We start from the raw sequence: 144179 nt of genomic DNA, 5'->3' as shown, positions 1-144179 counted from the left end.
CTTGAAGCTCCCTCACTTTGTTATGCAGAGTTCAAGTGTGTCTATGAGAGAAAGATACGAGTCTCCCTAAGTACAACGTACCACCACACATGCGTATAGTGTGTATATGTGGTTACACGGGGAAAAAACCTCTAGCCAGCACTAGAGTAAAAAGTGCCCGAGTATAGGAAAACGGTTCATATCAAAACTATCTGAGGGACACGTGAGTGTAACAAACCCCCCTGGAGTGAATGATGTGAACATGTACAGGGAGGTGACAGATCAGTCCCCACATGGTAACAAGTCTAAAGCTTTGCGAAAAGCTTCAAACTTTTCCCTTGGAAGAGCTTTGGTGAACAAGTCTGCCACATTGTCTTATGTAGGTACATACGCCAAATCAATATCTCCTGCATGTAGCCGCTCTCTGACATAGTGATAATGCACCTCAATGTGTTTTGTGCGAGCATGAAACACTGGATTCCTCACAACTGCCAAAGCACTCTGACTGTTAGTGAAAATGGTCATAGACTCATGTGGCTTCATGCATAGATCCATCAAGAGACGTCTCAGCCATACACACTCCACCGTAGCCGCGAATGCTGCCCTGTACTCAGCGTCACAACTGGATGTGGCCATAGTTGGCTACTTCTTACTCAACCATGATATGCATGATCCACCAAGAAGAAAGCAATTGCCACTAGCGGACACTCATGTATCATAACAACTAGCCCAATCACTATCTGTAAATGCATGCAAGCATGGTTGATTATCTCTACCATAGAAGAGACCAAAGTTCATAGTGCCTTTAAGGTATCTAAAGACACGCTTCACAGCTTGCCAATGCTTAGTGCCAGGGCTATGCATAAACCTGCTCAACTGGGAAACAACATATTGTATGTCTAGCCGAGCGTTGCATACATAAATTAATCATCTCACAACTTGTTGGTAGAGAGAAGTGTCAAATGAATCATCATAATCCTCAATTGAGAACCTGAATTCTGTCTCAACAGGAGTTGAAATGGACTTGCAATCCTCAAAACCAAAACGATGAAGCAGCTTCTCAATGTATTTTTCTTGATGTATGATAATACCCCTCTCAACGGAAACAAACAAGATACCAAGATAATAGATCACATGACCAAGGATTTTGATCTCGAAAGCTTGTTGCAAATCAGCCTTTAGTTCCTCAATTTTCAGCTCATATGACCCAGTCAAAAGCATATCATCAACATAAAGAACAAGCACAATCAAGTCATTGCCATCTTTGTGTACATAAAGTGTGTTCTCAATCGGACTACATTGGAAACCAAGAGCAATCAAGTGACGATGCATCTTCTCATACCATGACGTGATGCTTGCTTAAGTCCATACAAAGCCTTTCGCAAGCGACATACTTTATGCTCCTGACCTTTAATGGCAAAACCAGGAGGTTGTTTGACATAAACCTCTTCATGTAAGTCACCATTCAAAAATGCAGTTATCATATCCGATTGATGCACTTTCCAACCACAATGAGTAGCCAATGCAACCACAGTATGAATGGTAGTCATGCATGAAGTAGGCACAAAAGTCTCCTCGTAGTCAATACCATATTGTTGCGCATAACCTTTTGCAACAAGTCGCGCTTTGTAGCATTCAATACTACCATTAGAATTTCGCTTAACTTTGTAAACCCACTTAGTACCAATTGCATGCTTACCTATAGGTAAGTCACATAACTCCCAAGTACCATTCTTAGAAATCGAATCCAATTTGGATTGTATAGCAGCCATCCATTCCTCATTTTCAGATGCATCTTCAGAAGATAGTGGTTCTTCATTACATGATGTTGCAATGAGAGCTACATCCACAAAATCACTCGATACATGGCGAGTAGATGATCTTGTTCTACCACGCAAAGGAGCACTCAACTTACTATCTTGTAAAGTTTGCTTTAGCCATCTTGGCATTGCTTGTGCATCCCTGATAGAAGTGTGTTCCTTATATAATTCATGATCAACTTATACATTATCAATGGGCTGAACTTCATGCTGATTTTCAGCCATGTTTGGATGTAAATTTTCGATACATGGCGAGTAGATGATCTTGTTCTACCACGCAAAGGAGCACTCAACTTACTATCTTGTAAAGTTTGCTTTAGCCATCTTGGCATTGCTTGTGCATCCCTGATAGAAGTGTGTTCCTTATGTAATTCATGATCAACTTATACATTATCAATGGGATGAACTTCATGCTGATTTTCAGCCATGTTTGGATGTAAATTTTCAACTCTTTGAACCTCATTTGGCTGCTCTACATGGTCCTTATCCAATGTACCACTTTGAAACAAAGACATAAGTGTATCAAACATATCTTGTGACCCAATAGTTGGCTGTGTTTTACATTCAAGCAAGGGATGGGCTGAATTTTCAGCAAATACCACATCACGACTTACAACAATCTTGTCCGTTAATGGATGATACAAATGATAACCTTTACTTTCAGCAGTATAGCCCACAAAGATACATTTTATAGCCTTGTCTTGCAGTTTGTGACGTTGTTGTGAAGGCACAAAAGCATATGCCAAACAACCAAACACACGCATATGGCTCACCATTGGCTTTCAACCATTTCAAGCCTCATAACGTGTAACAACTCTCAAAGCTTTAGTGGGACATCTATTCAAAACATAGTTTTCACACATGAGCGCTTCCATCCAAAATTATCAGGAAGATGCTTTCCTTTAACCATACAACGTGCCATTTCCAAGAGAGTACGATTCTTATGCTCGGCAACACCATTTTGCTAAGGTGTATAAGGCACAGTACATTGATGCATAATACCTTTGTCATGAAGAAAAACATTAAACTCGTGCGACATATATTCCCCACCACGATCTGTGTGAAGAGTAATACGTTTGTTGACACTGAAATTTTTAGCCATAGTCACAAAGCTTTTAAAGCATGCAAAAACTTCATTCTTTGCTTTCAATGGATACACCCAAGTATGGCGAGTAGCATCGATGATCTATGAAGGTAACAAAATATACATACTTTTGAAAAGATGGAGTCTTCACATGACCACATACATCACTGTGTACAAGCTGTAATTTTTTTGTAGCATGAACAGAACCATCCTTCGAAAAAGAGACACGATGCATTTTGCCAAGTATACAGCCTTCACAAGGATGCTTCTTAATGGAGCCAAGTGTGGGCAAATCAACAACCATATCATGCTTTTGTAAATAGAGCAAGCTATTGAAGTTTAAATGACCAAAACGTGCATGCCATAACTTCGTTTCAGCCATAGAAGGAGTACGAACAAGCAAGACATTTGATGCATGTCTCTCATAAGTATCCATGCAATACAAGCCATTGCATAACGTCCCAGACATAACAATAACATCACCATTGCTGAAGTCATGAATCATACATTTGGCATCCACAAAATGTACATGAAGACCCGAAGAGGCAATGGTAGGAACCGAAAGCAAGTTCTTCTTTATGTCTAGCACATACAAGGCATTCTTGAGAGTCACAACACCCCCATTTGCAGCTGTAAGCTTTATGTTCCCAACTCCAATGATAGGGTAAGAGGCATTATTTGCGCAAACAACATGCCTCCCCTTTGGTGCATCTTGCAAGGACACAAAAAAACTTCTTACATGATGTTATGTGCTTGGAAGCACCACTATCAAAGTACCAATCAAGATCAGCCTCACGCACTGTCATACATGTAGAATTTAATGAACTATCATATGTGCATGTAACAACACAAACCCAAATATCTTGAGCAAGATTAGCTTCATCATCCTTTGCATTGCTCGTGCTCTCAATGATAGACATGCCCGATTGATTCTTCTTATCATTACGCTTTGCAAGCTTTCTACATTCCTCAATGGTATGTCCCGACTTTCAACAGTACTTGCATCTCTTCTTTTTTTGTGAATCATCATCACTAGAAGAATTAGTGGAAGAGGGAGTTCGGGGCTTTGGTTTTGATGTGCCCAAAGCTGGTCCGGACTTGCTTTTACCTCTTTGAGAGATAGCAAGTGCTTGAGTTCCCTCAATCAAACCACTTCTATTCATTCTAGATTGCTCTTCTTGTAAGAGAAGTGACACAACCTCATCAAAAGTATACATGTTGGGATTTTCTTTTGCAACCAAACGAAGAGTAGTAGCAAAGCTTTGAAAAGAATCTGGCAACCCTTTAAGCAAAGTGGAGATGAGAGAATTGTGCGAGATAATCTCATCTATGTTTGCCAATTGCTTTTTCAAATCCTTAATCTTTGTAACATACACATCGACGGACTCACCTTCAGCCATATGCATTTCCTCAAGTTGCTTCCTCAAGTAAGCCACACGGGCTTCATTGTGCCCGGCATACAAAGAAGCAAGTACATCCCAAGCTTGCTTGGATGAAGTGCAAGACCGAATGTGTGGAACAATATGACGCTTCACGGAAAGAGCAATCAAAGCATGTGCTTGGGCATCCTTTCCATCCCATCTAAGCTGATCCTGTGTAGGTGGAGAAGATGAAGAAACAACTGTTGAAGAGCTACTTGCATCTGTAAGAGTAGAAGTAGAGATGCCAGGTCTCTTGTCTACATCCGCCACAATGTTCCATAGTTGCTTTGCAACAAGCACATGTTTCATCATGTAAGACCACATTGGATAATTGGTCCCATCAAGCTTATCCTCAGCTTGAAGCATGCCAAACAAGTCATTGTTTCTTGCCATAGCACCCACGAACAATAAATTGGCAAGAAATGCACTCCCGACAAAACCTGCAGACCTGTAAATGCTGTTACAGCAAAGCCTTAATGTGTCCAAAAATGTTGATTCATGATATCCTTGCATAGTTCTCGTTCTTAGCTTTGTTTTCAGTCCTAGTTTGAGCAAAACGGACACCCAGAGCACCCGTGGCGAGCAAACGGTGACTAGCTGTCCCGAGATTGCACCTCCTGCAAAACCTAATATGAGGTATGGAGGAACGAGAATGCTTGTGGGAGCTAAAGAGCCTACTCTGATACCATTGTTGGGTGAAGGAGGGAATGAGGGAAGCTATAGATGCGCACACACACACCCGTAGATACACACACACACAATAAGAAGCTTGATAGCTTGAAGCTCCCTCACTTTGGTATGAAGAGTTCAAGTGTGTCTATGAGAGAAAGATACGAGTCTCCCTAAGTACAACGTACCACCACACATGTGTATAGTGTGTATATGTGTTTACACGGGGGAAAAACCTCTAGCCAGTACTAGAGTAAAAAGTGCTCGTGTATAGGGAAACGGTTCACATCAAAACTACCCGAGGAACACGTGAGTGTAACAGACCCAACTTTCTTGCATAGCATATTGGTTTAAATTGCACTAATCTTCAAACCATGGTAGAGCCAACCACGGTTATGCATAGACACGGTTATTCAACCCATGCACAAAATCGTCCCGGAGTACTCCATCTAGGAGGGGTGGAGGGGAACTTTAGCAATTAAGGGCAATGTTAATGTTTGAAGAGGGAGGAAAAAAGTTGAATGTAAACGTGTGGTTTTTTTTTTCAAAATTACATAATAATGCCCTTAAAAATCATCATCAAGGAAATTTCAACTGATAACATCTCCCCGATGAGTGTAAACAATGTGTATACTAGCAAAAATTGCATCAAAAATAGCCTTTTTTGCTTATTTTCATCATTTTTCTTGATATTGGAGCTTAAAAATGGAGAAATCCACCAAAAAGTAATAAAGCAGTGTTTCTCAATGGATTTTCTTAGTTATTGATTTTTTTAAAAAAAGATTAGTGTATTTTATTATTTTCTTTGATTTTCACAATAAACAGGTCAAAAATTAATAATAAATAGCAAATGAGCTCAGATGGAGAAACTGAAGATATGTTGATGATCAGAGGAACAAGGTGGACACGCACAAAAATTTTCAATCAAAACGACAAACGGAAGCGAGAAGCCTAAATTAGGCCGCCAAGGCCTACTTTTGCAAATTCTTGCAGAATGAGCTAATTGGATCCGATTGAGGAAACTTTTGAGTTTAACGTAGATTTCACGGTCTAGTAGGACTAACATGGGAATTTGGGGAAAAATAGTTTGAGAAGTCCGAGTATAGATATCCAAGGTAGCCCAAAATCACCTCATTTCCACTAGTCACTCTTGGAGGAGAGAGCTTTCTGTCTTCTTCCCGCGCGATTTTCGAAGTCCACAGTCGCCCATTTTTAGGGTCGTTTCACACGAGACATGAGGATTAAGTTCTAAACTCATCAGAGAATGTTTCTATACAGTTGGGTAGCAGGTCTAGGCTTAGAAAAAAACCCTAGAATCCCAGCAGTGCACGAACTCCTACGACACAAAATTGACCATAGCGGCCTGTCAACTCAATCGAATTGGATGAGACTTGAAATGTAGCATGCCCCTATATAGTAGAACACTTCCATATCATTAGATGACCATTTGGCAGGGGTCGAGGGGATCCCAAGTAGATAATCTAGGTTCTTGCCATATGCCAGAATTGGATTTTGGCTCCACGGGAAGCTTATAGACGAGGTCTATACACAATGTGCCTAGATGGTTTCAAGAAAACAATCAAGGCAAGCTCTCAAACAGTAGGAAACAGCTCAAAGGCTACAAAGTGTCAAAATTGACATATGAAGTCGAAATGACTCCGAATGAGCCCAAATTGGATGAGCAACATCAGGACTATGTAGCGGACAAGTCCATGGCTTCAAAAGTGACCAACCAACTCTACATGCCAAGTAGTCACAAAAATCGTTGATTTCAGAGTCGACAAGAACACGAAATGATACCAACACGACCAAACTTTACCAAATTCATTTTAGGACTTGTTTTTTATGTATTAAAGATGTTTAGGTCATCAAATTATCATTTCATGCAAAAAAAAGTGACTGCTATAAATAATCGTGATTATTTACTTTTGTGCACATTTGGCTTGAAATTCATCTTTTCACTTCACCTGTCACTTGTACAAATCTATTACATGCCACATGTCAAGTATGAGCCCAAAAGATCAAGAAAATCTCTGATTTTGTCAAGAAAAACGCAATAAAGGCTCTCCTATCCAAATTTTGAGTTAACAGTAACATTTTTTTGTCCAAATCACTCCATATCTCACACACAAGCTCTACATCATGTCTAGAACCAACTTGCAACAAAAAATGTACAAGTTGATAAAAAAGTTAATAATCGTGATTTTTTACTTTTTTACCATAATGGGTTCAAATTTCAATTTTGACCTTATGGGACCAAAGTACATGATGTTCCAAGCCAACCAATCAAGTTTGATCAAATTTGGATCTCAAAAACTCAAAATCCCTTTATATCTACTGTTTCAGAGTCTGAAGCATAAATCTGGCACCATTTCCACCCAGTGCACTCAAATGAGCCCACACTTCACTCAAAGTATCTAAATACCACATGTCTCAAGCCTATGATGTCAAAAATGCAAAAAGTTGGAAAAATTCCCTAGCTGTAAATAATCACGATTATTTACTTTTGTTGCTAATTTTGCCTGGATTGCATGATTTTGATCTCTACATGTTCTTATGCATCTATGCATGTTCCAAAATTGATTGAAGCAAAATGGACATCATTTGCCAAGCAATTTAGATTCAGGGCATTTCAAAGCGAAATCCGTGAAATTTTCTAACTTTGACACTGTATTCTCCTAATAGGTGCAGTGCAAGCCGCTGAGAAGACAAAGAAGAGGATGTCTCAAAAAAATAAGGTGCAGGAATTGCCACCATACCTGTTGGATTAGAGCTCTATGATGACAGCAAAGGCAACATACCTGTCCAAAGAGCAGCTTGAAGAAAACAACACTACAATGTTCACCGGCAGATTCAAGAGTGAAGACCGACACCAGGTAGAGTTACAAATGCTACCTAAGGAGGTTTATGAAGTAGCTGCAAGGTCAGACACTAAAGACGTGAACAGAAGACTGGGACTTCGGGAATTCTACGACCAAGAGCCATGTGGGGTATATTTCCAAAGAGCCTATGAATTGCTATCCACAATCAAAGAAGATGGATCTACTCAGATCACGGATTGAAGTGGTTATCAACATAGATATAGTGGTCGAGGCACTGAAGCTGCCAACAAAAGGTATGACAATGCGGGCCAGGGATAGGAAAACAACATGTACTTTCTACCAAGGATACCGTTGCCGCCACCTTCTCTTATCTCATTCTAAGGCAAGTTGAGGATCCAACTCATCTTTACCACCAACATTTCCACTTCCTTTGAAAGATACCGCCATGATACACAACTCTGAATCATGCAGTTGCAACTACTTTCACGCAAGTGTTGAAGTCAACAACAAGGCAAGCTATAGATCACGAGCAGTACGTGCTTACAACACTAAAGGGCACAAAGAAAGAGGGAAAGATAGCATATGTGGGTGCTCCAGAAGTGCTAACAATAATTGCATACCATGCTATTGGAATGGCCGACAACTTGCCGCCAGCCCTAGATCAGAATACGTGGATCATCTCAGCTCAACCTTCTCCATGAATCACTAGATCAAGAAAAAGAGTATATAAATCGGATGAGAAATCAACAGAAAGCACGCCTAAAGCCCACAACAGCGAAAGCTCTGACAATGAAGAAACGAGGGCAAGGAGAGAAGCAATGAAGAAGAAAGCAGTGGCAACTCATCAAGAAGAACCTCAGCAAAAAAGGGCAAGGTTTGAAAGAGAGAAATAATCATATGAAAGAAGCCACCAAGGCGAAAACCCTGAGTCATGGAGCTGGAGGGAGGTCAAGGGTCCAAGGACCAAGAACCCTGTGGAGAAGATCCCAGAGGATCCGAAGGATTTACTTGAGCCGATGTATACAGAAATCGAAGCATTGAAGATTCAGGAAGCTCTAGAAGCGCAAAGGAAAGCAAGAGAAGAAGCGGCTCACCAACAAAGGTAAGCAAAAGCTGCACAACAAAGTGAATTACATCCTAAACAAGGAGGGATGTCTCCAAGACCCTCTTCACCAACTATAGAACAAGAAGACCATCCCATGCCAAGTCCAAGCCCTTCACCAACTACTAAGTCCAATGAAGGCGAGGAAGCAAAGGGAAAATAGAAGAAACGGGAAGCGGCAAGTTTTGAACAGCCCAAGGAAGCCGAAAAAACTGAAGATGGACCTTCTACAACAACTCAAGAAAAATCAGTTGAGGCTTGTTTCTAGGCTTCAACAAGCCATGGGAAATCCATCCCTCCAAAGTGAAGTGCAACGGCAACTTCGTGCTCATGGGATTCTCCAAGCTCCCCACCATGACGAGAGAGCACCTAGGAAGCCTCCTTGTGAGACTTCCAAAAGAGGCCTCTCTCCGACTCGGGAAGAAGAAGAGGATCCATACGAAGGGCTCAAAAATTTGCTTCTTGATGATGCATCTCCTTCCCAAAGGAGAATTCAAGAGCCTCCACCGAAGGAATGAGAAATAAGTGAGTCTCCTGCCACCTCAGCGGAGATGGCTCCACGAAGACGGTGGGCTAAACGCTCTCCATCGCCTCCAAACCGGAGAAGACCATCGCATGCTTCTCCACACCATAATTCAAAGAGGGATGACAAAAAGCAAGAGAAGAAAAAGGTGAGAAACAGGACACCCTCTTCTCCATCTTCTCATCCTCTTCCTCTTATGAAAGTGATGGTGAAAACAAAGAAGATAAAGGCAAGAAAAAGGTGAGAAAGAGGTCACCCTCTTCTCTATCTTCCTGAAATTCTGCACCTTCTGAAGAAAGTGATGGTGCAACCTTTGAACCATCAAAAAGAAGAGTCCATAGGAAATCCTATGCCGCGTGAAAGAGGTCGTCCAAGCTCAAGAAGTTCAAAGAGGGAGGGAAGAGCATCTCTTTCCTTACCTACAATGGCACCTTTGGTGCTACGGACAAAGTCTTGGCCTTTATCCAACAATTTGATGCGGCGTTTGGAGGTGAGGGCTTCACAGAGTCCTCTAAGCTACACCATGTAGCTATGCACTTTCAAAAGTCCACCAGACAATGGTGGTCTAGCCTACGGGCCAACAGTGAAGCTCCACGAACATGGAAAGCTTTAAGAGCTTCCATTATGAAGCAGTTTTTGGCCACTGATGCCAAAGACAAAGTACTCACCGAATGGTGAAGCTTAAAGCTCTCTCTCTACGAATCCATTCACAAATATGTAGAAAAGGTTTGGGACTTACAACTCAAAGCCACCGTCTTCAAAAAGTTGGATTTTGGAGAGAAAAAGCAACAATGTTGTGCAGGCTTAACTGAAGAAACGACGGAGTATGTCAACTCCCAAAGGCCACGCACCATATCGGCGGTTATATACCATACTATGGTGGCTTCTCAAATCAATTTCCAAATGGGGGCTAAAAGAAATTCTAAGCCCACGGAAAACAAAGGTTCCAATGAGCCTAAGGGGAAGGACAATGTCCAAAAGTCTCCTAAGGGAAACTCCAACAAAACTAAAGAGAAGGGAGTTTACAAAGGAAAAAATAAACTCTCTCCTGAAGAGCTTGAGCGTTATTGCAAGGATAACCGCTGTTTCAAGTGCGGCGAGCAAGGGCATGTGTACCGTGCTTGTCCCCAAAAGAACACCTGCCATGAACCTCCTAGAGCTACCTTGGTCAAAATCCAAGAGGAGGAAACTCACCACAAAGGATCTCCTCTATGCCATGCTTTGGGAAAGGTAAGAGAACATGATGCTTTTATTCTCTTTGACCCTGGTTCTACTCACAATTTCATATCCACAAAGTTGGCCACCAAGCTAGGCATACAAGCTTACGAGATGGGAGATGTCCTACCCGCGCCGCAGACGGTGCTTTCGAGGGGCAAGAAGCTTCAATCACTCCCTTAATTGGGAAATTGAGGCTCCATGTCCAAAGCTATGTGGACAAAGAGGACTTCTTTATCTCTCCTCTCAAGCACGAGGATGTAATCCTAGGGGCACCATGGTTTGATCGCATGGCTGCCAATGTTAAATTCCTTGAAAGAAGAATCTACTTTAGGTTCAGGGAAAAAGATATGTACATAAATTCCAAGCAAATGGGTAACACCATACCCATTGTACATACGCAAGCTTTCAATAAGCCAATAAAGAGCTCTATTTCCATGTACATGATTTTTGTTAAAGATTCTCAAAATGAACCTAATGTTTTAACAAAAGAAAATAAACACACTCACAAGGAGTTAGAGTTATCCAATTTTCTCAAGGGGTTTCAAGATGTCTTTATTGACGACATCCCTTGTGAGCTACCTCCTAAACGAGGCAATGATGACCATGCAATTGAACTTCTTCCAGGAAGTTCATCGCCTAATAAACCTCCTTATAGAACTTCTCAAGCTCAACAAGAGGAGATTATGCGGCAAGTGCATGAGTTAGTTGAGAAGGGCATGGTTAGGCCTAGCTCATCTCCATTTTGTTCTCCTGTGCTATTAGTGCAAAAGAAAGACGGCAGATATCGTATGTGTGTCGACTATAGAGCACTAAACAGGATCACTATCAAGAATAGGTTTCCCGTTCCACGGGTAGAAGACCTATTTGATAAGCTACAAGGGTCCACCTACTTTAGTAGGTTGACCTAAAAAGTGGCTATCATCAAATAAGGATAGTTAATTAAGACATTGTAAAGACCGCATTTCGCACTACGTTTGGTCTTTACGAACACATAGTCATGCCTTTTGACTTGACCAATGCACCAGCCACATTCAACCGATTGATGGAGAAACTATTCAGGCCTCACTAAACCTTTACTGGAGTGTTCTTTTATGATATCATCATCTACTCTAATTCATTAGACAAACATCTCTAGGTAATATTTCAAGTTCTAAAAGAGAATAAACTTTATGTTAACATTAGTTTGGTACCAAAATAGGACACTTTAAGTGTCCTTTTTTAACAAATTTAAATTAAATGCTACTTGCAGTAGACCGTTTATTTAAGAAAACCCTCTTGATATGCTTAAATATGTTAGCTAGAGGGTCTTTTAAAAATATAATCTTGCATTTTAGAGTCTATCATGATCGAGAACTATACTCATCAAGTTGACCCTAATAAGACAGCGATTGACGCTTTGAAGAAATTGCCTTTATAAGCTCAAGAAAAAATGAAGCGACCTTGTAGAAAATTTTAGGTTACTCTTCCACAATTTTTCTATAGATAATTGAAAGTTTCATGTGTAAAAAAATTGACTTTGCAGTATATAAAATAATGGAAAGTTCCATGTGTTTGATATGGTTATTTCAAGCATATCATCGTATACATAGAAATATATGTTTCTGATGTATTTGTGAGTTTTAGAAACTGATACATTGCTTGCCCTTTCCATTGAGCACTCAAGGTGAAAAGTAGAAGGGTTTTGGTATGCAACAATTATTGGATCATTTCAAATATTCAAAACTGCATAAGAGAAAATTTTCATATTTTCATTCTTGAGACATAAGCATTCAAAACCTCAAATAATATCAAACTTTTCATGTAGATCAACTAAATGTATCAAAATACGTGGTACATACACAATTGGGGTGCCTAAAACCTTGGTTTCAATGTTATTATAGAGAACTCAAGATTTTCAAGAGTTTTTGCACGATAAAAAATTCAAGATAGAGTTCAAGCAACGAGATTTAATTGAGTTAGGGAGCCCAAAAAATATGTAGTTTCTTGGTTTAAACATAAAAAGTCATTTGTAGTCGTCAAATTGCATAGAATAGTACCAATTTCATGAGGGGACCTTTGGAAGACCAAAATTATGCTCTTATTCAGCACGTGCTCAAGTATGAAATTATGTCTATAGCTTGCATGTGACTTGAAAACTTATCTTTGAAGTGCATTCCATTGTTTGTAACACTAAGTGCTAACACTTGGTTTTATAAACATCAAAAAGGCCATCTCTACAAAAAGATAAAATAATTTTATGATTTTTTTGGTAAAACAGCTTGAAATTTTACTAAAATTTATGTCTTAGAACTTACCAGAATTCTCTCCATACAGATTTTATTTTGATATGGAGAAAAATCCAATGTTTTCTTTCCCTCATAACCAATCTATGGTAGAAGCAAGGTGTAAAAAACTTCTTTCTAGCTTGACAAATAAATTGCCAAAACTTGGTAGAAAAACAAGACACTAAAGTGAATTTTTCTTATAAGAGATTTAGTATTTAGGTCACATTATCTCTCAAGGATGGCCTAAACCAAGGAGTCTTCATGAACTCACATACTATAGACTCTTCATAGAAAAGTTCTCACTAATAGCAGGACCATTACATGACCTAACAAAGAAAAAAATTAGGTACACATGGTCTACCAAGGAGAACAATGCTTTTGAAAAGCTTAAAGAAAAGCTTATCTCTCAACCTGTGCTTACATTACCGGATCTCTCAAAGCCATTTGAGTTCCAATGTGATGCTTGTGGTGATTGCCTTGGAGCTGTTTTGCTCCAAGAAGGGCACGCCATAGCTTTTGAAAGTCGAAGGCTCGACCATGTTGAGCAAGCTCTAGGCATATATGAAAAGAAACTCCTTGCAGTTCTACATCCCTTAGACTCATGGACGCAATATTTATTGGGGATTCCTTTCATTCTGCGAATGGATCACCAAAGTCTTAAGTACTTCATGATGAAGACAAGCTCTCCGACAAACAAATGAGGTGGGCAAATTTCCTTTTGCAATTTCATTTTCATATTTCTCACATTGTTGGCAAGCATAATCAAGTAGCCAATGCACTCTCAAGATGGCCGAGAGTGAATGCGGTTCCCATAGCAACTCACAATGATTTATCTTCTATGATAGATGAGTATGCTATTGATCCCGATTTTAGAGATGTGATTTCAGCCCTTGCACTAGGGAAGAAAGAGGAACCATTTACTTTACAAAATGGTTATCTTCTCTATGGCAATACACTATGCATTACTAGCTCACTACGTGAGAAAGTAATGTATGAATCTCATGCTCCTCCTTTTGCAGGGCATAGAGGGATTCAGTCTACCCTAAAAGGGATTGAAACATATTTCTATTGGCCTACCATGAAAGCAAACATACAAGAGTATGTTTCTAAATGTGTGGTATTCCAAAAGACAAAGTTTGATAGAGGGCAGCAACCTGGATTGCTTCAATCTTTGCCAATCCCTAATTCACTATGGGAGAGCATATCCATGGATTTTATCTTTGGATTGCCTAAGTCTATCCATGGGAATGCGAGAGTATGGACAATAGTAGACAGGTTCAGTAAACAAGCTCATGTTATACCTGCCAAAAAGACTATCAAAGCCCATCAAATAGCAACCCTCTTCATTTCACAAATCTTCAAGTACCATGGCTTGCCAATTTCCATAGTGTCGGATAGAGATCCTAGAATGACCAATAATTTTTGGAAGGGTCTCTTTGAGAATCTAGGAACAAGGCTAAACTTCTCTTCGGCCTATCACCCGCAAACGGATGGCCAAAGTGAAATAGATAACATAACAATTCTCAATCTACTAAAAGCCTATGTAACGGAAGTAGATCAAAGATCCCAATGGGAGAAGTATTTACCCTTAGTGGAGTATGCCTACAATAACACTGTACATACTTCCACGGGAAAAGCACCTTTTGAGGTAATTGAGGGAAGATCAAAAAGTCCCCTGCTACTTAAGGTACACGGGATCTTCGTTGCAGATGAGTATAGCCCAGACCTACAAGAATCTTTCCAAAAGATTAAGGATGCTATATCTATCTCACAGCAAAGGCAAAAGGCTGCTCTGCTGACAAGCACAGAAGATCCCAAGACTTTAAAGAAAATGATTGGGTCTTACTCAAATTTTCCAAGGCTCGATTAAGGCACACGACGGGCAAGAATCCTACGGGACACCAAAAGTATTATGCTAAGTTAGCAAAAAGGTACTATGGTCCCTTCAAGATTCTTAGGCCAATCAATGAGATGGCCTATCAACTCAAGCTGATCAGTCATTGGCTCATACATAATGCTTTTCATGTGAGCCTATTAAAGCCTTACAAAGGAGATCCACCTCAAGAACCAATTATTGAAGACCCACCAGAGATTGAGGACCAAGAAGAGGTCTGAAGCCCGAGTCCATTCTCTGGCATGAAGACAAGGTACTAAGAGGCATACAATTAAAGGATAACCTAAACCTTGTCAATGCTTACAATGCTTCCCTAGAGTAAGCAAATGTAAAATGTTTAAAATGAACAAAGTTTTATCTTACAAGACTCTCTTTTTCTTTATTGTGCACAAATGTGAAGCAGTATGCATGCTTAGATCAAGTTTGTGGAGACGACGTCTCCCAAACACTAAGTAGAGCTTGTCACTCTATTATGGAAGATTGATAGAACTAATGTGCAGACATGCTTGCGGTAGCTTAGGCTCTCAAGCACCAAATCGACTAGTCATCCATTCTGGAACGATGTCGTAGGGTAACATAGGGATCCTCTACCCGCTAGCAAAAGGACTAATGAATATGCTTTATCTTCTCTACCCCATAGTTGAGGACTACTATGATTTCAAGAGACAGGTAATGCCATAATAAATAATATTTAATTCTCCTAAATGATTTTCTCATGTTAAACTGATTATTTAATATGGGAAAGAGAAAAAGCTAGAATATTGGTCAAGCTGGCAGACCGGCCACAGTAGGGATCCAGAGGAGGGAAAATAGGGATCCAAAGGGGGGGTCATTTGCAAAAGATCTATGTGCAAAAATGGGCTCCAAAGACCTTAGGGATCAGCCCATTAAGACTTCCAAAATGCTAAGGTTCCAAAATTCAAAGGTTGTGTCCAAAGACCAAACACTAGGGAATTTGGATGCTTTGTGTGTGTCCCAAAAAGTCTTCATAATCCCTACATAGGAGGGGGCGAGCCTTGCAAGTAGGGGATGAGAGAGAAACACACACACACACACACACACACACACACACACACACACACACAAGCTCCCTCTACACAAAGGGAATGAGGGACACATGTCGGCTCCCTAGCCCAGATGCCCACAAGGTGTACTCAAATTCTATTGGGTCGCCATGGAGGTGGACCATTGAAAATTAGGCTAGAGTAAATCTGTTGGAATGAGGGTTGCAAAGAAACGCACACAACTTGGAGAAGATGAAGGAAGCTCAAGGCACACAATAGAGAGTGTGTTACTTAGTGTGTAATGGAAAGATAGATAGCCCTAGAGTGATGGGCGTATATACAATGCTCGGGGGGAAAAACCTCCTAAAGAGGGAAAAAATGCCCCGGCGTCCTAGTGTGTTCACACACATCACTACCACATGTACATGGTAACAAATCCCCCCTGGAGTGATGCAGTGAACGAGAGCTGGCACATGAGTAAATGGAAGTGCCATGCCCTGAGGACATGATCAGTCCACAAAGGGGAGTAAGCCCAAAGCTTTGTGGAAAGCTTCAAGCTTCTCACGAGACAATGCCTTTGTGAAAATATCTACAAGGTTGTCCTGTGTTGGCACATAAGCCAAGCTGATCTCTCCTGTTGAGAGCCTATCCCTGACATAGTGGTAATGCACCTCAATGTGCTTTGTGCGAGCATGAAAAATTGGGTTCCTCGCAACTGTCAATGCACTTTGACTGTCAGTTAGATAGTGTTGGCAGTGTCCTGTCCAACACCCAAATCAGCCATAAGGCATCTGAGCCATACACACTCAACCGTAGCTGTGAAGACTGCCCTGTACTCAGCCTCACAACTCGAAGTGGCCACAGTAGGTTGCTTCTTGCTCAACCATGATATACATAAATTGCCAAGCATGAAACAAAAACCACTTGTGGACACTCGCATGTCAAAACAACCAGCCCAATCTGAATCCAAAAAAGCATGTAAGTCTGGCGGCAATGATCCCCCCTTGGGATAAAACAAGCCAAGATGTAAAGTGCCACTAAGGTAGCGGAAAATCCTCTTGACAGCCTGCCAATGCTTAAACCCGGGGCTATGCATAAATCTGCTGACCTGTGAGACTGCAAACTGAATATCCGGCCTCGTGTTGCATACATAAATGAGGCAGCCAACAGCAGTTTGATAAAGAGTGACATTAGCAGGATTGCTAGCATCATGTAGACTCAACTTCAAACCTGTTTCCATGGGAGTGGCAATAAGTTTGCAATCCTCAAGTCCAAACTTACATAGCAATGTCTCTATGTAACTTTTCTGACACAAGGCCATACCACCATCATACTCCTTAAACTGTATGCCCAAGTAATGATGCAACAGCCCCAAATCTTTCATCTTGAAAGTGGCATTCAAATCAGTCTTAAATTCAGCAATGTATCTCATTTGGTCTAGTGATTAGCAAATCATCGACATAAAGAACCACAATAAGAAGTACATCACCCTCACGCTTTACATACAATGTGCTTTCTGTTGGACTGTTACGAAAGCCTCGTTTGACCAAATGAGTGTCAGATTTCTCATACCAAGCACGAGGAGGAGATTGCTTCAACCCATACAAAGCCTTCTTACATCTGCAGACTTTGTCCTCTTGTCCTTTTATGACAAAACCGCGAGGCTGCGTTACATAAACTTCCTCAAATATGTCACCATTCAAGAAAGCAGTAACAATGTCTAATTGATGTACATCCCAACCAAAATGAGCTGCCAATGCACATAGAAAACGTACAGTAGTCATATGACAAGTGGGAGCAAAACTCTCTTCATAATCTATGCCTTTTTGTTGTGCATAACCCTTTGCAACAAGTCGAGCCTTATGGCGATCTATCTCACCATCCGGCTTGCGTTTCAACTTGTAAACCCACTTCCTACCAATAGCCTTTTTGCCAGGAGACAAATCACATAAAGTCTATGTGTCATTTTCTATAAGTGCATCATATTCTAATTGCATGGCAGCCATCCAATTTTCTGAATTTTGTGCTTCATCAAAAGACAAAGGCTCCTCAACATCATGTAAGCTAAACACAAGCAAAGCATAACAATCTGATGCATAAGATGCATGGCGAGAGCTTGAACGAGTATGACTAGACAAAGGTGCATCCAATTTACTGTCACGCAAAGTGTGCACAACCATTTTGGCATACCTCTAGCCTGCTCATTTTCAGCCCTTTCCTCATCAAGTACATCATGTACATCTGCATCAGTAATAGGCTGATCTGTAACATTTTGAGAAACCCCCATAGGCTGTACATTTGCCTCATTGGAACTTACATTCGTATTTCCACCACTGAAAAGAGGCAACAAAGTGTCATAAATGTCCTTTGAGCTTACAATACTGTCTCTAGTACATGACAGCAAGGGCTGAACAGAATCTTCCACAAACACTACATCCCGTGAAACCATAATACTTTTTTTTTGCGAATAATACAACCTGTAACCTTTTCTTTCCGCATTATAACCAACAAAAATACATCTGACAGCCTTATCATCCAATTTTTTGTGTTGTGTTTGTGGCACCAAAGCATATGCCAAACAACCAAAAACATGCATGTGGTCAATAGAAGGCTTTCTATCATGCCATGCTTCATATGGAGTAATAGACTGCAAAGCTTTCGTAGGACACCTGTTTAGCACACATGATGGCCTCAAGCCAAAAAGAATGCGGCAAAGCTTGACTTTTGACCATACATCGTGTCATTTCCGTAAGTGACCTGTTTTTCCTCTCAACAATACCATTTTGCTGAGGTGTATAAGGCACTGTACATTGGTGTTTTATCCCACGACTAGCCAGAAATGCATTAAATTCATGAGACATATACTCCCCCCCTCGATCGGAACGGAGGGTACCCATAGTACATTTCGAGACATTTTCAGCCATAGGCAAAAATTGTTTGAAGCACATAAAAACTTCGGACTCCGCTTTAAGCGAAAATACCAATGCATGCCTGGAGTAATCATCAATGAAAGTCACGAAGTACAGGTAATTGCCCAAGGAAGGAGTTTGCATGGGCCCACAAACATCACTATGCACAAGCTGCAACCTGCATGTGGCCCTAACTGAACCATCCTTTGGAGACTTAGAACGCTGCATCTTACCCAAAATACAGCCTTCACAAACATGTTTGACAAGTGCTTCAAGAGGCGGCAAAGAAGCAACCATATCAGATTTCTGCAAACGCAACAAACTGGCAAAATTCAGATGACCAAAACGTGCATGCCAAAGTTTTGCATCTAAAATAGCCCTTGAATCTACAATTGCATTTGCAAAAAAATTTCCACACTTGTCATACAAAGTGAGCTTATACGGCCCATGGCACAAAAGGCCTGATGCAACAATTTCATCACCAAATCTGAGATCATGAAATGTACATCTGTCATCCACAAATTTGACTACAAGTCCAAGTCTAGCAAGTGCGGATACAGACAAAAAATTATTCTTGATCCCAGGTACATAAAGTGCATCAACAAGTGTGAAAGAAGTGCCATTAGCAACAGTAAGCACAATCTTTCCAACTCCCTGAACCGGATAAGAGGCATTGTTGGCACAAGTGACTGAATTCCCATGAGGGACAGACTCAAGAGAGGTGAACAATTCACGATGTGAGGTAATGTGCTTTGTAGCACCATTGTCGAAATACCACACATGTGAATCTACAGCAACTGACAAGCATGCAGCATGGACAACAGGATTGTAAGTGCACTCTACGCTAAAAGCCCATTTTGCATCAACATCAGCATTACAGTCTCCTTTTACAGAAGACTCAACAATGGCTGCATTTGTAGTGCAACCAGCATTTGCAGTGGAACCACCCTCTTTCTTCTTAGCCTCTTTGGCCTTCAACTTAGGACACGACTTGATCAAGTGATCATTAGCTTTACAATAATGGCAACTCATCTTCTTTATGCCCGTATCACCAGAATTTCCAGACAAATTGCTTCCAGCAAAAGCATTAGGAACAGAATTTTTGCCACTCGCACCAGAACCATAAGAAGTGGCTGCATTGCTGTTACCACCCTTTCTTTGAGAAGCAATAAAAGCCTGTTCAATTGCACGCTATCTAGTCCTGCTTTTTCTGGAAAGTGACTCTTGCAACAGTAATGTGCATAATACATCAAACTTGAAAACTTCTGGATTTCCTTGGGTCATAAGTCTCCAAGTACTAGCAAAAGTTTGGTAAGAATCTGGTAAGGCATCAAGAACAGTCTGCACAAGGGAACTGTCTGAATGACTTCACTTGCAGAAATAAGTTGGTCATTGATATCCTTGACACTAGCAAGGAAAGTGTCCATATCATCTTCCTCATGCATAATCTTCGACTCCAGCTCTTTACGTAGCAAAGCAATTTTAGCCTCATTGCGGCTTGCATAAAGACCAACCAAAGTATCCCAAGCCTGTTTTGCAGATTTTGCTGAATGGATGTGATGAACAATGGTGCGCTTCACGGACAACGCAATCAATGCATGAGCCTGCGCATCCTTTACATCCCAACAAGCTTGTTCTGCCGTAGGCAAAACAACTCTAATAGCAGCAATCCTTGTAGCAAGACCTGCAACATCCTCAACATCGCCTGCATCCTCAGAACTAGGACATACATCAATGCTTTGCACAATATTCCAGACGCCCTTTGACACAAGAACGTGTTGCATCATATAAGCCCACATAGGGTAATTGTCCCCATCCAACCTATCCTCAACAACAAACATCTTGAACACATCTGTGTTGTTGTCAGCCATGGTAAATGTTGCACCTGATGTGAAAATTGCCCGAAAATAGGAGAAACGAAGCGGGAACAACACGTGCTATATAGCACAAACCGTAGAAGATTGTAAGGCACCTGTTATGCAAAAAATGGCACTGACAGAAACTCTGTACAAAATGACGAAATAGCCTTTGCAACACTGGCTGTAGTGGAAACGGAGGCCAAAATGAGCGAATCAAAAATCTGAGCAGACTAAGCTCTACGAGCTATCCCAAAATATATGTCGACCTGCGAATGCTTTCCAAACCTCATTGTAATCGAAAAAAGTGAGCAGGCGTGTGCTGGAGGAGCTGACGACTAAGCCCGGGAGGACGCAACCTGCTCTGATACCAATTGTTGGAATTAGGGTTGCAGAGAAACGCACACAGCTTGGAGAAGACGAAGGAAGCTCAAGGCACACAATAGAGAGTGTGTTACTTAGTGTGCAATGGAAAGATAGATAGCCCTAGAGTGATGGGCGTATATACAATCCTCGGGGAAAAAAACCTCCTAAAGAGGGAAAAAATGCCCCGGCGGTCCTAGTGTGTTCACACACATCACTACCACCTGTATATGGTAACAAAATCTAGTTCAATTAATTTAAAAACACTTAATAAAAGAACCAATAAGAATTAAGCTCTCTAGAAGACTATTGGACAGTCTCCCAAGGGGTCCAATGAGCATTCGGCAGCCCAATGGATTGCCTGATTCCTATTGGCCAGGAGGCAAAGGGGTCCAATGAGATTTTAATTGCATTTATTAATTACCTAAAGCTCTCACAAAAGGGGAAAGGGGGACACATTCAGAAGGCTATCACTTATGCTCTTGAAGTTCCATTGGCTAGGCCTAGGGAGGTCCAATAGGGTTGCAGCATGAGCAAATAGCAAGAGGGGTCGACCAAGAGAGAGAGGGGGATGATTTTCTCAAGGCATTATTGCATTACACACTCACACTAGTCTATGTGTGGAGTAATAAGACTCTCTCTCTCTCTTCTCAAGCTTTAATGGAAAGCTTATCACCAACTCCAAGCTTGTGAGAAGGGAGGCCTACACCAACAGCTCTTGGCTTTGTGATGCAAATCCAGCCAAGAGCCAAGCTTCAATGCATGCTCATCTCCTCTACCATGCTAATTATTAAGCTAAGCTATGCTAATATGAGTGATTATGTGAGGAGATGTACATCTTTCTCGTAAGACTACTGCTTCTTCCTCCCAATCTACTCTCATACCCTGCTAGCTCTCACCATTTTTGGAGATGTGTCAGGTCTTGGGTCTGAGACCGTGAGGGAATTGATGTTGTGTTTGATAAGTGTTTTGCTTAGTGCTTGAAGTTTCCATCTTCATTGCACTAGCTAGTATTGAAGGAACACAAAGAATTGTATTGTAAAATGTCTCTCTTGATGGGAGAAACCATAATACAAAGCCTTTTGGAAGGGGGACCGGCTGCATGCAAATCTGGTCCTCAAATGTTGTCAATTGCTTAATTTTTCTCTCTTTTGAAGTATTGTTCATGCTAACTAGGTGTTATACTTTTTGTTACTCTCTCCACCCAAGCACTCTTGTTATTCTCATTAGGAATCTATTCTAATGAAATGATCACTATGTTCATGCTATTTTCCGCTACACACAAGTTACTAGACCATTAAGTATTACATTGGCTCTCTTCAAATCTTCTATCTCCTTGAGCAGTTGCTCTTCTCTTTGTACCCGCATTAATGCAAGGTCTCGTCTTTGTGCTTTTTCAAAATTCAACTCAAGTTTGAGATCCTTGTTCCTCTTTTCCAAAGTCTTGTAGACTTTATATGTTCCCATGAGTGAAGCTACAACGGGGCTTTCCCTTATCTACCTTAAAAATGCCGCTTGGTCATTGATTCTTTGCTCAGAGTATTGCAAGGAGGCATTGGCTACATCTAGTTGCACTTGGATCTTTTGGACTAACTGAGTAGTGATTAAAAGCTCGTTGGTCACTTCAGTCAGTTGTTGGTCCTTACTCTTGCATGCATCAGACAGCTTCGTGAGGAGCTCCCCCAAATCTTCCATCCTTTTTTGCTGCCTTTCCTTGACAGTTTGGTGTTGTTCTGCTTCATTTTTTAGCTCTTTAATCTGTCTTTGAAGATCTTTAATAATCTTCATTTTGTCTTCGAGCTCACCTTGTAGAGCATCTATTACCTGTTCCAATTCTTTAGCCTTGGGACTGCCGGCTAAGTGTTGTTGTTCTCATCTTTTAGGTCATCATCTGTATTTTCTTTGCATACTCATTTACATGCATCATCACTTCATCTGCGGTTTCCCAATCTTCAAGTTGTACCTGGGGCTGCTTAGAAGTTTCAGCAGATTCAGTGTGCGACTCTTTCGATGGCGCAAGGGATTCTGCTTGTGGCCTTGTAGGTACAATTGATTCTTCTTGAGGCTTCATAAACAGTATTTGATGGTTTCTTTCTAATGTTTCTATTGTACATTGAAAGAATGTAAGGCTCTTATGACCAAGATCTTTAGTTATGGCCATGGAAGATTTAATATATTGGTATTATATACTTGGATGTCATGGTTGATTTTGGTTTGCTGGGGTCTTCCTTTGGTTTCCTATTGGAACTTTGATTGTCATAAGAACTTAAAGATTCCTAGAATAAGAAACCTCAAAGTGCATTTGACTTACCTCTTTACCTTACCGATGTTATTTTAACTTAATATTATAATGTTTTTAAGTATTATGTTCTCTTCCCATTCTTTGAAACTTTTGGTCGGTTGTATAGGGATTGCTTTGATTGTTTTCCTTAACCTCTCGATTGATTCCCTCTTTGTCTAGTATTAATGGTTGATGTTTTCTTGGCTCATAATACGAGTTCCCTAGCTCATAATAAGCTTCCCCAATGTGATAGGGTAATTTTCATTGCCATACTTTGATAACCTAATGAGGAGTTTAACTTTTGAGTGTTACATGATGTTATGCCTTTTGTTGCAACTAATGGGTTTTTTCCTACTCTTAGTTTGTGTATTTTGAGGATCTTTGTAAATCTCGTGACCCATTTTTATTTGGTTTTTATTATCTTTTTGGAACTTATGATGGGGTTGAACACACTTGATGACTTGTTTGGCATCTGACTGTCAACTCTAATGGTGGTTTTTCTTTTTTTCTTTTTAAATATTGATTGTCTTTGGTTTTAAAGAAAAGCATAGAATTTGAAGTTGTATGGAACATTTGAGGAGTATGATACCTTACACTGACTGTTATATTTTGGCTCCACTTGTGATGCTTGGTATAATGGAAAGAGGATACATAATAAAAGTGATGGAGTTTATGCTTAAAAATATTTTGGAATACACCTTTTGGTAAAAATGGTTTATGTTGGTAACATGTTTTGACTGGTATCAATTAATTTGCAATAACCATATCGTGACATGAAGATTCTACTTTTAATCAAAAGGGGTGATTCACTCAATAGAAGAGATGTCTAAAAGCAAAATCTGAAGATGTTTTTTTGCCCTTGAATTGTGAAATTGATCCATTAAAGCTATTGATAAAAGTAACCCTTTCATAAAATTAAAATTTAAAATCTTAACCGTATCTTATTATGCTTGACTAAACTATTTTTAGTCGTGCCCATCAAAAGGCCTGATGGCCTTTGATAATTATGGAGAAGGTTAAAACAAAAAAGATTAAAAGAATACATAAAAATAGAAATTTATCAAGAATTTTGAGGAAGTTATTGCCTCTTTGTCTCTTACTTGAATTCAGACTTCTGATGTGATTTTCACTAGAAGATTTCAGCTCATAACTCTTAAGCTTTGTACTAAATAAGACAAGTAGTTCATCTAATTGTTTTAAAGTGCAGACCTGGATAACAATCGATACTCTTTGAAACCTATAATATGTATCCAAAGATAATAAATTCTATTGTCATGTTTATATGAATTTAAGTTGGAGTTCTATCATTGCTTAAAGATATTTAGGTTAGCTACATTCCAACTTTGAAGATGGCGACTTAATTCATCGATAGAGCGATTTCTTGTCCTGATGTACAGGATAATTAGGATGAATCCTTAATCTGACTAAATTGTACAAAAATACTTTGAATACAGAAATGCTTTTGTGCATATACTTTCTTGTTTTTTGGAGCCATCACTCTTTGAACATGGTGTTCTATTTAGGTTAATTTATTTATTTAAAACAACAACACACACACACACACACGTATGATATTCTCTCTCTTGCTTTCTACACTCACACACATATAGTAAGTACTTTATTGTGTCTAAGTCATTTATTTAAATCAACAACGACACACACATGCCCACGCACGCACACACATGATGATATTCGCTCCCTTGCTTTCTACACCCACACACATACAAGCTACAAACCTTCATAGCTTTTTCTCTATGTCTCCCCCCTTGTCCAATTCATCTACCAAGATGGCGTTGTGAAGTTCGCATCCACGATGTGAAATGTCTGGATGAAAGTATTTACAAAATTGGTTTAATTTGGTGGAGTCTTGGTTTATACGTATGCCAAATGTGGTGCTTATATAAAAGATTAAAAGGTTTTATGGAGATCTTTCTTACATGGAAGGAGGGCAAAGGCCATCGTGCCTCTTTGGAGAGCATTCCCACGTGGTGTGTGTTGGGTGCCGCGACAATAGATGAAGATGCTCAAGCAATATTGAGGAGGAAGAGAGGTGAAAATAGAAAATATTTTTGGTATTTTAATCAAGGATATTGACTCGGGTCCCAAGAAAGAAGTAAAAATACAAGGTTGCTTTTGTGTATAAAAGGGGAGGAATCTCTCATGCAAGTGGTGTTCATTAGGAAAAACACTTTTCCATGAGGAAGAAAAACGCTCTTTTGCACGTTATCGCATCTCCCCCCTAGAGTCAAATTTTGCACCATTTAAAATATATTTCTATTTTTCATGTCTTCTTCTTTGTTTATCATCACATAGAAAAGGAGCCGGAAAACGCATCTTTGGTTTTTTCTTCCTCCAATTTTGGGAATGCCATAGTTACATGGCTTTGAGTTATTGCGGTTTAGCTACAACATTTAACATGGGTTACAATGAGTAACTACATATGGCTTATAATATGTATCTAATGCAAGAGTGTAGATCTTACCACCAAAATTTGGGTTTGGGGCAATATATAAACCCATTACAATACATCCTCATAGTAGAGAGTATTAATATCCCCTTCTTCTTCTTCTTCTTCTAATACATGTACTTTGCCTTTGGAATCTCTAGGATTCCTTTGGTTCTTAGCATTACCTTTAAAGAAACACACGTGAAGTGCATGTCTCTTCTTGTTGCAATGAGGACACACCTTAGTGGGAAGCAATCTTGTGATTTATGGTTGTTTTTTCCATAATGTGAGCAACCTTTACCTTTTAAGTGCCAAGACTTTTCTATTCCTTTAGAAGTGAATTAATTACATCTTCGAGTGCAAGGATGGGATCTTACTCCTTGAGCTTAGTTGCAATGTTATCAAAGCTACTTGGTAGGGTTTTAAGAAGGATTGCTATTTTATCCTCGTCTGGAACTTGTATCTCAACATAAACGAATTGAGTTGAAATACGTTTTAAGTTTATTGACAAGGCTAGCAACATTATCTTGATCTTGCACAGTGAGGCCATTTAGAGGCTCACTTTGGAATGCTTACCGCAAGCACCAAATAGATGCTCTAGGGTTTGCCAAGCATGAAAGGCGAATGTAGCATCATCAATGTGGTGAATGAAATCTTCGAGTACCGTGATGATGATTCCAAGTGCATGCTCATCTTTTGATTGTTGGTGAGATTTCAGGATCTGTCTCGAAGCTTCTCTCGAACCGGATGGCTATTTTACAATGCTCCATAGATTCTTTTTCATGAGTTTGCGAGGTGTGAAAGCCAATGCCATTGAACTTTTTGATGTTTTTTAATGGTCATTGTGTGTGGACGGTTTTACCGACAAAATTTGACAGTGTGTCTTGACAACCCTTTATAGCTTTGGAGTGTGAGATGTTAGGTAAAGAAGGTGTGCCACACCGTGCTTTTTCCGTGTCCACCGGTCAGTGTCTAGCCGTCCACATTTATCTCCTTATTCTTTATACATACAAAGAATAAGGAGCTCTCACTCATTCTCACACTGCTCTCATACAATGAAATTTGGGAGCTCCACCCCACATCCATGTGTCATGCTCTCTCTCTCTCTCTCTCTCTCTCTCTTCTCTTTCACCTTTACCTTTTAAGTGCCAAGACTTTTCTATTCCTTTAGAAGTGAATTAATTACATCTTCGAGTGCAAGGATGGGATCTTACTCCTTGAGCTTAGTTGCAATGTTATCAAAGCTACTTGGTAGGGTTTTAAGAAGGATTGCTATTTTATCCTCGTCTGGAACTTGTATCTCAACATAAACGAATTGAGTTGAAATACGTTTTAAGTTTATTGACAAGGCTAGCAACATTATCTTGATCTTGCACAGTGAGGCCATTTAGAGGCTCACTTTGGAATGCTTACCGCAAGCACCAAATAGATGCTCTAGGGTTTGCCAAGCATGAAAGGCGAATGTAGCATCATCAATGTGGTGAATGAAATCTTCGAGTACCGTGATGATGATTCCAAGTGCATGCTCATCTTTTGATTGTTGGTGAGATTTCAGGATCTGTCTCGAAGCTTCTCTCGAACCGGATGGCTATTTTACAATGCTCCATAGATTCTTTTTCATGAGTTTGCGAGGTGTGAAAGCCAATGCCATTGAACTTTTTGATGTTTTTTAATGGTCATTGTGTGTGGACGGTTTTACCGACAAAATTTGACAGTGTGTCTTGACAACCCTTTATAGCTTTGGAGTGTGAGATGTTAGGTAAAGAAGGTGTGCCACACCGTGCTTTTTCCGTGTCCACCGGTCAGTGTCTAGCCGTCCACATTTATCTCCTTATTCTTTATACATACAAAGAATAAGGAGCTCTCACTCATTCTCACACTGCTCTCATACAATGAAATTTGGGAGCTCCACCCCACATCCATGTGTCATGCTCTCTCTCTCTCTCTCTCTCTCTCTCTCTCTCTCTCTCTCTTCTCTTTCACCTTTACCTTTTAAGTGCCAAGACTTTTCTATTCCTTTAGAAGTGAATTAATTACATCTTCGAGTGCAAGGATGGGATCTTACTCCTTGAGCTTAGTTGCAATGTTATCAAAGCTACTTGGTAGGGTTTTAAGAAGGATTGCTATTTTATCCTCGTCTGGAACTTGTATCTCAACATAAACGAATTGAGTTGAAATACGTTTTAAGTTTATTGACAAGGCTAGCAACATTATCTTGATCTTGCACAGTGAGGCCATTTAGAGGCTCACTTTGGAATGCTTACCGCAAGCACCAAATAGATGCTCTAGGGTTTGCCAAGCATGAAAGGCGAATGTAGCATCATCAATGTGGTGAATGAAATCTTCGAGTACCGTGATGATGATTCCAAGTGCATGCTCATCTTTTGATTGTTGGTGAGATTTCAGGATCTGTCTCGAAGCTTCTCTCGAACCGGATGGCTATTTTACAATGCTCCATAGATTCTTTTTCATGAGTTTGCGAGGTGTGAAAGCCAATGCCATTGAACTTTTTGATGTTTTTTAATGGTCATTGTGTGTGGACGGTTTTACCGACAAAATTTGACAGTGTGTCTTGACAACCCTTTATAGCTTTGGAGTGTGAGATGTTAGGTAAAGAAGGTGTGCCACACCGTGCTTTTTCCGTGTCCACCGGTCAGTGTCTAGCCGTCCACATTTATCTCCTTATTCTTTATACATACAAAGAATAAGGAGCTCTCACTCATTCTCACACTGCTCTCATACAATGAAATTTGGGAGCTCCACCCCACATCCATGTGTCATGCTCTCTCTCTCTCTCTCTCTCTCTCTCTTCTCTTTCACCTTTACCTTTTAAGTGCCAAGACTTTTCTATTCCTTTAGAAGTGAATTAATTACATCTTCGAGTGCAAGGATGGGATCTTACTCCTTGAGCTTAGTTGCAATGTTATCAAAGCTACTTGGTAGGGTTTTAAGAAGGATTGCTATTTTATCCTCGTCTGGAACTTGTATCTCAACATAAACGAATTGAGTTGAAATACGTTTTAAGTTTATTGACAAGGCTAGCAACATTATCTTGATCTTGCACAGTGAGGCCATTTAGAGGCTCACTTTGGAATGCTTACCGCAAGCACCAAATAGATGCTCTAGGGTTTGCCAAGCATGAAAGGCGAATGTAGCATCATCAATGTGGTGAATGAAATCTTCGAGTACCGTGATGATGATTCCAAGTGCATGCTCATCTTTTGATTGTTGGTGAGATTTCAGGATCTGTCTCGAAGCTTCTCTCGAACCGGATGGCTATTTTACAATGCTCCATAGATTCTTTTTCATGAGTTTGCGAGGTGTGAAAGCCAATGCCATTGAACTTTTTGATGTTTTTTAATGGTCATTGTGTGTGGACGGTTTTACCGACAAAATTTGACAGTGTGTCTTGACAACCCTTTATAGCTTTGGAGTGTGAGATGTTAGGTAAAGAAGGTGTGCCACACCGTGCTTTTTCCGTGTCCACCGGTCAGTGTCTAGCCGTCCACATTTATCTCCTTATTCTTTATACATACAAAGAATAAGGAGCTCTCACTCATTCTCACACTGCTCTCATACAATGAAATTTGGGAGCTCCACCCCACATCCATGTGTCATGCTCTCTCTCTCTCTCTCTCTCTCTCTCTCTCTCTCTCTCTCTCTCTCTCTCTCTCTCTCTCTATCTTCGTTGCACACACGCATGCCTTCGATCCATTCCTTCACAGTTTGTATCAGAGCTTGGTCGGGGCGACAGCGCAGGCGCGGATCTGCAGCGTTGTGTTTGTAGCAGCTATTGGAGAGCTTGGATAGGTGAGCAGTCATACAGAGAGCTTATAGAAGCTTTCTAGTGCTCACAAATCAACCCACACTACAGTAGGTTTGTAGAAATTGATTTTCGTAGATCATTTTTTGGGCTCCAAAACAGTGTTTTTTGCGTAACTTTTGCATACGAAATGCGATTTATGCAAGGTTAGGGTGTAACCTGCAGTTTTGGCACGCTCTGGACACAATGGTGATGTCCATTTAGACTAATTTTGACCTCTAAAATTTTTGTTTCAGCAGTTGTTTTGTGTCTCGAGGATTACAATTTGAGCTCGGCAATGTATGTCTCAAGCGTGTTTTTTGGCAGTCAAGAGCAGGTATTTATGTACTAGATTTGCAGGTGTTTGCAATGATGTATGCAAAGTGTGGAGATTGGTATATGTATTTGGAGTGCGGTTTGATGCGCTTTGGTTGCTCATGGTTTTGAGCATGCAGTCACTTTGGTTACTGATTTTGTAGTCGTTTTGCTGACGAAACTCTGGTGAAATTTTTCCAACAGTTTTATGCGCATTGTTGGTACGATCGAGATTGAGATTGCTTGTAGCACTCAGGATTTGCGTACAATGTTTTCCCTTTTGGATGGTGTATCACGGGCGTGTTTCGCTCTGCATTTTTTGTCTTAAGCTGTGAGTGCTCGGCTATTTGGAGCTTCCAGTTTTGACTCCCAACTACAGGTTCAGTCTAGTACTCCCACAGGTGTTGCCATTTGCAGTTGAAGACATCTCTGCAGTGTTTTGGCTTGCATATCGATTTTGACACAGCAAGTGTCTTGAGCTTTTGTGGGATAGTAGCTAAAGTTTACTTTGCCATAGTTTGTGATCGAGCTTAGCTCTCATATTGATAGGTTTATAAGGAGGTTTGAGGGTCATTTGTGAGCTGAAATTTTTAGCCATTTTTTCCTCTTTGCGGTGCCTATGTATGGCTCAATTGTAAGCTAATTTGCAACACAGTTGTAACCTGTTTCTTTAGCTATTTGAGAGCTGAATTTGAAGCTAATTTGCAACCATATTTTTTAGCCATACATGAGCTTGTGTTACTCAACAAGTACAGTTCTTGTTGCTCTTGATAGTGGTTGAGTTTTGACTCCCACTTTTACACAGGTTGTGTATGCTACAAGTTTTTAGCACATCGTTCAATGTTCATTGACACGTTTTAGGAGCAGTTTTTCACTCACATAAGTATGTCATTTGTGGCGCCATTGAGTGATACTCCACCTAGAGCGGTTTGGCTAGGTGTATGACTTTGTGAAGCGATTCCAGAGAAGTACATTCTCTGATTGGCCATTTGAGTACTTGTTGTTGTCTCCATTGCAATTTACTGTTGAGTTTTTTGCTCCTGTTAACAGAGGAGACTCAATCGAAATTTTGCTAGATATGTATGCCTATTGCAGAGGCTAGTGAGCTTGACCATTTGCTCACCTTCTTTGCTTGAGACAGTGGTTTCTTCTCGGGTGGAAAAGTCTTGTGATCTCGAGCATTATTTGCCATAGTTTTGGCATGGATATGGAGACACTGCAGATTAGAGGTGGTTCTCGCTCACGATCGCGACTAACAAGTATATATACCTTTACCAAACGGTGCTAACATGGTGATGTATAGACACTTGATGAGGATGCATATGGCACTGAGGTTGCTAACACGGATAGGTTGGCACACATAGTGCATGTTTCGTCGCCTTTCAGGCCTCTCATGTCTGACCTTTTGGTCTCGAGACCTAATCTTGCTTATGCAGTTGGTGCATTTGCAAGGGGAGTTGTCAGTTGTGCAATGACTAACAGTGTCCATTGTGGAGCCATGCAGGTCATCACTCGATACATGCATCAAGAGTGTCATCGTGGCTCTAGCCCTAGTGGTATGCATGTTGCATTTCCAGTAGAGCGTTTACAAACGCACTCCTATTTGGAGTGAGCCAATGGACATAAGTTGAGAGCCGTCTTCTCTCACCTCTTGTATATACTAGTTGTAGGCTAGTCTTCCCGCTACTTATCGACACACAGCCTTTAGTGAGAGAATGTTAGGTAAAAGCGGTGTGCGTCATCACAGTGCTTTGCCCATGTCCGTTCGGTCAATGTCCGACCGCCCACATTTATCTTTTAATTCTTTATACATACAAATAATAAAGAGCTCTCACTCATTCTCACATTGTTCTCATATAATGAGATTTGGAAGCTTTACCCCACATCCCTGTGTCGTGCTCTCTCTCTCCCTCTCTCTCTCTCTCGCACTCTCCTTATCTTCGCTGCACACACGCACGTCTTCGATCCATTCCTTTACATGAGATTGTGATCTCTATTAGCTCAAGTGCACACATTGGGTTTTCACCAAAAAAGAAAGTGGAAAAGTCCTTTGGATAAGGGCGGACCCGAAGTTGGAGTTTAAATGGAGCAAGGGTGTGGGCTTGGCATCTGGGCTTAGAGGGAGGAGCTTGATGGCCATGGAAGCATCCCTTAACAGAACCACGCACCTTGGCTAGCATGGGTAGGTAACGGGCAACGTTGGCAACCAACGGGCAAGCGGGGACAGCTTGGCGGGCAGCGGATGACTGGAGCCTTTTTCAAATGGATCCGCTTCAAAAAGGGATTTTCAGCCTTATGTGAAGTGCCTTTAAAAGGTTGTTGAGAGCAAGGTCCAACGGGCAATAGCTAGGCAGTAAAGGCCTCTTTAATCAAGGAAATAATGAGCACAATGAACAAAAGATTAGGAGATTTTTGTCAAGCACAATGCATGGAAATTCAATCAAGATGCTACTTCTTAATGCTTGGGCCAAAACTGGCACAAATTAGTGCAATTGAAAGCTTGTGGAAGCTTCTACGCACACACATGCATACCAATATTCAATTCATGCTCTCAAAAGGGCAAATTAGATCGGAGAAAACGGGAAAAGCAAGAAACAAAGTAAACATTATCAAGCAGATGCAAAATACGGTGAAAGTAATAAAGAGAGAAATCTGAGTGGACTACGAGAATTAATGTTCCTAATGTACAATTCACTTGGATGCCTTGGTAGTGGTCCAACGGGCTTTTAGCTTTTGCACATATCCAATAGCACCCAATTCAATTAAGCTCTAAAATCTAATGCTAACTACTAATCTACTAAGATTATGTGAAGGTGATTAGGAAGTGATAATCACTCTCCAAGCTCTGATACCACATGCAAGTGCCATTGTGGTTAGACCAATGTGGCATTCATCATTGTGTGAGCACCATAGCAATAGAGAGTGTAGATTAAATGGAGTGTACTCAATACAATGAAATGAAAAACTAGTTTGCCAACACCCTGTTGCTCCACGAGCTCAAAGCTCCTCCTTTCCAATGTGCACTAATTCCCCCTCTAAGCTTTGATACCATGTCAAAGCCGACAATGCAAAAGCGTAGAGCCAAGAGGGAATGCACGAGAGAGAGAGAGAGAGAGAGAGAGAGAGAGAGAGAGAGTCGGACTCTTGAACCAACCAATTACGCAATGAAATACATAATAATACAATGGAAATTGGGTGCTTCTTATACACTAGAAGAGGGGGGGGGGGGGGGGGGGGGGGGGGGGGGGGGGGGGGGCGCTTGAGTACTCCGTTCAAAATATGGCCCTACCCAAAATCTTGTCAAATAAGTAAATAAAGACCCAAAGACAAAATAAATATTGGTATCACATTGGGCTATTCATATGAGATGCTATAACTTTAAGAACCAGATATGTTTAATTTTCTGGTGATAAAGTCAACATTACCGTTTAAATAAGACACTCAACGAAATTTATTAAAGTTGAGTAACTAACAAACAGACTATCTCATGAAGGCCCTAAAATTGAATGAAAAGTAGCAAAGATAAGACGAACACTACCATAGGCACATTGTGACATGACAAGTGGCAATTAGTCCCCTACCTTACAAGGAGGATCGTAACTAAAGAGGTCATGTGTGTGTGTGTGTGTGTGTGTGTGTGTGTGTGTGTGTAGTACGAATAACACAAAAGAACTATATACAATTCAAGAGGACCAAAGAGTAGGACATTAAAAGTACAAATTTCTTCTACTACTAAAATATTATACAACAGTAGGCCTAGAGGGAGGTCATTTGCTCCTTCAAAAAAGTTTGTATATTTATCCAACGTAGCATCAACGAAGGCAAGCCATCACCAACATCCATACGACTAAGAAAACAAAGTGAAGAGTCACATTGACATTCTAAAAACAATTTGATGAAAGAGACCTATATGAGATTCGCACTCTTTAAAAATTAAGGCATCAAAAAAATGTCAATGAGACTAAAAATGTATACCCTTAGTTTTAAAAAAATGTTTGCAAAGTTGCAAGCAAAAACAAGTGAAGTCGAGCCGTGTAAGGATGTAAAATGAAAGCTGAAAAGAAAGAATGATTTAATATTTTAAAATGGAAATAACATTTTAGGTGAGTCTCGATCATGGTACTGCAAACAATAAAAGTTTGCCCTAACCCAACACAACACTGAGGATTCTTTTAGAAAGCCAAAAACATTGTGTCTACAGGTTTATGACAAACCCACACTAGGTATTATCCATGTCCCCAAGAAGTTAAACACTTAATTATTGTACAGTTAAGTAATGACCGAGTAAATTTTCTCCAAGTGTCAATCTAATTTTCACCTTGCGAGTACAAAAGAGATTTTACAATTCATCATGAAGAGGGCCATGTTTAAAAATATAATTCACAAAAAAGCCAGGAAATAACCATTCACCCCCTCCTATGCCAATGCCAAGAGGAAGAGAACATCAGCTTTTTGTTCAAAAAGATCCGTGAAAATTTATTTACATCTTGATTAAACCTTGTCCAGCTGGTCTAAAACACCGACAATCTTTGCCCATGCTTATGCAACTCAGAGCTAGATTGCCTGCACAAGCCATCTCACATTTACCAGGTAGGAGGTAAAGTTCATCAAATTTGGGAGCAGTAGGCATTTAGGGATGTGTATCTTCAACTTTTTCTATCCAAAAACGCAGTATTAAGAGCTTACCTAAGGAATACAGGTCAAAATCTATAATCACCTGGCCATAACATCCATACCCAATGGAATTTTCGGTCAAATATCATGTGGTTCTATAATCCATTCATGTTGTTTAAATAATTCAAGACCACCATACAGACGTAGTATGCAAAATGAATTCATTCAATAGCCGGCAAATTTTACTGTATGAAATGGTATTCAGAAGCAGCTTCATCACTCAGTAGGTAGCACCCTAAGCTAGAAGTTTTGAGAGTAAATATCCCATTTTTTGCTACAGATAACCCAAAAAACAAGGTGAGTTAAAAGTAGACACATCAAAGCAGTCACTCTGCAAAACCCCTCATCCGACCAATTAATATTTCCGCCAAAATTCTCTCAAAGCAATAAAGAAGTAATGTCCAGCATTACAAAAAACATAGAACACCAAATAGCGAGCTGCTTCATGCATCTCAAAAAACCTACCAAGAAGTACGTCATAGATAGTTTTAAGACGATATCTAATCAGGTGGAGATCACCATGGAGAATATATTGGCCCAATCAGTGAAGTATGATCATCAAATTTACCCCATATAGAGTGATATATGAAGTACCCCTAACCAGTTTCGTAACCCTGAGAGTATCATTCTTTGAGAACTTGTATAGGCAAGTTAAAGCCTGGCTCAGTACTACCATATTTCAGCTTATACCCAGTCCATACTTCTCTCTTGTTGCTCAATAGGAGAGAATCAGCTCACCATTGTGTTTACATAACTCAGTATGATCTAATTTATAAAAAGGTGGCTACCAATGGGTGAACAAATACTGGCACCCACGTGTGACGCATCTGCAAAAATGATTGGGCGACAAGAATTTTTTGAGCAAAAGGACACTAAGAATAAGCCACTTGGGAAATTAAAAAGCCATGAAACTAAAATAGCTTAACACAAACACTCCCAGTGAACTCCAACCCCCAATAAACAAAGAAATTCTACAATCTCAAGGCAATCCTTCATTCCAAGCCTAATATGGATACACCTTTTCATTCAAGTAAAACACTTCTCAAAAAGCTTGGCAAAAGAAAGGGAAGAGCTCTATCAATCCCAAGGAAATCTTTCATGCCCAGCCTACAATACATACATCTTTCTGTGAAAGTCATATCTGCACAAAACTTGAGAATCCATAGCACATTAGATCAACAAAGCCCTTGTTGACAGCTTTACAACAAATTTCGAAGTGCCGAATTTTACGCTTTTGAGTGTGATGTTCTTCTGAGTGTGCACTCATCCTCACAAATGCCAGCTTGGGTCTCCTTGCCCATCCTCTGTCAACCACCAAGACTACAACCATGACAATTCCAACCAATCACACATCACAATACACAGGAGACACCCAAGACCTCCAGAAAAATTTACCCCTTGCTCACAAATCATACCTGAGAGAATATAAAGTCGCCCTGAAGATTTTCTTTTGCGAGCTTCATAACAGTAATTTGAGTTGAAGGTTTGTCAAAAAGCAGTGGAGTCATTGTGCATCCTATAAGCTGCAAAATGATTGTGTGTTTGGCAGTGTAAGTAGATCCTGGTGGCTGAATATTGTCTTTCCCTGGGAGGCCTCCAATGTTACAGGCCAAAACGCTGATGAAGTATACTGTCAATATCAATTGAATGCTCCCTGTCCAGCTTATCCCAATATACACATCTTCCTATTTCTAATATCTTGTCCTCAACTTCTTCAAGCGTTTCGTCGACATTTAATTGAATTTGGCCGCTTCTTAGTACTGTCACTTGGAATCCCTCTTCCTTGGAAACTTCAAGCAATTTCTGCAAAATCACACTCATCAGCCAGATCCTAGCAAAATAAACATAATTTCAAAAGGGACTGTCACAACACAGGGACCTTGGGTGAAAAAGGTAACACTTCTGCAAATCTGAACCTGGAGCCCGATCTGAGCTCCACTAAACGACAAAAGTTTGAAGCATCCTTTCGGTCCTCAAAACCAACAACATGTCTCGCTTTCTGACCCTTTGTTCCTTCATTATCAATGGTCATGTCCAGACCATAGAGCCCTTCCCCTTCTTTGCTGGCTACCATCAAGCACTGTGAGGATCACAATTTTTCCACAAGCATAGCCAAGCATAATATTAATTGAGGGCCATAATTGTTCCATTCATAAGCATAAACAGGTACTACATCAATGAAACTTTATGCGACATTGCTAAAATCTCAAGCAATTCAAACATAGTTGGTAGATAATTAAACAGACTTAGACAAATTTTAAAACTGCAAATACTGCACAACAAGAGAAAGAGAGAGGCAAAGTTCCTCTCTAAGAGTCTTAAGGTAGAGGCACCCTGATGGTATTTCTGTAATCTATTTGTGTTCAAGCAACACAAAATGATTGCTCTGCTCACAGTTCACTCTTGGATCTGAGTACAGTGGCTTGCTGCAAGCCACTGGCAAGGCGGTGAAATCACTGCAACAATCACCGAACTAAACCAAAAGAGCAAATACTTGAGCTTGAAATAGAGAACATCACATTGAAAACAGGAGACATAGAGTGGTGAAGTTCCACTCCCAAAAGCATTGGCCCCTAAGTTAGGCGCCCCCCCTTTCCGTACTTCTTTTTATATTCATAATCTCAGATTACAACTACCAGGGAGTCGCTCTGCAATATGCCGTCAAGCACTGATTTGCCGGAATAGACCCCCCAGGCTCATATTTAAAGGCACTCAGGCCCAAAAGCAACAATTACAAAAGTTGGCCCCTAAAAACTCTCTTGCTAAAAGCAGATGCTCCAAAAGCAAATCTCACACCCCCAAAAGCTTAGTAAGTCACCAGCCCACAAATCACAATGTAATTTGCGGCAGGATTTTTGGGATGCCGTATTGGCATGCTCGTCGTTGTCCAGCCGGGTAGGATATTGCCACGTCATCACTTTGTGTCATTTACCCCCCACCCCTCCCCCCCCCACAAAAAAAAGAAAGAAATAGAGAAACTGTTAAAAGTTTGGTTTATCAAACCACTAACAAACTTGGTTATCCCCCATTGTCATTGTCCACGAGAAGAATGGGAAACCAAGGGTATGTGTTGATTACAAGAAATAGAATGCTGCAACACTAAGTGATCCTTTCCACCTACCATTTACAATAACATTGTTAGATACGGTAGCAAGGCATGAAATGCACAGCTTTCATGATGGTTTTTCAGGATATCACCAGATTGCTATGTCACCAAATGATATAGATAAGACAGCCTTCATCACAGAATGGGGAGCATTTGTGTACACTGTGATGAGTTTGGACTCAAAAGGACTCAAAATGGAGGAGTTTCTTTTTTAGAGGTAGCCTTCAAGACTTTTGGGCCTTACATTGTGATTTTATGAAAACGTTTGTTGAGAGAGGAGCAATCGCCCTCGATTACACCTGCAAAACAGACAGTAAACAATAAACAAATTCTGTAGACACTGACTCTATGCATACATGCATTTTACCAGTCAAACCATGCACTGGCAGAAAGAACACTAGTTACTGTAGAATCACAATCACATTCACATTATCGTGAATTCAAACACAAACCGTAATCATTATGACGTATTTAGCCATCACATCCACGTCATACGGATCTCTATTGGATGCCTTGATGTACTAGACAGAATCATTCATCATTCATACCACTTTAATAATTTCATGCAGACATGTCAATGACCATTTCTACAAGACTATACATTCAAAAGCATGCATCCGCACAAATCCTAGTCCACACTGGGTTTTGAATTAACATTATCATAGTTTACAGTGAACACTCAGATGCAAACAATGGAAGTAGTCATCTCATCTAATCCAGAATTGTTGATGCACAAAGATCACTATCTAGCCATTTTGTCCTTTCGGAACTTTACATGCAATGATATTAGTAAGCAATCATCTCATCCAGATAGAACTATTGATGCACTAAAATCACATGCATTCACATTTTTGTCCTCAACAAGACCTTATACATGACTGTGAGTTCAATGAATCATTTAGCCATCATATCTAGATGTCACCGATCTCTAGCACATGTCTAGATGCACTAAATTCCTCATATCAATCATCAGTATCACCATTGCTGATGACTAGGGACAAAATGCTGCAAACATTTCACCCCTCGTACCCAAACAAACACGCTTTGCAAGAGTACATCAATGAATCAGTTTTTAAGGAATTCCTAACCATTATCCCACAAACCATGGTCAACTTTTTATGTACATATCGTAAGTCACTCAGCAAAGTAATGTCAGCTTGTGAGCACCCCCAAAATCTCAAAGAGAAATTGGTGGACTCTAGGCAATCTGTGACAAAGGAGTGGAGTGGCTCCCTCTTGTGTAGCACACGCCGCACCAGATTCAACCCCCTGATTCGGTGTACATTTTTGGAATAGGCATAGCTAAACCAAAAGCCTCAAGGTAAAGCTCTAGTATTTGAAGAGTATCTGCCAAGTCCTCCTCCTCCATCTACTTTGCATCAAGAGCTGGATAACTCCTAAACTTGACCAAATATCTACGGACCAGCTTACCCTTCACTTTCCTTCCTTGCTAGGACTTGTTCAAGTATAAGAATCTCCTCGGTTTATCTGGCTCCCTGTCCTCTTGCTCTTCACCCTTGAAAGGTCTAGAAGGGCCCATAGTATCGCATGCTTAGCTTTGGAAAAAGCCTCAGCTTACCCTCCTTTCTAAGGCATACCTTTGAGCACCCAATAATCTTCCTTCAACTGCAAGTCGCATCCATGCTTGTCTGTCGCCTTCTTATGCCGTCCTTGAGACTTCTGCAAAGCCTCCTTAACCTTGGGCATAGGCATGAAGTGATATACCTTAAGTATCTTGTCCTTGGAGCACAAAATAGGCAGAAGTTAGAACCTTTTTGCCACCCTCAACAATCTCAAATGGTGCCTTCCCCATTGAAGTGTGAACACTGTTATTGTAAGCAAACTCCACCAATGGCAAATACTTCTCCCATTGAGACTTATTTCAGAGATGTAGCACTTCAACAAGTCTACTACCACAAAATTGGTCATCTCTGACTACCCATCAGTTGTGGATGAAACGACGAAGAGAATTTGATCAAAGTACCCACATTCTTGCACACTGCTCTCCAAAAGAAACTCGTCAATATGGGGTCTCTATCTAAAACAATCAACTTGGCATCCCATGCAATTGAAAACTACGCAATACGAACAATTTCGCAAAATGGTCGACCTTAACTGTCTTCTTCATTGGTACGAATGAGCCTACTTGTTGAATCTATCCACAATAGTCCAAATGCCACATGCCCACTCTTAAATCTTTGAGAGATCCAAGATCAAGTCCTTCACTATACTCTGCCATGGTCGATCTGGAATCGGCAAAAGCTATAGAAGTCTTGTCACTCTGTATCTGTCATACTTCACTTTCTCACATACCAAACAAGTACGCACAAACTTATTCACGTCCTTCTAGAGCTATGGTCAATAGAAGTCTCAACACCCTTAAGTGTCGCATCTACGGCCCTATGTGTAGCGGGAGGGGCACCACATGCCAACTGAAAAGAGCAGAGTAAACAGACTTCAAAACAATGGAACTGAAATAGAGAGAGAATCCACACGACACAGAGTGGTGGAGTTCCACTCCCATACCATAATGGCCCCAAACTTGGGCACGGCTTTCGGTATTTCTTTATATTGCGTCGGTACGGCACGGTGTAGTTCCGCGCCTAGATGCACTCGCCCCAAAGACTAGCGCCCTTCTCTGTAATTCCTTATTATTAATCTTCGCGTCCAAGGGTCCTCCTCCTCTCAAGGCTCACAACCCAAATCTCAACATAAGTGAGGCCTTGGACACACCTATAAAGGCCCCTAGCCTAACCCAAAAGCAGTTACATCCGTACCGTTGCCACGTCATCAGCCTCTACGCAAATATGAGTCCTTGCTTTTTTTTTATAAGGGTTTAGGCCCCTAGGTTGAGTCCTGTAAGTTAGTGCTACGAGACTGGAGCGGGAGGGGGTGAGGGGGATCGACAAAGGTAGGAGGGTGAGATGGAGAGGTAGAGGGGGAAGGAGGAGGAGGGGGGGGAAGAGGGGGGGGGGAGGGGTTGTCGAGGGTGAGGGTGAGGGTGAGGGTGAGGGTGAGGCTGAGGTGGAGGCTGGAGCAGGGACCTTGTCCTGTTGAAGAGGGTCGAAACAGTTCCCCGTGGGAACCCATTGCTGCTGGGCAGGAGCCTGAGGACCACTCTGAGTGCCAGGTTGGCGCGGTGGTCCCTGCTAACGTTGACCACGAACCTGCTGCCAGCCCTCCTCCGCTTGAGCCCTAGGCTCGGAGGGTGGCTCTGCCTGCGTACTCGGTGAATCTGCCTGCTGCTGTTGGCCTGCCCTTGCTGGTCGGGGATGGGCTTTTGGTGTGGGTCGGGGTCTCCTCCGTGGACATGCCTTCGCAAGATGGCCCATCTGTCGACAAATGAAACACTGATTCGGGAGGCCCGAATACTCCACGCTCTCTCTGAACCAACCCCTACTCACCCGAGGAAGTAGGATGACCTTGGGGAGAGTGTGGGTGTCCCTAACCAGAACACGTACTGAGGGAATGCCAGCCGCCTTGGCAACTACTGAGGCTGCCGTGTGAGGTGTCTCCATGACAGTCCCAATCGTTGAGCCTATCTTGGACAAAAGTGGTAAGTACTCCCTCCTCAAACCAGGAAAGCAGACGGAGATGGGGAGGTTTGCCTCCTCTACCAGAACATCGAAGCTGGGTCAAAGCCATGCCTCCACTGTTGAAAGTGGGCTCGAACTGCTCGGATGGTCAAAGGGCTCATCGCGATGACCTTGGACGCCATCTCGGAGGTCTCAAACTCTATGTGATAGTAGCTGCGTCCGAGGAACTGAACGTCCAAGATCTTGCCCACCTCTGCGAGAAGGCGGGCCTGGAGGAGATCACGCAGCTCTCCTCTGCTGGGTCTGGTGCCGAGAATCTTGCAGATGACAGAGGTCGCCTGCAGGCGTTCCACCTCTGCAGCTAGGCTCGCTTGCTCTCTCGGTGAAAGAGCAAGTCGAATGGTGGGCTCAACGGGGTTGGGTGAGGGGACTTCACACTGGAGTTCCTCTGCTGCGGAGCTTGAGCCTCCATCTGTGTCTGCTGCTGTGGAGAAGAGGCGAAGAAACGTCGACGAGGGGGGAAACTCCCGTTGGACCAAATACGCCGAAGGTGCTGGCGAGGCCTGACAAGCAAGAGAGGCTAGGTTGGCGAGCGGACAGGGTAGTGTGTGGGATGTGAAGTGGGCAACATGCAGTGGGCAGGAAGCGGGATGCAGCGGGCAGGAAGCGGGTGTGCAGTGGGCAGGCGGGCGGGGGATGTGCAAAGGGCAATGGGCAGGGAAAGGGGCACAGGGGGCGGACAGGAGGGCTGCGCGCAAGGGGGAGAGCATTGCGAGGGCAGGGGGGGTGCGGATAGCAGCAGCGAGCCAGTCACTGCCTTCCTAAAGGTGAATTTTAAAAAATAACATGGGCCTATCTAGATTATTACAGGATGTGGAGCATAGTGAGTATGGACGGTACTTGACTGCACATGGATTGGCCATCTTTAATGGCATACAGAGATTTCCCGCTGCATGAGGTTTTACATGCTTTCCACACAAACAAGGAGCAAGCACAGTGGATTATGTCATGGCACGACCGAGCTTTATCTCTAGTATCCAAAACCTCACAGTTGGACCCAAACCTGTTGGGGTGGCAGTAGATCATGCCCTTGCATCGATGACCATCTCTTTCCAGTTAGTGTAGCACATATGCCACAGGTAGCAACCCCTACTCGCTACATCTCTACACGGGAGACGGACTCTATCTACATGGAGGGGATCTACAGACGCCTATGCACTGAGGAGCCATGGCGACCTCTGGAGGAGCTTACTACTGTATTGACACATACTTTGCATGATGTAGCAACAGAGGCATACCCACACACCTAGCCTGAGCAGAGACGACGTTCTGGGACCATGCCCCAGACTAGCCATAGCTCTTGGATAGCCGCCTCTTCTCGACCCCCCCGAGCCATGCCCACTCACGTGTGCTTTTTTCACCGTTGAGATGGCCTGGTTAATGAAAGAATATGAAGAAGATGTCATCACGGCTTGGCATCATCTGAAAATGAAGAAGGAAGACACTTTGGATGTGTCACAAATCGATGATGTGGCACGGTCTAATGGGCTGGACCTGATCGAGGGGCCTAAAACCCTAGTGGAAGAGACATAAGAAGTTGTCACCAACTTGCAGGTTTTCATCGATTGGCCTGGTTAAGGTTTTTAACCTAACCCCAAGTTTGTTGTGACACCTCCAGACGCAGCAAGATGTAGACACACTGTGGTTCACTTCTTTGCTGACACGCAAAGCCCGCCATGCTATGTACACATACATGAGGACTCTTGGAATGAGGAGGTTGCTTTACACACGGCTCGGTCTACTTGGACCTGGGCTAGACACTCTCTGCAGTCTCGCCTATCTCGAGGACGCTCGGATGCGGATTACTCCCCATCCAAGCCAACCTCGAGATAGAACGGTTAGCTACTGCAGCAGCATCAGTTCTTTCTCGCTCCCCATGAGGATAGTCTCATGGAACGTACAGGGATAAGGTGGGCCCCAGTTTCAACGTCAGAGGGGCCGACTGCGTCAAGAGCTTCAGCGATGCCTTGTGGAAGGAGAGATTGACATTCTTATGCTACAGGAGCATCATCTGTGTGAGAGCCGCATTAGACGTTGTAGTCAGCTTTTGCGTGGACGATATGAGACTTTTTGGTCAGCTGCATTTGGACCTGGTGGCATCCAGGGTGGGGTATGTATGACCATTGCGGATTCTATGCAGCAGGCCATTGTGGGTAGAGGGATTATTGTGCCAGGCAGAGCTCAGTGGATCACTATGAAGGTTCACGGTTGTCTCGTGGGCTTCCTGAACATCTATGCGCCCAATGTGGCGGGTGCACGTGGAGAGTTTTAGTAGATTGTTGAGTCTCTGCCGCAGGCAGAGCAATGGTGCATAGGGGGTGACTTCAACATGTTGGAGGAACCCTCTGATAGGATTGGTGGTAGCCAATACTACTGTGCGTGGAGTTGAGCTTGCCGCTTGGGAGAGGTTATGTATGACTGCAGGTTTTAGATGTGTGGCAACATTCTAGCTTCGTGAGGCCCCCAGACAGCTTGACCTTCTCTCGTTCGGACCGCAGAGTGGGAGGCGTGAATCTATCTTGGATAGATTGCTTCTACGCTAGTGACCACTTATGTGACTTGGGTGGGACAGTCGACATTCTGGCAGGGACTTCCATTTCGGACCATGCTCCAATGATCCTTACTGTGACTGATAGGCAGAGGAGGGGGAGCACGATGCTTCGCATCCCAGAGAGGGTCTTGCTGGACTCAACGCTTCGAGAGCGAGTGGAGGCTCTCTGGACTGAGAGCCTAGATATGCAGGATTCTCCTGCTGACAGAGTGGCCTTAGGACTTGCTCAGCTTAGTCGACTCTTTCTTGAGGAGTCTTCGGCTCGCCTGGCTGCAGCGAGAGAGGAAGAGCAACGTCTCCGACGGGGCGTTGCTTCCTTACAGAGGATGCAGGAGCAGCATCTAGACAATCCTTGGTTGGAGGAGCAGTTACAGCAGGTTCGCCAGGAGCTCATCAGCGCAGAGGAGAGGCGCCATGACTTTGCTTTCCATCGACAAGCATCTCAGTGGACCCGAATGGGTGACAGAGTGACAGGCGCTTTCTTTGAGGTAGTGGGACCTCGGCATACGCATGCCAAGGTCAGTCACTTGAGGAGGCCCGACGGGTCAGTTACTTCAGAGCCAGAGGACATGCGTACAGTTGCTACTGACTTCTACCGTGATTTACTGTCTGCAGAGCCTCGGTCAGAGCATCAAGATGCATGCAGAGAGCAGGTGTGGGCACAGATGCCTTGTCTTGTGACTGAGGAGATGCGCCAGGGGCTTGAGTTGCCTCTTCAGCTTGAGGAGCTACACACTGCTCTTAAAGCACTCCCCCGTGGTAGCTATCCAGGTGAGGATGGCTTGACTCCCAGCTTTTTCTTGGAGTATTGGGACTTGCTTGGCTCAGATCTTTGCAATGCTTTTCAGTACATCCTGCACACATGAAAGATGTCTGACAGCATGAGTGAGGGCCTGATCTACCTCATTCCCAAGGAGGGTGGCTCCTTGGATGAGATTCGACAGTGGCGCCCCATCACCATCCTCAAATCAGCCTACAAAATTCTTGCCAAGGCTCTGAGTTTAAGGATTCAGCCACTTCTAGAGAGCATTATACATGGGACACAGACAGGTTTTGTCAAGGAGCGTAGTATCCTTGACAACGTCTTTACTTTTTTGGAGGCTTCTGCCCTCGTGCGACTCCGTGGTGAGGATCTAATGATTCTTCATCTCGATTTTGAGAAGGCCTACGACAGAGTTGACAGGGACTTTTTGGAGGGCACTCTACGCAGGATGGGCTTCTCAGATGCTTGGATCAGAGGGGTGTCAGCTTTGTAGAGACAGGCACACAATCAGGTACTCTTGTCAGGAGGTAGAGATGATCGTTTCATGCTCACATGTTTGGTCAGACACGGCTACCCTCTTGCCCCCTTCCTCTTTCTGCTCTATGCTGAGGCGATGAGCAGGTTTTTGGTTTCACAGTAGGTTGGTTTACGTGGCTTAGCGCTCCCTATTCGGGGAGATGAGCTATTGGACGCTGAGTTTGTTGACGACTCAGCCTTGTACTTGGAGGGCCAGGAGGCCAACCTTCACAGGTGTGAGCAAGCTCTTGAGACCTTTTGTTATGCATCTGGCGCACTGATCAACTGGAGAAAGTGGCTTTCTCAGTTGGTGGTACTCCTACGCCCGATTGGATGCCAGGCGACGGTTTCATGTGGATTCCCCCAGGGACTGCAGTTCGGTACTTGGGCTATCAGGTAGGTTTGGACTTGTCTCCCAAAGCAGCAAATTGCTCCCCTCCTCTTGTCTATCAGAAGGAAGTTGTTACATTGGAGCTCCACACGACTTTCTCTGGCAGGCAGAACTGTAGTGGCCAACCAGGTGTTGTTGGCTACTATGTGGTACATCACTTCTTGTTGGATCTTCTCGAGTTCTTGTATCAGCCAGGTAGAAAGGCTGATCAGGAACTTCCTTTGGTCTGGGCGTGACACTCAGATAGCCCGGGCCAAAGTGGCCTGGCAGGTCATCACTCTTCCTTGTTCGTAGGGAGGGTTGGCGATCATAGACCCAGCACAGCAGAGCAGAGCCCCTCTTGGGAAGTTCATCGTCAGAGGACTTCTTCCAGGAGAGGAGCCCTGGTAGGAGTTCTTGCTTCAGCGGCTTAGTGCTAGGGTGCCTCAGGCTCGAGGCCCCTAGCGACCCTCAACAAGATGGATTTTCACAGAGATGCGCAGAGTTGGCTTGAGCAGGAGACTGGAGGACCGCTTCGCTGTGAGTCTGCTTTGATCTTGGGAGCAATTGCGGAGAGGCCTAGAGCAACGTCAGCCTACTTGCACGGAGGAGCGTCTGAGACAGCCCCTTGTTTGGAACCCCATGGTTAGCACTCAGAGAGGCCACTTGGTCGGTAGTCGGCCTCATGCTTCCTAGGGTCCAATGGCAGAGGGTCCAGCACGCACTTTAGGTGATTGGCTACAGTTTTCACGCTTGTCAGAGGAGCTTCAAGGCATTCAGCTACTACAGGGCATGAGAGGGGTGCAGAGCATGTGTCAGGTGTCACGTGACACATCCAACCCTATGTGTCCGTGGACAAGCTACAGCACAAGGGTTCAGTCAGTCCAGTCAGTCTAGATTAGAAGTGATCTGACACTTGTTAGTCTATTCGTAGACCGTGCATGCCCAGTCACTTAATATAGATGCATATCCTCTGGTTGCACACAACATGATCATAAGCATTCCCATCAAAATCCATCAGAATCCTTCAGGAGAATTTTCCAGTGCATTTAGCTTATTTTACCTATTTTGACATTTTTCACTTATTATTTTTAAGTGACTTTTGTTGGAAAGTAGGTAGGGCAAATTGAGTAAGTTTGTATATAAGCAAACCTAGACTAGCACTAAATGGCAGAAGAGGCAACAGGAGCCAAGCTCAGCATGCAACTTCTCAAGCAAGAACTTGGTGGTCTCCCCTCCAAGCAAGACTCAGCACCTAGCGTTTTCTTCATCAGCATCCACCATTGGCGTTTTCTTCCAGCAAGAAGAACTCGCCAGCAAGCCCCAATCCATAGCGTTTCTGCAACAAGGCATCATCGCCAAGCAAGTCCCAGCCTTGGCGTTTTTGCATCAGGAGATCATCGCCCACACACATTCAGCCCTAGCGTTTTTACCCCAGATCGCCCTCCATTGTAGCTGGCGTTTTTCAGCCATGAAACAACCGCAGATTCAGCCCGAAAGGACCATCAGTTTCAGCCCTTAAGAACCTGCAGTTTCAGCCCTAAGGAAGTGCAAAGTTTCCGTCCTAAAGACCAGCAGAATCAGCGTTTTCATTAGCGTTTTCGGCAACAACAGATTTCAGCCCATAGCGTTTTTGAACAGCAAATATACACTTGCAGATTTCAGCCCTTAGGTCGGTCTCGCCATCTCCGTCGTCGACATCGACATAGCCTAGACTTGCATCAATCACATGCATTCAGTTTGTACCACTTTGTGCAATCATAAGTAGACCACTCTCGCCGACGAGAGTGGGGCCTTCGGAGGAGGGTTTTACGTCTCTGGTGTCGTATTTCTCTTCTCTCTCTATCTCTCACTCTCATACACTTGCACGCACAGTGTCCATTCACTTTGTTTGTAATCATAGCACTCTCTCATTAAGAACGGAAGGCTCTCCCTTCCATAAGAACAAAAGGAACCTTGAGCACAGTTCGGAGCACTCATCTTGAGCAAAGCGCAAACATTCATTCCGCTACACCTAACATGGGTATTAGAGCTTTGGCAGTGTTCTGTATCACTCAAGGAAAGAACCATAAGAATCACAAGAATTTTTTTTGCTTATTGAGGTCGCACGAACCCAAGTTCGCTTGGGCGTGTCGATTCCTAATCGTGTTTTTGAAGAATGACACGAATCCCAAGAAAGAAGGGCTTGTCCAGCCTCCCCTTGTGCCTCTTTTCACTCATTGAGAGCAGACCGTGCACTTAGCGGCCGGCCAATCGACGTGAGGTGGGAAAAAGCAACCTTGGTGTGAGCGCAAGGCCGCCGAGGGGTGCGCCCGCACAAAAGAGCAGAACTCGGGTGAAGAGAAGATCCTTCTCGAACACAGATTGCAAGCGAAAGAAAACCTCAAGAACCCAAGAACCCAAGACCCGCAAGAACCCAAGTTCCTCGTGAACTTAAGAACCCAAGACCACAAGAACCCACGACTTCAGTGGATGGTCATCACTCGAAGCGGAATGGATACTTCGCTTAGAGGTGATGAGCATGAGAGAGGCGAAGAAGAATTTTCCCCACCAAGAGGTTTTTCCGACCCTCCCCCTTCCCCATCTACGTCAAGGATTGCACTCACTCCTATGGAGGCTTTCGACAAGATGGTGATGGACATGAAGTTAGACCGCGAAGCACGAAAAGCGGAAAGAGAAGCAGACAGAAAGGCCTACAAAGAAGAAATGGCAACCATAGAGCGTCAGTACGACTTGGAAGAAAAAGAAAGTCAAGCCAAATTTGATCACGAGAACAAAGCAAGACAAGCAGAATTTGATCGCGAGAACAAAGCCATCAAAGAAAAGAGCGCCCAACACATGAAAGAGTTCTTGCGACTCTTTTCTCAAGTGCAGGCACAGATGCAAGAGATTCGGGAAAAGGAGACTCTCTCAGTCTCTTCTTCTCCCAAGCATGACACACAAGACTTGCATGATTATGAGAAGCATGATGAATTGAAGGATAATGATGAGCATGATGATTTGAATGACAATGATTTGCATAATGATTTGATTGACAATGACAAGCATGATGATTTGCATGATCAAGATGTGATTTCTCACAAACATGATGAGTTGCATGAAGACGTGATTGTTCACAAGGATGATGTGTTAGTTGATACTTTCTCTAGTGAAGCTAACCTCATTGCAGGTTCGATCAATCACGAAGAATCGATCTTGGCTTTCGAGTCGAGGTCCACAGATCCTCCACAAGAAGATTCGATAGATCCCGAAGAACCGATCTTGGATCTTGAGCCTTGGTCCAAAGAACCCTCACAGGAAGTATTATGTGTTCGCAGGATTCATATGCACGCATTGTTCGAGTGTTTCATTCGTGATCGTTTCCTGTATTTTAGTCGGCATCTTTATGTGATCCCTTTTCCTAGGCATGACATATTGTACGTTGAGCACGTTTCACTCATGGATGAGCACGAATGTATGCGGATTTTTCGTGAAAAGTTGAAAAATATGCATTCAAGGAAGTCACATTCCATGTCTCTTCCTTGGCACGACACAGTGGTAGCAAGAACACATGACAGTATGAGCACCGAGTATGGGCATTTCCCTTGTGAATAGCCACAGTTGATTGATTTAGATCAAAAGAGAACGATTCGATCTCATTGTTTGTGTGTGTGTGGTGAACGGTTTGGCACTCCGTCTCTTTGTTCATCTACATTGCATGAGGAAGACAAGATTTTTTCCACTCACTTTACATGGAATGGGTATGTTCATGTTTTTGTGTTGGAAGTGGTTTCAGGAATTTTCAGCCGTGGAGATTCTTGAAGACGGAAGAAGCTTGACTCTAGACGAAGTTGAAGCATTGAAAGAGCCACAAAAGACTTTGAGTCGCTTTCCTTGCGGCCCAAAGAAGCAAGCGTTGCAGACCTTTATGAAGTTCAAGTACCGCACGACCCACACATCAGAGTGGGCCGGCGAAGAGTCCCTTCCAGGATTCCGGATGATATTGGCGATCTCCCTCGACGCCATACAGTTCGGTACCAGTACCTCACTTTGAAAAGGACGGGATGTCACGTGACACATCCAACCCTATGTGTCCGTGGACAAGCTACAGCACGACAAGGGTTCAGTCAGTCCAGTCAATCTAGATTAGAAGTGATCTGGCACTTTTGTTAATCTATTCGTAGACCGTGCATGCCCAGTCACTTAATATAGATGCATATCCTCTGGTTGCACACAGCATGATCATAAGCATTCCCATCAAAATCCATCAGAATCCTTCAGGAGAATTTTCCAGTGCATTTAGCTTATTTTACCTATTTTGACATTTTTCACTTATTATTTTTAAGTGACTTTTGTTGGAAAGTAGGTAGGGCAAATTGAGTAAGTTTGTATATAAGCAAACCTAGACTAGCACTAAATGGCAGAAGAGGCAACAGGAGCCAAGCTCAGCAGGCAACTTCTCAAGCAAGAACCTGGTGGTCTCCCCTCCAAGCAAGACTCAGCACCTAGCGTTTTCTTCATCAGCATCCACCATTGGCGTTTTCTTCCAGCAAGAAGAACTCGCCAGCAAGCCCCAATCCATAGCGTTTCTGCAACAAGGCATCATCGCCAAGCAAGTCCCAGCCTTGGCGTTTTTGCATCAGAAGATCATCGCCCACACACATTCAGCCCTAGTGTTTTTACCCCAGATCGCCCTCCATTGTAGCTGGCGTTTTTCAGCCATGAAACAACCGCAGATTCAGCCCGAAAGGATCATCAGTTTCAGCCCTTAAGAACCTGCAGTTTCAGCCCTAAGGAAGTGCAGATTTTCAGCCCTAAAGACCAACAGAATCAGCGTTTTCATTAGCGTTTTCGGCAAGAGCAGATTTCAGCCCAGAGCGTTTTTGGACAGCAGATATACACTTGCAGATTTCAGCCCTTAGGTCGGTCTCGCCATCCCCGTCGTCGACATTGACATAGCCTAGACTTGCATCAATCACATGCATTTAGCTTGTACCACTTTGTGCAATCATAAGTAGACCACTCTCGCCGACGAGAGTGGGGCCTTCGGAGGAGGGTTTTACGTCTCTGGTGTCGTATTTCTCTTCTCTCTCTATCTCTCAGTCTCATACACTTGCACGCACAATGTCCATTCACTTTGTTCATAATCATAGCACTCTCTCATTAAGAACGGAAGGCTCTCCCTTCCATAAGAACTAAAGGAACCTTGAGCACAGTTCGGAGCACTCATCTTGAGCAAAGCACAAACATTCATTCCGCTGCACCTAACATCAGGACATCTCAGAGGCAATACCAGCTGAGTGGCTCACACCTCTCGAGTCAGCAGTGCCCAGATGGATGGGGGCCTTCACGCGATTGGAGGTTCTCATCTCAGTTCGGGCCTGCTCAGAGACTATACCCTCCCTGTTTTTCGAGCTACAGGGTGAGGGACGCTTACACCGAGTTGCAGTAGAGGCCCCACAGGTGGCAGAGTGTTGTTTTCAGAGGATCCGAGTTGTGGGCATTTGTGGGAGGACTTGTGTCATAGATCCCGACCTAGTAGCTCTTGAGACTGGCCACTGGAGACTGTGGGCTTGGGAGAGCTGTCCACTGGCACGAGTACAGTGGGATCCTGGAGAGTGGCTTTGGAGGGACCCTTTCTCCTCAACAGACCATCGAGGTTTCCCTTTCTTTTAGTACACTGTTCGACTGGGACGTCACATACTGGCAGCGCAGAGAGAGGCTCGTCCTGCTGCAGCACCTCATTGGCAGGAGGAGGGTCTCACAGCTGAGTTTTTAGCAACTTTTTGGGAGAGTTTGTGGGACTCCAGACAGCCGAGGCGTGTCACTTTGTTCTAGTGGTTGGTTGCACACCGAGCTATAGCGGTTAGGAGCTGGCTTGTACATAGTGGTCTCTCGGCCGCATGTGCAGCTTGTGACCATCTTGTGGAGAGTCAGCATCACTGTCTTTGGAACTGTCCTTTGGCATAGCAGGTGTGGCTTCGTGTTCTTCGGCTGATGCCAGCTCTTTCCACAACTCGGCAGTATACTTGGGGAGTAGCTGCTTGGTCCACTCTCACGGGCCCGGCACTTCAGTTTGAGCTATCCTCCACCAGCAGGATGATAGTGATGCAGGGGGATCGACCTACACTCCAGCCTGCTACAGAGCTTACTCCACAGGAGTGGTGCAGTGAGAGAGAGGAGTGTTGGGAGCTCATTAGCGGCTTGACACTCTGGTTCATTCGGCGCGCCCGCTGCTTCCGCATCTTCGAGGCGCGTCGTGTACCACCAGCAGAGACTGTTCAGGATCTTTGGCTAGAGTTGATCCATACTCTCAGAGGACAGTTCGAGAGACTCCAGGGCAGCTCCGACCGCATGCGGGAGCGCAGAGAGGCTTTCCTTCGACTCTGGCGTCCTGGGCCTTTTTTGAATTTTCACCATGGTCTAGCATGTGCTCAAATGGCACTACCGTCCACCTGTGTGGCTTTTCCCTCCTCCCATTTCTTGATTTAGCCTTTTTGTACATATGTTGTTTTTTCATTGGGAGAGTCTCCCCATCAAGATTGTTGTAGCCCTCTCTTGTAGAGGTGGGTGTAGCCCTATGGGCTGTTTCATTAACTAATAGAAGAAACTTTTTCTCGGAAAAAAAAAAATCTAGATAGGCCCATCTCTGCAGTATCCAACTCCCTCAGCATCTCCTCTAAGGTATCATAAAATACTCTCTGGTGCTAGGCAGACCTAGCAATGAAGTCCCCCAGGATGATAATGTCATGATCCGATAAGAACTCCCATATGTCATCATCCAAAATAGAAAAGGGGGACTGTCCTCTGGATGGTGTACTCGGAGGGAAGTAGAAAATAGCATGTCTCTGCCCTCTATCTCACCCACATGTACCTAACCTGCTCATCCTTACGAGCTATATGTACCAATGGTTGCTATTGCTACATGGACTATTCTCTTATTTTCTTATTTTCTCGAGTAATTTCTTTTTATTGAAATTAGGATATTTAAATATGTGCACTTGAACCGAAAGGTTAGGGACTGTAGATCTATTGGAAAACTTTGATGCGTCATATGATGGGTGACAATAAGCATTGCAAAGGGGTTTTACCGTTAGTTCAGTAGGAGAGACCGGGAAACGAATATTCTTAATGCGTCACGTGACAGGGTAATGGGAGCATCAAAAAGGGAATATCTCGTTGGTCTGGCAGGAAACCCGAACTGGAAAGAGGAATACGCGTAAAGACACAAGCACAAGAATGAAGATGGGTTTTGAGAAGCTTTTCTTAAAAAGCGTAATATTTGCATGTGGTTGGATCCAAGGACGTCTGGGAAGTGTTGTGAAGGCATTGTTGTTAACTTATAAGGTTTTATTTAGTTTTTGGGCAGATTCGGACCAATTTTAAAATATGCCGGCCGTCCACTTAATAAGTGGGCAGCCACTTGAAAAATGAAGCAACAAACCAGCCAATGTTTTCTCCATAGTTACCCGGAACGCGGAACGGGAATGGCGACGGGACCCCCCGCGGAACGGGGGAACGGTGAGGGGTCCGGAACGGGAACGGCGCGGAACGGGAGGCATAAAAACACCCAAATAATGCAACTTTAAGCTCTGTGTGATTGAATAATAGTAGTGTCAAAGTCCTTTGACTCTAATACTCACAAAAAACTTGATTTGAAGACCATTCAACCTTACTATGGCCAACGTGTGTCGTATAGGGTGGAGAGCTTGAGGGGGGAGGGACACGGAGAGAGAGAGAGAGAGAGAGAGAGAGAGAGAGAGAGAGAGAGCTTAAAAGTGGGAGACTCAACTCTTGAGAGAGCTTGAGAGAGAGGGGGAGAGGGAGAGAGCCTTGTCGACTCTAGAGTCTAGAGTCTAGACTAACAAGGCTAGAGCTTGAGAGTCAAGACTCGAGACTCGAGAGGGTAGAGCTTGAGCTTTCACCCTTGAGAGCTTGTGTGCACTGTGAAGGTAAGGGGTGGGGGGAAGGGCATTTAAGAAGGGGGAGCCTCACAAGATAAAGCTCAAAAATCTGAAAATCTGCCATTCCCAACCGTTCCAAGCCGTTCTGGGCTGGCCGTTCCGGTACCAAAACCCCCTGCCAAACGTCTGGCCGTTCCGGGCCATGAAAACCCTCCGGAACGCCGGAATGGCGTTCCCAGCCCATACGGAGGCGTTCCCTGGTAACTCTGGTTTTCTATCCCCCTTTTTCTAGCAGAAGAGAAAAAAAACAAAAAACAAAAAAACGCCGCAATCTCTATGCGGGCAACCTGCACTCAGCTATTCGTGTCGTGGCCAGGGAGCTTTAAAAGCATCACACGCCCTCACTCAAAGGAGGAGTTGTCAGTGCCAGTAAGAGGAGACTTTGCTGCCAGAAGACACGAGATCGCGAGACTACGAAGCACGGTCGCTTTTCCTGCGCACAAGAGCGACAGGTATCTATTGTGGATTTGCCATAGGAGTTGTTGTCCCGTGTTTGTGTGTAATTGCAGGTACTTCATCGCAAAGGAGAAAGCGGGAAGGCTTCGGCCTACGCTTGGGAATTCCGAGAACGGAATTCGGAAATTGTCTGCGGAGTCTCGACTCCGAGTACAGACAGAAAAAGAATTGAGAGCTCGTCTCTCGGATTTCCCTCACGGGAAGGAACGACCATCGAGTCTGAGAATTAGAACGGAGGGGTTTTCTCTAGTTCTTGTGCTTGTAAAAAGATTTCCCTAATAAAGGATTCTCTTTAAGGGGGGGAACCAGCCCATCTTCTGGTCCCAAACACTGTGTCGAACTTCTCCCTAAACTCTGTTTAGTTGAAAGATTATTTATTTTCATCTTGTTGATTATTCGTATGCGCTCCCGTTTGTGACAGTGGTATCAGAGCTCGGAGTCCTCTCTTTCTCTGCAAAGGAGAACGATTCCGGGAAGGAACAAGAAGAACCATGACAAGCCACGAAAAAACCACAGAAGACGAACTTCTCAAGTGCGAGCCCAACTTGCGGAACAACTTATTTCATTGTCGGTTGTCCAAGAGGCTTTGGACGGAATCAAGAAGCTGCAAGGAACAGATGCCGATGGGCGTCAAGAAAATCTTGCTAATGGAATTAACCCGCATGGGGATGGTACGGGAAGAGGTGCCGAAACGCACAAGGGATCTCCGGAGCAAGACAAACAGCCTTCCAAGAGCAAGGGCCACGAAAAAGGACTCTCTCTGCTTAACGAAAGCAAGGATGTCTCTATCTCTTCTCCATCATATTTTCCCGACTATACTACTACATCTACTTCTCATACAGTATCTAAATCTTCTCCCAAGAAGAAAACTCCTACTACTTCCCTACATACTGTCACAAAGTGATAACGTGTCTGCCCAAGAGCATGCGGGAAACCCTAGCCTTGACTGCTATTGAAAACCCTAATTCTGCAAACCCTAACCCTAAACCGTACGGAAAAATCTTGGATTTTTGAATTGATTTTACAGCCCAGCGACGAATTTTTGCTGCTTTTTGGCCCACGCAAATTGCCAAGGATAGAAAGAGAGAATTGATTGCTTTATTTTGGCAGAACTCTCCTGAGAGTGTGAGAGAGAGAGAGAGAGAGAGAGAGAGAGAGAGAGAGAGAGAGAGAGAGAGGGAATTTTGCTTTTATTTCTGGAAGCTTTTGGGGCTCTGCTTTTGGGCATCCCTTGTAAAACTTTAAATAAGTGGTTTAGGGCTCACTTTGCAGAGCATCTGGACACAGAGTCTGAGAGTGAAACCCTTACCGCTCTCTTGTACTTTGACATTGATTTAATACATAAAGAAATACCGAAAGGGGCGCCAGTCTTTGGGGCCAATATCTCTAGGCACGGAACTCCGCCGGGCCGGTGCAAATCTATTGTGATCTGTAAATTGTTTTGAAGTGGTTATTTGGTGCTATCGCGATTGATTCTTGACTCGGGAGTGTCCAAGTCTGTTACAGTGGTATCAGAGCACCGCCGATTTCTCTTCTCCGGGATATCCGATCCCCAAATTTTTTTTCCACGGCACCTATGGCTTCACGCAAGGATCAATCGACTCCCTCTGCATCTGGAGATGCGGGCAGGGATCACAACGAAGATTCCGACAGAGAGTATGGCCCGCCTCGGCCTACTTAGGCGGAGGGACGAGAGATGGAGCGTCATCAATTGATCGGCGATGCAACAAAGATGATGCTCAATTTTGCGAAGGACCCAAAATTTGCAAATATATGAGCGAGACTTCTTTTCAAGAAGTGCACGAGCAATGGCAGAAAACCACTACACGACCCCCGAAACCCGCTCTCAAGAAACCTTCTGCTCACAAGAAATATTCAGAGAAGGAATTAGAAGAGGTGGTTAAAGCACGGATTGCTCAGCTTTTTGACGCGCAAAAGAAAACCAAAAAGCACGGCAAGAAGCAGAAGAAAGGCACTCACTTCTAGAGTTATTTGGGTCGTCAGTCGACATTTGACAAAGCAAAGAAACAGAAGAACCGTGTTCACTTTGAAGGAGTACCCAGTTCTTCTTCTTCTTCTTCTTCTGACAGTTCTTCTAGCTCTTCAGATTCGAGCGAAGAAGACAGAAAAGGCAAAAAGCGAAGCAACAAACAACGCTTCGGAAAGGGCAAGAAAAAGGCAAAGAAGTCTAAATCTCGCCCAGAGACTGACAGTTCTACTGAGGACTCGTCTACAGACAGTTCAGACTCCGATGACGGAAACTTTTATGCGAACAAGAAGAATTTTTATGAAGCCAACCAGTATGACTTTCTGGAAGATAAAAGCAAGAAAGTCCGAGAGTTTAAGGAAGGTGGACAGTCGATCAAATTTGATACTTTTTCAGGATACTCAGATGCTTCAAAGGCTTTGTCTTTTATACAGCAGTTTGACATTGCTTTCACGGGAGGACCCTACTCAAAGCACTCCAAGACTCGGAGAGCTGCCTCTTACTTTAAGGGGAATGCTTGCACTTGGTGGTCCACGCTTCTTTTAAACAAGCCTGCGCCAGTTAAATGGCTGAAATTTAGGAAGCTTTCTATTTCTTCTTGGTTGACGGAAGAGTATGAACGCGATATACGAGCTGCTTGGAACCATCTTCAGATGACCAAGAAAGATACAATAAATGCTTATTGTGAAAAATTCTGGAGCTCTTTTCTACCCGCCTCTTCATTCAAGAAGATCTCGTTCAGAGAACAGATTGAGCGGTTCACCTTGGGTCTACCTACAGAGATCCGAGATCACTGCTTGGAGCAGAAGTCAGCTTCTATTCAGGAGTTGATGAGTCATGCGAAGGGGGGCTTTGCCATTCACTCTGGCAGGCTGACCTACCCCACAAATAAGGCCATGACACAACGAGCCGAACAGACTTCTAGGAATGAAAGTAGAAAGAAAAAGAGCAACCCAGAGAAAAAGGATGCACGACCCAAGCTTACTCCTCGGTAGCGAGCTCGCTTCATCAAGGAGGGGAAGTGCTTTGGATGCGGGGAACATGGACACATCTCCGCGAAGTGCCCTAAAAGGCACAGAAAGAACAGAATGATAAGGACGACAACAGGCCTTAGAGTTCGAGAGCAACTAAGGAACGTGGACGAAAAGGTAAGATAAAAACGGGACTGGTTCCAGATTGTGTGGGTACCGATCCCAACACCATGGACGAGAGTATAGAACTTTGCCGAGCTTGGGGCAATGATTCCCTGGTACCACAAGAACAACGCCATGGTCGACTATTGGGCGAGGAAAGCGACTTTGACCACAGAGAAGGACAGAACCATTGTACTTGATATTAAATTGAAGGGCGAGTCTGTCCTTATTGTATCGGCTTCGGCCATTTCAAAATAAATGAAATTCAGTCTGTTTGTTTACTCGATCTTTATGAAAGAATTGAGCAATAAGGATAGGACAAATATGTCTAAACGTGATAAAGAACGCCAAGATTTTCTCCACTCTCACGCCGATTGCTTCTCAGAAGGCCTACTAGGCGAGTTACCACCTGCTCGTCTTGAAGATCATACCATTGATCTGATACCTGGAAGCACACCACCGAATCGGCCACCTTACCGTGTGAGCCGAGCACAGAATAAAGAGATTATGAACCAAGTGAAAGACCTCTTGGAAAAGGGTCTTGTCCAGCCTAGTACTTCACCGTATTGCTCTCCAGTGTTGTTGGTTTTGAAGAAAGACGGATCTTGGAGAATGTGCATCGATTATAGAGCTCTCAATAAAATCACCATCAAGAACAGATTTCCGATTCCTAGGATCGATGATATACTCGACAGGTTACAGGGATCCTCGTGCTTTAGCAGGATTGACCTGGAGTGGATATCATCATATCCAAATCGCGCCGAGAGACGTCTACAAGACGGCATTTCGGACTACTTGAGTTTTTGGTGATGCCTTTTGGCTTAACCAATGCTCCTGCGACATTTAACCGGATGATAGACAGGATTTTTCGAGAGTACACGCTATTTGACTTTCTTTGACGACATCATTGTTTTCTCCCAGAATGAGGCAGAATACAGAGATCATCTGCTTCAGGTCTTTCAGGCATTAAGAGATCACAAGTTAGTGATTAATGCAAAGAAAAGTGAATTTTTCCTACCGGAGATACACTTTTTGGGACACATTGTCTTAGCAGAAGGAGTGCAAATGAATCCGGCCAAGATAGAGACTATACGTGATTGGCCCGATTTGAAGAATGTCCATGAAGTTAGAAGCTTCTTGGGACTGTGTTCGTACTACAGGCGGTTCATTCGAAAGTTTGCAGAGGTTGCTTTCCCTTTGCATTTCTTGACAAAGAAAGGAGTCCCTTTCTCGTGGGGATCCACAGAGGTGACTGCCTTTCAGACATTGAAAGAGAAATTGACTACAAGACCAGTTTTGACTTTGCCGGACTTGCAGAAGTCATTTGAAGTATATTGTGATGCTTGTGGTCGTATCTGGGTGCGGTCTTAATGCAAGAAGGCCATGTCATTGCTTACGAGAGCCGATTGTTCTCAAGGCCGGAGATGACAACACAAATTTATGAAAAAGAGCTTTTGGCGGTTATCCATGCTCTTACTCAGTGGCGGCATTACCCACTCGGAGCGGATTTTAATGTCTTTATAAACCATCAGAGTTTGCGCTGCTTCTTGTCACAGAAGCAGCTTTCGGAAAAGCAGATGCGGTGGGCAAACATCTTGTCACAGTTTCACTTCCACATTGTCCATGTGCAGGGACAGAAGAATGTGGTGGCAGATGCTTTGTCTCGAAAGCCGTTGGTTCTGGCTATTTCCGCAATACATCATAGGAGCTTCGAGGATACGGTCGACCAATATGCCACAGATGCAGATTTTGCAGATGTTTTCACACGGATACGGGATGGGGAGACAGTAGCAGGATACTCCATTCGGGAAGGCTACTTGATGAGAAAACCATGTTGTGCGTTACACAGCCGTTGAGGGAAAAGGTTATGACTGAATGCCCCTGTCCACCTTTTACGGGTCACCGCGGCATTGCCACCACCATGAAAGGGGTAGAGAGATACTTCTTTTGGCCGAGACTCAAAAAGGATGTGAGAGTTTGTGCACCAGAAGGTCAAGTTTGGCAGTCAAAAGACACAGGGACTGTTACAGCCTTTACCCATACCCACCCGCCCCTTGGAAAGTACTGCAATGGATTTTATTTTTGATCTCTCGAGAACACAGAGTGGTCACGATGGTATCTGGATTGTTATTGACAGATTTAGCAAACAAGCTCGTTTCATTCCAGCAGTCAAGCAGGATCACTTAGCGAGACTGTTTGTGGCCCAGATCTTCAGATTACATGGCATGTTTGAGACGATTGTCTCAGACAGAGACCCAGATTTACGAGTTTTTTTTGGAAGGCAATTTGGGAGAACATTGGCACGCGGTTGCAGTTCTCGTTATCGTTCCACCCGCAGAGTGATGGGCAATCTGAGATTGCAAATTCAGTGGTTCTAGATTTATTGAAGTCTTATATCTCAGATCAGAAGACTCAATGGGAAAAGTACTTACCTTTGGTGGAATTTGCCTACAATAACACGATACACTCTTCGACGGGGAAGGCACCATTTGAGATTGTTGAAGGTGCTGCAAAGGTTCCACCCTTCCTAAGCACGAAAGATAAGATTTTTGAAGCGGATGAATATACGAGAGACTTAGATACGGCTTTCGCCAAGGTTCGCGAGACTTTGCAAAAGTCTCAAGAACGACAGGAAAAGGCAGCGGATCGCCATCGTCGTGACTTGAAATTGAAGAAGGATTATTGGGTGCTCTTACGTTTTGAGAAGGCACGCCTAAGAAAGAAAAAGGAAAAAGAGAGGCTTTTTCCAAACTTAGTATGCGATACTACGGACCTTTCCAGATCACTGAAAAGATAAATGATGTCTCCTTCCGATTGAAACTGCCAAATACTTGGAGGATTCACAATGCATTTCATGTGAGTCTCTTGAAACCTTTTAAGGGTGATGTGCCTGATGATGGGGAGCCTGATGAGCAACCCGAAGTGGAAGAAAACGAGGAGATCCTTGTTCCTGAACAGATTTTGGCACATAAGGATACGAAGAATAAAGGTAAAGTCCGAAGGCGGTTCTTGGTTAAGTTCAAGAACTATCCTGCATTGGATGCGAAGTGGATGGAGGAGGAGGACCTAGCAGATACTCCTCAGATTGTGAAACTTTACCTCGATGCTTTTGGTTTAGCATAGTCTACTCCAAACGGAACCCAGAATTCAGCTTGGCCGGAGATCTGGTGCAGTATGATGCACAAGAGGAAAGTTACTCCGCTCCTTTGTCAACAGATGCCTTGATTTAGATACTAGAGTCACTGATGTCTCTTTGAGCTTCAGGGATACTAAAAGCTGATAGTATTCTGCTGTATGACTTTATGAAATGGAATTCTTGATTATGATACTGATTTGTTCTTGACTTCTCTTAAGTGCAGGAAATGATAAACGAAATGACTGCAGCATTTTGGTCTGATTGATCTCGAATAGATATGGTTGCAATAGGGGTTAGTCAATCGGACATCGATGAGGTCTCGATTGGACCTAGATGCGATTGCTAGCTATATTGCCGATAAATCATGGTCTAAGATCCGAATGAATGTTGAATTTAATGTGATGTCCTGTGATGTCGTGTGATGTGACTGTCGATTGGTATATGTGCTAGATGTTTGTTCCTAGTACGTAGGTACTAACAGTCAATGTCTGCTGAGACAGTTTATGGCTTCTGTCTGTTTTGCAGGCATAATCAAGGGCGATTACAATGCTTTCAAGAGGGGGGTATGTCACAAAGTGATGATGTGTCTGCCCAAGAGCATGCCGGAAACCTTAGCCTTGACTGCTGCTGCTGAAAACCCTAATTCTTCAAACCCTAACCCTAACCCTAACCCTAAAACCTGCAAACCGTAAAATCTGCCAGAATTCCTAACCCTAAAACCTGTCCTAAACCCTAACCCTAACCCTAGGCAGCAAGACAAAATTACCGGAAAATGCGATGGCATGCTGACGTGGCACCGTACGGAAAAAGCATTGGATTTTTGCGCTGATTTTACAGCCCAGCGACCGATTTTTTGCTGCTTTTTGGTCCACGCAAATTGCCAAGGATAGAAAGAGAGAATTGATTGCTTTATTTTGGCAAAACTCTCCTGTGAGAGAGAGAGAGAGAGAGAGTTTTGCTTTTATTTCTGGAAGCTTTTGGGGCTCTGCTTTTGGGCATCCCTTGTAAAACTTTAAATAAGTGGTTTAGGGCTCACTCTGCAGAGCATCTGGATGTAGAGTCTGAGAGTGAAACCCTAACCGCTCTCTTGTACTTTGACATTGATTTAATACATAAAGAAATACCGAAAGGGGCGCCAGTCTTTGGGACCAATATCTCTAGGCACGGAACTCCGCCGGGCTAGTGCAAATCTATTGTGATCTGTGAATTGTTTTGAAGTGGTTATTTGGTGTTGTCACGATTGATTCTTGACTTGGAGTGTCCAAGTCTGTTACACATACTACTAAAGAGAAGCCCCAGTTCAAAAGGGATAACTGAAAACTTCACCGCAAGATGCGGATTTTCAAATCCGGTGACAAGGATATGAAGTTTGATAACTACACGGGACGGAGAGATACCTCCAAGGCACTGTCTTTCATCAGGCAGTTTGAAGTTGCTTTTGTCAATGGAAACTTCACTGAAAAATCCAAGCTGCGTCATGTTGGGATGCATCTCAAGGAGACTGCAAGCAATTAGTGGCTAGCCAAAATTCTGGAAGGTACTCAAACTGTAACCTGGGCTCAATTCAAAGCTGAATTCTATGAACAATTTCTTCCGCCTGATTTCGAGAAGGACATTTGGAAGGAATGGGACTAGCTCGCCCAAAAGCAACAAGAGAAAGTCACGGCTTATGTTGGCAAGTTTTGGTCGGTTCTTCTAAAAGTTACGCCTTTTATGAAGATTTCTGACAAGGAAAAGATGCGAAAGTTTGAAGCAGGTCTTCAACCACCGCTTCGGAAGAGCATGAAGGTGTACCCACACGACACCCTTCAGCGGATGATGGAGTCAGCAATCATTGCCGAGGATTTACATTCCACTGGTACCCCGAGACGGATGGAACATAGCACATACTGTGCAAGGCAAAGAGCGGTTTATGATGACCATGGCAACCAAGTCAAAAAGCGTTCCCAAAGGACCCGGACCAGCCTAAGAAGCCAGAGGGTACCAGAAAACGGCTTAAGTATCTCACTCCGAACCAAGTACAAACCTCAAAGAACAAGGAAGGTGCTTCTACTATGGTGAGAAAGGACATGTGAAGCCCGACTGCCCTATTCGGCAGCAACGACAGGAACGAGCATCTTCGAAGAAGGAACAATCGAAGAAGGAACCCGCTCCATCGAGCTTCAATTCCATTCTTGATGTACAAGGGAATACAGAAACCGAGAAAGGGAAGCGCCAGCTCCTTAAAGGCTGGAGATCCGTGAATAACCAGCGAGTGTTGATCCTCTACAACCCTGGATCGACGGACAACTTCATCTCACTGGAAACTGAAGAACGCTTGGGCCTTACACCGGCTCAGCTTGGAACTTCGGTCACTTCCGAATTGACATTCAAGGGATTGACCACCAATGCAACTCCCGTGCAAGGACAACTCAATCTTGGGATTGGTGAATACAAGGACCGCGAATGCTTTTTGATGGCACCCATCGAGGGATGTGACATCATCTTGGGTATGCCATGGCGTTACCATATGCAACTAGTCCCAGACTATGTAGAAAAGACCCTCGCTTTTGAGCATGAGGGCAATAACATTAAAACTTTTGTTGATGCACGGGATTGGCTATTCCCTATTGTAAGCCATATCTCCATTAAGAAGGAAATAAAGAAGTGCATTTCTGCTTACTTGATTTTCGCACGTGAAAAAGATAAAACTAATGAGGGTTCGCTCTCTAGTTTGGGAATTAGACGTTTTCAATTTCTTGGATAGTACAAAGATTGTTTCGCGGATACTCTACCAGACAAGCTACCTCCAGACCGTCCGGAAGATCACCGCATTGATCTCGTACCAGGTAGCTCTCCCCCAAACCTACCCCCTTATCGGGTTAGTTTTGCTCAGCAAGAGGAAATTTTGAAGCAAGTCAACGAGCTTCTGAAAAAAGGTCTAGTACGACCAAGTACGTCGCCTTACTGCTCTTTAGTTCTACTCGTGCAAAAGAAAGACGGCACGTTTTGAATGTGCATAGGTTATTGATCTCTAAACAAGATCACTATCAAGAATCGCTTTTCGATACCCTGGATTGATGATATTCTCGGTAAGTTGCAAAGAGCAAGCATCTTTAGTCGCATTGACATAAAAAGCGGGTATCATCAGATACACATGGCCTCTGAGGATGTCCATAAGACTGCCTTTCGCACAACTTTTGGACTTTATGAATTTTTGGTGTTGCCGTTTGGCTTGACCAATGCTCTTGCCACATTCAATCGAATGATGGATCGAATTTTCAGCCCACACCGACCTTTCACAGGAGTGGTTTTTGATGACATACTCGTCTTTTCAAAGACTGAGGAGGAACATCGGAAGCACTTAGACATAGTGTTTCAGGAATTGCGAAAGCATGAGTTGCATGTGAATGCAAAGAAGAGTGAGTTCTTCCTCACTCACATACACTATCTCGGCCATATAGTCTCACACAACCAAGTGAAAATGGATCCCGCAAAGATCCAAGTCGTGCAAGATTGGCCAACTCCCACTACGGTACATGATGTACAAAGTTTTTTGGGATTGTGTTCCTACTATCGAAGGTTTATCCGAGGCTTTGCTCAAGTAGCAGGACCACTTCATGACCTAACAAGGAAAAAGATCCCTTTTAGGGGATCGAGACAACAAGGTGCCTTTGATATGCTAAAGTACCTATTAAGCCATGGACCTATTTTGATAGTGCTAGACGGGTTTGGTTAAATATCGGCTAGCTTGCCTGCGTGACAGGGCAGTCGGAGCCGGTTGTCGGTCAAATGAAACCGGCTGGGAGGAGTTGACTAAAAGGTCAACGTGTTGCACGACACGCAGCTTGAACACCGGAGCTCCCCGTCAAGAACAGGAGTTGTACCACTGCACTACACACGCACATCTGCACATTGCCTGTAGCCTGCCTTACATAACTTTAAGAAAAAGTTGACCCCCCCAAAAAGCGCCGTGACCGGCTCCCCCGGTCAGCTCCACCTACACGTCGCTTAGCTAGCCGATATTTAACATGAGCCGTGCTAGACGTAAGGAAACCATTCGAGGTCCACTGCGATGCTTTAGGTGATTGCGTCAGTGCAGTGCTTAACCAAGAAACCCATGCAGTGGCTTATGAAAGTAGACCATTTAAGGATACAGAATAGCATGTCTCGATCTACGAGAAGGAACTTATAGCTGTAATCTGCGCCTTGTCTACCTGGAAGCATTATCTTCTAGGAGCAGATTTTGTGATCAAAACCGATCATCAGAGTTTGCGGTATTTTCCTACGCAACGGAAATTATCTGAGAAGCAAACGAGATGGGCCAACTTTTTGTCCATGTTTCACTTCCAGATCCTCCATTAGGCTGGGAGTAAGAATGTGGCTGCAGACGTGTTGTCTAGACGGCCTAGGGTGAACGCAGTTACTTCTGTATATCACCAAGAACTGAAATCACTTCCAGAGTTGTATCCGAATGACCCAGACTTCTCCTATATTTAGAATAAGTTACAAAACGGAGAGGTCGTATGAATATCCCTATTCTATTCGGGATGGTTACCTCTATCACCACCAAGCAATTTGCGTGGCAGAACCATTGAGAAAGAAAATCATGGAAGAAGCACATGCTTCACCTTATGCGGGTCATCGAGGAATTCTCCCTACGACCTTAGCATTCGAAAGATGTTTCTTTTGGCCAAACCTTAAAGCCAACATTGACCATTATGTCAGGTAATGTTTGGTTTGCCAAAAAGTAAAGTATAATCGGCATAAGACGCCTGGGTTACTCCAACCTTCACCTGTGCCTGATTAACCCTGGGAGCGTATTACCATGGATTTTATTATGGATCTCCCAAAGACTCAAACTGGAAATGATGCAATTTGGACCATCGTGGACAGATTTAGCAAGCAAGCTCAATTTACTCTAGTTAAGACAATCAAAGTAGACCATATGGCTAGAATTTTCTAGCACAAATCTTTAAGCATCATGGGCTGCCCAAGTCTATTTGAGTGATCGAGATCCTCGCATGACAGGCAACTTTTGGCGTGCCTTGTTTGATAACCTTGGCACGAAGTTGAATTTTTCTTCTGCATATCATCCTCGAATGGATGGGTAGAGTGAGATCGCTAATTCCACAGTATTGGTTATGTGTCAGAAAGACAGTATGACTGGGAGAAGTATTTGCCCCTTGTTGAGTACGCGTATAACAATACCGTGCAACGGGGAAAGCACCTTTTGAGATTCTCTATGGTAAGCCTTTGCTTCCACCGATCCTTGTCACTAAGGATAAGATTTTCGCCGCAGATGAGAGAGCAATTTTACGCTCTCAGGAAAAACATAAGAAAGCTGCAGACAAGCACAAAAGAAATCTGAACTTAACAGTCGGTCAATTAGTCTTTCTCAAGTTTGAGAAGGCAAGACTAAAGAAACAAGCGACTCATAAAGGGAAAGTGGTAAAACTTTCCAATCGCTATTATGGGCCGTTTAAGATATTTGACCAAGTAAACGATGTGACGTTCCGATTAGACTTACTATCTAATTGGAAGATCCACAATGCTTTCCATGTTAGTTTACTCCGGCCATATGTGGGACCACCTCCAAGTCAACCTATTGCTGAGGAACCTCCTGAGGTTGAGGAAACAGAAGAAATAGTCCAACCGGAGCAGATCATTCATCATCAAGAGCAGCCACTTAAGTCCGAGAAGATTACAGGGAAGTATTTAGTAAAGTTTAAGAATTATTCTACTCTAGATGCTCAGTGGATGACCAAGCAGGATTTAGCATCTTATCCCAAGCTTCTCGAAGGATATGTACAAGCACTACACTTGAGGACATCTGTTTAGAAGCTAAAGGGATGTTGCTAAATGGACTATTTCCTTATTTTCTCGAGTAATTTCTTTTCATTGAAATTAGGATATTTAAATATGTGCACTTGAACTGAAAGGTTAAGAACTTTAGATCTATTGGAAATATTAAAAGCCATCAGGAATGGAAAACTCTGATGCGTCATATGATGGGTGACATTAAGCATCGCGAAGGGGTTTTACCGTTAGTTCAGTAGTAGAGATCGCAAAACGAATAGTCCTGATGCGTCACGTGATGGGGTGACAGGAGCATCGGAAAGGGAATATCTCGTTGGTCTAGCAAGAAACCCGAACAAGAAAGAGGAATATGCATAAAGATGCAAGCACAGGAGTAAAGATGGGTTCTGAGAAGCTTTTCTTAAAAAGCGGAATATTTTAACGTGTTTTCCAAGAAGAGCAGACGCTTTCCCGCAAGGAATCTATGTATGCATTGCATTTGTGCATGTGGTTGCATCCAGGGACGTCTGGGAAGTGTTATGAAAGCGTCTTTTTAACTTATAAGATTTTATTGAGTATTTGGGCAGATTCAAACAAATTTTAAAATATATCGGCCGCCCACTCCACCTGGGAAACCAACCAGTGTTTTCTCTCCCCCTTTTTCTGGCAGATAGCAAAACAAACAGAAAGAAAAAAAATCGCCGCAATCTCTATGCGGACAGCCTACGCTCAGCTATTCATGCCGTGGCCAGGGAGCTATAAAAGCATCACACGCCCTCACTCAAAGGAGGAGTTGCCAGTGCCAGCAAGAGGAGACTTTGCTGCCAGAAGACACAAGAGATCGTGAGACTACGAAGCACGGAGTTTACTTTTCCCGCGCAAGAGCGGCAGGTATCTATTGTCGATTCGCCATACGAGTTGTTATCCCGTGTTGTGTGTATTTGCACGTACTTCATCGCAAAGGAGAAAGCGGGAAGGATTCGGCCTACACTTGGGAATTCCGGGAACGGAATTTGGAAATTGTATGCGGAGTCTCGATTCCGAGTACAGACAGAAAAAGGATTGAGAGCTCGTCTCTCGGATTTCCCTCACAGGAAGGAACGACCATCGAGTCTGAAAATTAGAACGGAGGGGTTTTTTGCGGTTCTTGTGCTTGTAAAAAGATTCTCCCTAATAAAGGATTCTCTTTAAGGGGGCGGGACCAATCCATCTTCTCGTCCCAAATACTATGTTGAACTTCTCCCTCAACTCTGTTTAGTTGAAAGATTATTTATTTTCATCTTGTTGATTATTCGTGTGCGCTCCTGTTTGTGACATTTGCAACTCCTCCCTGAATAAAACTGCTACTCCACCCGAGCCCCGTCCTCTGTTCTCTAATCGAGTCTCCTGTCTGCAAGTTGTCTCCCATCTGTATGCGCTGACATGTGGCATAGACTGCACAAGGGCCTGATGTGTCTCAGAGTAGAAGATGATGTCCCTCCCAGTGAAACTATCTTCAAAAGCACCCACACCAAGGCGTAGGGATCCATTACAGTTCCAAGTAGCTAAACAGTAATCTCTCCCTTCTCCCTTGTCGCTCTAATATCCGGAATTACCTCCTGCATATGGGCAATCTGCGAGAGGGTGAGGTCATCTCGGAGGAAGATGCTGTCTTCTTAAGAGTCAGTCAGAAAGTCCTTCACTTCCATGGAGGGGAAACGAAGAATAAGTTCCCTTTCTTTCGAGGTTTCCCCATTGCTGCCATTTTTCTTATTGTCCACTCTCCAAGCTCTTTGTATGCGCCGGCTCGTTAACCCCCATCATAGTGATAAGGTCCCTCTGGAGTATCAAAAAAAAAAAAAATCTTCCTCCACATTATCTTTGTCTTTAAGGCCACAAACTCGCATGTAAGGCACGCACACGTCTTCTTTGCTCCTCTTCTAGTGTCAAGTTAATAATGGTAGGTGTGGACGTTGTTTCTTTGCCTTTCCCTTTCTTGGCAACCTCGATCCATTTCTCGGCCTCGTCCACTTTTTGTTGAGTCTTTGTGATAACACCCATCTACATTCTCTGCAAATCTGAAATACTGAAGATCTGAAAATCTGAAAATCTCCGCACTTCTAAGTCTCTGAAAAGCTGAAAATTCTGCAAAAGAAAAATCTTCCCTTCTGAAATTACTGAAATTCTGAATTTCTGCAGAAATCTGAAAATTTTGAAAAATTCCACCCTGCTGACTGTTTCAGCCTGCTGAAATCTGCCCTGGAGAAGCCTGAGCGCATTGGGGGGGGGGGGGGTTCCAGGGCTGGTGGTGGCGCGAGGGGGGCCAGGTGTCACAAGACGGGAACCACGTGCCAATAGAAAAGAACAAACTTTTAGCACTTCAATAACAACTAAACTGAAAGAGAGAGACGACACGCGGCACAGAGTGGCGGAATTCCACCCCAGAGAGTATTGGCCCCAAACCTTGGCACCCCTTTCGGTATTTCTTTATATTGCATCATCAAGACACAACAAATAGCGCCGCTAAGCACTCCCCCGAGACAAACGGTCTACGGTATGAAGCTACTCAACGACTACCTCATCACTCCCCCCGCAAATAACCTAAAAAGGTCTGGGCCATGAGCTCATAGGACTGTACAACCAAACGCTCCCCAGACCGCAATCTGCGTCGCTTGGAGGTTCAAGCATGCAACCAAATGCTCCCCAGGCATCGGCATGCGTCCTTCCAAGGTTCAAACAATACCAAAATAGTATTTCTCACTTCTCCACCCGGGAGTAAAATCACCAATTATTGAAACTAGTATTAAAACCAGAGTCAAACAATTCAAATCGGCAACAAGACAGGTTTAAAACAGATAGCATCCATTTCAAACAAATTTCAAACAAATTTCAAACAATACTTTCTCAAACAATGTTCAAAAGTATCTAACTAGAAAACAACTAGAGAGGTCATCCAAGGTTTTGTTCGGACAACCGAACTTTGAGGACAACGGGCCTGCCCTTCTACATCACGGTGATGGTTCGGTTCCAGACCTAGAGAGTCGCATCATTCTTGTCGTGCCAGGGTATGCCCAAGAGAACGTCGCAATTGCCCAACTTCACAATGTGGAAATCTGCTTTTCCATGATAATCTTGTATAGTCACTGGAAGTGCACCAATGAGCGGTACCACTTTCTGAGTTTGCCCCGTGGCTAGCTCGGCTTCAATTTCTCCACCTCTGCATCATAATCAAAGTGCATCTACTTCAAGAATTCTCGATGGATGAAGTTCACCATAGCTCACGGGTCAAAGTAAATAAGGCCTTTCAAGCCGCAGATTTTTTCATAAGCTCTGCATAATTCATTAAAACTCTCGAGGTGTATACCATAAATATCGAGTACTAGTCCAATAGCAGGTCTAGCCTTCTTAGCCGGAGGTGGCCCCGGGGATCTGTCTGACGTGGGAGCAGAAGGTTGCATTGAGGACATCAAGGCTCGCTCAAGACATGTATTGAACGTATGCCCTGTTTGAAAACATTAGAAGCATCGGCCTTCTTGTAACAAGGCGTCTCGTTGACGTTGTGTCAGACAAGGCCGTTGAGGTTGGTTTTCACAGGATTCCCGAGAATTTGTTCGTTGTTGCCGGGAGTTCTGGTTAGTGGCCGGAGGTTCTTCTGTGGTAAACTCCAACTTTCCTTTCATGAGCTTGTAGCCGACCGCGGCATGGTCCATAAGCTCTTGCATGGTAGAGACTTGCTTGAAGAGACAATATTCATGCAATGGTGATGGTAGTCCAATGGTGTAGCGCTCGCACTGGTCCTCCAAGGGAATGAACTTAAAGAAGGACACCGGAAGGTACACGTCGAGAAACCTTTGGTTATAGTCGTCCATGGTTTCGGTGGCAACCATTTTAAAGTTGCCCCACTCTGCCAAAATCCGGACTTCAAACATCAAAGTCATGTAACTACGTGCAAAAACTGTCTTGAAAGCGTGCCAAGTACTTGGAGCATGTGGTTGTGTCGCGATTGAACTCCACCATTGCATAGCATTATCTTTAAGAAATCCCGCTGCTCGAGAAATCTTGGCTTCTTCTGTATAGTTCCCCAAAGCATAGATGTTGTCGAATTGCTGTAGGAACTGCAATGCTTTCTTGCGATCTTTCACCCCGGAAAAAGTGAAAAGACTTGATGGTTCCCAGAAGCCTCAGCTTCCCATTCCTAAGGCAAAACCCTATTCCAAGGAACTTTCGTTCCTTATTCCAAATCCTTGAGAACCAAGGTTCTCGCCTCTGGATCTCACCTTCCAGACTCAGGGCATGACACCCCTGCAACTCTCTTTTCCAGCTTTGTTTCAAGAGTTCTCTTCTTGCAGAACAACTCTGCTTTCCCGAACGTGAAGTCCTTTCCTTGGGAATCCCAACTTCCGGATCACAACTTGAGAGACTACCTCTCTTCGATCCGTGGATCTACTTCCCAAACGCGGGTACGAAACCCCGGGGCTGATCTGGCTCTAGTTCCTAAGAGCGCTTTTCTCTTGCAGAGGCTCATACCTTCCTCTGCTCCTACTCCCTCACTAAGAGGAAGTACACCTACAAACAAATACTTAGAGATCATAACATGAAAATCCTTACCTTCAAAGTCTCGACGCTCGAAACGCAACTCGGTTCTCGAAAAGCAATTCCCCGGAAGAGATCTCTACATAGAAAATCCTCTCTTCCAATCCTACACACAAAAGAGGTGTGTTCTTGGGTTCCTTCTCGTAAATCAGCCCCGTCTACGACGTTTATGGGCTGAAAACAGAGAAAAACAGCAGCTTGTCGCGATGGAAACACGCTCCATAGGCACTTCTTCGCGAGGGAACTCGCGCACTGGGTCCTGGCGACATCGGCTACACTTGGGACAGTCATGGGCATCACCGGCAAACATATTCTTTGCAGGTGAACTCTGCAGCAGCATCTCCTTCTTGCAAAAACCAATCCTCCTCTCTGAGTGAGGGCATGTGATGCTTTTATAGCTCCTGGCCACGGGCAATAGTTGCTTGCGTAGAGATCGCGGCCGTTTTTTTTTTTTTTTTTCCGCGTTGTCTGCCAATAAAAGAGAGAGAGAAAACGTTGGCTGATCTTGCCTTATATATCAGATGGCTGCCCACTTATTAAGTGGGCAGCCGGCATATTTTAAAAATAGTCTGAATCTGCCCAAAAACTGAATAAAACCTTATAAGTTAAAAACAATGCTTTCACAGCACTTCCCAAGTGTCCCTGGATGTTATCACATGCACAGTTGCAATGCAAACATAGATTTCCTCAACTTCCTCGCGGGAAAGCATCTGCTTTACCGAAAAGCAATCCCGCTTTCTCAAAAAGCATCTGTTTTTCCTCAAAGTTTCCTCTGAACCCATCTTCATTCAAGTGCTTGCTTTTCCTAGTGTACAATTCTAACACAGTTCGGAATTTTCTCCCAACTATGGATATTCCCTTTCCGATGCACCCGTCACCCAGCTTGTGACACATCAGGAATACCCATCACCTAGTCCTTTCCTACCGAACTTACGGTACAATCTCCTTCACGATGCTCTATGTCACCCATCCTATGACGCATCAGAGATGTCCGTTCCCGGATGGTCGGATACTTCTTCCCGATGCTCCCTGTCACACATCCGATGTGACGCATCAGAAGTACCCGTTCCTGGTGGCCTTACAGATATTCCCGTTCACAGTGCTACTGTCATTACTCTGAATGACGCACTAGGAATACTCTGTACTCGGATGTCTCCAGTGAGAAAAATCCTCTCACTTAAAATTCCAATAATTCATTTAGAATTATTTTTCTTGGTGTTCCAAGCGAGAAAAAACCCTCTCACTTATAAATCCAATAATTCATTTAGAATTATTTTCCTGTCAGATAAAGCCAATTTGGCAACATCCCTCTCACTTATAAACATTTGTCCTCAACTGTAGAGATCCAACTGAAGTACCGGGGAGAAACCGGAAAAAGTCCGTATCTTGCTCAATGGTGAGTTGAGCTAGTCCTTTCTCAAAAGAGAACTTAGAAATTAAATTAAACAAAAATTCAATAATAATACTTACCTTACCGTTTCATGTCCTTCGTCTAGTACCTTGAGTATATCCTTCACCAATCATCAAACTTAGAAGCCATGTAAGAACTCGTCATTCGCGTCTTTCCGAGAATCTGTTAACTCAATTCTTCCTTCTCAATCCCGAGAAGAATGATCCTCCTAGAAATCAATCTAGGTCTCTGTCCTTGCGCATAACCCTGCGCTGTTAGTCCAGAGGGTATTAAACCTCTTGTGTCCTCCCACATAGGGAATGCCCAAATCATAGAGTATTAATCTCGATGTCTTTCTTTCACAAACAAAGTCTGCGATCACCTTACAGAAGTTTCTTTTTCCGGGCCGCTGCTCAACGTAGGCAGATGGTTCCAATCCAAAGATTTCTTGTGTACGGCAGCACTTCTTTCCAAATTTTCCTCTTGCAAGTTATTTCCACCTGCAGTGTTTTCCCAACGCACATTAGCGTCTCTCCCTTGCAAAATCATAAAAAAATGATTCACCTTGCAAGCATCAATGATGACTTGCAAAATCTTAGGCAAATAAAATTCTAGCCATACCATTCTGTGAACATAAGTTCAAACTCGGCCCACTTATGGGCAGAACCCGCTTTAGATTTCAATGATGTTCTCCCAAATGTGGGTAAGGTGATTCTTACCATTTTAAAACGGTTGGCGAATTATACTCTTACGAACATAATTGTTCGAATTTATTCCAGCAACGTGTAAATGCTACTTGACCTGCTCATGGAGAAAGATATACTGCAACCAAAAGTTGCTTCTATAATGTTTAAAGCACATAGCGTACTTAATGATCAACGATCATCAGAAAACCTCTTCTCTGTAGAGACTCAAAGTCCTTCTACCGAACACATCTCAAATAGAGATTCTCATGTCGGAATATCCTTGCGCGCAAAAGCGCTCAAGAGAGTATAACAAACTCCCGTCCAGTTCCTGAAAAGGAAGTTGGTTAATCTCATTCCGTTTAGCAAAAAAAAAAATCGATTGGTAGATGACCCACCTTAGCATAGGTCTGCATCTTCATGTGTTATCAATATACCCAAAGGTGTACATAAGTTTCAATCAGCCTAGGAAATTACCTTCCCTTCATAAGATCCTTAGAGCGAAGACACTCAACCTGACGATCCCTTGGCTCAACCTTAGAGCAAAACCCGCTCATCAAATAAACTAGGATTCTAATCCTTGGATTCCTCGATCATAGGCCATAGTCGTCGCTAGTTCCTTCCCTCGTAAAGAGAGTATTCCTTCACTTGTGCGAAAAGCACTACCATATCTTCCCTTACTGGGTAAGGGGTGTAGGCTTAAAGAGTACTTGTTGCTAATTGGACTATTTCCTTATTTTTAATGATTAATCTTTTTTTTAAGGATATTTTATTGTGTGCACTAAGAACTGTTAAAAGATTGTAGCTACAGGAATTGCCATCAAGAACGGACAACTCTGATGTGTCATTTGATGGGTGACGGTAAACATCGCGAAGGAGTTTCCGTAAGTTCGGTGGAAAGGGCCGGGTTACGAGTGCCCCTGATGCGTCACATGATGGGTGACGGGTGCATCAATAAGGGGCCACCCCGTAGGCTAAGGAGGAAATCCGAACTGAGTAAGAAAATATGCGTAAGAACACAAGCACAAGAATAAAGATGGGTTCAATGAAGCTTTTTACGAAAAGCAGGAACATTCGCGGAAGGGCAGATGCTTTCCCGCGAGGAGTCCGTGTCTGCATTGCATCTGTGCCGTGTTCTGCACCCGAGGACGCCTGGAATGTATTCGTGTAGCATTGTTTTCACTAACTAAGTGAGTTTTTAAAGTTTGAACAGGTTCACATTTTATTTTATAAAGTGGATGGTCACTTCCTTTTATTAATAAAATAAAGCAAGGCTCTCTTCTTAAAAATAAGCCAGCACTAGAAAGCTACGCAAGGGGGCTTAATTTGCGATCTCTCTCTCTCCTCTCTCTAGGGAGCGCCAAGTTTTGCTTTTTCGGCTCTATTCCCGCCAGGTGCCAGACCCTATAAAGTAGCAGCCAGCGTTCAGTTTCTACAGCATGCCGGAAGCAGCAGAAAGTGCTAGCGCTGGGATTCTGGAATAGAGACTGGCGACGGAAACTGCAAGTGTTCATGTGACGACTGAGTACGGAGGTCGCTTTTCCGAGTAAGGAGCGACAGGTATACAATGTTGATACGCATTGAGAATTGTTGCTTTGTGTGGTTTGTTTTGCAGGAATCTCCCGTCTTACGGGAAAGTATGGCTTTGCGCCTAAGTCCCTTACGGGAAAGTACAGCTTCACGCCTAAGTCCCTTACGGGAAAGTACGGCTTCGCGCCTAAGCCCCTTAAGAGAAGGAACGGCCTTGTGCCCAAGCCCATTACGGGAAAGCACGACCTTCGGGTCTAAGATTACAGAACGAAGGGGTTTCCTCGGGTTCTCGTGCTTGTATAAGAATTCTCCCCGAATAAAAGAATACTCTTAACGGGGGGGGACCAGCCCATCTTCTGGTCCCCAATACTGTGTCGATCTTCTCCCTTCTCTCATGTTTGCAAAGCATTATATTTTTCAGATTTTTAAGTGCTCGTGTACGCTCCCGTTTTGTGACAGTGGTATCAGAGCTCGGACTCCTCTCTTTCTCTGCAAAGAAGGACGATTCCGGGAAAAACGGGAAGAACCATGTTGGGCCAAGGGAGAAGCGTTGAAGAGGAGCTTCAACAAGTGCAAGCTCAGCTTGCGGATTTGCAACAAATCTTACTGTTGCCAGACGTCCACAAGCTCTTGGGCGGAATGAAGAAAACGAATGGAACTGATGCAGCCAAGCATCCTGTCACCAGCGTGTGACTACTATCTATCCTTTTTGTTGATTTCTTTCTTATTATCTATTTACTTTCACTTTTTGGAAACACCCCTCGGGAAATCTAACTGCCCTGCATTGCATAGCTAGTGTGGAACTGTCCAGAGGGAGTCCAGGCCTGAGGGCAAGAGAGCACTAAGGTTGGACAAGGACTATGGTTAGCCAAGTGGGGTCATTGACTAGCCAAAGTGGAATCCTTTGCTACAGAGGCTACATTTCAGTTCTGGATGTGGCCGCAGTGTACAAAGAGGGTCGGATGACCTAGAAAGATACAATGGCAGCATCTCCTAAAATTTAGGGAACTGCTATTTTGGGACCTGAAAATGTCTTCGCGTCATTACGTGCAGTTTGACATGGGGATCATTTTGTATCTCTGTGGCCAAGTCAACAGAGGCTGCAGGTGAGATATTTTTAGACCCGAGGGTCTAAAGCGGGAAAATGCACAAATGAGTGACACTTGGCACTCTGAGGCCAGTTTACTACTTATAGAGAAGGCAAAAACGTGATTTATAGTTGGGAGGCTCATTTTGCAAGTCTCTGTCACAGGTTAAGAGCTATGGAGTGCTTGCTTTCCCTCTTATGCACAGTGCGGTGCCAGGAGTGATGCCCTGCACGCTACGCACTGCCCTCTCTCTCCCCTTTGGCAGTATGTTATGCCCCTCTAGTGGGCTTTTCATTTGACCAATGTACAGTTGTGTGGGTTCATGCGCGATTGCCGAGGCAAGAGCCTCTTGCACAGGTACTGGATTAGCTAGCGGCTAATCCCCCCGCAGGTACAGGTGAATTCGGAGAGGTTTCACGCCAGAAATCTCGTCCGATTCAAAGGGCAAGTAGCCCTACAGGTGCGGGAGCTCGAGGACTTGCTAGGGATGCGACCGGCACGCGGAACGGAGCCCGAAACAGTGAATTACAGCCTGCTGTGTATTTTTGCAGGTTTAGGGTTTTGGCCCTAAACGGACCCTAATACCCCCAGGAGGTTCGGGGACGCAAGGGGACCGCTGTACAGGCGATCTGGAGCATTTTCAGGGCTGAAAACAGAGAATTCAGCGTGCTGCAGATTCTCGCCAGGTTTTGCAAAGTGCCCGTATGCGTCGGGAAAGTCAGTCAATGCGTGGGAATACTGACCGTGAAGGGTTCTAGTACAGTTATGCTGCCGAAATCGGGCTGGAACAGTGGAAATTCAGCCGAGTTTGTGCGGGGCAGCTTGTAGGAACCACAGCGTTTATTCCCTCTTTTGAACAATAAAGAAATACCGAAAGGGGCGCCTAAGTTAGGGGCCAATCTGGTGTCTGTCTACTCATACAGGTGCAATCTAGCAGCCTGTATCCCTCTCCCCTTTGTTGTGTCTTGAAAGTACAGGTAAAATAGACGACTAATAATGGGTGAAAGCTAAATCAAGGTTTAAAGTAAAGTCTACCGCCCTTTTTGGATTGAACAGGCCGGTTTCATGGTTCCATCGACGGGATTAAATCACTTTTTCCCATAGAAGTGAGCCTTGGTCAGTTTTGGGCTTGAAGACACAGGGGATCATAGACGAGACACAGGGAATTGTAATTATGGCTGACAGACCAGATGATGTGACTGAAGAGGTTTCCTCTTCACAGGGTCAACAGACACATGAAGTGGGTGAGTCCTCAAGACCACCACAGACTGATGATGATATATTCAGGACCCAGTTGGCTACTGCTGTGGCTATGTTCACACAAGTAATGCAGAATCCGAGGTTTTTAGCCTTTCTGCAACCTCCGGTTCCGTCTCAGCAAGTTGGGTCACTGGATCATATTCAAAAGCCTGTTAAGGCTCGAACACAGGTGATTCATACCGCACAGTCAATGGAAACACCTGTACACTTGACGGAGAACATGCAGTCTCCACAACCTGTGCCTAAGGTGCAAGAACAGGTGGCTGAGATGCCAGTTTTTCAAGCTGTACCAATTCAGCCCGCCACCTTTCAGCAGCCTATAGCTGGTTCTAATGGGCAGGGAAGCAACTTACAGGCTATGCAACAGGTCTTCCCACCACCTTCAGTACACCCTGGCTATTTTGGAGGTGGATCGGTATTTCAGAGCATGGCTGGTCATGCACCTGGAAATCAGTTTTATACGCCAGGAACAGTGTTTGCGGGTGCTCAAACGATGATGCCTAACCCCATGTACAGTGTCATGGGTATGCAACCAGGGTTTCAAAGCACTCAGGGACAATTTGGGATGCCACAAGCAAATTTTGGTATGGCTGGAATTACAAATCAGCAGCCAAATATGGCATTTCCAGGTCAAGTTAATAGCGGCCAAGGAACACAGATGAACCTTAATAGTGTTCCCATGTTTCAGTCACTTCCATATGACAATTTAACGCCGCTGGAGAGGCCAACTCCGTACAAAGAAGGTGGCAAAGGAGTGTCATTCACGACCTTTACAGGGTTTGATGACAGGAAGAAGGCTCTTTCATTCCTCCAGCAGTTTGACAAGGCCTATGCAGGGGGAAACTTTACAGAGGCTTCAAAGGTCCGCAAGGCAGCCACTTTCTTGACAGGGAATGCGGGACAATGGTGGACAACTTTATTGCTTCAAGGGCAAGCTCCGTCCACATGGATTTACTTCAAGCAGATTTTTGCAGCAGCATGGTTATCTGATGATTTCGAAGCAGATGTCATGACAGAATGGCACCAGCTTAATGCTGCCACTTGCAGAAATCTGGATGATTACAATCGGAAGTTTTGGAAAGCTCTACTTCCAGTAACTTCCTATAGGTTTGTGCCATTGACAGAACAGATAGAAAAATACTGTTGTGGCCTACCCAAAGGATTGAGAAAGTACTGTACGAAGACAAAAGTCACTACTTTGACGCAGCTCATCGAGGTAGCAAACACTGGCAATGGTTTGCTCAAGGGAGAAGATTGTGAATTTAACACTGGCGTCAAGGCAGGATCAGGCAAGAAAAATTCAGCCAAGAAGCACGTTCCCAATGAGGCTCCTAAAGGGACTCAGGAGTCGGCCAACACAGGGAAAGACAAAGCTACGGCTGAATCAGAAAAAGGACCAGCAAAGAAATGGAAAAGACGTTTTCCTCGCAAGTCAGAAGAGCAAAAGAAGGTCCTGAGGACAGAGAACAAATGCTTTATATGTGAGCAGCCTGGCCACATTGCTTACAACTGTCCTACAAAGAAAAGGCCAGCTGATTCTGAAGACAAGGAGGACAGGAAGGGAAAGAAGCCCATGGCTGGTCTAGTGCCAGATATGGTGGGCGATAAGCCAAATTCAGATGCAAGTGAGCTTTGCAGAGCATGGGGAAAGGTTAGGGATCAAACAGTGCTTATCTTCTTTGATCCAGGTGCCAAAGCCAACTTTATTTCCCCAGAATTGGCTTCAAAGTTGGGAATCAGACCTGAAGAGATGGGGTATACAGCAGAGGCAGGTTTGGCATGTCCTGGCCATACAGAGGCTGTGACACCCATCATTGGAAAGTTGCGTCTACATATCCAGTCCTATGTAGATGCTGAAGAATTTTACATCATGCCACTGGACGGATGTGATGTGTTGTTAGGTATTCCTTGGTTATTTCGTGTACAGGGAATCATGGATGCCTACAACAAAAAGATCACTGTACAGAGCAGGGGAAAGACTCACATTCTGGATGTAAAGCTTAAAGGGGAGTCTATTCCTACTGTATCAGCTTCTGCTATTACTTCTGTAATGAAAAAGCATCTTTCTGCGTACTTGGTTTTTGCACGTGAAGTGTCAGATTGTGATGAATCAAATTTATCTGTGCTAGATAAAGAAAGGTCAATGTTTTTACAACAGTATAGTGACTGCTTTTCCGATTCATTACCGTCTCAATTACCGCCAGAGAGACCCGAGGACCATGCGATAGATTTGGTGCCAGGCAGTAGCCCACCAAATAAGCCTCCATACAAGGTTAGTGCGGCTCAGCAGAAAGAGATAATGGGCCAAGTACAGGAGCTGTTAGAAAAAGGGCTGATTCAGCCCAGTTCATCTCCATTCTGTTCTCCAGTGTTGTTGGTGCAGAAAAAGGATGGCTCATGGCGTATGTGCATCGACTACCGTGCACTGAACAAGAATACCATCAAGAATAGGTTTCCTATACCTAGAATTGATGATATTATGGACAAATTAGAAGGAGCAGCTATGTTTAGCAGGATAGATCTAAAGAGTGGGTATCATCAGATCCGCATTAGATCAGAGGATGTGCACAAGACTGCTTTTAGAACAACGTTTGGCCTTTACGAATTTTTAGTGATGCCCTTTGGTCTCACAAATGCTCCTGCTACGTTCAATAGGATGATGGACAGAATTTTCCGTCCACACCAGCAGTTTGTTGGTACATTCTTTGATGACATGATAGTCTACTCAAAGAATGAAGAGGAGCATAGGCATCACTTGGCCATTGTGTTCAAAGAGCTACGCAGTCATAGGTTGCTCATCAATGCAAAGAAAAGTGAGTTTTTTCTGGAAGAGATTCACTTTCTGGGACACATTGTCTCAAAGGATGGTGTCAGAATGGATCCTGCAAAAGTTGAAGCGATCAAGTCATGGCCAAATTTGAAGACGGTGCATGATGTCCGAAGCTTCTTGGGACTATGCTCCTATTACAGAAGGTTTATCCGAAATTTCGCTGAGATTGCTTCACCTTTACATGCTCTTCAAAAGAAGGCAGTCACCTTTAGATGGACACAAAAAGAGATTTCAGCTTTTAATCTCTTAAAGGAAAAGATGACTTCGGATCCAGTCATTGTGTTGCCAGATCTTAGGAAGTCATTTGTGGTCCAATGTGATGCCTGCGGTAGTAGCATTGGTGCTGTGCTAATGCAAGATGGCAGGGTAGTAGCCTATGAGAGCAGAATTTTGCAAGGGCCAGAGATGACCATGCAGGTCTATGAGAAAGAGTTACTGGCTGTGATTCATGCGCTCTTAAGTTGGAAACACTACCTGCTAGGTGCAGACTTTGTTGTCCAAACGGACCATCAGACCTTGCGATACTTCTTGACACAGACAAAGTTATCTGAGAAGCATATGCGATGGGCAAATATCTTGTCCATGTTCCATTTTCAGATTGTGCATGTGGAAGGCAAGAAGAACGTTGTGGCTGATGCCTTGTCAAGGAAGCCACAAATTTCAGCTGTGTCGATTCCTTATCATCATGAACTTGATGATATGAGAGAACAGTATGCAAATGATGAAGATTTTGCAAGGGTCTTCGAGCAACTAATGGATGGACAACATCATGAACACTATCTTCTTAAAGACGGGTTCATGATGATGCATGGCAGATTGTGTGTCACAAAGCCATTGCGACACAAAGTTATGGAAGAGAGTCATGTCCCACCGTATGCAGGGCATCGTGGTATCGATGCTACAGTTAAAGCGGTAGAGACATTCTTGTATTGGCCTACATTGAGAAGGGATGTGGATGCCTTTGTGCGAGAATGCCTAATATGCCAAAAGGTCAAGTTTGACAGGCAAAAGGCACCAGGGTTATTGCAACCACTACCTATTCCAGATAAACCATGGGAAAGTATTGCTATGGATTTTATCTTTGATCTTCCGAGAACGCAGACAGGAAATGATGGTATTTGGACCATTATTTGCAGATTCAGCAAACAGGCTCATTTTATTCCTGTCAGGAAGAAGATAAAGCCAGATCAGATGGCACGTTTGTTTATGAGCAATATTTTCAAGTATCATGGCATGCCACAGTCGATTATTAGCGACCGTGATCCACGCATGACTAGTTTGTTCTGGAGAGGCTTGTTTGAGAATATGGGTACCACGCTCAAATTCTCTTCGTCATTTCATCCTCAAACAGATGGGCAGTCAGAAGAGGCAAATTCTACTGTCCTAGATCTGCTGAAGTGCTATGTGTCAGAGCATAAAGGAAAGTGGGAGCAGTATTTGCCATTGGTGGAGTATGCATACAATAATACAGTGCATTCATCAACTGGCAAGGCACCTTTTGAGATAGTTGAAGGTGGCAAGAAAGTTCCTCCCATACTGCATACAAAGGACAAGATATTTGAAGCAGATAAGTATGTTCAAGACATGGATGAAATGTACAAGAAGGTCAAAGTGGCCTTAGAAAGGACTCAGGCAAAGCAAAAGAAAGCAGCTGATCGTCACCGTCGTGAAGTGGTATATTCACTTGGTGATTGGGTGCTTCTACGGTTTGAAAAGGCAAGGTTAAAGAAGATGAAGGGCAAGGAAAGACTGTTTCCAAAGCTCAGCATGCGTTACTATGGGCCTTTTCAAGTGTGCGACATAATCAGTGATGTTGCATATAGGCTGAAATTGCCTGACAGTTGGAAGATTCACAATGCGTTTCATGTGAGTCTTCTCAGACCCTATGTGGGTGATGTGCCAGAAGCTATTCCAGCTGAAGATCAGCCGGAAGTCGAGGAACTTGACGAGATCTTGGTCCCTGAACAGATTTTGGCACACAAAGAAAGGAAAGTGAAAGGCAAGGTTGCTAGGCGTTACTTGGTAAAGTTCAGAAACTATCCACCAATGGATGCTAAGTGGATGGAAGAAGGTGAACTTGCAGAGTCACCAACTGTGTTATCACTTTACCTGGAAGCCTTCGATTTGCAACCTACCTTGACCCCTTGAGTTTCAAAGCTAAATGGATTGTCAATGTGACAATGGCTTTTGAAACAAATGATGTACATGGTATTTAAAGTGAGCTCAAATCAAATACCTGTTACATGAATGTTAGAGCTGTACAGATTGTCAGTTTGGCAATTGCTCTTATGGAATGTCCAAAAGTTTGGTTAGTGCTATAGAAGTGAGTATTTCTTGTCAGTCTGTCAAGGATACAGTGATTGCTTCTATTAAAGAGTACATGTGTAACTGCATTCTTAAACTGTCGGTTTGGGTATGCTCGAAAGTGTTACGGGATCCAACGTGTACTATAAGACAGTGGCAAAATGTGCAGCTACCATTTTGTCATTGGAAAGTTAGTGACTCAAAGCAATGGCAGAGTGCGAAGCTACCACTATGTCATTGGGACAGGGTTCACACGCAGGCAATACATGAGTCGACGAGGTGTTGAATACACCAGGGTTGACAATGAGCATGTATGTGTCGTATATGTGTCGACAGGTGTTGACAGTAAGCATGTACGACATAGATGCAAACGAGGACGTTTGAGATTTCAGGAGGGGGGTATGTCACCAGCGTGTGACTACTATCTATCCTTTTTGTTGATTTCTTTCTTATTATCTATTTACTTTCACTTTTTGGAAACACCCCTCGGGAAATCTAACTGCCCTGCATTGCATAGCTAGTGTGGAACTGTCCAGAGGGAGTCCAGGCCTGAGGGCAAGAGAGCACTAAGGTTGGACAAGGACTATGGTTAGCCAAGTGGGGTCATTGACTAGCCAAAGTGGAATCCTTTGCTACAGAGGCTACATTTCAGTTCTGGATGTGGCCGCAGTGTACAAAGAGGGTCGGATGACCTAGAAAGATACAATGGCAGCATCTCCTAAAATTTAGGGAACTGCTATTTTGGGACCTGAAAATGTCTTCGCGTCATTACGTGCAGTTTGACATGGGGATCATTTTGTTACTCTGTGGCCAAGTCAACAGAGGCTGCAGGTGAGATATTTTTAGACCCGAGGGTCTAAAGCGGGAAAATGCACAAATGAGTGACACTTGGCACTCTGAGGCCAGTTTACTACTTATAGAGAAGGCAAAAACGTGATTTATAGTTGGGAGGCTCATTTTGCAAGTCTCTGTCACAGGTTAAGAGCTATGGAGTGCTTGCTTTCCCTCTTATGCACAGTGCGGTGCCAGGAGTGATGCCCTGCACGCTACGCACTGCCCTCTCTCTCCCCTTTGGCAGTATGTTATGCCCCTCTAGTGGGCTTTTCATTTGACCAATGTACAGTTGTGTGGGTTCATGCGCGATTGCCGAGGCAAGAGCCTCTTGCACAGGTACTGGATTAGCTAGCGGCTAATCCCCCCGCAGGTACAGGTGAATTCGGAGAGGTTTCACGCCAGAAATCTCGTCCGATTCAAAGGGCAAGTAGCCCTACAGGTGCGGGAGCTCGAGGACTTGCTAGGGATGCGACCGGCACGCGGAACGGAGCCCGAAACAGTGAATTACAGCCTGCTGTGTATTTTTGCAGGTTTAGGGTTTTGGCCCTAAACGGACCCTAATACCCCCAGGAGGTTCGGGGACGCAAGGGGACCGCTGTACAGGCGATCTGGAGCATTTTCAGGGCTGAAAACAGAGAATTCAGCGTGCTGCAGATTCTCGCCAGGTTTTGCAAAGTGCCCGTATGCGTCGGGAAAGTCAGTCAATGCGTGGGAATACTGACCGTGAAGGGTTCTAGTACAGTTATGCTGCCGAAATCGGGCTGGAACAGTGGAAATTCAGCCGAGTTTGTGCGGGGCAGCTTGTAGGAACCACAGCGTTTATTCCCTCTTTTGAACAATAAAGAAATACCGAAAGGGGCGCCTAAGTTAGGGGCCAATCTGGTGTCTGTCTACTCATACAGGTGCAATCTAGCAGCCTGTATCCCTCTCCCCTTTGTTGTGTCTTGAAAGTACAGGTAAAATAGACGACTAATAATGGGTGAAAGCTAAATCAAGGTTTAAAGTAAAGTCTACCGCCCTTTTTGGATTGAACAGGCCGGTTTCACATCCCGACAACACTGTTGGCGTGAGACCACAAGAGGAAAGAGAAGAAGAACGTGCCGAGGTGCACAAAGGATCTTCGGATCGGAATGAACGGCCAACTCCAAAGGAAAGGCCAAGAAAAAGCGCTCTCTTTGCTAGACGAGAGCAAAGACATCTCTATCTCATCTCCATCTTACTCTCCCGATTACACTTCTACTTCTCGATCATCTCATCAGAAGAAGGAAGCCGCTACTACTACTACCCTACATCAACCTAAAGATAAGCCTCGATTCAAGAAGCATGGTCGCAAGTCTCAACATCGCATGAGAGTCTTCAAATCAGGCGACAAGGACATCAAGTTCGAAACCTACAACGGACGGAGAGACATCTCCAGAGCACTGTCCTTCATCAGGCAGTTTGAAGTCGCCTTTACCAATGGGCACTTCACAAAAAGATCCAAATTACACCATGTGGGGATGCACCTCAAGGAAACGGCAAGTAATTGGTGGTTAGCCAAGATTCTGGAAGGTTCTCAGGCCAGAACATGGGAGAGCTTCAAATCTGAATTTTCTAAACAATTTCTTCCACCTGACTTCGAGCAGGACATACGGAAGGAATGGGACTGGGTTGCCCATAAGGAACATGAAAGAGTAACGATCTATGTGGACAAGTATTGGTCGGTTCTTCTGAAGATCACTCCCTTCATGAAGATTGCCGACGAGGAAAAGAAAAGAAAGTTCGAAGCGGGTCTCCAACCGCAGCTTCGAAAGAGTATGAAGGTGTATCCGCATGATACTCTTCAAAGGATGATGGAGTCAGCAATCATTGCTGAGGATTTGCATTCAACTGGGACGCCCAGAAAAATGGAGCATAGCACTTACCGTGCAAGACAAAGAGGGGTCTACGATCACCAAGGGAGCCAAGGAAGAAAACGTCCTCCATCTAGGGACTATGATCATTCTAAGAAGCCAGAGGGCAATGGCAAGCGAACTAAGTATCTTTCTCCTACTCAACTTCAAACTTTCAGAGAGGAAGGAAGATGCTTCTACTGTGGCGAGAAAGGACATATGAAACCGGATTGCCCGCTAAAGCAGCAACGGCAAGAACAAGCCTCTACAAGGCAAGAAAAAGCAAGGAAGGAACCCGCACCGCCAACCTCGAACTCAATTCCAGATGTTCAAGGAAACACAGAGACCGAGAAAGGGAAGCGTCAACTTCTGAAGGGCTGGGGGTCTTTGAACAACCAGCGAGTACTGATTCTTTATGATCCAGGATCCACGGATAACTTCATCTCCCTGGATACTGCGGAACGATTGTGCCTCACACCAGCTCAGCTTGGCACACCGGTTACATCCGGATCGACATTCGAGGGGTTGACAACCAATGCAACTCCCGTGCAAGGATAGCTCAATCTTCGGATTGGCGAGTACAAGGACCGAGAATCATTTTTGATGGCACCCATCTAGGGATGATATCATCTTGGGTATGCCATGGCACTTCCACATGACACCTATTCCCGATTATGTGGAAAAGACCCTCACTTTTGATCATGGGGGTAAGAAAATAAAGATTCATGCACATGTAGGAGATTGGCAGTTTCCAATTGTAAGCCATATCTCCATTAAGAAAGAAATGAAGAAGTGTGTTTCTGCTTACTTGATTTTTGCACGTGAGAAGGATAAAACTAGTAGGGACTCTCTCTCTAGTCTGGAAATTAAGCGTCTTCAATTTATTGAAAAGTACAAAGATTGTTTCACGGAAACACTTCCTGATGAACTCCCTCCGGTACGCCCGGAAGATCACCGCATAGATCTCATACCGGGTAGCTCGCCTCCCAATCAACCCCCTTATCGGGTAAGTCTTGCTCAGCAAGGGGAAATTCTAAAGCAAGTCAATGAGCTTCTCAACAAAGGGTTAGTACGGCCAAGTGCTTCACCCTACTGCTCTCCAGTTCTACTGGTGCAAAAGAAAGATGGCAAGTTTCGAATGTGCATAAACTATAGGTCTTTAAACAAGATCACGATCAAGAATCGCTTTCGGATCCCTCGGATTGATGATATACTTGATAAGTTGCAGGGTGCAAGTGTCTTTAGTCGCATAGACTTAAAGAGTGGGTATCATCAGATACGGATTGCCCCTGAGGATGTCCATAAGACTGCTTTCCGCACAACCTTTGGACTATATGAATTTTTGGTAATGCCTTTCGGCTTGACCAATGCTCCTGCAACGTTCAATCGCATGATGGACCGCATTTTCAGCCCGTATCGAGCTTTTACGGGAGTATTCTTTGACGACATACTCATCTTCTCTAAGTCAGAAGAGGAACATCGGAAGCACTTGGACTTACTGTTTCAAGAATTGCGAAACCATGAGTTGCATGTGAATGCAAAGAAGAGCGAGTTCTTTCTCTCAGAGATACACTATCTCGGCCATATAGTCTCTCACAATCAAGTGAGTATGGATCCTGCCAAGATCCGAGTGGTAGAAGATTGGCCTATTCCCACTACGGTACATGATGTACGTAGTTTCCTGGGATTATGTTCATATTATCCAAGGTTTGTCCGAGGATTTGCTCATGTAGCAGGACCCCTTCATGATTTGACAAAGAAGAAGATTCCTTTCAGATGGGGATCGAGACAGCAAGGAGCTCTTGATCGGCTCAAGTACTTGCTAAGCCATGGACCTATTTTGATAGTGCCTGACTTAAGGAAACCATTTGAGGTTCACTGCGATGCTTCAGGCAATTGCATCGGAGCAGTGTTAAACCAAGAAGGCCATGCAGTGGCCTACGAAAGCAGACGGCTTAAGGATGCAGAGTTGCATGCATCAATCTACGAAAAGAAACTCACGGCTGTGATTCACGCCTTATCCAACTGGAAGCACTATCTTCTAGGAGCGGATTTTGTGATCAAGACTGATCACCAGAGTTTGCGGTATTTTCTTACGCAAAGGAAACTATCTGAGAAACAGATGAGATGGGCAACTTTTTGTCTATGTTTCACTTTCAAATCCTTCACACGGTTGGGAGTAAGAATGTGGTCGCAGACGCATTGTCTAGACGGCCAAGGGTGAACGCTATCACTTCGGTGTATCACCAAGAATTAGAAGCACTACCGGATTTGTATCCGAATGACCCAGACTTCTCCACCATTTGGGGAAGGCTACATCGTGGAGAGAATGAGTTTCCCTATTCCATTCGGGACGGCTATCTCTACCACCATCAGGCCATATGTGTGGCGGAACCATTAAGAAAGAAGATCATGGATGAAGAGCACGCTTCGCCTTATGCGGGACATCGGGGTATTCTCCCTACGACCTTAGCAATGGAAAGATATTTCTTTTGACCTAGCCTTAAAGCAGACATTGATAAGTATGTCAGGGAATGCTTGGTTTGCCAAAAAGTGAAGTATGATCGGCATAAGACGCCTGGGTTGCTACAACCTTTGCCTATGCCTAATGAACCTTGGGAAAGTATTGCCATGGACTTCATCATGGACCTCCCTAGAACTCAGACTGGAAATGACGCGATCTGGACCATTGTGGACAGGTTTAGCAAGCAAGCACACTTTATACCAGTCAAGAAAACGATAAAAGCAGATCATATGGCTAGGGTCTTTCTGGCACAGATCTTTAAGCATCATGGAATGCCTAAGTCTATTGTGAGTGATCGAGATCCTCGCCTGACAGGAAATTTTTGGCGTGCCTTGATGGATAATCTTGGTACGAAGCTGAATTTTTCATTTGCCTACCATCCTCAAACGGACGGGCAAAGTGGGATAGCCAATTCCACAGTATTGGATATGTTAAAAGCTTATGTGTCAGACCGGCAATCTGACTGCAAGAAATATTTGCCTCTTGTCGAGTATGCGTATAACAATACCATACACTCATCGACAGGGAAAGCACCTTTTGAGATTCTCTATGGTAAGCCTTTGCCTCCACCGATCCTTTTAACTAAGGATAAGATCTTTGCAGCAGATGAATTTGTCCGGGATTTGGACACAGCCTACGGGCAAGTTAGGAGAGCTATTCTACACTCTCAGGAAAAGCATAAGAAAGCTGCAGACAAGCACAGGAAAAAATCTCGACTTAACAGTCGGACAGTTAGTCTTACTCAAGTTTGAGAAGGCACAGAGGGAAGACAGCACGAGAGAGAGAGAGAGAGAGAGAGAGAGAGAGAGAGAGAGAGAGAGAGAGAGAGAGAGAGATAAGGAGAGGGGTTATAGAGAGACTAAGAAAAGAGAGAGGAAGAAGGGAGTAGGAGATAGGAGGACTTTAGGGAAGGGATGGTGGTTTCTAGAGGAGGAGCTGGAGGAAGGGAAGGTGGTTAAAGGAGTAGATGGAGAGAGGAGGTGGAGGAGAGGAAATATTTTGGAGGAGGATGCTGAGGAAGAGGAGGAAGCACATGGGCGGCAAGAGGAGGAAGGGGAGGTAGAGAGGGTGGCACTCCAAAAAAAAAAAAAAACTCGCTCTGTTGAGCTCGCTCGAAGACCTAACTCAGTCTACACCCTTGTAAGTGGCGGAAGGGCCGTGGGTGGGAAAGTTCCCTTAACCTTTAAGTCAAAACCCTTAGTTTTAAACTAGAGGGGGATCATTAGCTTGAAGGAGTTTTGAACGTTCACTGTGAGAGCTTCTTGCTGCTACAAATTGTAATCCTCTTTTCTCATGGATTGGTAATCAGAATTCATTTCCGATTAACACATTGCGTTCCTTGTCACTTGCTCTACAATCTAAGTATAACCATTCTCAATTCCGATGTGGTTCGTGACGTGTTACTTGTGAGCTAAATGCATTGATTTGTCCGTTAAAATGGTTGTTTTTTTATGTTTTGACCATGGATAAGTGTTTCTATGCTTAAGGGGGACCTTTCCAAGTAGTTCTGTTTCAATTTTCTACCCATTTTTTGTGATGGATCGTGATTTATGTACCTTCCCAAATGGTTGCAGAACCCGGTAGGATTGTGCCCCTAGGTGTGGTAATACTTGTCCTTAAGTTTGGTTGCATTTGGAATTTGTTTGGATGCCGAAAAGGCGTCATGACCTAGAGCTGTGAGATTGGATGCATATTGATTTTCTGATTAGGAAGTGGTTGATTTGCTTTTGTCGTAGAATGAGTAGCCCTTTGAGTTCACTTTGGTGAAATTGATACTCTCGTTAAGTCTCCGTGCCCCATCCCGAGTCGCTTCCTTGCATATTGACATTATGATGTTAGTACAAAAAAGCTATGATGTAGACGTCCGTCGTGGCGACCCGCTAACATTGACTCCGCTACCCTGGAGATCGATCCTTAGGTGGTGAGTGACTCAATGTACAAAAAAATTCATTCCAAAGCTTTTGACACCCATCCCGCTTACACATAGACAGTGAACCAGGTAGACATAGGTTTAGTGCTTAGTAGAGACCGGAGTCCAAAACTAGCCACTGCTACTTCTTATAAGCAAAGAAAGTTGTGAGTGAAGTACAAGAGAGTATTTCGTTCTTTGATTTTCCCATGCTTGGAAAGCACTATTCCTCCACACACTTCGTTGTTGTTTTTGTATTGTTAAATTCATTTATGTTTGCAGATTTATTTCAGTTTATAGGAATACGTTAGGTAACAAATTACACCATCATTTGGGCCCAAAAGGATCGAGGAAAAAACTATTTTGGTGTCGAAGACCACAACTCTGAAAAGATGAAAAATTGATGGTTAGAACTTCAGAATTGAACCAACCCAGTAAAACCTTCAGAAAGGGGATAGAAACACTTGCTAAAAATAGACTGTCCAAAAAAATTCCAATTTGTCTGTCAAACATGGATCACGATCAATGTACTTTTTTGGCAAAATGTGCTAAAACTGTTTCCTTTGCTTAGAATAGGCTCTCAAGCACCAGAACCTTGAGTTTGGTCAAAAATAGAATGCTAAAAGATCAATTAAATCAAGACATTGGGTTGAGTAGAGCAAAACCTTGGAAATTGAGGAAAATAAGGAAAAACTGAGCTTTTACTTGTCCAAATTCAAAAAGGGAAGAAAATTGGCATCAACTAGAAGCAGGGAACCAATAGAGCCAAAAATCATGACCAGATGCTTCTCATCATGGATCGCGATCCATGTACCAGGTAGGCATCTAACAGTGAAATTTGACAAGTACATCCCTAATTACTAAGGGGACAATTTTTCCAAAAGGAGCCGTGGACAAAAAGTGAAAAAACCTGATCAAAATACCAAAAAGGGAGTTGTTTTGCAAAAAACTGCAAAACAGACACAAAATCTTGCTTTTGACTTGGGAAAAGTTGATCAAATCCAAAAAGTTTTGGGGATTAGCATCACTTTTGTCACAAACTCACAAAGTATCAGTCCAAAATCTTTCCAAATGTGGATCGCGATCCATGTACCTTTTTGGAATTTTGAGCTGATATTGGGCAAGTACAAAAGGGATAACATTTAAAGCACTTTCTCCCAAGGGACCCTTATCAGAAAAGTTCAAATAGAGGGCAAAAGGGGCAAAAATCAGATCAAGGAAGAAACCACTGGAACAGACCCTAAAACTGACTTTTGGCTAACCTAAAAAACTCCAAAACATTCAAAAACCATACAGCCAGCATCAGTAGGCCAAGAACTAGCTGTGGGTCAAGATTAAGAACATTCTGGCACTAAGGAACATGGATCGCAATCCATGTTCCCCTGACACATTTTGATACAAAAGTTGCACCATAGCTAGAGGGCATCACAGAGAGTCTAGTGTTCCTTTCAAAATCGAATTTGGATGCAAAAAACCATACCAAAAGCCCAAAACTGGCAGGAACTCTTGCAAAGTGACAGAATTGACCTAGCTTCCAATCCAGAGGTTCATTTCTTAAAAAATTGATACCACAAGACCTCCTAATCATGTTGAACCTGATGGTATCAAGAAAAGTCCATTTGGCTTCCAAACATGAATTGCGATCCATGTTCCTTTGAGTCTGAACAGAAGAAAAATTTCACCACACAAAGAGCTAGTCCACAGGATCCTGGTGGCTCTTTCAAAATTGAAATTGGACCTAAATTGTTAATTTTGTGTGAGGAATTGTGTGCTATTAAAAAACCTAGCTAAATTTTGTCAATTAAAAGCTAGAACTAACAAGAACGACTGTAAGCTCGCAACTATCAAGTTTTTTTTTGACAGGTTGCAGGTACTAGAAGATATTACCCAGCAAGTAAGATCAAACGGGGGATTCAAACTAGCTAATGAGGTAACCCGGTTTGGATTCTGCAAAACCAATTCTTCATGAATTTGCGATCGGGAGGATTGTACCAGAATAGGAATCCCAGCATCTTTGACCAAGAGCAATCACTCAATGGAAGAGAGCGTGAATCAGAGACCACTACCACCTTTAGAACCCATTTTAGAGGAGAGCTTCTCTAACACTTCGTCAGAAAGATCATACAGTCTCATGAGTGAGGTTTCTAACAAGTCGAACCCTAAGGGAACACCTTCAATGGGGGCAAGTCCTTCTCAACCTGTATCTGATGTAAAATTGTTGTATTTGAAGTTTCAATTTGAAAATGTGCTTAAGGCTAAAATCTATAAGAATTGAATGGACCGCTATTGTGTTAAGTTAGAAAATAAGCCAAGCGAGTTCAGAGATCTTGTAGATCTTGATTATGACGGGGATATGTATTTTGACAAAGAGGAAATGATGTACCTAGTGATTCATAACCCCTTTATTATGGATAAATGGGGGATGACTGGCACCAAGGACAAGGTAGATCACGAGCTGGCCGATGAGCCACCCAAAATGTAGAAGCAAAACGTGGTGCTCAGATGCACCAATGAGATAGAGCGCCTTAATACAGACAACACGTATGTGGGGCTATATAAGTTTAATAATGGAGAACAAACACTCTATTACAGATGTGATGAACCCCGCATCAAGGAACTGACTGACCATAAAAACTTGTATGTTTTCACGTACACGAAGGGGAGAAGTATTCAGGTGGTCATAATAGACAAGTATGGCTAAAAGTACTCTCCAACGGATCATAAAGGAATTAGACAGGTATACATATTTTGGGGGACCACTCCACCAATACTATGTAAATCCGGAAGAGGTAAAAACCACGACTACTCACACAAGACCTAAGATTGTATATGTGAGCCCAGTGAGAACCAGGGTGGAGGAGTCTTTTGGACATGAACGAGTCCCAAACACAAGGCCTTTAGGATCAACCGGGTCTAGGGCTTCCATGAACACATAGGGGTAGTAATGTTCTTGCTGTCACTTACACCACAAGAATCCCTTCGACTATTACACGAGATTGACTTGACAAACGTATAGCGGATAGGATACCACTGGTAGTACCAAGAGGAGATTATGAACCTAGAGAAACAACATAGGAGGACCAGGTGTTGTCAGAATGGTTGCAGAGGCCAGACGTATGCAACCATTTCAAGTGGCAAAATGCGTACCCAAAAAGTATAGTGGATCAGGAGATCCGTATACCCATGTTTTCATCTTCAAACAAGTGTTGAGAGCGAAATAGGTAACTGATTTCCATACTCAATATGAAGGTTTTGGTTTGACGTTAAAAGGGATTGCTTTGACCTGGTTCAAACCGTTAAACAGTTTGGAATTCCCAAGTATTGAGCCACTTCTCCGAGAGTTCATTGAGGAATTCTCAAAGAGAGGAATCAAGCATAACACTGTCTCCCAGATTTATGCATTTAGGCAAAAGGAGAAAGAGAAAGTGAAGGAAGCATCGCTTCATTTCAAGCAGTATATAGAAAGATGCTCTGCTCGAGAACTACCTCAGGATGAGAGACTGCCAGTCTTTTTCATAGAAGGATTGCGAAACGACACGCTCAAAAAGGACTTGCACTTAAAGGCATATGTAACTTTTGAACAAGTCACAAAAGAGGTGTTGTATTTGGTAGATAATTGCAAGGCATATGGAGAGGTAACTAAAGACACAGATTAGGGAACGAGTAGCACCTCTTTAACCACTTGTGAGCCCACGATGAAACTGGGTGGGCAAAACTCAATTGTGCCGGACGTTGATCAAATGATCGAGGAAGTGATCAGAAGGATAATCCAAGAAAACAGGACGAACCCAAACACACGACAACCGCCCACCCGAAAATACGACACTTGTGGAGAAGATCATCCAACCAAATGGTGCAACCTTTAACAAAGGCCACGAGTAAACACACCGCGAGTACTGAAGTGGTGCGCTACCGAACAAAAATGGACATGAAACCCACGAATGTTTCTATGATTGGAACTATGTTAGAGAGAGACAATACGGACCACATGGAGGGTAACAATTTCCACCCCCTCTAAGATACCAAGTAGGGCCAAATAATGCAATCCAAGGGCAGGAAAACCTCAACCGGTGTTGGGACATCAACTTCCTTTACCCCAGGACAATAGGGCCATGGTACGAATTTCTCAACCCATAGAAACACCTTCTGATTAGAGTATGGTCCAGGTAGTCTCATATCGGGTAGATTTATACAATACCTACGAGAGGGGATTTGATGGGAAATACATATGCTCCGGAGGGAAAAATTCCATGGATAATTCTTGAAGAGATTCCCGAGCCCTCATACATAGCACAACCAACTAAAAACCATTACTTGGTCGATGAAAATACACTTATGTTCATGGCAAACCAGAACTACAAACTTAGGGGGTATCCTCCTAAAGCAGGACAACTGATGGGAGCTCCATAAGCTTCTCCACCACCTATAGGACCATGCTATGAATGCGGCGGTGATCATTGGGCAAGGTTTTGTCCAAGCAAAGGAGAACGGGTTAAATTTTTTGGGTTCTGTGATGGATGTACCATTCATCATTTCATTCCACATTGTCCAAAAAACCCTGACAACAAAGGGAAAGCAACCATGAACAAGATGGGGATTGTGCCAAGCTCAAGTGGATCAGAAACAGAACCAAACATTCCGATAAACGCGGTAACTAGAGCTCAAGCACATGAGGCTACAAGGAATGCCCCAACGGCTTTGGAAACCAAATTACTTCAAACAGACGAACAACTGAGAAGGGAAAGAGACCTTAAGAGAAACGAGGTAAAAAAACCATCGGATATACCATCAAGAGGATCTGTCTTGGTAGACAAGGTTTTTGAACCTTTGGACGCAATTTTAAAAGCTTACGCTGCAAGGCTAAAGCCTAACCAAACCCAAAAGGATAGGTGGTTAACATACCCTCATCCAAGCTATGAAAAAGAGAGGCTAAAGATGTGCAAGGAGCTCATCCAAGCCGCTCAAGCGCTTATGGAACCACCAGTTCCGACTGCTCCAAAAACTGAGGTATTAATCCGTGAAAAAATTCAAGAGTTAGAGGGCCAATGGGGAATTGAAAAGGAACACCGACTAGATTCTGTAAACGAAACACCATTGGATACAAGGGTGGCAGCCAATACAACAGATGGAATGTATTTGCAAGCACCACAGCCAATTCCGAAAGTGGAAGAACAATGGCCTCAGGAGTTATGGGAACAGATTAGGAATAGAAAAGATGGAAGTGCTACACTTCTATCAGCCCCTATCACAAATCCACTTGGAACATGAGCTCTATCCAAATGACATCCGATCATTGTATGGGGATGCAGGTACAACAATATTGAAAGACAGCAAACCGCAGTCATTGAAGACTTTGCCTTCATTTATTGGTAACCATGAAACCCAATCGGAGGTGAAGAAAGTACCATCTCAATGGAAGGCCAATCTTAAGATGATGGATACCAAAACTCTGCATGAGTTGATGTCATCCCCTATCCGTTGTACGCTAACTCTATCAGCATTACTACAAATAAGACCGCATCTTTGGGAGAAGGTCGGGAAAAATTTGAAAAAATTAGGGCTAATAGTTCCACCACCCAATGCTTTTTCAAAAACACTGAAGACACAACCCTCAAAACAAGCTAAACATGAGCCATTACCAGTGAACAAGGTAGGAGATTATTGTGAAGTGAAAAGGAAATACTACCTTGCCGGTGGAGTACAAAGAGGTTAAGTCGATAGCAATATTGGATAGCGGGGCTGGAATAGCCATAGCTACCAAAGCAATGTGGGAAAAATGGGGGAAACCTGCTCTCCAAAAGACTAGAATGAAAATTCATTTAGCAGATGGGTATCTGGAAAGACCAATTGGCATCCTGGAGTAGATTGTGGTAACCTCTTATGGAATTGCATATGAACACACATTCGCTATTATGAATTTCGACGAGAGCAGCAATTTTGACATCATATTGGGTAGACCATTCATGCGTCAGCTCAAAATGGTGCAAGATTGGGGTTACGACTATATCTATCTAAGGAACAAGGATGTCACTACAAAAATTAGTGTCACAGATCATAGCTATAGAGATGTACAATGAGCCCCAAGAGAAGACTTGAACTCCACAACTGACCAAGAAGGGGGAATACCGGCTTGGCTACAAAACAAAGCTCACCATTGGACAGGAGAAGCTTTCGAAGGTGGTAGTTTAAAAAGGGAAGATTGCATTCTTGATAGGACTACACAAGACGAGTCATATATACCAGAGCCTTTTCCAGAAGAGATGTTCGAACCTTTTGGATAGCAACATATACTAGCCACTCTTGATGTTTGTGTAAACGAGGTGACCCTCACCAAATTCTGCGATGAGGAAGGATATGATATCATTCCATTCCAGATGATGGGTGTCAGCCTCATTCCGAAATTAAAATGGGAAGTCCTTGACAAGGAGAGCGTTGCCGATTGCCGACGCATAGTGAATGAGATCTCAGTAAGAGACCTTGACCAAACGGACGAAGAAGATTTCCAGGGTTCGAGTGATAAGGTGTTAGAGGACAACACAAACCACGAGTTGTAGTGATGCACCTTCCCACTATAAGAAGTATATTATTCAAGATAGAAAAATTGGGATGCAGAAACCCAAACAAGATCCCAAAGAACCAGGAACTTCATATGATGGGCCTGAAAAAGCAAAATGCATCAACTTAGTAGAACCAAGCGCGGAGCCTAAACCGATATACATCGCCACAAACCTCACTGACAAAGAAGAGCGACTTCTAGTCGATATGCTCAGACGATACAAAGATATATTTGCATGGCCATACAAAGATCTAAAGGGGATAGATCTTGTGATCTTTCACCACATGATACACCTTAAAAGTGATGCCAAACCACGTAGACAACGTCCTTACACATACAATGAGACTTTTGCCAAGAAAATTAAGAAAGAGATAGACAAACTGAAGGATGCCAAGTTTATCTACGAGATTGAACACACCGATTGGGTGCCCCCTATTGTGGTAGTACCCAAAAAGAATGGTAAATTGCGTGTCTGGTGTCATGAAAGATAAAGACGTTGACAAATACATCTCTACCAACAAAGACGACCTTGGAATAGAACTAAAAAATGTTCCAATGCACTCACACCGAAGAACATGTAAAAAAAAAAAGGAAAGCTTGTCGCTTTGACTTCCCGCGACCACCTGCGAGACAAACAACCATACTGCAGCCAAGCACAGTGTCTGAGGCGAGCAAGCATGCCCTCCTTGAAAACAAGAAATACATTGATGAGCAGCTCTCAAACTTGGTCCATGAACCAATAATAACCTTCGACGAGTGGTTGACCTCTCTAGCTATGGACGATAACTCTTATCTTGAATCCTTGTCATCAACATTAACAGAACCAACACTTCTTCTCAAAAGACATCCAAAGGACATCTACACAAATAATTTCAATAAAGCATTGTGCACTTTATGGGATGACAATATTGACATCCAATTTATTTTCAATGACCATGGACCTGCAACTTTTTGCACATCTTACATGAAAAAACAAGATTCATCGGCAAGTACAACAATGAAAAATGTCACTGAAAATTGCAAACAACATAATCTTCCCACATTGGAGCGCTTGAAGAAGATTGAAGTGCCTTGATCAACACACAAGAAATATCATCCCAACAAGCAACATACATTGCAGTAACATTGCCACTACATAGTGGAATTCATCTTCATCAATGCAAACTTTCAATCTCAGAGAACATTGTTGCTAAAAAGAAGAGCCACCTTGGAGACACTTTCTCCTGATGAAACATAGATCTCTTTGATGATAATGTCACCAAGTACACCAAAAGAGCGTCAACTCTATCAAACCTATGTTTGGCTGAATTTGCAAGCTAGTACGATACTACTCATGACAAGCACCACAAGCGAAAGAAGCCTCGGTACACAAACTTTAATCTAGCTATGGACCTTGAAAGACATTACCACGAACTTTGCTTTCTATTTCTCCCCTTCAAGGGTGGTGAATTTGAGTTTGAAACGTGCACAATGACATGGAAAGAAAAGAACGAGTCCAATAGTGTCACAATCATTAATAACAAGAAATTTTTCACAAAACTAGAACTTTGCAAGGGTTCCAAGCAACAGTCCTCCTCCAACGTCTCCTCAAAAGAAAATGACAAAGAAACATTCAACTATGAGCTCAATCTTGACTTGCCAAGCACCAAAGCTCACAACAGAAGTATCATCACTCATCAAGACTTCTTGGAATGCCAAATGAAGAGTACCACTCACTAATGAGTTTAAATGCATTTAAATGCAGGGCTAAGGAACCTATATGATGATATCATGGCAAGAAAATGGTTGCAACCAAACAACCCTATTCAACTTTTCCTAATAGGAGCTGGTACTGGCAAGACATTCACACTACACGCCATCATTCAAGGGTTTGTCCGGTACTACAACACAATTATCACAAACAACATCGAGCTTCCGACAACATTGCTAATGGTTTACACGCGCAAGGCAGCTTTTAACCTAGGAGGCACAACAATTCACTCAGCTTTGCACCTCCCGCTGTTGCTAAACTAAAACATTTCTCTTTCTAATGAATCCCTTAACGACCTCTCCCAATTCTATGCAAACCTAAAGCTTGTTGTCTTCGATGACTCATGAGGCATCCTTGATTGGAAATAGACTATTGCGTATTATTGACACAAGGCTCCGAGCTATCAAACATAACCACACTCAACCATTTGGTGGATTGGACATCAACTTTTGTGGATATCTTTGCCAGGCGAGCCCCGTACACGATCGTTGGATTTTTTGTGATTCGAACAACACACTAGACATCCTACCCCTTCTTTCTGGCACACCCATATAAAGTGTGTTGAGCACGTGACACCTATCGACAATCGAACATGGTGTTTGTCGAGACCTTGAATCGTATCAGAGTTGGAAGTCACACCAAGGAGGACTTGACGTTCATCAATACAAAACACATGAACAAAAACTACGACATTGTCACAACAGCTCACCTCTTTTTCACAAACATGTCAAAAAATCAACATAATCAAAAGGTTTTGAAAAGCTGAATACTTGTCCATATTTCATCAAGGCACATAACAAGCCACATAAAACATGTTCAGAAACATTGTTCTCCCCAAAAATCCATAACTAACTACAGAGCTAGCCCCAATCCTTGAACTTAAGCCTGACATGATAGTGGAAATATGTTCAGGCAACATTGACATTATGGATGGCTTGGTTAATGGTGCAGATGGACTTCTAGAAAAAGTAGACATCAAAGGACACTCCCATGTGGCGTGGATAGCCTTCTTTGATAGTTCAACATGTGAAAAGCAAAGAAGGTAAAACCGTCATCTCTTCCATGATCTCATCGACCCACATTGGACACCAATACTTGACATAAAAAAAGAGTTCCAAGTCGGTAAAAATCAACTCAACACGATATCCAAAACCCAACTACCAATCCAAGCCGCAAATGCGCGACAATCCACAGATCACAAGGCTTGACCATGGCGTCCGTAGCATTCGATCTTGTCGGGATACACAACCAGGGCTTAGTCTACACAACACTTTCACATATCAAAGATCCTTCCAACCTACACATTCTCAACCCAATATTGGACACCCACATTAAAATTGACCTAAATGTTCTCAAGGAAATCGAGCACCTTAGAACAAGTGCAAAGTGGGAATCTTTGAGTCAGTCACTCACTTTGCTCGCACACACCTACCACATTGTTCAATCATTAAATGTTGTGTCAATCCAAAAACACATCAAGCACATTGAGAATGATTCCAATATCACATTAGCATCAATCCTTTGCCTGCAAGAAACAAAACAAAAAACTGAAACAAACTTACGTGCACCAACCTTCCATCACATCCATCAACATAGTGGCTACAGTCTATCCACATACCACACATCGAGTATCCACTTGTCCAAGAAAACCTTTTTTTCATCACCAGGAATCGAGGCAATAACCATTGTCTTCCATTTAGTGCATCCATGTCGTGAATGTGTACAAATCACCCAAGTCCCAATAGAAACCTTCCTCTGCCACCTGCACAACTCCATGCAAAACATTGATTGCACCATCCCAAAATTTCAACATTGACAATGCCGACTCCAACAATCAATATAGGAAGCTACGTGACTTCATGCACGCAAGAAAATACACGCAAAAAATTCAACGACCAACAACTACACACAATTCTATCATTGACCATATTCGGGTATGACATGAGAGCGAAAATTGGGTCAGTGGGACATGATTTTGCTTTTGGTCTGATCATTTCTCTACATATTTGTTACTCCTAAAACAATCATCATCCTCAAAAAGGGGGCACAAGCCCTCACTCACCCACAAATTTTTTACCGTACCACCCACCCCCCCCCCCCCCCCCCCCCCCCCCCCCCGCCCCCCTCCCCCCAAACCAACAAATCAACCTTTCCGTGAACAGTCTCTCCCTTCACAAGCCTTGTAACTCTACTTTTTTGCAGTCTGGAGAACCACTGAATTCGCAACGTGTATAGCTTCTTTGGTTCGTATCTAGCTCTTAAAATTTTCACTTGTTTTAGCTTAGTGCCAGATGCAACTTCTTGACATTGGCCGATCCCTGCGAGGGCAGGGTGCAAGACGCTCAGCTCGAGAGACAGGAAGGGACGAAGGTGCTCGAACAGTTCAAGAGATGACGAGGCTGTAGTTCTCTATCCTAAGTCATCGCCTACACAGGGCGGAGGCCAGGTAATCAACACCTTCAACGTGTAATACTCCATGTTTAAGCTTATGTAGCAATGAAATTGTGTGTGTGTGTGTGAGAGAGAGAGGTGTTGCTGCTGTTTTTAACCGCCATGTTCACTGCATGGAGGAAATCCACAAGGAGAAGGGCCTCGAGCCTAATGACTTTTAGGATTCTGTAGCTCAGGCTTTCTTTGATACGGAGAACAGTAATTAAGACCTTAGAAGTGACCTGAAGATTTTTTATAAACTCCGCCAAGCAGGTGAGTATTTTTGGTAGCAGAAAGGTTGTTATCATTTCTTGAATGGCTGCCATTTGGACCTTTTTAACCTGTGCACAGAGAGAGAGAGAGAGAGAGAGAGAGAGAGAGAGAGAGAGAGAGAGAGAGAGAGAGAGAGAAGAAGAAGAAGAAGAAGAGAATTTTTAACGTCGTAGGAATCTATCCCAAGAGACCTTAAAGATCTATCCGACGAGGAGAGTTGCGCGCGCGCGCACACACACACACACACACAGAGATTTCCACTGTGATGAACTGCTCCCCACCTTAAGCAACCACCATACTTTTAACTACGATGGTCGCTTAAGGTTTACAAAACCCCTCTCCTCTTTTGTCACATTCCCGCTTTTGGAGGTGCTGCCAGAGAACTTTAAACATCTTTCTAGATTCCTCTAGTCGTTCCCAGTTTCTCCGAGGGAGAGATGCTTGGGAGTGAGGGTTGTTTTGTGGATCCCGGCCAGTGTGAGCCTCTATGAGGTAGTTTTCTCATGTCGGGTTGTATTTAGCTATGTTTAGCCTTGGGGTTTTGGCTTTTTTCCATGGCCTTGTAGGCTCCTCTTGCCTTGGGTAAAGCTTGCCCTAGCGTTTTGCTTGGCATGGATAGCATGGAGAGGGGGCAACTGTCACAAATTGTTGATGTGTCAAGCCACCGAAGAACAGAGCCGACTTGCAGATCCCGGCTAAGGGGCCTAAACCCTAGAAGAAGCAGAATAAGAATTGCGTGGGGAACTGATGACGTGGCAAAGTTGTATGAAATCCCGGATTTCACGTTGTCATGTTGGTGTGGCAGCTGTATGGATTTCCGCAATTTTCATCGATAGTGTTGACATGGTAGTCGTACGGGTTTTCGCATTTTACGCTGATGATGTGGCAACTGTACGGATTTCCGTAAAATGCGCTGGCAACTTTTGGCACTTTTTGACGAGTTGCTTTTGAGTTTAAAGCTTTTCATGTAAACTGCTTTTAATGAACAAGGGCCTTCAAATACGAGGCTAGGGCTCATTCTTTGACAGACTTCTGGGAGAAGGTGCAGAGCGTGGAGTATCGGCTTGTACTTTGTTGATGCAATATGTAAGGTGCAACGGAAGTGAATGTTGAACTTTGCTCAAGATGAGTGCTCCGAACTGTGCTCAAGGGTTCCTTTTACTTATGGAAGGGATAGCCTTCCGTTCCTTTAGTGAGAGAGTGCAAATGATCACAAACAAAGTGGTAAACACTGTGAATGAAGGTGTTGAGACTGAGAGATAGAGAGAGAAGAATACGACACCAGAATGTTGTCAAACCCTCCTCCAAGGGCCCCCCTCTCTATGGCGAGAGAGGTCTATGCTATTGATTGCACAAATCTCGTACAATGGTCTAAATGCAATGGACTTGCCGACGATGTCGACGACGACGAGGACGGCGACGAGACGGGCTGAAATCTGAAAACGCTAAGGGCTGAAATCTGCAAATCTTGTATCTGTTGAATTTTGACTCTATGTCGATGACGACGGCGATGACGACGATGCACTAAAAACACAGATGCTGAAATCTGCGAATAGTGGGCTGAATCTGCAAATTGCGGCTGATCTGACCATGCGGCGAGGATCTACTGCGGGAAGGTGAGATATGCGAGGTTTGGGGGTTGCGGTACGGAATCTAAATGCTGAAAACTGAAAACGTTGATGCAAATAGGGGAACCTATCACCGGAAACTGCAAACGCTAGGGCTGATCTGCAACTCCAAAAACGCTAGGCTGATTTGCTCATCTGCTGTAAAACCGCTATGGGATCTGCTGTCCTTAGGCTAACTGCAACTGCTGAAAATGCTAGGCTTGTTATGCAGTTGATGAAAAACGCTGGCTGGTCTTTGGTGGTTGAAAACGCTATGTCTTCTTACCGGTCTTGCTGAGAAGGTGCACTTCAGAGGGTATCTGCTGTTTCTTCTGCCAAAAAATGCTAGCGCTAGGTTTTCTTATATATTTGCTTAGCCAATTTGCCCTACCCAGTTTCCCAACAAAGTCACTTAATAATAATAAGTGGGAAAATAGGCTTGTGCACTGTATAAATGCTCCTGATGGGTTCTAATGGTAATCTGACGATCATGCTATGTGCAACCAGAGGATATGCATCTACTCTAAGTGCCTGGACATGCACGGTCTGCGAACAGACTCACGAAAGTGCCAGAACACCTTCTAAGCTAGGCTGACTGAATCCTTGTCATGAAGTAGCTTGTCAACGTACACATAGGGCTAGATGTGCACGTGACATCCCTCCTTTTCAAAGTGAGGTATTGATACCAAACTGTATGGCATCGAGGGAGATTGACAACAGGGTTTGGAATCCTGTGAAGGACTCTTCGCCGGCCCACTTTGATGCTTGGGTCATGCGATACTTGAACTTCATAAAGGTCTGCAACGCTTGCTTCTTTGGGCCGTGCCGAAAGCGACACAAAGTCATCTTCAATGCTTCCACTTCGTCTAGAGTCATGCATCTACCTTCTTCAAGAATCTCCGAGGATGAAAATTCGTGAAACCACTTCCAACACAAAAACATGAACATACCGATTTCATGTAAAGTGACTGGAAAAATACTATTCAAAATTCGAAAAAACTGTGCATGCAATGCAGACATATAGACGGAGTGCCAAACCGTTCATCAAACACAGGCAAACAATGGGGTCGAACCTTGACTTTCTGATCTAAATCAATCAATTGTGGCAAATCACATTGGAAATGCCTATGCTTGATGCTCAATCCTTCTTGTGCTCTTTCGGAAACTGTGTCATGCCAAGGAAGAGACATGGAATATGACTTCCTTGAATGCAAAATTTTCAGCTTTTCATGAGAAATCTGCATACATCCGTGCTCATTCATGAGTGAATCGTGCTCAACGTACAATATGGCATGCCTTTGGAAAGGGATTACATAAAGACGTTGATTAAAATATAAGAAACGATTACGAATAAAACACTCGAACAATGCGTGTGTTGCTAATTGGACTATTTTCTTATTTTTAATGATTAATCTCTTTTTTAGGATATTTTATTATGTGCACTAAGAACTGTTAAATGATTGTAGCTACAGGAACTGTCATCAAGAACGGACAAACTCTGATGTGTCATTTGATGGGTGACGGTAAACATCGCGAAGGAGTTTCCATAAGTTCGGTGGAAAGGGCCGGGTTCAAGTGCCCCTGATGCGTCACATGATGGGTGACGGGTGCATCAGAAAGGGGACATTCCGTAGGCTAAGGAGGAAATCCGAACTGAGTAAGAAAATACGCGTAAGAACGCAAGCACAAGAATAAAGATGGGTTCAATGAAGCTTTTTACGAAAAGCAGGAACATTCGCGGAAGGGCAGATGCTTTCCCGCGAGGAGTCCGTGTCTGCATTGCATCTGTGCCGTGTTCTGCACCCAGGGACGCCTGGAATGTGTTCGTGTAGCATTGTTTTCACTAACTAAGTGAGTTTTTAAAGTTTGAACAGGTTCACACTTTATTTTATAAAGTGGCCGGTCACTTTTAAGTGACCAGCCCTTTTATTAATAAAATAAAGCAAGGCAGTGACCAGCCCTTTTATTAATAAAATAAAGCAAGGCTCTCTTCTTAAAAATAAGCCAGCACTAGAAAGCTACGCAGGGGGGCTGAATTTGCGATCTCTCTCTCTCCTCTGTCTAGGGGGCGCCAAGTTCTGCTTTTTCGGCTCTATTCCCGCCGGGTGCCAGACCCTATAAAGTAGCAGCCAGCGTTCAGTTTCTACAACATGCCGGAAGCAGCAGAAAGTGCTAGCACTGGGATTCTGGAGTAGAGACTTGCGACGGAAACTGCAAGTGTTCGTGTGACGACTGAGTACGGAGGTCGCTTTTCCGAGTAAGGAGCAACAGGTATATAGTGTTGATATGCATTGAGAATTGTTGCTTTGTGTGGTTTGTTTTGCAGGAATCTCCCGTTTTACGGGAAAGTACGGCTTCGCGCCTAAGTCCCTTACGGGAAAGTACGGCTTCACGCCTAAGTCCCTTACGGGAAAGTACGGCTTCGCGCCTAGGCCCCTTACGGGAAGGAACGGCCTTGTGCCCAAGCCCATTACGAGAAAGCACGACCTTCGGGTCTAAGATTACAGAACGGAGGGGTTTCCTCGGGTTCTCGTGCTTGTATAAGAATTCTCCCTGAATAAAAGAATACTCTTAACGGGGGGGACCAGCCCATCTTCTGGTCCCCAATATTGTGTCGATCTTCTCCCTTCTCTCATGTTTGCAAAGCATTATATTTTTCAGATTTCTAAGTGCTCGTGTACGCTCCCGTTTTGTGACAGTACTCAAACTTAATGAAAGCTTTTGTTTGCTTGTAAGCTCAGAATGGTTCCTTCATAATTTCCTACCTGCAGTAGCAGGTAATCTGTTCGAGAATTATCGGATACCAGATCAATCATGGACCTTCCGGATGGTTAAGCAAAGTAGTTCATCGTATAAAACAACGTTCTGACTCAACCCTACTCTCATAAGCACTCAAGAGTCATCAATCCTGGTTAGACTTATGCATTCCTCATGCAAAAAAGAAAACGCACTTTGTAACTTCCTCAAAGATGTAACTTTGATCAGACCTGCCCTCTCGCTTGAAGTTTGAGGGTCTTCTATTCAAAAACTCGCGAGTTAAATTGAATTCCCTTACTCCAAAATTTCTCCGGATAGCAACGTATCCTTCGAGGAGAGGTAACAAAAATTCATTGTTTCTGTGTTCAATGGTTCCCGTCCCACTGTGGGGATTAGATTCTATGTACACTGATGTGTACACTTTCAGCTTGTACTGCTGACTCCACCATCCGCTACAGAGTATCTTGCGGATGCGTTTAAAAATTTTGGGTAAAGGTCCTTCGTTAAACTTCTTTATCGTTTCTTCCTCAAAGAGGTTCAAGAATGGAGCCACCTTGGAAAGAGTGAACAAATACTCATTCACATAATCCATGACTCGCTCGTGCTCCTATCGGGCAAACCGATCCCAATCTTCTTTGATGCCTTCCTCAAAGACTAGAGGATAAAAAATTTGTCCAAAAATTCAACCTTGAATTGAATCTAAGTCTTGTTGTGAATTCCTTGCAAAGCTTTGGTATATCACCAAGTACTTGCAATTCCCCTTGAGATGTTTGGTCACATGCCTCACCTTCAACGCTTTTCAGAAATTGCCGTTTGCAAAGGCAATCTTCAAACTGTCAAATGAAAGCCGTAGCTTTCGGAACATCTTCCCTTCCGTCAAAGGTATCAAACTTGTATGGAGTGTTCCGGGTCTAGACACCTTCTTCCTATCCTTCCCGAAATGACGGGATTTCTTGCCTATGGTTTTGGATTGATCTTCATGGATATCTTTTGGGTTCTGAAGGATCTTGAGCATTCCGCTCCTTGGATTCTCTAGGTTCTTGAGCATCATGCTCTTGTTGCCTTCTCACAGAATCCCAAGTCTTGTGTCTACTTCTTGCAGAGAGAGAAAAAAGTTTCTATCTGCGAACTTTTCCTGCAAGACTTAGGTTTCTGCCTGCTTACTTCTCTCTTGGCTTGTCATGGCTTCTTCCCGTATCTTCCCACAGTGTCCTCCTTTACAGAGAAAGAGAGGAGACCATGCTCTGATACCATGGTCACAACGGGAGCGCATAACAATATAAAATACATTCGGATAAATAGGATTTATCCAAATATCTCTTATTACTGAAGCCAAAGGATATATAGAGAGAATCAGATGCAGAGAGAGATAGAGAGTGAGAAGATCGCCATAGTACTGGGGACCAGAAGATGGGCTGGTCCCCCCCCCCCCCCCCCGTAATAGTATCTTTATTACTGAGGAGAAGTATATACATACACTCAGACCGAACGTATTACCACGTTCGTTCTAGAATAAGACTTGATGGTTCTCGGAAGCCTCAGCCCATTCCTAGGGCAAAACCCTATTCCAAATCCTTGAGAACCAAGGTTCTCGCCTCCGGATCTCACCTTCTAGACTCAAGGCATGACATCCCTGCAACTCTCTTTTCTAGATCTGTTTCCAAAGTCCTCTTCTTGCAGAACAACTCTGCTTTCCCGAACGTGAAGTCCTTTCCTTGGGAATCCCAACTTCCGGATTACAACTTGAGAGACTACCTCTCTCCGATCCGTGGATCTACTTCCCAAAACTTGGGTACGAAACCCCTGGGCTGATCTGGCTCTAGTTCCTCAGAGCGCTTTTCTCCTGCAAAGACTCATGCCTTCCTCTACTCCTACTATCTCACTAAGAGGAAGTACACCTGCAAACAAATACTTAGAGATCATAACATGAAAATCCTTACCTTCAAAGTCTCAACGCTCGAAACGCAACTCGGTTCTCGAAAAGCAATTCCCCGGAAGAGATCTCTACATAGAAAATCCTCTCTTCCAATCCTACACACAAAAGAGGTATGTTTTCGGGTTCCTTCTCGTTAATCAGCCCCGTCTACGACGTTTATGGGATGAAAACGGAGAAAAACAGCAGCTTGTCGTGATGGAAACGTGCTCCGTAGGCACTTCTTCGCGAGGGAACTCGCCCATTGGGTCTTGGCGACATCGGGTACACTTGGGACAGTCATGAGCATCACCGGCAAACATCTTCTTTGCGGGTGAACTCTGCAACAGCATCTCCTTCTTGCAAAAACTGATCCTCCTCTCTGAGTGAGGGCATGTGATGCTTTTATAGCTCTTGGCCAAGGGCACGAATAGCTGCTCACGTAGAGATCGCGCCCGTTTTTTTTTTTTTTTTTTTTGTCTGCCAAAAAAAAAGAGAGAGAAAACGCTGGCTGATCTGTTTCCTTATATATCAGATGGCTGCCCACTTATTAAGTGGGCAGCTGGCGTATTTTAAAAATAGTCTAAATCTGCCCAAAAACTCAATAAAACCTTATAAGTTAAAAACAATGCTTTCACACCACTTCCCAGGCGTCCCTGGATGCAATCACATGCACAGTTGCAATGCAGACATAGATTTCCTCGACTTCCTCGCGGGAAAGCATCTGCTTTACCGAAAAGCAATCCCGCTTTCTCAAAAGCATCTGTTTTTCCTCAAAGTTTCCTCTGAACCCATCTTCATTCAAGTGCTTGCTTTTCCTTGTGCACAATTCTAACACAGTTTGGAATTTTCTCCCGACTATGGATATTCCCTTTCCGATGCACCCGTCACCCACCTTGTGACGCATCAGGAATACCCATCACCTAGTCCTTTCCTACCGAACTTACAGTACAGTCTCCTTCACGATGCTCTATGTCACCCATCCCATGACGCATCAAAGACGTCCGTTCCCGGATGGTCGGATACTTCTTCCAGATGCTCCCTGTCACCCATCCGATGTGACGCAACAGAAGTACCCGTTCCTGGTGGCCTTACAGATATTCCCGTTCACAGTGCTACCGTCATTACTCTGAATGGTGCACTAGGAATACTCTGTACTCGGATGTCTCCAGTGAGAAAAATCCTCTCACTTAAAATTCCAATAATTCATTTAGAATTATTTTTCTTGGTGTTCCAAGCGAGAAAACCCTCTCACTTATAAATCCAATAATTCATTTAGAATTATTTTCCTGTCAAATAAAGCCAATTTAGCAACAGCGCATATCCCGGGTATGGATAATAAGGGTATCCATATGGGCTCCAACCATTGTAGCCTAGTGGCGGTGGTGGTGGAGGTGGGGGCAATGCCGGTGGCAAAGGCGGTTACACTGGATCAAGGTCAGACGGCTGCAACGTATTCCTGAAGACTCCCTCGATCGAAACAGACAGCTGAGAAGGTTGCCAGTTGGAAGCTCTCGTACTTTCTCATGCCGAAGGAGGAGGTACTACCTGGAGCATCAGAGGGCGTAACATGTAGCTCAAAAATTGTTGAAAACTTTGCAACATCGAAAGATTATGCTGACGATGCCGCGAAAGAATGTCGTGAAGCTCGTTGAGCAGAAACTGCAAATATTCTGTTGAATCCATGAATTTTAAGTCTTGGGTTCTTTATGGCTTATGCCTTGTAAGACACAACGATGAAGACGAGAGCACGCGCGATCCGCGATGAAGTAAGGGTGGGAGTGGCTAATAAGTCTAGGGTCAGAGGAGGAAGCTAAAATTTCCAATAAGCTATGGAAGTGCGATCTTGCTCTGTCTGGCTCTTTGGTAGGACCGGTATGCTTTGGGAAAAGCACACGCCTGATGCTCTGATACCACTATCACAAGACGGGCACCACGTGCCAATAGAAAGAACAGACTTTTAGCACTTCAATAACAACTGAACTGAAAGAGAGAGACGACACGTGCCACGGAGTGGCGGAATTCCACCCCAGAGAGTATTGGCCCCAAACTTTGGCGCCCCTTTCGGTATTTCTTTATATTGCATCAACACAGTACAAGCCGGTACTCGAGACTCTGCACCTTCTCCAAGAAGCATGCTAGAGAATGAGCCCTAGCCTCATATTTAAAGGCCCTAGGCCCCAAAAGCAATTTTTCATTAAAAGCCTTTTAACTCAAAAGCTCTCGGTCCAAAAGCAATGCCAAAAAGCTGCCAACGTAATTTACGGAAATCCGTACAATGTGCCACGTCATCAGCCAGTGCAAAACGCAAAAATCCGTACAGCTTGCCACGTCATCAGCCAATGAAATTCTCGAAAATCTGCCAAGTCATCAACAGCTACGCAATTTCTTGCGTGTGTGTGTGTGTGGGTCCTGCTTTATTTCCTTTTATGTCACTTGGGGCCCCATCGGATGGGGTCCCCATAAGTTGGTAGGACTTCTTCTTTTGTTACTTGTTCTTCTTAGGGTTTAGGCCCCTCGGCCAACATCTGCAAGTTGACTCCATTCTTCAGGGCTTTACACATCAGCAGTTTGTTACACCGGGGGTGGAAAGAGCGCGAGGGGGCGAAGCTACAAGGGGCGCGAGGAGAAGCAGAGCAGGAGGGAGCGCGAGGGGTCGGGACTGCAGAGAGCACGAGGGGGGTGGGACAGGAGGGAGTGCGAGGGGAGGTGGCACGGCTGCACACACACACACACACAAAGTCGACACGAAGTGGCAGTGTTCTGCTTCCAGATGCGCTGGCCCCAAAGAGTGGTGCCCCTTTCGGCATTTCTTTCTTATTGATGCTTCGCAAGGTAGAATGTCTGAGGGTCCTCTCTCTCTCTACAATTGCTCCCAAGCTAATCTGCCAGAGAAGAGGGAGAGGGCATTGGCTTTGTATTTAGAGGCCCCCACCCTAAAAGCTTACAAGTGAAAAGCTCTGGTCCCCAAAAGCAACTCCTCCCAAAGATGACGTCCCAAGGGCTAATTTCTGTATAGCGCAAACTATCTAGATCTCGGCCGAAGGGCCTAAACCCTAGAGGCAAAAGAAGAAGAAGTTCTCACCAACTTACAGTTCCTCGCTGAGTGGCCCAGTTATTAAAGTTTTACCAACTTATGGTACCCCATCCCGGCGGGGCCTAAAAATAAAAGCACCCACACACAATATTTTGTGTAAAAACTGGTGATGTAGCAACTGTACGGACACTCCACAAATTGCATTGGTTGATGACGTGGTAGATTGTACGGACGCCTGCAAACTGCACTGCTGGTTGCCCACGTGGCAGTTGACGAATTTCCTAAATTTATGCTGGCAACCTTTTGGGAGACCAAATGCTTTTAAGTTTGATGATTTTCATGTACTGCTTTTGGAATGGCCATGGGCCTTTATATATGAAGGGTGGGCTCTCTCTGACATTTTTGTGGGAGCAGATGCAGAGCAGAGCCATCGGTGTTGTAACTTGTTGAAGCAATCTAAAAAAATACCGAAAGGGGCGCCATTGTTTGGGGCGAGTGCTCTCTTGGGGTGGAACTCGCCACTCCATGTCTATGTGCCGTGCATCTCTTTTAGTTCAATTGTTTTTAAGTGCTTAAATTTTGTTCCGTCTGTTCTTTTTCGTTGGCACGCGGTGCCCTTCCGTTATAGTGGTATTAGAGCTCTAGTCGTGTGCTTTCTCAAAGCATAACAGTCCTACCAAGAACACACAGAGCATCATTACGTTTTTGGATTCTACAATGTACCTGCAGTTTCTTCTCAATGAGCTTTGCGACATACTTTTGTGGCATCTACAATAGAATCTCCCGATGCTACAGAATTTTCAACAATTGTTGAGCTACATGTTGCTCCCTCTAATGCCCCAGGTGGTACCCGCTCCTCCGACACCAAAAAGCGCAAGAGCCTCTAAATGGCAACCCTCTCAACCTTTTGTTCCAATTGGAGGAATAGGTGTAGCCGTCTAACCCTTATCCGAGTCCAACCGCCTCTGTCACCGTCGTTGCCACCACCTCTCCCACCACCACAGTCCTCTGGATACAATGGTTGGAGCCCCTATGGATATCCCTAGTATCCACATCTTGGTGTTTCACCTAACCAACGCAAGGATTTCAAGGATGGCGGCACGACGGTAAAAGTTTTCACTTTTTCTGGAGTAAAAGATCGAAGAAATCCCTATAGTTCTACAACAATTCGATACAACATATATGCTTTGGGAAATTATACAGAAGAATCAAAGATATCTCGTGCTGCGGGATTTCTTAAAGATAATGCTAGGTAGTGGTGGAGTTCAATCACGACACAAGTGCATGCTCCAAGGACTTGGCAAGCTTTCAAGACTATTTTTACACGAAGTTATATGACCTCCCTGTTTGAAGGGCAGATTTTGACAGAATGGGGCAACTTGAAAATGCTTGCCACGAAAACCATGGAAGACTACCACCAAAGATTTCTTGACGTCTACCTTCCGGTGTCTTTCTTCAAGTTGATTCCCTTGGAGGACCAGTCCGAACGATACACAATTGGACTGCCACCACCGTTACAAGAATACTTCTTTCTAAACAAGTCTCGACAATGCAAGACCTTATGGAACATGTTGCGGTCGGCTACAAGCTTATGAAAGGAAAGCTAGAGTTTACTACAGAAGAAACTCCCACAACAAATTAGAACCCTCGACCACAATAAACAGCTCCTCGAGATTCTCGTGAAAGTCAACCGCAAAGGCCTCGTTTGACGCCTCAACAACGAGACACTTTATTACAAGAAGGCAGATGTTTTGGATGTGTTCAATCAGGGCATAATTATTTCAATTGTCCTCTGCCCTGTTGCTCAGTCGACGCTTGCTTCGACAGTAGCCGACAGATCCTCAGGCCCACCTTCCGCTAAGCGAGCTAGACCTACAATTGGGCTTGTACTCGATATTTATGATATCAATCTTGAAAGTTCTAATAAATTGTGCACAGCATATGGAAAAATCAACGGCGTTGAAAGCCCTAATCTTCTTTGACCCAAGAGCTACCGAGAATATCATCCATCCTGACTTCCTCAAGCAGATGGACTTTGACTATGATTCACAGGGGGGAGAACTTGAAGCCAAGCTAGCCACGAGACAAACTCAGAAGGTGGTACCTCTCATTGGTGCTCTTCCAGTAACCATCCAAGGATACCATGGCAAAGCCGATTTCCACATCATGAAGTTGGGCAATTGCAATGCTCTCTTGGGCATGCCTTGGCACGACAAAAATGACGCGACACTCCAGATTCGGAACTGTACCATCACTTTGATCCAGAAGGGCAAGCCATTCGTCCTTAAAGTCGATTGTCCAAGAAAAACCCCGAATGAATTTTCTAATTGTTTTGTATTTAGATACTTTTTCAATTTTGTTTGAAATACTATTTGCAATTTGTTTGAAATGGATGTTATCTATTTTGAACCTGTCTTGGTGCCGATTTGAGAATTGTTTGACTCTAGTTTTGACACTACTCCCAATGGGAGGGGTACTGAAGAGAATTGATGCTTGATAATGCCTTCACATGCTCATGGCCCGGACCCTTGTGCTTATTTGCGAGGGAAGTATTGAATGTTTGAAAAGTGTTGTTGTTTTACTCATGGCCCAGATCTGGATGGTTATTTACAGGGGAAGTATTGAAATAGTCTTGAGCAGTGGTTACTCTCAGCACCTCCAAGCGACGCAGGCTACAGTCTAAGGAGGGTTTGGTTGTAAAATGTGAGCTTTTGTGTTGCATTGTGAGTGTCAACCACTGAATATTCCTAATCGGGTGAGATTGCCTCGGTATGTAATTTTAGTGCATTGAGACACCCGTTATAGATTAGTGTGGTCTGAGTGTGATGGCTAATTTTGCCACGCCAGATTATCAAGATTTTGCGTAAAAGCTGGTGACGTGTATCTAAGGAGAAATTGCTAAGTCCTCCTCCCCCATCCACTTGGCATCAAGAGCCGGATAGTTCCTGGACTTGACCAAATATCGGCAGACCAGCTTACCTTTCACCTTCCTTGTGTGCAAGGACCTGCTCTAGAACGAGAATCTCTCCTCTCTCTTCTACTTTTGATTGCTCGTTTGGCTCCCTATCCTCCACCACTTCCCCTTTGAATGGTCTCAATAGACTCACATAGAATGCATTGTGGATCTTCCAAGCATTTGGCAACTTCAGTCGGAAGGATACATCGTTGATCTTTCTTGTACCTGGAAGGGCCCATAGTATTGCATATTAAGCTTTGGGAAAAGCCTCTCCTTACCCTTCTTCTTTCGTAGGTGTGCTTTCTCAAAGCAGAGTAGCACCCAATCATTCTTCTTCAACTACAAGTCACACCGATGCTTGTCTACTCCCTTCTTATGCCTTCTTGAGACTTCTGCAAAGGCTCCTTTAGTGTGGCAAAAGCAATATCCATATCGTACTGATTTGCTTCAAAAATCCTGTCCTTAGTGTTTAGAATCTGTGGAACCTTTCGGACACCCTCGACAATCTCAAATGGCACCTTCCCTGTAGACATGTGTAAGCAACCTTCACCAGAGGCAAATACTTATCCCACTGAGTCTTGTAATCAGAGATATAGGACTTCAACGAGTCCAAAACCACTGAGTTGGCCATCTCCAATTGCCCATTTGTCCAAGGGTGAAACGAGGACGAGAATTTAAGCCGAGTGCCTATATTCTCCCACACCATTCTCCAAAACAAGCTTGTAAATCTAGGGTCTCTATCTGACACTATAGATATAGGCATGCCATGTAATCAAAAAATCTCTGAAACAAACAATTTGGCCAAGTGATCAGCTTTAAATGTCTTCTTTACTCATATGAAGTGAGCCTGGTTGCTGAGCTTGTCGATAACTATCCAAATACCATCATGCCCATATTGAAGATGAAATCCATTGCTATACTCTCCCAAGGTAAGGGGTATAGGAGTCCTGTGATTTTATGTCTGTCAAACTTGACCTTCCGAAAATTGACACACCAAACAAGTGCGTACAAACTCATCCACGTCCTTCTTGAGCTGATGCAAGTACTCTCGATGCCTCTATGCCCAACAAAAGGAGGATTATGGCACTCCGTAAACACCGTTTTCCTCAACATCTCCCCTTCTTGAAAGAGAGTAATCGTCGGAGATTACAGCATATCTCCAAAACAACTCAAGTTAGCTCAAAAATTTCCGAGGGACAATCAGTTTGCTCTTTTTGTTAAGGAGTTAGCTTCTCCTTTCAGCTCTTTTGATCAAGGAGTTAGCTTCTCCTTTCATCCAAATCGGAACTCTTGATATTCCGGCGTAGTAAAATTAGCCATCACACCCAGACCCTATTGATCTTCCACGGTGTCTTGATGCACTAAAAACATACCCACGCAATCTCATCCAATTAGGAATGTTCAGTAATTGGCACATCACAATGCAACACAAATGCTTACATATGCATGTTACAAGACACAACAAACAGTGCCGTTGAGCACTCTCCCGAGACAAACGGTCTGCGGTATGAAGCTACTCAATGACTACCTCGTCACTACCCCGGCAAAGAACCTAAAAAGGTCCGGGCCATGAGCTCAAAGGACTGTACAACCAAACGCTCCCCAGACCGCAGTCTGCGTCGTTCGGAGGTTTTCTAGCATACAACAGAACGCTCCGCAGGCATCGGCCTGCGTCATTCTGAGGTTCAAACAATACAAAAAAATATTTCTCACTTCTCCACCCGGGAGTAAAATCGCCAATTATTGAAACCAGTATTAAAACCAGAGTCAAACAATCCAAATCGGCACCAAGACAGGCTTAAAACAGATAGCATCCATTTCAAACAATACTTTCTCAAACAATGTTCAAAAGTATCTAACTAGAAAACAGAGAGGTCATTCAAGGTTTTGTTCGGACAACCGAACTTTGAGGACAACGGGGTTGCCCTTCTGCATCACGGTGATGGTTCGGTTCCGGACCTACAGAGTTGCATCATTCTTGTCATGCAAGGGCATGCCCAAGAGAACGTCGCAATTGCCCAACTTCATAATGTGGAAATCGGCTTTTCCATGATAATCTTGTAGAGTCACTGGAAGTTCACCAATGAGCGGTACCACTTTCTGAGTTTGCCCCGTGGCTAGCTCAGCTTCAATTTCTCCACCCTCTGCATCATAATCAAAGTGCATCTCCTTCAAGAATTCTGGATGGATGAAGTTCTCCATAGCTCCGGGGTCAAAGAAAATAAGGGCTTTCAAGCCGTTGACTTTTCCATAAGCTCTGCATAATTCATTAAAACTCTCGAGGTGTATACCATACATATCGGGTACTAGTCCAATAGCAGGTCTAGCCTTCTTGGCCGGAGGTGGCCTCGGGGATCTGTCTGACGTGGGAGCAGAAGGTTGCACTGAGGACGCCGAGGCTCGCTCAGGACATGTATTGAACGTATGCCCTGTTTGGAAACATTAGAAGCATTGGCCTTCTTGTAACAAGGCGTCTCGTTGACGTTGTGTCAGACGAGGCCGTTGAGGTTGGTTTTTCACGGTATTCCCGAGAATTTGTTCGTTGTTGTCGGGAGTTCTAGTTAGTGGCCAGAGGTTCTTCTGTGGTAAACTCCAACTTTCCTTTCATGAGCTTGTAGCCGACCGCGGCATGGTCCATAAGTTCTTGCATGGTAGAGACTTGCTTGGAGAGAGAATATTCCTGCAATGGTGATGGTAGTCCAATGGTGTAGCGCTCGCACTGGTCCTCCAAGGGAATGAAATTAAAGAAGGACACCGGAAGGTACACGTCGAGAAACCTTTGGTTATAGTCGTCCATGGTTTCGGTGGAAACCATTTTAAAGTTGCCCCACTCTGCCAAAATCCGGACTTCAAACATCAAAGTCATGTAACTACCTGCAAAAACTGTCTTGAAAGCTTGCTAGGTCCTTGGAGCATGCGGTTGTGTCGCGATTGAACTCCACCATTGCATAGCATTATCTTTAAGAAATCCCGCTGCTCGAGAAATCTTGGATTCTTCTGTGTAGTTCCCTAAAGCATAGATGTTGTCGAACCGCTTAGGAACTACAATGCTTTCTTGCGATCTTTCACCCCGAAAAAAGTGAAAAATTTGACTGTCGTGCCACCATCTTTGAAATCTTTGGGTTGGTTAGGCACATATCCCGGGTATGGATAATAAGGGTATCCATATGGGCTCCAACCATTGTAGCATGGTGGCGGTGGTGGTGGAGGTGGGGGCAATGGTGGTGGCAAAGGCGGTTGCACTAGATCAGGGTCAAATGGCTGCATCATATTCCTGAAGACTCCCCGATCGGAAGAGGCGGCTGAGAAGGTTGCCAGTTGGAAGCTCTCGTACTTTCTAGTGCCGGAGGAGGAGGTACCACTTGGGGCATCAGAGGGGGTAACACGTAGCTCAAAAATTGTTGAAAACTTTGCAGCATCGGAAGATTCTACCGAGGATGCGGCGAAAGAATGTCGTGAAGCTCGTTGAGCAAAAACTGCAAATATTCTGTTGAATCCATGAATTCGAAGTCTTGGGTTCTTTATGGCTTATGCCCTGTAAGACACAGCGATGAAGACGAGAGCGTGCCCGATGCGCGATGAAGTAAGGGTGGGAGTGGATAATAAGTCCGGGGTCGGAGGTCGAAGATATCTCAAATAAAATTCCAATAGCTCTGTGTGCTCTTTTGTAGGACCGATATGCTTTCAGAAAAGCACACCCCTGATACTCTGATACCACTGTCACAAGACGGGCACCACGTGCCAATAGAAAAGAACAGACTTTTAACACTTCAATAACAATTGAACTGAGAGAGAGAGAGAGAGAGAGAGAGAGAGAAACGACACGCGACACGGAGTGGCGGAATTCCACCCCAGAGAGTATTGGCCCCAAACCTTGGCGCCCCTTTCGGTATTTCTTTATATCGCATCAACACAGTACAAGCCGGTACTCTAGACTCTGCACCTTCTCTAGGAAGCATGCCAAAGAATGAGCCCTAGCCTCATATTTAAAGACCCTAGGCCCCAAAAACAGTTTTTCATGAAAAGCCTTTTAACTCAAAAGCTCTTGGTCCAAAAGCAATGCCAAAAAGCTGCCAACGTAATTTATGAAAATCCGTACAGCCTACCACGTCATCAGCCAACGCAAAACGCGGAAATCCGTACAGCTTGCCACATCATCAGCCAACGCAATTTTTGAAAATTCTGCCACGTCATCAACAGCTACGCAATTTCTTTTGTGTGTGTGTGTGTGTGTGTGGGTCCTGCTTTATTTCCTTTTATGTCACTTGGGGCCCCATCGGACGGGGTCCCCATAAGTTGGTAGGACTTCTTCTTTTGTTACTTGTTCTTCTTAGGGTTTAGGCCCCTCGGCCGGCATCTGCAAGTTGCTCCATTCTTCGGGGCTTTGACACGTCAACAGTTTGTTACACCAAGCCTTCAGTTATTGGCGTATCTTTGGAGCGTAATCTGTGTTGCCCACCACATTGCGTATAACATTCACTATGATTGGTTGCTTGGATTTTTTGTCAGGAGAGCCTTTGTTGGGTCCTTTGTTAGGACATTGCTTTGTTATATGTCTTGTTTGACCGCATTTGAAACACTTGCCTTCTTTCATGTATTGTTGCTTTTCTTCTTCAGACAAATGCTTCCTTCAAGGGTATAAGGTGGAGCCAAACTGAAGTGCATTAGAGGAAGAATAGGGCTTTATCTTCTTTTGATTTGGAGGTTTCTTTTGATGTTGACTTTGTCCTTCCAAAGAACTCGCTATTGAGAAGATTGGTTTCTTCTTATCCTTCTTTGGGAAAGAGTCTCCTCCATTATACTCTATCGCCCATGTTTCAGCATGGTCTATAATCTCCCTAAGAGTAGAGCAAGAATAATGATTCAGAGCAATACGAAGTACTAACCTCCTTGATACTTTCTAATTTTTTCCTCCTTTGCCATAGTCGATCCCATTCCATCTTCACATCTCTCTTGAAATGAATAGGTAAAAATTGGGCCTCCAGCATGTGAACAAAAGATCTACACGATCTTGGAGTAGCATGATCATACTCCAATCCGGTCCACCAAGTGCGAACTGGGTCAGTTAAATGTAAAGCTGCGAACTTATCTTTTCCTTTGCTTTATACTTTTCACTACCATACATTATTTGAGATTGACGAACAATTTTTAAAAGAAGCTCAAGGCTTCAAGAAGCATCATATATATTGAACTCTATCTTCTTCTCAAGTTGTGAAAAAGACTTCGTCTTTCTCTTGCGGTGCCATCGTCTCCTCCAAGATCTTGAAAAGGTTGAAGACGAACTAGTCGTTGAGGACACTGAAGACAGTGAGGAGTAACGACGTCTGTCACGATTGTGACTATGTTAACAGCAATACATCTACTCCTAGTCGCAGATACGCGAAGTGCCATGCCAAGGAGGACCCCTGCGCTTGGATGGTCACACCCCTTCACCCAAGAGACGTGCCTCTTCACCAAAAGCCACACTCCTTCGACGACTAGTCACACCCCTTCGCTCTACGGGTGCGATTCTTCGCCCAATGGTTGCAGCTCTTCGCCGAAAGGATGTGTCTTTACGTCTAAAGTCATGTCTCTTCACCAGGAGACGTGTCTTTTCATTTATGTCTCTTCGTCTCCTATAAAAGGAGCCCTTGTATCACACATTCAATCAATCAACACAGAGTCTTCTAAGTCTTGTTTTTATGTTCAGTTCAAGTTTCTTAAGTCTTAATCATGAGTTTAAGTACTTAATTAATAATTAGTAACTAGAATCCTTACAGTGGTATCAGAGCAAATTTTTTTCCCGGGACCCGAAGGTTGTGAGCCTCTCACCCTCACCGCTACCCTCTCCCGCCCTTCCCGGAGTTGCATGGAAGCAGAAGAAAGGTGGTACACATGTGCATACAAGCATGAAGTAACTTAAACTTATTCTGTTCCAAATCTATACACAACGAACAGCAGTACAAATGTATGTGTGCGGACGTACCGGTGATAATGACCCTTCATGAGGAGGTTCGAGCGAAAGTGCCCCTTCAGTTCCGAGAGTTTCGCACCCCTTCACGCGAAAAGGCACTGACCCTGCAGGCAACCATACCTTCTCCTTGCTCGCACCCCTTCAGCAAGAGTCACCCCTCTTTCCCCCAGCGCTGGCTGCTGAAATTCTGAAACGCTGGGCTGAATTGCTGAAGCGTTCGTTACCAACTACTAAAATCGCTTGGCGCTGAAGTGTCTCTTCGCTGGGAACCTTTCACTGAATTTTTTACGCTACTACACCTCTTCGCTGGCTGAAAAGTTACCCTGCATAGCATTGGCTGAAAATTTCACCTTAGCGACTTAACTTTAAGTTTTGTCCGCCGGACCTAATTAGGTGCACGGCCAAAGTGGGTGACTTGCATAATTTTGACCCAAAGGACACACAATACCAATGTAATACAACTCCAGCGAATGGCTTTCTCCAGCGATCTACAATTGCTACACTATCTGCCAGCCCGCCTCTATGCACTGCCTCTTTCCTCGCGTGTAGTTCCTTCTGGGCGTCTTCCTTTGAGCGCAACAGAGCCCGAAACGACTTAGATGTGCCTATTCCCTTCATCTCGTACATAGACGTAACTCCGGAGGAACTCTTACCCGAAAATCCTCCTCCACGCAAGGTGATTCCGGACACTCCCGAACCTGAAATTATCATTTTCCCCGATTCACCGGAGCTAGAACCAGTTCCAAAGGGCGCTTTAGTTTCCAAGGGCGTTCCAAATCCAGAGGCAATACCTGTTCCAGTTCTTGCCGGAGAATTCCCCTACACACGATTTACCAAAGCAATTTATCGGAGCCGAAACCCATTCTGAACATAGTTTTCCGCTCCCGAAGAACTTGTTCCCAGAACCTGTTCCCAGAACCTGTTCCCGAACCAGAACCTGCATCTGTTCGAGAGTTCCCTTTGAGATATAACCATGCCGAATTCTCAAGACGGAGGTGGACAATCTAACGATGCCCTTACTCTTATCAAGGAGCAGATGGCCACACTTTCCATAAGCCTCACATCACTTCACACTCGCTTGGATGAGATGCACACGCAAAACACTTCTCGAAGTCGTCGTGTTGTTTCTCGGACTACTAATGCAGCATCTTCAACACCTTCTTCCGAAGCTTCAGTGGACGAACCAAACGAACCAGACCCAACTGAAGAGGTAGACAATCGCGAACTTCAATTACTTTATAAAAATTTTAATGCTGCACAGAAGAAGAAGCTTGATGTTAAACTGCCGGAACCATACACTGGTTGCCGCGACAAGCGCGTGCTGGACCAATGGCTATTCAAAATGGAGGTCTACTTGTCGAACACAGGCTTGGTCGAGAGTAAAAAAGTTGCACTTGCTAGTTCTCTACTCAAGGACACAGCATTTCTTTGGTGGCAATGACAGGTTGCTGATGGTAAACACACACCTTCTTGGAATAAATTCCGGCGTGCTATTCGCAAGGCGTTCGAACCTGCCAATGCGGATTTTCATGCCCGGTCCTCTCTTCGCCGCCTGAGCCAGACAGGTTCCTTGATTTTTCTCAAGATCGGCATTTCAATACTCAGCAAGGCTCTTCGTCAAATGGATCTTCGACTTCAAAGAAGGAAGGATTATGTACAATTTGCGGTGGTGACCATAGATGGTATCAATGTCCAAAGAAACCAAATCCGTCTAATTCGAAAAGAAATTCCAACGCGGAAACATCATCGAATGTTGAACAACCAGATTCTGCTAAGGATAAAGGAAAATCTGTGGTCAATACGATTTGTATCTCAGAGGATACGACTATTATTATGAAGCATGCCCAATGCAATTCTTCAGTTTTGGAGTCTCTCTCAAAGCAAGTTTTGAGCCTAATTGGAGCTATCAATGGTCGCTCCATCAATATTTTGGTGGACAGCGGATGCTTGAATAATTTCGTCAATACTCAGATAGTTCAACAGCTTGGCTTACCAACTCAAAAGACATCTCACTTATATGATGTGGAATTAGCAGATGGATCAATCTTGACTTGTAATCAGACAGTTCGACAGTTGCAGTTCGAGATTCAAACTTATGCAGATCAACTGGATTTTGAAGTCATGCCTTTATCTTATTACGACATGATTCTTGGTCAGCATTGGTTATTTCAATATGATCCAACAATTAGCTTTCAAAGACATACTATCAATTTGTGCAAAGATGGACGTGAATTGACTTTATACGGGCGTTCTCATGCTGAAAGAGTGATTCAAGCCTCACGTGTACTAATCGAGTGACATGATACAGTGGATTATGAAGAGAATATGATTTCCAATGCAGATGCAGATATTATTATTGATGAATTTTTGAATTCATTAACTTCTCTGAGTCAATTGCTGAAGACAAAGATGATTTCAAGCAAGAAGTTTTTCCAAGTGATACTTCGTTACCAGAAAAAGATAAGGAGATAGTTGCAGATTCTGAGTCTGAAGACGACTATGCTTTCTTTGATTCTTTATTGGATGATGATATGCCAATTGCAAGTCATGAAGTGACAGTTTCTGAAGATGATTCTGAAGAATTTTGGGATTCAATATTGGAAGATGATTACAGTCTCAAGCCAAAATCCTCTCCAGTGATTACTAAAGTTGAAGTTACCCCATCTGAAGAGTACCTTGACAAGATTTTCTCTTCGCCAAATATTTCGAAGTTACTGGAAGATTTTGAACCAGAAATCTTACATCGCATAAAGGATTTTGAAGATCAACCTCTTATTGCAGTCAACTTGATTATGCCAGATTCCTCTAAAAAGTCTTTGAATAATGCAATGACATGGGATTTAGCAATCAAAGCAAAAAGGTTTCGCAAGAAGCAAAGGTTCAAGACAAAGGTTTCCGATAACTCAAAGATTGAAGATTTTCGAAGATTCAATGCTTTACCAGAGTTCTATCAACATCAGAAGTCATTTCTTTGACACGGGCTCTCATTTTAAATGGGAGGGAATGTCACGATTGTGACTATGTTAACAGTAATACATCTACTCCTAGTTGCAGATACTGAAGTGCCATGCCAAGGGACCCATGCGCTTGGATGGTCACAACCCTTCGCCCAACAGACGTGCCTCTTCGCCAAAAGCCACACTCCTTCGACGACTAGTCACACCCCTTCGCTCTACGGGTGCGACTCTTCGCCCAATGGTTGCAGCTTTTCGCCGAAAGGATGAGTCTTTACGTCTAAAGTCATGTCTCTTCACCAGGAGACGTGTCTTTTCATTTATCTCTTCGTCTCCTATAAAAGAAGCCCTTGTATCACACATTCAATCAATCAACACAGAGTCTTCTAAGTCTTGTTTCTGAGTTCAGTTCAAGTTTCTTAAGTCTTAATCATGAGTTTCAGTACTTAATTAAGGATTAGTAACTAGAATTCTTACAACGTCTTTGCCTTCGATGACACCTTCCACAAGCTTAAGGTGACTCCTTAACTTGACGATACATCGGAGTATGCACCACATAGATTTGGAAGAAGAAGAACTTGGACTCTGACACTTAGTTCTCTTTCTCGACTTCAAAATTGAGTGTCCTCTTTTGCTTGATCCACTTTGCTCTACCGCTTCATTCGGCTTTGAAAAGCTCTTCTCCTTAGCTTCAATTGATTGAACAGATGATGTGCCCTCCACCGAAGATGTCACACTACAGAGACCATTTTCTTACCATATTGGAGGACGGATTCATACAGCGACCACGCTATATGGACACCTACATGCCACACAACTCACTGGTGGCGATCGGTCAGCTCAGAGTGTCATCACACAGACTAGAGATCGAGGTAGGGCGAGCTTATGACATTCCAAGGAAGGAGAGAGTGTGTAGAGTATGCAGAGAGGAAGTGGAGAGTGAGGAGCATTTTGTTTGCAGATGCAAAGCTTATGCGAATATCAGAGGCCGATACGAGCCCCTATTCGGAGGGCAATCTACCTTCCGAGATACCATGCACTCTCGAGATCAAAGACAGTTGCAGCACTACTTGCTAGAGATACAGAGGCACAGACGCACTTCTGCAGCCACCTATAGAGACCCGAGGGAGGAGACAGTCACAGCTTACACATTTCTTTCAGAGAGCTACACCCCTTCCACTCCCAGACCCACCGAGGGGAGTGACCCTTCAGCAGGCTGAGACGAGCCGAGCGCACGACGCCCGCGGGCTACCAGAGGCCAGGCCCCCCCGACTCCACCACACAAAGATCGAGGAGATACGGACTCGAGGCTCGAGCACATCGTGCTGCTGAGGAGAGACAAGCCCAGATAATGGCTCACCCAAAGGTGTTCATCAGGGCAGCCCATTGCTCCCGACCCTCCCATGTACTACATTTTACACCCCCCCATTAGTACAGGATGGAACTAGCTAGATTGATGCATTTGCATGGTTGTACTACCCTCAGCATATAGACATGCACATATCCCCAGTACTAGAGCTCCACCTATCCCCATAGATTTCATCACCCACCAGACATCCTCCCCTCCTTTATTTATTTTGTATCAGTCTGAACTATTTTGTCTTTTCCGATAGACAGAGGACATACACACATGTATACTTGATTTGTCTCATAGGCCGACTTCAGCCTCACATAGACGTTAAAAAGCTCTCTCGCTCTCTCTCTGTGTCTCTCATGGGAACCACAATTAAGAATTCTTGCAGGGTTCAGACCCTACACAGAAGGATTCCTTGGCAAACAAGAGTTGAGATACTTGCAAGCCACTGCACGTCAAAAAAAATCCTATGTATAACCAGAAGACCAGTAGAGTGACGAGAGGATGGATGACTTGCAATGGGCATGAGACCAACTACTTGCTCTAAATTCACCCTAGGTTTTTGAGCGATCTCATGGAGCAGCAAGAAATGGCCTAGTGTGGCTTTAACTGCTGTTAAAAGCAGGGTACAAAAGCCATACCAATTTCTAAGATGAAAAAATTGGCAGGTGATCCACTTCAAATGAAACACTATCTTGCAGATCACCAACGCAATGACTATTACTCACCCAATGTGGGGCAGCTGTTTAAATACCTTCATTTGCAACTTGGTTAGGTGCACTCTGGCCAAGGATAGGCTGGCAGAACATCCAGGTAGAGCCCTGAGATGTAGCAACAGAACTAAAGAAATGAGATACTGGAAACTTTGAGACCTAGGACCTCAACTTGTTTGGTAAAAATCCTAACCTGGAAAAACTGGTCTGCAATATTATACTTCACACATACAATTCGCTAACGTTACATTATCCTTGCATCATTCAGTCCTACAAACACTATATTTTAAATTCACTGTAATGCAACAAAAGTATCAAATACATGTAAGTGAATGTATGGAGAGCAGCACACAAGCAATGCAGCTGCAAACACGGCACGTAAGGCATAAAAACAGCAGTAAGCCCACAATAAATGTGATATTCTCATCTACCTTTGCTATTCACCAAAACACTAATGAGAAACACACGTCACAGGGAGCACGTGCTTGTTGAAAATACGCGTAATTCGAAGAACCGAACGGAGAGATCGGTTTAGGTCTCAAAACTAGTGCAGCGGGGATAAACTTAGAGAGTTTTTTCAGGAGAAAACAAGCACAACTTACTAGCACACAGCGAAGGTCAAGCCACCATAACTCGTCTCCTGCTTTAGGCTGATACTCCTTGTATTTCTCAAGAACTGCATCCAGTCCAAACCTCTCCTTCTCCTCTTTAATTTTTTTTTTTACTCTCTTGTAGTTCCTCTTTACATATTCCTCGTCTCCTTTTTCGAGCTTTTCCGCAAGTCTAGCCGTCTCTTCTATCTCTTCCTCTGTAACCCAGCTATCAAGCTCTGAGCCAATTTCTTTCATAAGTTCTCTGACCTCAGGGTCTCGTTCTAAATCATACTTTCTCTGAAGCTCTTTACTCCAGCGCTTGCTATTGGAGAAGATAGGTCCTTGCTGCACAGGCTGCCTACTTCCTACTTTCTTATGTAAGGGCTGCCCACTTCCAACAACCTCATTGGGCTCCAAGCTCAGAGCAGGTCTGCTTACAGCATCCTGTGTCCTTACCTTGTGAGAACATGTAGATAATATAACTTCAGGAGAAGCCTTATCAAACTGATTCTTGTAGGCAAGCAGCTCCACTTGATCACCATTTCTCATCAATGATACCCGACTTTCATCCAGCTGTCTGTTTTCTGAAACATTATGAATCAGGTGAGCTACCAAAGCCAATTATTTGACTAATACCAATTTTTTGCCCCTCTACTTGCATGAATAATGAAATTATTATTTGCCTTACCTGACACATTATCCAATCTGAATTCCAATGCCTGCCCCTCAGGTGGATGTCTCTTGAATTCAGCTTCATGAGGGGTCCCTATACATGTTTGATCACGCCTTGAATCCGTCTCATTAAATGGCACCTCATCTTCATAACTCTTTATGTTCTGATTTTCTCTATCTTGATCCCCAGAGTTAGTTCCCAGAATCCTATCAGCTTCCATTTGAAGAATTTCTTCACAATCTTTCAATTTACTAGATATACCACCTAACTCATTTGACAAAAAGGTTTCATCTTGCAGCGCACTAGCATTGTGGTCTGAATGAGGTTTCTCATCATAGAAAAGCCTTCCAGCGATTCCACTGTCAACCGATTCCTTACTCCCTAGAATAGCCATTGCTTCATCAAGAGATGTAATGATACGAGGTCTTATTTTGCGGGTAGCCTTATGGGTGACATTTACAATTGAATCTGTTAGTTCCACATCCTCCAAGGTAGGCTGATTGACTTCTCCTCCTGCAGTGTCAGACAAATCCTGTACTTCTTGCTGGTTCTCCTCCATGTCAGTAACAAGACTCTCTCCCTGTTCTTTGCTGATGTTGCCTCCTACTGCTGATGACAATGATGCATCTGGTGAACCTGGTATTTCTGGTTGATACTCCTCCACTTTAGTATCAGAAACTTCAACTACTTTCTGTGCACCTTCTGCCGCACGTACTTTTCGTGCCATTTCTCTTACTTCAAGGAGTTTTTGCATAAATTCAGCCGGAGCCAGAGAAGGCTGTTCAACATTGGTGTTGCCTCTGTGTATGCTCATTTGAGCTTTCAATTTTTTCATCTTTTCAAGTCTGGCTGCTGACTCTTCCTCCTTACTTATATCCGTTTCACTCCGCTTTGCCACCAGAGGGTATGTCCAAATTATAATACAAATCCCATAAAGAGGAATAGCAATCATCAAAGTCCATTTCAAAATAGGAGCAGCTCTGTGCACGGCAACATCAATCTGCTTTAGCAACTTTTGACGACCAGTAGAACTCTCATACTTACTTGGGTGTTGTACCACTGTGAACACAGTGCTATGTCTGTTAAGATCCATCTTTCCTGACTCCAAATCCTTTGCAATGCTCCGGGCTAGCAATACCTTTTGTTGTGCTTGTTCCTTGTTGCCACTACTGTCAAGACCTGGAATGACATCATCTGCTGATTGTCGCCTTTGAATTTCTTTCTCATCAATCGTAACTTTCTCGATCTGGCCACTTGGTCCCAAGTGTACTGTAAAAATAGGACTTGTACCATAACCCCATGTGTCAGAGTCCTCTTTGTAAGCATCGTGAACATCTTTCCACCAAGTCTTCAAGTTTGTCAATTGCTCTGTGAACTTCGTTGACCCAATGACCACAGAATCAGACTGTTTAGAGCCTGATACATTCTGGGTTGATAAATGTACGGAATCGGTGGCTTCTGGTTCACTTTCAGGACTTTTGAATTCTGCCCCTTCACTGGAAACCAAGGCGGGCTTGCGTCGCATAGCTTTGTCCTGATTTGGTGATTCTCCATGTTGAGAATTGCCTTGGTTCGTTGCAGCGGCAAGGGCAGTTCTTTTAATGCTAAGCATGGCAGTAAGTTTTGCCGTACGGAGTCCAGTAGTACAAAGACGATGATAAGGGGGTTGCCTGCATGCTTGAGATTGGCCAAGAGAGTGGATTAAACGGTCGCAATCGCCTTTGCCTCGCTGCTGAGTCTTGATGAGATTCGAGTAGCCCCTGCAATGACAAACACAGCAAGATAAGCTGCGCGCTCCTCCCTCCTCTCTTCGATTCTCTTGATAGCGTCGGAGAGGCTTATACGCCGTACCACTGGTCACAGCCTGCAGCAGCATCGCCCTGAGTTCAGTGCTGGCTTGCTAGCAGCTTTCGACTACCGGGTGTTTTGCCAACCTTTAGCGGGGAATTTAAACCCATTCCCAAGGACCAAGCAAGAGTCAGCACTATCTAACAAAGGTCTTAATGAAGCTAAGGCGGTGGGATCAATGGCAGGGAACTGCTGGCACCGATGTCGGATGTTGAAAAGTAAACAAAGGCAAGAAAAGTAAACAAAGACATGGGATGGTAGACATAAATTAGCTTTATCATCAAAGACACATGGGTTTCAACATCCCACAAACTCTCGCATTGCTAGCTCATCAAGCTTCCATCTCTGGGGTAGTGGGTTCAAATCTTGGGCTGTTGTCCGTGGCGCTACTTTTTTAAAGCCGTTCTTTTGCCTCAAGATTCCCGTGCAACAAGCTCCACTATCAATCCCACCGCCTGGGCCTCATTAAGACCGCGTGTTAGATAGTGATGAGGCCAATGGACAAGTGAGCCACTATTGCTACTAGGATCTCCTTGGGCAAAGCAAAAACGGAATCAATGCTTCTAGGTCCACTAATCCTAGAGTCATATTCGCACCAAACAGGAAAGATATGCCACAAGTTTGCTACACCCAAGAATGACTAACCATTATAATCTACAAGTAGGATAGAGGTAAACCAACCAAAGTACCCCTCACCAAGAGAACAAAAACGACAATCAATATAAATTATTGCCAAAAGCACTAGTTAGTGTGCAAAGCTAAGTGAAGGTGATAGTCGTAGAGTGTTTGAGGCCTTGGGACTAAGGCTTGGGATAGTTAATGCTTTCTACAAAGTTTATGATATGCTTGTGATGCATGAATCTTTCCATGTTCATTGCATCACCTAGGTTACAAGGAACACAAAGATTGTATTGTACCAAGTCTCTCTTGATGGGAGAAGCTATAATACAAATGCCTATTGGAGGGGGGACCGGCTCCGTATGAATCCGGTCCTCAACTGTTTTCATGTTCTCTAAACTCTCTCTCTCTTGCAAAAGTATTGTTCATGCCAAGTTAACTAAGTACCATATTTAGGTTGCCACCATCAATTAAGTTCACCTGCTATGCTCACAAAGTAACCTCACAAAAGTGCTTTATCTAATTCCCTAATTCCGCTACTCTCAAAATTCATAGGCCATTTCCATTACATTGGTATCAAAGCATTTGTTTTCTCTTTTCTTGCTTAAGAAGAGAGGTCCTAAAGTAGCCTATTAATGGTTGATTTTGTTAATTGTATTAGGGTAAGTGGGACTGGGATCTATTATCGATTTTGTTGAGCCCACTATGTGGGATATGGTGCACACCTCGGGAGCTTTGGTCTTAATAATGGAGTCTTTTTAGACTTGCCTATGGCTTTACCATTATTGAGCCATAAGAAGTCCAAAAGGAGCTATCCCTCGGCAACTTCGCTATGTTAGACTTACTCCGCTACTCTCTATAATTAACCAATTTGAGCCGTGGGTGGAGATACTTAAGTGCCTATTTTTAAAGGCTAAGAGGAGTAGCAACTAAGGTTTTGAATTGCCAAAGCATACACTAAGTAAACACATAAGTTTAATGAACATGGCTGACAATAACCAAGAGAGTCAGAATGAACATTGATAACTTTGATTTTGCACATGAAGGTGCTAATGATGATGCCCCCATGTCTGTTAATTATCTTGTCAATAGGTTGCAACAAGCTATGGGCAACCCCGCTTTCCAAGCCGAAGTTACTCAACAACTTCGTGCTTATGGGATTTCCTTTCCTCTTCAAGAGGAGAGAGATCTTAGGAGGCCTCTTGATGAGACCCCCAAAAGAAGACTCTCTCCCATACAAGAGGAGGAATCCAAAGAACGAGAAAGTAAGGAATCCCTAAGTTCCTCTAAAGATGTGGCTCCACAAAGACGGTGGTCTAAACGATCGCAACTCCTCTCAAGAGGAAACGGTTAACCCATAGTCCTTCTCCTCATCACTCCAAAAGGGAAGAGAGGAAACAAAGGAAGAAAAGGGTTAGAAAGAGGTCACCCTCTTCTTCACCTTCCTCCTCTTCCGACGAAAGCAATAGCTATTCTCCTAGAGAATACAAGAGGGGAGGACATCACAAATCTTATCCTACATGGCGAAGGTCCCAAAAGCTCAAGAAGATCAAAGAGGGAGGAAAGAGTATCTCTTTCCTTACCTATGATGGCATCTTTGGTGCTATCGACAAAATATTGGCCTTCATCTAACAATGTGATGCGGCTTTTGGAGACAAGGGCCTCACGGCGTCCTCCAAGCTACACCATGTAGCTATGCACTTCCAAAAATTGTCTCGTCAATGGTGGGCTAGCCTTCGTGGCAACAACGAAACCCCAAAGACATGGAAAACTCTACGAGTTTCCATCATGAAGCAATTCCTTGCAAGCGATGCAAAGGACAAAGTGCTTATCAAATGGATAAGTTTGAAGCTTCTCTCTTATGAGTCTATCTACAAATATATAGACAAGTTTTGAGATTTACATCTCAAGGCTACTGTCTTTCAAAAGATAGACTTCACCGAGCAAAAGCAACAATTCTATGCAGGATTACCCAAAGAGATGGCCGAGTATGTCAACTCTCAACGGCCTGGTTCTATCATCGAAGTAATCCACCACACAATGGTTGCTTTGCCCATCAATTTCCAAAAAGGGGCTAGATGGAATGTCAAGCCCATGGAAAATAAAGACAAAAGTTATGCCAATGAGAAAACCAATGGCCAAAATTCTTACCAAGGCCATTCCAATAACAACAATAACAATCGGTCCAAGGAGAAGGGAGTTTACAAAGGTAAATATAAACTCTCCCCAAAAGAGCTAGAAGCTTTTTGTAAGGACCACAAATGTTTTAAATGTGGGGAGCAAGGCCATGGTTATCGTCCTTGCCCCAAGAGAATTGCCCGCAATGAGACTCCTAGAGTCTCTATGTTTGAAGCTCCAAATGAGGATGCTCATTGACAAGGATTTCTCCTTTCCTATGCTTGGGGAAAGATGCAAGAGCATGATGCCTTTATTTTGTTTGACCTGGTTCAATTCACAACTTCATATCCACGGAGTTGACCACTAAGCTAGGCATACAAGCCCACGAGATGGGAGATGCATTGAAATCCAATGGATCTATCAAGGGACAAAACATCTCAGTTACTTCCGTAATTGGAAAATTAAGGCTTTATGTCCAAATCTATGTGGACAAAAGGATTTCTTCATCTCCCCTCTCAAACATGATAATGTTATCGTTGGGGCACCATGGTTTAACCGCATGGCTTCCAACATGAAGTTCTCTGAAAGGAGAATCTACTTCACCTATAGGGAAGAGAGCATGTACATAGATGCTACTGAGTTGGGGAACACCATATCCTTGCAATAAAGGGAATCAAGAGGAATTAGAGTTGTCTAATTTCCTAAATGGATCCCAAGATGTTTTCATTAATGACATCCCTAGTGAAATACCTCTAAAATGAGGGATGATGACCATGCAATTGAGCTCCTACTAGGAAGGTCACTGCCTAACAAGCCTCCTTATCGAGTTTCACAAGCTCAACAAGAGGAGATCACGAGGCAAGTGCATGAATTGGTGGAAAAAATGGATGGTGATGTCTAGCTCCTCTCCATTTTGTTGGCCATTACTTTTAGTGCAAAAGAAAGAGGACACATATCACATGCGTGTCGACTATAAATCACTAAATAAGATCACTATCAAAAATAGATTTCCCGTGCTACGGGTAGAAGATCTATTTGATAAGTTATAAGTTTTGGCTTCACACTTGCTCTAGCTGCATTCAAACTCATGATGGACAAAAATCTTCAGGCCATTCAAATTCTCTCGAGGAGTCCAAGCGACACCTCCAGGTAATCTTTCAAGTTGTGAGAGAGAATAAGCCTTTCATTAATGAAAAGAAAAAGTGAATTTTTCCTACAAGAGATTCAATATTTAGGTCACATTATCTCTAAAGATGGCACCCATATGGATCCAACAAAGTTAGAGATAATAAAAGGATGGCCTAATCCAAGGAATCTACAGGAGGTACGAAGCTTCATAGGTATGTGTGACTACTATAGATGCTTCATTAAACAAATTCTCTCTAATAGCAAGACCATTACCTGACTTAACAAAAAAGAACGTGAAGTATTCATGGATTGCAAAAGTGCAAGAAGCTTTTGAAGAAGCTTAAGGAGAATCTTATCTCTCAACGTGTGCTCACACTACTAGATCTCTCAAAGCCATTTGAGGTCCAATTTGATGCTTGTGGTAATTGCCTTGGAGCTATTTTTCTTCAAGAAGGGCATGCATAGCATACGAGAGTCAAAGACTCAACTTCAATAAGTGAGTATTGGGCAAATATGAAAAAGAGCTACTAGCTATTCTATATGTCATAAACACATGGAAACACTATCTCTTGGGGACTCCATTCATCCTATGAATGGATCACAAAGCCTCAAGAACTTCATGACGCAAACCAAGCTCTCCGAAAAACAAATGAGGTGGGCAATTTTTTTTTTGCAATTTAAATTTCATATTGCTCACATTGTTGGCAAGCACAATCAAGTGGTCGATGCACTTTCACAACGACCAAGGGTAAATGTGATGTCTATAGCAACTCATAATGATCTATATTTTATGATAGATGAGTATGCTACTGAGTGAGACTTTAAGTATGTAATTAGAGCCTTTGCATTAGGGAAGAAAAAATAACCATTCACCTTGAAGGATGGTTATCTTCCAAACGGCAATAGGCTATGTGTTACTCACCCATACAATAAAAAAGTCATGTATGAATCCTATACTTCTCCTTATGCGGGGCAAAGAGGGAATCCATAATCTACTCTTCAAGGAGTAGAAATGTATTTCTGTTGGTCTACCATGAAAAGTAAACATACAAGAATATGTTTCAAAATGTGTGGTATACCAAAAGTTGAAATTTGATCAAGGGAAGCAACTTGGATTGTTTCAGTCTCACAGGCTAAACAAGAAAACACACTCTATGCCTGTCAAAAAAACTATTAAGGAACATCAAATGGAAACTCTCTTCAGATCTCAAATTTTCAAGCATCATGGCTTTCCAACATCCATAGTGTCGGACAAAGATCCTAGAATGACCAGTAATTTCTAGAAGGGTCTCTTTGAGAATCTAGGAAATAGATTAAATTTCTCTTTCGACCTATCATCCACAAACAGATGACGAAAGTGAAATAACTAATCTAATGATTCTTGATCTACTAAAAGCCTATGTATGGAAGTAGATCAACGTTCACAATGAGAGAAAAACCTACCTCTTATAGAGTATGCGTACAATGACATTATACATACTTCTATGGGGAAAGCACCTTTCAAAGTTAAAGAGGGAAGATCCAAAAGTCCCTTACTACTTAAAGTACATGGGAAGATCTTCGCTACTAATGAATATAGCCGAAACTCACAAGAATCTTTTCCAAAGACTAAAGAGGTTATATCCATCTCAAAGTAAAGGCAAAAAGGGCTAGTGCTAATAAGCACAGAAGAGCCTTAGCCTTTAAGTAAAATGATCGGGTCTTGCTAAAGTTTCTCAAGGCTCGTCTAAGGCATACTACGGGCAAGAATCCTATGGGCCACCAAGAGTATTATGCTAAACTAACAAAAAGATACTATGTTCCTTTTTAAATTCTTAAGCCAATCAATGAGATGGCTTATCAATTGAATTTGCACAACCATTGTCTCTTGCACAATGTTTTCCATGAGAGCCTATGTAAGCCTTACAAAGGAGCGCCATCAAAAGAAGCAATAGTTGTAGACCCTCCAAGAATCAGAGGTCAACTACTACAATCTGAGTCCATCCTATGACATGAAGACAAGGTATTAAGAAACGGTAAGATTATTTGACGATATCTTATTAAAGTTTAAGAATTCTTTTAAAAATGCTAGATGGATGCAAAGGACCTAGCTTAAGGATATTATGAACCTTGTCAATGCTTACAATGATGCCTTAAAATAATCATATGAAAATCCATTTTTAATGAACAATGTTTTTGTCTTATAAGACTAGTTCTCTTTTTATTGTGCACAAATTTAAGAAGTATGCATGCTTAGGATCATGTTTGTGGTGACGACGTCTCCCAAATACCAAGTAGGACTTGTCACTCTACTTTGGAAGTATGATATGGACTAAAGTGTAATATTTAATGGCCTAATAACTTGTGTGTAGCGGAAATGAGCATGAACATAGTGGGCATTTCATTAGAATAGATTCCTAATGAGAATTACAAGAGTGCTTGGGTGGAGAGAGCAACAAAAAGCATAACACCTAGTTAGATAGCATCGACAATACTTTCAAAAGAGAGAGAAATTAAGCTAATGACAACAGGTGAGGACCGGATTTGCATGGAGCCGGTTCCCCCTCCAAAAGGCTTTGTATTATGGTTTCTCCCATCAAGAGAGACATTGTACAATACAATTCTTTGTGTTCCTTCAAGACTAGCTAGTGCAATGAAGATGAAAGCTTCATGCACTAAGCAAACACTTAACAAACACAACTTGAATTATCCCCGTTCTCAGACCCAAGACCTCACACACCTTCGAAGATGGTGAGAGCTAGCAGGGTATGAGAGTAGATTGAGAGGAAGAAGGAGTATCTTACGAGAAAGATGTACATCTCCTCACATAATCACTCATATTAGCATAGCTTAGCTTAGTAATTAGCTTGGTAGAGGAGATGAGCATGCATTGAAGCTTGGCTCTTGGTTGGATTTGCATCCACATGCCAAGAGTGTGTTGATGTAGGCTTCTATCTCACAAGCTTGGAGTAGGTGATGAGCTCTCCATTAAAGCTTGGGAAGAGATAGTATTCTCTTTCTTCACACCTGAGATTGTGTGAGTGTGTGTGTGTGATAATGCCTTGCAAAAATCAGCCCCCTCTCTCTCTTGGGCGAGCCCCCTTCTATTTGCTCTTGCTCCAGCCTCATTGGCCCTCCCCAAGTCAAGCCAATCACAATTAAGCAGCATAAGTGATAGCCTTTTGACATGTGTCCCCCTTTCCCCTTTTGTGAGAGCTTTAGGTAATTAAATAATTAAACTAAACTCTCATTGGACCCCTTTGCCTCCTGGCCAATAGGAATCAGGTAAGCCATTGGGCTCCTGAATGCTCATTGGACCCCTTGGGAGACTGCCCAATAGTCTTCGAGGAGACTTAATTCTCATTGGTTTCTTTTATTAAATGTTTTTAAAACAATTAAACTAGATTTACTCTAGCTTAATTCTCATTGGTCCACTTCAAGGGTCATCCAATAGAAACTGGGCACACCTTGTGGGCATCTGGCCTAAGGAGCTGACATGTGTCCCTCATTCCCTTTGTGTAAAGGGAGCCTGCGTGTGTGTGTGTGTGTGGCTTTCTCTCTCATCCCCTAGAAGAAGGGCTCGCCCCCTCCCATGTAGGGATATGTGTTGACTTTGGAGAGCACACAAAGCATCCAATTTCCCCCTAAGCTTTAACCCTTTGGACACAACCTTTGAATTTTGGAACCTTAGCATTTTGGAAGTCTTAATGTGCTGAACCTTAGGGTCTTTTTAGCCCATTGTTGCACATGGCTCTTTTGAAGATGCCCCCCCCCTTTGGATCCCTATTTTCCCTCCTTTGGATCCCTATTTTCCCTCCTTTGGATCCCTACTGTGGTCGGTATGCTAGCTAGCTTAACCAATATTCTAGCCTTTTCTCCCCTAGCACTTCCCCACATTAAATGATCAGTTTAATATGAGAAAATCATTTAGGAGAATTAGATATTGATTATTATGACATTACCTCTCTCTTGAAATCATAGTCGTCCTCGACTATGGTGTACAGAAGATAAAGCATATTCATGAGTCCTTTTCTTAGCGGGTAGAGGATCCCTATGTTACCCTACAACATCATTCCACAATGGATGACTAGTCCATTTGGCGCTTGAGAGTCTGAGGCTGTCGCAAGCATGTCTGCACATTAGTCCTATCAGTCTTCCATAGTAGAGTGACAAGCTCTACTTGGTGTTTGGGAGACGTCGTCTCCGCAAACTTGATCTAAGCATGCATACTACTTCATTTTTGTGCACAATAAAGAAAAAGAGAGTCTTATAAGACAAAAACTTTGTTCATTTTTAACATTTTGTACATTTGCTTACTCTTGGGAAGCATTGTAAGCATTGACAAGGTTTAGGTTATCCTTTAATTGTGTGCCTTGCATCCATCTAGCATCTTCAAAAGGATAATTCTTAAACTTAATAAGATATCGTAGGATAGTCTTACCGCCTCTTAGTACCTTGTCTTCATGTCGGAGAATGGACTCGGGCTGCAGCACCTCCTCTTGGTCCTCGATCTCCGGTGGGTCTTCAATAGTTGGTTCTTGAGGTGGCTCTCCTTTGTAAGGCTTTAATAGGTTCACATGAAAAGCATTGTGTATGAGCCAATGATTGGGCAACTTGAGTTGATAGGCCATCTCATTGATTGGCCTAAGAATCTGAAAGGGACCATAGTACCTTTTTGCTAGTTTAGCATAGTACTTTTGGTGGCCCGTAGGATTCTTGTCCGTCGTGTGCCTTAATCGAGCCTTGGGAAACTTTAACAAGACCCAATCATTTTCTTTAAAGGCTTGGGCTCTTCTGTGCTTGTCAACAGCAGCCTTTTGCCTTTACTGTGAGATAGAGATAGCATCCTTAATCTTTTGGAAAGATTCTTGTAGGTCTCGGCTATACTCATCTGCAGCGAAGATCTTCCCATGTACTTTAAGTAGCAAGGGACTTTTTGATCTTCCCTCAATTACCTCGAAAGGTGCTTTTCCTGTGGAAGTATGTACAGTGTCATTGTAAGCATACTCCACTAAGGGTAAGTACTTCTCCCATTGGGATCTTTGATCTACTTCCGTTACATAGGCTTTTAGTAGATCGAGAATGGTTAGGTTAGCTATTTCACTTTGGTCATCTGTTTGTGAATGATGGGCCGAAGAGAAGTTTAGCCTTGTCCCTAAATTCTCAAAGAGAGCCTTTCAAAAATTACTGGTCATTCTAGGATCTCTATCCGACACTATGGACATTGGCAAGCCATGGTACTTGAAAATTTGTGAAATGAAGAGGGTTGCCATTTGATGGGCTTTGATAGTCTTCTTGACAGGTATAAAATGAGCTTGTTTACTGAACCTATCTACTATCGTCCATATTATCGTATTCCCATGGATAGACTTAGGCAATCCAAAGATAAAATCCATGGATATGCTCTCCCATGGTGAATTAGGGATTGGCAAGGGTTGAAGCAATCCAAGTTGCTTCCCTCTATCAAATTTTGTCTGTTGGCATACCACACATTTAGAAACATACTCTTGTATGTTCACTTTCATGGTAGGCCAATAGAAATATGTTTCAATTCCCTTTAAGGTAGACTAAATCCCTCTAGGCCCCGCATAAGGTGGAGCATGAGATTCATACATTACTTTCTCACGTAGTGAGTTAGTAACGCATAGTCTATTGCCACAGAGAAGATAACCATCTTGTAAGGTAAATGGTTCTTCTTTCTTTCCTAATACAAGGGCTGAAATCACATCTCTAAAATTGGGATCAATAGCATACTCATCTATCATTGAAGATAGATCATTGTGAGTTGCTATGGAAACCGCATTCACTCTCGGCCGTCTTGAGAGTGCATCAGCTACTTGATTATGCTTGCCAGCAATGTGAGCAATATGAAAATGAAATTGCGAAAGGAAATTTACCCACGTCATTTGTTTGTCGGAGAGCTTGGTCTGCGTCATGAAGTACTTAAGACTTTGGTGATCCGTTCGCAGAATGAAAGGAGTCCCCAATAAATAGTGCTTCCATGAGTCTAAGGCATGTAGAACTGCAAGGAGTTCGTTTTCATATATGCCTAGAGCTTGCTCAACAGGGTCGAGCCTTCGACTCTCATAGCCTATGGCATGTCCTTCTTGGAGTAAAACAGCTCCAAGGCAATCACCACAAGCATCACATTGGACCTCAAATGGTTTTGAGAGGTCCGGTAGTGTAAGCACAGGTTGAGAGATAAGCTTTTCTTTAAGCTTTTCGAAAGCATTGTTCTCCCTAGCAGACCATGTATACCTAACGCTTTTCTTTGTTAGGTCATGTAGTGGTCCCGCAATTTGTGAGAATTTTTCTATGAAGTGTCTATAGTATGCACACATACCTATAAAGCTTCTTATTTCATGAAGATTCCTTGGTTTAGGCCATCCTTTTATTACCTCTAACTTGGATGGATCCATTTGGATGCCATCTTGAGAGATAATATGACCTAAATACTGAATCTCTTGCAAGAAAAATTCACTTTTCTTTCGATTAACATAAATTTTATTATCTCTTAAAACTTGAAATATTACCTGGAGGTGTTGCTTGTGTTCCTCCAATGAATTAGAGTAGATGATAATATCATCAAAGAACACTCCAATGAAGGTTCGATGAGGCCTGAACAGCTTCTCCATCAAGCGGTTGAATGTGGCTGGTGCATTGGTCAAGCCAAAAGGCATGACAATGTATTCGTAAAGACCAAATGTGGTGCGAAATGCGGTCTTTACAATGTCTTGATCAACTATCCTTATTTGATGATAGCCACTTTTTAGGTCAATCCTACTGAAGTAGGTCGATCCTTGTAGCTTATCAAATAGGTCTTCTACCCGTGGAACGGGAAACCTATTCTTGATAGTGATCCTATTTAGTGCTCTATAGTCGACACACATACGATATGTGCCGTCTTTCTTTTGCACTAATAGCATAGGTGAGCAAAATGGAGATGAGCTTGGCCTAACCATACCCTTCTCAACTAACTCATGCACTTGCCGCATAATCTCCTCTTGTTGAGCTTGAGAAACTCTATAAGGAGGTTTGTTAGGCAGTGAACTTCCTGGAAGAAGTTCGATTGCATGGTCAGCATTACCTCGTTTAGGAGGTAGCTCACAAGGGATGTCGTCAATAAAAACATCTTGAAACCCCTTGAGAAAATTGGATAACTCTAATTCCTTTTGGTTGCTTTTATTTTCTTTTGCTAAAGCATTAGGTTCATTTTGAGAGTCTTTAACAAAAATCATGTACACGAAAATAGAGCTCTTTATTGACTTGTTGAAAGCTGGTGTATGTACAATGGGGATAGTCTTACCCATTTCCTTAGCATCTATATACATGTCTTTTTCCCTGAACTTAAAGGAGATTCTCCTTTCAGGAAATTTAACATCGACAGCCAGGCGGTCAAACCATGGTGCCCCTAGGATTACATCCTCATGATTGAGAGGAGAGATAAAGAAGTCCTCTTTGTCCACATAGCCTTGGACATGATGCCTCAATTTCCCAATTAAGGGAGTGACTGAAGATTCTTGCCCCTTGAAGGCACTGTCTGTGGGTAGGACATCTCCCATCTCGTAGGATTGTATGCCTAGCTTGGTGGCTAACTCCATAGATATAAAATTGTGAGTAGAACCAGGGTCAAAGAGAATAAAAGCATCATGTTCTCTTACCTTTCCCCAAGCATGGCATAGAGGATATCCTTTGTGGTGAGTTTGGTGAGTCTCCTCCTCTTGGATTTCAACCAAGGAAGCTCTAGGAGGATTTTGGCGGTTGTTCTTTTGGGGACAAGCGCGGTACGCATGCCCTTGTTCGCCGCACTTGAAACACCGGTTATCCTTACGATAACGCTCAAGCTCTTCAGGAGAGAGTTTATTCTTACCTTTGTAAACTCCCTTCTCTTTAGCTTTGTTGGAGTTGCCCTTAGGAGACTTTTGGACATTGTCCTTCCCCTTAGGCTCATTGGAACCCTTGTTTTCCGGGGGCTTATTATTTCTTTTAGCCCCCGTTTGGAAATTGATTCGAGAGGCCACCATAGTGTGGTGTATTACCGCCGATATGGTACGCGGCCTTTGAGAGTTGACATACTCCGCCATTTCTTCGGTTAAGCCCGCACAAAATTGTTGCTTTTGCTCTCCAAAATCCAACTTTTTTAAGACAGTGGCTTTGAGTTGTAGGTCCCAAAACTTGTCTACATATTTGTGGATGGATTCATTGGGAGAGAGCTTTAAGCTTCGCCATTCGGTGAGTACTTTGTCTTTGGCATCGGTGGCCAAAAACTGCTTCATAATGGAAGCTCTTAAAGCTTTCCATGTTCGTGGAGCTTCACCGTTGGCTCGTAGGCTAGACCACCATTGTCTGGCGGAGTTTTGAAAGTGCATAGCTACATGGCGTAGCTTAGAGGACTCCATGAAGCCCTCCTCTCCAAACGCCGCATCGAATTGCTGGATAAAGGCCAAGACTTTGTCCGTAGCACCAAAGGTGCCATCATAAGTAAGGAAAGAGATGCTCTTCCCTCCCTCTTTAAATTTCTTCAGCTTGGACGACCTCTTCCATGCGGCATAGGATTTCCTATGGCCTCTTCTTTTTTATGGTTCAAAGGTTGCACTATCACTTTCTTCAGAAGGTGAAGAATTTGAAGAAGGTGGAGAAGAGGGTGACCTCTTTCTCGCCTTTTTCTTGTCTTGATCTTTGTCGTCTTCACCATCACTTTCATAAGAGGAAGAGGATGAAGAAGATGGAGAAGAGGGTGTCCTCTTTCTTGCCTTTTTCTTCTCTTGCTTTTTATCATCCCTCTTTGAATTGTGGTGAGGAGAAGAATACGATGGTCTTCTCCGCTTTGGTGGTGATGGAGAGCGTTTAGCCCGCCGTCTTCGTGGAGCCATCTCCGTCGAGGTGGCGGGAGACTCGCTTCTTTCTCGTTCCTTCGGTGGAGGCTCTTGAGTTCTCCTTTGGGAAGGAGATGCATCATCAAGAAGAAGTAAATTCTTGAGCCATTCATATGGATTCTCTTCTTCTTCCCGAATCGGAGAGAGACCTCTTTTGGTAGTCTCACAAAGAGGCTTCCTAGGTGTTCTCTCGTCATGGTGATGAACTTGGAGAATCCCGTGAGCACGGAGCTACCGTTGCACTTCACTTTGGAGAGATGGATTGCCCATGGCTTGTTGAAGCCTAGAAACAAGATAGTTAACAAGCATTGAAGCATCATTAGTAGCTTGCTCATGAGCAAAATCAAAGTTATCAACATTAATTTCACTCTCTTTACTATTGTCAGCCATTCTAACAACTTTTAGGTGTAAACTTTTTAGGTGTACTTTGGCACTTCAAGCCTTAGTTGCTACTCCTCTTTACCCCTTTAGAAAAAGCACTCAAGCTACTGTACCCGCGGCTCGAATACCATTAATTGCAAGGAATAGAAGAGAGGGTCTTTCGACACCAAAACAGCACCGGCTCCTGTCAAGCTTCTAATAGCTCAATAGTGGTTAAGCCGTAGGCAAGCCCCGTAGGACTCCACTATTAAGACCATAGCTCTCGACGGTGATGCCCCGTTAACTGCACAAAGGCAGGCGCACTGCAAGGCTGAAAAATCCCTATTCTACTTACTCACAGGCAATTAATCATACCAACCATTTGTAGCTAGCTTGAGGACCTCCCTTCTTGAGCAAGAAAAGAGAAACCTTGAGCTTTGATACCAATGTAACATTTAATGGCCTAATAACTTGTGTGTAGCGGAAATGAGCATGAACATAGTGGGCATTTCATTAGAATAGATTCCTAATGAGAATTACAAGAGTGCTTGGGTGGAGAGAGCAACAAAAAGCATAACACCTAGTTAGATAGCATCGACAATACTTTCAAAAGAGAGAGAAATTAAGCTAATGACAACAGTTGAGGACCGGATTTGCATGGAGCCGGTCCCCCCTCCAAAAGGCTTTGTATTATGGTTTCTCCCATCAAGAGAGACATTGTACAATACAATTCTTTGTGTTCCTTCAAGACTAGCTAGTGCAATGAAGATGAAAGCTTCATGCACTAAGCAAACACTTAGCAAACACAACTTGAATTATCCCCATTCTCAGACCCAAGACCTCACACACCTTCGAAGATGGTGAGAGCTAGCAGGGTATGAGAGTAGATTGAGAGGAAGAAGGAGTATCTTACGAGAAAGATGTACATCTCCTCACATAATCACTCATATTAGCATAGCTTAGCTTAGTAATTAGCTTGGTAGAGGAGATGAGCATGCATTGAAGCTTGGCTCTTGGTTGGATTTTCATCCACATGCCAAGAGTGTGTTGATGTAGGCTTCTATCTCACAAGCTTGGAGTAGGTGATGAGCTCTCCATTAAAGCTTGGGAAGAGATAGTCTTCTCTTTCTTCACACCTGAGATTGTGTGAGTGTGTGTGTGTGTGATAATGCCTTGCAAAAATCAGCCCCCTCTCTCTCTTGGGCGAGCCCCCTTGCTATTTGCTCTTGCTCCAGCCTCATTGGCCCTCCCCAAGTCAAGCCAATCACAATTAAGCAGCATAAGTGATAGCCTTTTGACATGTGTCCCCCTTTCCCCTTTTGTGAGAGCTTTAGGTAATTAAATAATTAAACTAAACTCTCATTGGACCCCTTTGCCTCTTGGCCAATAGGAATCAGGCAAGCCATTGGGCTCCTGAATGCTCATTGGACCCCTTGGGAGACTGCCCAATAGTCTTCGAGGAGACTTAATTCTAATTGGTTTCTTTTATTAAATGTTTTTAAAACAATTAAACTAGATTTACTCTAGCTTAATTCTCATTGGTCCACTTCAAGGGTCATCCAATAGAAACTGGGCACACCTTGTGGGCATCTGGCCTAGGGAGCTGACATGTGTCCCTCATTCCCTTTGTGTAAAGGGAGCCTGTGTGTGTGTGTGTGTGTGTGGCTTTCTCTCTCATCCCCTAGAAGAAGGGCTCGCCCCCTCCCATGTAGGGATATGTGTTGACTTTGGAGAGCACACAAAGCATCCAATTTCCCCCTAAGCTTTAACCCTTTGGACACAACCTTTGAATTTTGGAACCTTAGCATTTTGGAAGTCTTAATGGGCTGAACCTTAGGGTCTTTTTAGCCCATTGTTGCACATGGCTCTTTTGCAGATGGCCCCCCCCTTTGGATCCCTATTTTCCCTCCTTTGGATCCCTACTGTGGTCGGTCTGCTAGCTCAACCAATATTCTAGCCTTTTCTCCCCTGGCACTTCCCCACATTAAATGATCAGTTTAATATGAGAAAATCATTTAGGAGAATTAGATATTGATTATTATGACAAAAGAGCAGACATGCTTGCGGTAGCTACGTCTCCCAAGCACCAAATGGATTAGTAATCCATCTTGGAATGATGTCGTCGGGTAAAAAGGGATCCTCTACCAGCTAAAAAATAAGAACTAATGACTAGGCTTTATCTTCTCTACCTCATAGTCGATGACAACTATGAGTTCATGAGAGAGGTAATGTCATAAAATCTAATATCTAGCTTACCCAAATGATTTTCTCATATTAAATTGATCATTTAATGTGGTAGAATAAACGGGAACAAGAGTTAGAATTGAAACATGTGCTTCTAGACCTATCTCAACAGGGGACCAAAAGGAGAGATAGTTGCATCTCAATACGGGTCCAAAAGGAGATGGTCTACCAAAGAGCAATGTGCAATAAGTGCTTTTAGACTTATCTCAACAGGGGACCAAGAGGAGAGATGGTTACATCTCAATACGGGTCCAAAAGGAGGTAGTCTATCAAAGAGCAACGTGCATCTAATGGAGCTTAAAAAACCTTAGGGTTAGCTTCATTAAAGACCTCCAATATTTAGTGTTAAAAGTCCTTTGACCTTAGGCAAGCTAGGACTGAGCTTGAGGTGGGAACTCGACCTAAGCTTGAGGTGCTTGTCGTACTTGATGACTAAGGTGCTTGAGGTGCTTGTCGTGCTTGATGACTAAGGTGCTTGAGGTGCTTGTCGTGCTTGATGACTAAGGTACTTGAGGTGCTTGTCATACTTAATGAGGAAGGTGCTCGAGAAGCTTCCCATGCATTGGGGGTAAGGTGCTTGAGTAAAAAAGAGACCCTACAAACTTAACAAGGAAGGTGCTTGAGAAGCTTCCCATGCATGGGGGGTAAGGTGCTTGAGTCAAAAAAAGAGCCCTACAAAGGAGGGGGAAAGTCCCAAAGTTAGGGGAATCTTTGACTTAACCTCCCACTCACCTAAAGGGCACCCCTTTTCTCAAGGGGCACATGGGACACATGTCAGACTCTCCCTATGCTTAGCCACATGGTGTGCTTGAATGCAATTGGTTGGGCTAAAGAGGGGTCCAATGAACTTCTAGTTCCATCCAACAAATATCTAGATATTTTCAAGCTCTCTTCCTCTAGGGGAAACTTTGACTTAACCTCCCACTCACCCAAAGGGCACCCCTTTTCTCAAGGGGCACATGGGACACATGTCATACTCTCCCTATGCTTAGCCACATGGTGTGCTTGAATGCTATTGGTTGGGCTAAAGAGGGCTCCAATCAACTTCTAGTTCCATCCAACAAATATCTAAATATTTTCAAGCTCTCTTCCTCTAAGGGGTAAGGAGGACACTTGTCCAAAGACTACCCATGTACTTGAATGCATGCTGCATGTGATTCGCTAGGGGGAGAGGGGTCCAATGAGCTTGAAGCATGTGGAAAGGCTAGAACTCGCCCCAAGCAAGCAAGGGGGGTGTTGGGGGGGTATACACCACACACACACTCATTTTGTGGATGATTCTCACTTGGGTAAAGAAGAGGAACTCCACCTCCTTCTCCAAGCTTGTGAGAAGTGAGAGCCTACACCAACACTCTTGGCTATGGAATTCAAATCCAACCAAGAGCCATGCTTCAATGATTAAGCTTGCCATCTTCTCCATCTTCATTGCTATGCTATTATGTATGCTAGCAAGAAAGTGATGATAAGTGAGGAACTATTTCTTTCTCCTATGGAATGTTTCTTCTTCCTCTTCTCTACCCTCGTTCCCCGCTAGCTCTCTCCACCTTCAAAGGTGTTTGAGGCCTCGGAACTGAGCCTTGAGATAGCTAATGCTTTCTACGAAGTTTATGCTATGCTTGTGATGCATGAAGCTTTCCATCTTAATTGCATCACCTAGGTTACAAGGAGCACAAAGATTGTATTGTACCAAGTCTCTCTTGATGGGAGAAACTATAATACAAATGCCTATTGGAGGGGGGACCGGCTCCGTATGAATCCGGTCCTCAAATATTGTCATGTTCTCTAAACACACTCTCTCTCTCTCTCTCTCTCTCTCTTGCAAAAGTATTGTTCATGCCAAGTTAACTAAGTACCATGTTTAGGTTGCTACCATCAATTAAGTTCACCCGCTATGCTCACAAAGTAATCTCACAAAAGTGCTTTATCTAATTCCCTAATTCTGCTACTCTCCATTTCATAGGCCATTTCCATTACATAACAAGTCTCTCTTGATGGGAGAGATCATAATGCAAATGCCTATTGGAGGGGGGACCGGCTCCACATAAATCCGGTCCTCAACTGTGGTCATGTTCTCTAAATTCTCTCTATTGCAAAAGTATTATTCATGCCAAGTTAACTAAATGCTATGTTTATGTTGCTATCTTCAATTATGTTCACCCCTATGCTCACAAAGTAATTTTTCAAAAGTACTCTCTCAAATTTCCACTACTCTCAAGTTAATAGGCCAATTCCATTACATTGGTATCAGAGCATTTGGTTTCTCTTTTCTTGCTTAAGAAGAGAGATCCTTAAGTAGCCTATAAATGGTTGATTTTGTTAATTATATTAGGGTAAGTGGGACTGGGATCTATTATTGGTTTTGTTGAGCCAACTATGTGGGATATGGTGCACACCTTGGGAGCTTTGGACTTAATAATGGAGTCGTTTTAGACTTGCCTACGGCTTTACCATTATTGAGCCATAAGAAGTCCGACAGGAGCTAGCCCTCGGAAACTCTGCAATATTAGACCCACTCCACTACTCTCTATAATTAACCACTTTGAGCCGTGGGTGTAGATACTTAAGAGACGAATTTCAAAGGCTAAGAGGAGTGGCAACTAAGGTTTTGAATTGCCAAAGCATACACTAAGTACATACACAAATTTTGTTAACATGGCTGACAATAACCAAGAGAGTAGAATGAACATTGATAGCTTTGATTTTGCACATGAAGGTGCTAATGATGATGCCCCCATGTTTGTCAATTATCTCGTTACTAGGTTGCAGCAAGCTATGGATAACCCTACTTTGCAAGCCGAAGTTACTCAACAACTTCACGCTTATGGGATTTCCCTTCCTCTCCAAGAGGAGAGAGAGCTTAGAAGGCCTCTTGAACCCAAAAGAAGACTCTCTCCCATACGAGAGGAGGAATCCA

General features: G+C 43.5%; 1 protein-coding gene across 10 annotated transcripts; it reads right to left on the bottom strand.

Annotated features, from left to right (window-relative positions):
• Positions 1-35386: 35386 nt before the first annotated feature.
• Positions 35387-126110, bottom strand: LOC147445058 (uncharacterized). 10 transcript variants are annotated; one of them, XM_086527537.1, is made up of 5 exons: positions 124110-126100; positions 123431-124005; positions 36326-36526; positions 35862-36249; positions 35387-35766 (listed from the first exon to the last, which is right to left on the bottom strand). In XM_086527537.1, exons 1-4 carry the CDS (start codon positions 125968-125970, stop codon positions 36049-36051), a joined length of 2838 nt encoding a protein of 945 aa, XP_086383663.1. In that variant the 5' UTR covers positions 125971-126100; the 3' UTR covers positions 35387-35766; positions 35862-36048. The 10 variants fall into 10 exon arrangements, with proteins under 10 accessions (XP_086383663.1, XP_086383664.1, XP_086383668.1 ...); XM_086527538.1 differs by having other exon boundaries at positions 35387-35750; XM_086527542.1 differs by lacking the exons at positions 35387-35766; positions 35862-36249 and adding exons at positions 37797-37851; positions 98445-98644 and having other exon boundaries at positions 36390-36526; positions 124110-126109.
• Between the last annotated feature and the right edge of the window lie 18069 nt (positions 126111-144179).

The sequence above is a fragment of the Adiantum capillus-veneris genome, chromosome 13, assembly GCF_014529385.1.
Source record: "Adiantum capillus-veneris isolate H3 chromosome 13, ASM1452938v2, whole genome shotgun sequence".
Taxonomy (NCBI): Eukaryota; Viridiplantae; Streptophyta; class Polypodiopsida; order Polypodiales; family Pteridaceae; genus Adiantum; species Adiantum capillus-veneris.
The sequence above is the reverse complement of the archived record's forward strand: the minus strand, read 5'-3'. Positions and strand labels throughout refer to the sequence as shown.

What these genes read in the sequence shown, in the direction of transcription:
- LOC147445058 (XM_086527537.1), bottom strand. Translation starts at nt 125,970, where the DNA reads ATGCTGCTGCAGGCTGTGACCAGTGGTACGGCGTATAAGCCTCTCCGA. An exon ending in CAGATTGGATAATGTGTCAG is followed by an intron (nt 124,006 to 124,109) that starts GTAAGGCAAATA and finishes ATAATGTTTCAG; the next exon opens with AAAACAGACAGCTGGATGAA. An exon ending in TGTTACCTTTTTCACCCAAG is followed by an intron (nt 36,250 to 36,325) that starts GTCCCTGTGTTG and finishes GTGATTTTGCAG; the next exon opens with AAATTGCTTGAAGTTTCCAA.